A 144,179-nucleotide genomic window follows, 5' to 3' on the forward strand; every position below is an offset into this window, starting at 1 on the left:
TGGCAACAACAAGTCCCTTCAATACTACCTCACTGCCACCATCAACATACTTTCCATCTTTCAGTAGCCACAAATCATTCTGGGGTTACTCAGCGCCTAAATGTGACCGCCAATAAACCACTGCACCTTGATACAGTGATCCGAACATGAAAAATTCCATCCAAGCAGAATAACCTGAACACACTGAACTGCCCTGTGTGGGGTCAGTTCTCTGAATGGCCATCCTCAACCAGCACAGGGTCTCGTCATGAACAAGTTATCACAAAGTAAACACAGACAAACTGTCATTCCTACCACACCTGCTTCCCAATCACCAGAGTGCAAGGAACAAGTGCAAGCGTTGATGGGTAACAACAGCAAGTCACGTTATAACTGTTAGAATTTATAAATCGAGATAAATCTGTCTCTGTGCTGTGAATCACAATCACTGTTTGGACAGACATCCCTTGTGACAATCAGTGCAATGATGTCCCACACCATGAGGCAAAGAAGATCATGTAAATCAGGGTCAACAGATGATTCATATTCATTTCGCTGTTCACTGCTGTTGGACAATGAATCGTCTGCTGACCCTGACACAGTTTCAAACTCAATGAAATCTACAATGCTAAACATCAGATTAAATACAGGTCTTAACAGCAGGGCTGACTTTCACTGCCTATGGCCGGATGTTCTTTATCCTTATTGGAGCTTCAGAGCAATAATTGTATCCGAAATCACACATCAGACCTCCAAACCCACTTGTCTTTGATCAGCAAAAAGCTCTGTTGTACCCCCCAACCTCCACCGTTCTGTGCCCCCTGACCCGGTACAATAACATAGATTTCACAAGTTGATGGAGTACTGCAGTCCATGGTGTCACACTATGAACTTACATTGAATAGGTCTAAAAACACATCTAGAGAATTCATCTCCAAGATGTCTGTACTGACAAAATAGCTATTATAACTATTATACAAATCTAAATTGATAGCAAGAGACAAAGTAACAATCCCATACAAGGCACATGAGAGAAATTTCACAAAGACCATTATCATTCAGGGAACCTCAAAAGACTATGATTCATTTTAAAAACAGCAGACTTGAACTACCACAGAGAGAGAGACTGGTCTTGCTAAACACTTTCCATACCAGCCAGGGTTGGTTCCCAACCAAACTCCATCAATGCAGCCTCAGTGCAAACCCATTCTGCACAGTATAGAGAAACAGACAATGCTGCACATTACTGAGGAGCCTTCTCATGGACAACATTATTCACTTTAAACTCATAAGTGAGGACAGTACCATCTGGCATCAGGATTTGCCTTGCTAAATGGAAAGGAAATAATTATCAGTCATAGACTGGAAATAAGTATGATTAAATGCAGAAATTCGTGAAACATAAGTTGTTACAATACTTACCAGGAATACTAATAATGGCAAGGGTGGTGTAGTATACTTTTTTGATGATTTCTGTTGCAAGATACATTTTCTTTTTTGTCAAACAACCTCTCTCTTCTTGCTGCTGGCAATCTGTCAGAACTGGAGAATTCTCTCGGAATTGGAACTGACACAGTTCCAGTAACTGTTTTTATATTGTGTGGTATCTCCACTGGGAAACTGTGATGACACTTTCTTTTTTTTATCATTTGGAACAAACAGATTATGACAACAGGTTTATTTTAATGATGTGATGTCATTAAGATTTACTGTTTGAATACCGCAAAGACTGGATTAATCTGATCTTATTAGGTCTCAAAAGTTAATTGCAATTTGTCTTCAAACAACAATGCTTCATTATTTCACTCACTACCAGTCCCATCAATATCTCAATACCTTTTGATTTTTTTTCAGTGATGACTTTAATTTTGCTGAGGCTATTCAGTCACTCAATACCTCATGCTGTCAAGCTCCTTGAGAGCTGTTCTAATGGAGGGAATGTATTGTCATGCCTTTTAGAAATAGTATTAATTTCGGTGCTTAAGGAGTTAAAATGAATGTCCGTGTAGCTGCAAGTTCTTGGAATGAACAGTGTATCAAAGGGCTTTACAGTAAGCAGATAGAAGCAGCATTTTACCCAGACAATAGTTTAAATTCAGTCAATTAATTTAAAAAGGCTCTTAGAAACTACGAACCAATTGAATTTAAAATGGATTGCTCTGACATCCAGAAACCAGTTGTTGTACACCAGACCCTCAAACCATTTGAGAAAGGTAGCCCAGACTCTAACTTTGCTCATCTTTTTAAGTAGATTTAACATAGATATTCCAGGAGGGATGCAGCTGGTCAAAACACTTAGTTTTAAACTTAACAGAATGTATTTATAATGAAGCGTGAACAATAGAGAACAGAATATAGAATAACAACTTAATCTATCCAAAAATCCAACAGATTATACTAATTTAGTTGTGCTGTTCCCAATACTTGCAACAATCCCAATAAACACCCCTTGCCCCAAAAGGTAAAATCAAACATAGGTTCTTCCAGGATAGAGTTCAGAGAAACTCTGTCTGCTGGACCCTGCTTCTCCAGTGTCCAGCAGTTTCACAACTGCCTTCATGCTTTCTGTGAATATTTAGACCAAACCAAAGCAATGACAAACTGAGTTGGGAGAACAGGCCACTCCATTTCATTGTACAAATGTTTTTTTTTAACTTGAAAGCCTTTTTAATGAGGCAGTATCTGTTAGCTATAATAAATGTGGCCCTAAAACCCTTCAACCAGGACTTTTTGGAGTCTGTGTCTTTTACGACCTAACTGAAAAACACCAAGAACAATATAACCTTGTTAAAGGAGCAGCATCATCACACCTCTCCCCTTAAAATATCGAAAGTTGGCTTCAGTTTAAAATCCATTAATTTCAAACTCTTAGTGCCCTACAACAGAAACACACATTGCATTCGTTGAAGAGTGTAATGCTAGAAAAGCACAGCTGGTCAGTCAGAATTTGAGAAGCAGGAGAATCATAGTCTCTGGCATAAGCCCTTCTGCTCCTTGGACGCTGCCTGACCGGCTGTGCTTTTTCAGCACCACACTCTTCAATTCTGATCTCCAGCATCTGCAATCCTCTCTTTCTCCACATACATTACATTGACTATAAATATGCAAACATGCACTACTACATTCTGTTTCAGTCTGTTTTACTCCCACCACCAAACTCTAAGTCTTGGCAATACATCGGCAATCACGTTTTCTCATCCTGCCACATGTACAATTTTCAAATTGAGTGGCTGTAACAGCAAGCTTCATTGAAACAGTTTGCCATTTTGTCCTTAAATTTCACCACACATGTCAATGGGTTATGCTCAGTCTGTGTGATTGTCTCAGATACGTTCCTGGTAATATCAACACTGAAATGTTGTAATGCCAACGCCAAAATCTTCTTCTCAAATGTCGAATATTTCTGTTGTTGAAGATTCAATTTCTTGGAGAAATACCCAATAGATCCTTCTATCTTCTCGTCATCTTCCTGTAAGATAACAACACCAACACTTGCATCACTTGCATCAAAAGCCACCTTGAATGGCTTTGCGTATTTAAGCATGGATAATACCAGGGCAATGATAACCCAGGCTGTCTGAGAGTTCGCTGTCCACTGAAATGTTTTGCCTTTCTTCAGCAGTTCTGTGAGTGGACCAGCCACACTGCTAAAAAAATTGGTACGAATTTTTGACAAAAGCCACTCAATCCTAGAAATGAGCAATACTCATTTTGTTGATAGTATGGGAAGCTCCCCAGTTACCATTGTTTTTGCATTCTGTGGGGCCATTTGTCCATGTCCAATAACATGGCCCAGGGAGGTGACTTGGGCTTTGCCAAATTCACTTTTGGGCAGCTTAATCACCAAACCTGCCTTCCAAAGTCAATTGAACAAGTCTGATTAATGTTGCAAGTATTCTTTCCATGTATGACTAAAAAGCAGCCTGTCATCTTTATATATGACACAGCTGGTTAATCCACAATAATCTCATTGGTTAGTCTCTGAAATGTGACTGGCACATCGTCCAAATGTGTGGTCTCTGAATTCTGACTTACCAATTTCTCCTTCATCAATTTTAACGTTCCTTTCACTTCCTGCATTCTTCATACCAAATGGCATGATTTTAAACTGATACTGTCCATTTGGCGTTCATCAGGCTTTTGCCCGAAATGTCGATTCTCCTGTTCCTCGAATGCTGCCTGACCTGTTGTGCTTTTCCAGCGCCACACTGTCAACTCCAATCTCCGGCATCTGCAGTCCTCACCTTTGCCTACTTTTAAATGCTGTCTGGCCAGCACTCCCACGTTATTTCAATCATTCCCGAAAATTTGACACATAGTCCAAATATGTGGTCTCTGAAGTCTGGCTGACCAATTTCTCCTTATTCAATTTTAACATTTGGGCACTTCATGCCCAAAATCTAATTCAAATGGACTGAATTTGGTTGATTTATTTGTTGCATCTCTGATCGCAAAAAGTACAAAGGGAAGTCCCTTATCCCAATTAACTGGATAGTCTTGACTACAACCCCTTAACATGGTCTTTAATGTCTGATACCACCTCTCTAGTGCTGTGATTCTGGATGGTACACAGTAGATTTGAATTATTTTATTCCTCAGCTGTCGATAACTTCCTTGAATAATTTTGATGCAAAGTTTGATCATAGATGTGATTGCATCTCTGTGGATACTCCGTAATTAGTGAAATTTTTCAGTAATTCCTCTACAATTATTTTCACCATGATATTGCATAATGGAAAGGACTCTGGAAATCCATTGGACACATCCATTATTGTTAACAAATACTGATTCCCACTTTTTGTTTGAGGTAGGGATTCTACGTAATCAGTTAAGATATTTGTAAATGGTTCATTCAGTGCAGGAATAGGTATTAAAGCTTAAAAGTGTGGTGCTGGAAAAGCGCAGCTGGTCAGGCTGCATCCGAGGGGCAGGAGAGTCGACATTTCGAGCCTGAGCTCTTCATCAGGAATGAATCCATGAGCTCTTCATCAAAGGTGTAGGTTTTATCACTGCTTGTTGTTTTCCAATTACCTGACATGTATGACACGTCTGGCAAAAGTCACCGACATCCTTGTGCAGTCCCGGCCAGTAAAACTGTTTTTGTATTTTACCTTGTGAGCTTCTCACACCTGAATGACCCCGAGAGATAGCTCTTGCACCACTCACAACACCTCCTTTCTCCAACTCACTGGCAATATGAATTGAAGAGCTTCTACCCATTTCTCACCTGCCTAAATATTAAGAGATACAGGATCCTCTCAGTCTGTGATGTTGAAAGATGAAGAGATATGTACTTCTGAAGGACCATTGCCAGAAACGGTGCTGGTTAATTCCTTATTAAGACATTATTTTTAAAATAATAACATTCAGGGATACATTCAGATTCTTTCTACATGTATGCCTTTTGATACAATTGCTTTAAATTTTCATCTTTCTGCTCTAACTCAGTTACTTTCTCTGAAGTAAAGATGTCTGCTGTGTCATCTATCTGCTCCTGGTTTGTCTCAACCATCTGATCAAACAGGGTCTCTGCTAATTCCACTTCAACTTTCTTATCTGTAATTTTTGATCTCTCTTGTTTCAGTTGATGACTTTGTGAACTTATTACCACACAGTAAGGACAAATCCCAGGATATGTGTGCTGCAATAGTTCAGTTGCTGAAGTTTCCACTGGCTTTTCAACCACAGTAGGCAGCACTCCTACCTGTGAACTAACTGTATCATTAGCAAGGACAAATTGTATTCCTGGAGCTGAGAGTTTGTCCAGTACTATTACCACAACTTCTTCATTCTTCACTGGACATTCTCACCTCACTTTACATAACTGAGTGTTTCTTGTCTTGCCATGAATTCCCGTTACCAGCACCTTTTCTGGTGATCGTCCTTTAGAAGTACATATCTCCTCATCTTTCAACATCCTGTATCTCTTAATATTATCATCTCTTTACCTGCTGCTCCTAGCCTATGCAAGTAAACTTTACCTTCGCAGGTATACGATTTCAGATGATCTGGCAGTTCCTCCTTAACCAACGTCTGACCAGGCTGTACATTCTGGTGCAGCTTTCTAGCCTCCACTGAGCTTTCCGTCCACTCCAACAAAATTCCCTGGCTTATCCTGTTTCCTGCTTCTGGCTTCCCAGTGCTTTTCCTAACCCACCAACACTGTGATTTCATGTAGCCTACATTTTTGCAGTGAAAACACAAAACTTCTCTTTATCCTTCAAGGGTTTCCTTTCTATCCTGCGGCAAGTTATCTTTATGATCTTCACCAAGATTTACCTTTCCCTTTCCACGCGACAATTTCTCTTTTCCCAAACTTGTATCCCTCAGAGATTAAAACAGATTTTGGAAGCTAAACTTTAATTTATGAACCAACTCACAATCATCAGCCATTTCAGCTGCTCAACTTTTCGTTTTAACTCTCTGCTCTTTGACATGAGTTCTCAGAAAGTGAATTATTGAACTCCTGAGTAAGTGTCAATTTCTGGAGCTGAAATTCCCTCTCTTTCTTCCTTTCCTCTCTCCCTTGTCTCTTTCTTTTTGCTCTCTTAAAGCAATTTGTTTCTTTCTCTTTCCTCTGCTTTTAATCATATAATCATAAGTCAAACTGTTTTATTTCTAATGCGCTTTCCTTGTATTTTGCCTCTAATTACAGCTGCTTCATTTTCGATTAAATTTTTGCCGTCTCTAAAGATTCGGATGGCATATCTAGCAAATTTAAATGCTGAGCTATTGCTGCAATTATATCCCTTTTCCTCACAGAAGGATGCAGCTCCAATCACAGCTTGTGTGCTAATTCCAACAGCTTGGCCTGAATCACTTTTTGCCAAATCCCAAAGGCATTTTTTCCACCCCCAGAAACATCTTGCTGTTTGAAAGAGTCCTTGCTACCCCAAGCTCTGTTTAAACCAGCTGCATTCAACACCCGGAATAAAAGACACTAACACCTATCACTTGCTGCCTTCATTCCAACAACCCTGGTTAGCACTGCTGCCTCACAGCGCCAGAGACCCGGGTTCAATTCCCGCCTCAGGCGACTAACTGTGTGGAGTTTGCACGTTCTCCCCGTGTCTGCTTGGGTTTCCTCCGGGTGCTCCGGTTTCCTCCCACAATCCAAAGATGTGCAGGTCAGGTGAATTGGCCATGCTAAATTGCCCGTAGTGTTAGGTAAGGGGTAAACGTAAGGGTATGGGTGGATTGCGCTTCGGCGGGGCGGTGTGGACTTGTTGGGCCTGTTTCCACACTGTCAGTAATCTAATCTAAAACCCTACTTCTCACCTTTAAACAACCACCAAATCTGAAACAGATCATGATTCGTAGCAACCTGCCAAGTCTTCAGGATAACAACCCTGCCACAGCAGCCTCTGCAAGACATGTCAGAGTATCGACGCGGGTAACACCATTACACCTGGGGGCACCTCCCATCATGTATGTGGCAGGTACTCATGTAACTCGGCCAATGTGGTCTATCTCATACGTTGCAGGCAAGGATGCCCTGAGGCATGGTACATTGGTGAGACTGAGCAGAGGCTCCAACAAAGGATGAATGGATACCGCACAACAATTGCCAGGCAAGAGTGTTCCCTCCCAGTCAGGGAAGACTTCAGCAATCTGGGACATTCAGCCTTGGACCTTCGGGTGACCATCCTCCAAGACGGACTTCAGGACTAGCAACCAAGTTCAGTACCCATGGGGATGGCCTCAACTTGGACCTTGGGTTCATGTCACACTACTGGTGACCCCAACTCTCTCGCTCTCTCTCTCATACACACACACACAAATACACACACGCACTCATATGTGCACACCAACACCACACCATCTCACACATATCCCACCACACACACTTAACCAAGCTTACACGTGCACATATATGCACACACACTATCACGTGCACTCACACCCAACATGCACACTCAATCTGTTGCTCCTACATTCGCACACAGAAAAGCTTATGGGGTGAATTTATTTTTGCAGAATTACATTTTATTTTGCTCAGAAACTGTACAAATCCATGTAAAACTCTGTAAAACTATACAGAGGGTTTGTCAGTCAGATATCACACTGGGACACAGACAGACTTCACACCTACTCTTTAAAACGCTGAGCTATCTTGAGAACATAATGTAAAAGAAGCTCTGGGTGTTACATATCAAAGAACAGAAACCAGCATATCCCATTTTAAAAGATGAAAGTTTTAATCTAAGATTGTTCACTGCATCACATCTCCATAACACTGAAATCTTATGGCTATAAATTCGGTGAGCATGATCTTAACCCCCACAATCACCTGATGAAGGAGCAGCGCTCCGAAAGCTAGTGCTTCCAAATAAACCTGTTGGATTATAACCTGGTGTTGTGTGATTTTTAACTTTTTCCACACCAGTCCAACACTGGCACCTCCAAGTCAACCTTATTCCAAATTTGGAACTCTAGAAAAAATCCCGCAAAGAGTCTGTTATGGACTCAAGCAGACCACCTTAAAACCTTTCAAGAAAGTAGCCCAGACTCTTACTTTGCTAGTTGTTATAATTAACTGTAAGTAAGCTGCATTCAGGAGGGTGGATGTAGCCTGTCAAACCACTCAGTTTGAAACAAAATAGAATTTATTTACAAGATCACTAAATGAAACACCACCAAAAGAAAACAGAATACAGAATAATTTAATCCATCCGATACTTGCAACAATCCCTTTTAACACCAAAAGGTAAAATCAAATACAGGTTCTTATAGGAGAGAAGTCACAGAGAGAGAGGATCAGCATGGGGATTAGTGTCCCAGATAATTAAATAAAATTTAGCTAAGAAAAGTCTGGTTTAATTTTGATTGCTTGTTGGTCGTTGAATCAGAGGTGAGTGAATGACTCTTTCAGTTACTAAGAGTTTTTTGGGGGTGTAAACAGTGTCTTTAGGGATTTTACAAACAGTGAGCAAGGAAAAGCTGCTGGAATTGGCGGAGAAACTGGAGTTCGGGTTACCTTTATGAGAAAAGAAGAGGTAATTAAAGCTATTAATCAACATAACTTTTCTGGAAAGGCCATCAGAATCTTGGGGAATGGCTGCAAATCAATTGCAGATGAATAGCTTGAACAGGAAAGGAAACTGAAACTGTATGAATTATATGCAGACGGACAACAGAAAGAAAAAGAGAGGGAAGAAAGGGAAAAAGAAAGAGAAGGGAAAGAAGAATCATGGCAGAAGATAAAGAAAGGGACTGAATATATGAGTTGGAACAGACCAAATTAGAACTTGAAGCAAAAAGACGTCAAATGGCAGAAGTGCAAAGGACGGGATAGTGACGATAGGTGAACGTATCGAGCCAACAGCCTGGTGGTGTTATGGGCCAGGCCCGACCCCTCCAAACATCTTTCAGCAGGTAGCCCAGATGATATCAGTGCTATTTGTTTCAGGATAGTGTACAATGGGTCTTCCTGGAGTGAATTAGCTGGTCCGACTGCCAAGTTTTAAACAAACAAAATTTATTTACAAAATTACAAAATGAAACACAATGAACTAAAAATAGAATACTTGAATAACTTATCCTATCCGAACCTGACAGGTTCTCCCAACCTAATGATGCTGTTCCAAAATACTTACAATAGTATTTATCCATGGCACTATTTGTTAGGGGAAGCAAAAAGGGCCCCAATAAACCTTTCAAAGCCAGCCAAAGGGCTATGCATAATCAGGTCTGGCTAACACTGGGAAAGTGGTTAACACAGTTAATGACAGTCCTCTGTCCACTGAAATGTCTTGCCTTTTCTTTCAGCAATTCAGTGAGTGGAGCAGCCACACTTCTAAAATTTGGCACAAATTTTCAATAAAATCCACTCAATCCCAGGAACCATAGTGCTGCTCTTTTTGTCGATGGTATGGGAAATTCCCCAATCACTTTTGTTTTTGCTTCCCCTGGGGCCATTCGTCTGTGTCCAATAAGGTGCCCAGGAAGGTGACATGGGCTTTGGTAAATTCACTTTTAGCTAGATTTACCACCAAGCCTGCCTTCCGAAGTCAATCAAACAAGTCTGATAAATGCTGTTAATATTCCTTCCATGAGTGACTAAAAATCACCAGGTCATCGGTGTACACCACACAGTCGGGTAATCTGGCAATAACCTTATTGGTTAGTCTCTGAAATGTGGCAGGAGCATTTTTCATACCAAATGGCATGACTTTAAACTGATACAGTCCATTTGGCACTACGAAACCAAAATTGCCTTTGCTCTTTCTGACAAATTTACATGCCAGTCACCTTTCAGCAAGTCCAACTTAGAAATGTATGTACCTTGTCCCACCTTTTCAATGCAGCCTTCCAACCGCGGAATTTGATCTGCATCAGTCTGTGTTGCTGTATTGACTTTGCGATAGTCCACACATAACCGTTGGGTACCATCTGGCTTTGGCACCATTACTATGGCTGAGTGCCAGTCACTGTAACTCACTTCAATTGGAGCATGTGCTCTATCCCCTTCTGAACCTGCGCCAACTTGAGAGGGTTATGCCTCTAAAGATGTTGCTTAATTGGAACAACAGCTCCTATCCCTACATCATGCACAATTAAGTAAGTACTTCCCAGTTTATTTCCGCATATCCCCCCATGTGATAGAAATAACTCTTTCCGGTCATCTCGATTATTCTCAGGCAAGTAACTCAATAAGTTATCCCAATTTTTGACACCACCTTCATTGTCCAATTTAATTTGGGGAATGTCCAATTCAGAGTCCTCTGAACATGTTTCTTCCCTCTATGCTGTCATCATTAACACCTTCTCCTCTTGCTTACCTTCCTCATCAAAATACCTTTTCAGCATATTCACATGACACACTCTGAGGTTTCTTCCCATCTGGAGTCCCTATCAAGTGGCTCACCTCACTCAATTTTCTTTCGATTTGATAAGGCCCACTAAACCTTGCTTTTAAAGGTTCACCTATTACTGGAAGTAACCTTGTCCCGATAGCAAAATTGTGAATTTTTGATTTCTTATCCACTTCCTGTTTCATTGCATGCTGCAATACTTTTAAATACTGTCTAGCCAACTCCCTGTTCTCTAAAATTTGGCACACAGTTCAAATGTGTGCTCTCTGTTGTGGTTCTGTTCGCCGAGCTGGAAGTTTTTGTTGCAAACGTTTCGTTCCCTGGCTAGGCGACATCATCAGTGCTTGGGAGCCTCCTGCGAAGCGCTTCTTTGATGTTTCCTCCGGTGTTTATAGTGGTCTGTCCCTGCCGCTTCCGGTTGTCAGTTTCAGCTGTCCGCTGTAGTGGTTGGTATATTGGGTCCAGGACCCAATATACCAACCACTACAGCGGACAGCTGAAACTGACAACCGGAAGCGGCAGGGACAGGCTACTATAAACACCGGAGGAAACATCAAAGAAGCGCTTCGCAGGAGGCTCCCAAGCACTGATGATGTCGCCTAGCCAGGGGACGAAACGTTTGCAACAAAAACTTCTAGCTCGGCGAACAGAACCACAACAACGAGCACCCGAGCTACAAATCTTCGCACAAACTGTGCTCTCTGCAATTTCTCCTGAATCAATTTTAATGATCCTCTCACCTCATGCCCAAAAACTAATTCAAATGGACTGAATTTGGTGGAATCATTTGGCGCCTCGCTGATTGCAAGCAGAGTTCCCTTATCCCAATCATCTGGATAGTCCTGACTCTAAGCCCTCAGCATGGTCTTTAATGTGTGATGCTTCATTTCTCGCAATCCTTGTGATTCTGGATGGTAAACAATCGGTTTGAATTGTTTTATTCCGAAGCTGTCTATAACTTCCTTGAATAGCTTGGATGTGAAGTTTGACCCTTGATCTGACTGTATCTCTATTGGTAATCCATATAGAACATAGAACATAGAACATAGAAAAGTACAGCACACAACAGGCCCTTTGGCCCACGATGTTGTGCCGAAGTTTAATCCTAATGTAAAATATAATAACTTAACCTACGCACCCCTCAACGCACTGTTCTCCATGTGCCTGTCCAGCAGTCGCTTAAATGTCCCCAATGACACTGCTTCCACCACCATGCATTCACAACACTCTGCGTAAAGAACCTACCTCTGACGTCTCCTTTATACCTTCCTCCTAATATCTTAAAACTATGACCCCTCATCCACGTCAATCATGCCCTGGGGAAAAGTCTCTGGCTATTGACTCTACCTATTCCTCTCATTATCTTGTAAACCTCGATCAGGTCTCCTCCCTCCCTCCTTCTCTCCAGAGAGAAAAGTCCGAGCTTATTCAGCCTTTCTTCAACGGCAAGCCCTCCAGTCCAGGCAGCAATCTGGTAAACCTTCTTTGCACCATCTCCACAGCCTCTCTATCTTTCCTATAGTAGGGCGACCAGAACTGGATGCAATATTCCAAGTGTGGTCTCACCAGGGACTTGTAGAGCTGTAGCACAATCTCGCGGCTCTGAAACTCGATCCCCTGTTAATGAAAACCAAAACACAATATGCTTTCTGAACATCCCCATCCAATTGGGTGGCAACTTTGAGAGATCTATGTACTTGCACACCCAGATCCCTCTGTTCCTCCACACTGCCAAGAATCTTGTCTTTAATCCTATATTCAGCATTCAAGTTCAACCTTCTAAAATGCATCACTTCTCATGTATCCAGGTTGAATTCCATCTGCCATTTCTTAGCTCAGCTCTGCATCCTGTCTATGTCGCGCTGCAGCTTGCAATAGCCCTCGATACTATCGATGACACCTCCCAACCTTCGTGTAATCTGCAAATTTACTAACATCCTCATCCAAGTCATTTGTAAAAACTATGTAAAGCAGAGGCCCAAGAACAGAGCCCTGCAGGACCCCACTCAACACTGACCTCCAGGCAGAATACTTTCCATCTGCAACCACTCTCTGCGTTCTGTCAGCCAGCCAATTCTGAATCCAGATAGCCAAATGTCCCTGTACCCCATACTTCCTGTCTATATGAATGAGCCTACCATGGGGAACCTTATCAAATGACTTGCTGAAGTCCATATACATCACATCCACTGCTTGACCTTCGTCGACCTGTCTTTTCACCTCCGCGAAGAACTCAATAAGATTTGTGAGGCATGACCTGCCCCTCACAAAGCCATGCTGACTGCCTTTAATCACGCTATGCTTTGCCAAATAGTCTTAAATCCTATCCCTCACAATTCTTTCTAAAACTTTGTTGACCACAGACGTAAGACTGACTGGTCTGTAATTGCCAGGGATTTGCTTATTACCTTTCTTGAAAAGAGGAACAATTTCACCTCCTTCCAATCCTCTGGTACAACGGTGGAGGGTGAGAAGGCAAAGATCTTCAGCAGCGGCTTAGCAACCTCCTTTCTCGCTTCCCAGAGCAGCCCAGGATAAATCTGGTCTGGCCCAGTATCAATCTTAATGTTTTCCAAAATTTCCAGCGCATCAACTTCATCAATCTTGATCTGGTCAAGCCTGTATCCCAGCTCCTCAAAGCTCTCATTCACATTAAGTTCCCTTTCCTTCGTGAAAACTGAAGCAAAATACTCATTTGGGGCTTTCCCTATCTGCTCAGACTCCACGCACAAGTTCCCTATGCTATCCCTGATCAGCCCTACCTTCTTCCTGATCATTCTCTTATTCCTCACATATGAGTAAAATACCTTTGGCTTCTCCTAATCCTTCATGCCAAGCCTTTTTTGTGCCCCCTTCTGGCTCTCTTCAGTCCATTTATGAGCTTCTTTCTAGCAAGCCTGTAATCCTCTAAAGCTGTGCTAGATCCTTGCTTCCTCCACCTTACGTATGTTGCTTTCTTCCTTTTGACGAGAAGCTCCTCTGTTTTCATCATCCAAGGTTCCTTAATCTTACCCCTTCATACCTGTCTCAGAATAATAAATGCGTGCATCACTCACAACAACTGCTCCTTAGACAGTCTCCTTAAACAGGCTCCTTAAACATAACTGGTAAAAAAAAAATGAAATTCCTCTCCTATCTATTTTGCTGTGATACTGCATAATAGGACGGTCTCTGGAAATCTAGTGGACACATGCATTATTGTTAACAAATACTGATTCCCACTTTTTGTTTGAGGTAGGGACCTATGCAATCAATTAAAACTCTTGTAACAGGTTCCTCAAATTATAGAATATGTATTAAAGCTCCAGGTTTTATTACCAACTGTGGTTTTCCAATTATCTGATATGTATGACACATCTGACAAAATTCAACGACATCCTTGTGCAAGCCAAGCCAGTGAAAATATCTTTGTGTTTTAGCCTGCGTTTTCCTCACTCCAAATTAACCCCCAAGTGGCAGCTCATGCACCACTCACAACACCTCCCTTCCATACCCCACTGGCAAGACAATGTGATTAATTTCTGCACATTCCTCATCTGCCTGAATATGTTATGGTCTCCATTTCCTCATTCAGGCACCACCTTTCAGGTAATAACACACAGATTCCAACTCTGTGTATTCCTTTTGAGACAACTGCTTTAGATTTAAAGGAACCAGGTCAGATGCATGTCAAGTTTGAAAGAATTAAGCATCGCAACTTCGATAGATGGGTGAGAGCATTTAAAATAGACAAGACACAAGAGGATCTTAGAGAAACAAGTCTGCTTTAGGAGTTTAAAAACTCACTTCCAGAAATGATAAGAACTCATACTGAGGGACAGTATATAGTGTCATAGAGTCATAGAGATGTACAGCATGGAAACAGACCGTTCGGTCCAACCTGTCCATGCTGACCAGATATCCCAACCCAATCTAGTCCCACCTGCCAGCACCCAGCCCATATCTCTCCAAACCCTTCCTATTCATATATCCATCCAAATGCCTCTTAAATGTTGGAATTGTACTAGCCTCCACCATTTCCTCTGGCAACTCATTCCATACACGTACCACCCTCTGTGTGAAAAGATTGCCCCTTAGGTCTCTTTTATATCTTTCTCCTCTCACACTAAACTTATGTCATCCAGTTCTGGACTCCCCCACCCAGGGAAATGATTTTGCCTATTTACCCTATCCATGCCCCTCATAAATTTTATAAACATCTATCAGGTCACCCCTCAGCCTCCGATGCTCCAGGGAAAACAGCCCCAGCCTTTCAACCTCTCCCTATAGCTCAAATTCTCCAACCGTGGCAACATCTTTAAATCTTTTCTGAACCCTTTCAAGTTTCATATCTTTCCGGTAGGAAGGAGAACAGAATTGCACACAATATTCCAACAGTGGCCTAACCAATGTCCTGTACAGCCGCAATATGACCTCCCAACTCCTGTATTCAATACTCTAACCAATAAAGGAAGGCATACCAAATGCCTTCTTCACTATCCTATCTACCTGTGACTCCACTTTTAAGGAGCTATGAACCTGCACTCCAAGGTCTCTTTGTTCAGCAACACTCCCTAGGACCTTTCCATTAAGTGTTTGCGTCCTGCTAAGATTTGCTTTCCCAAAATGCAGCACCTCACTTTTATCTAACTTCAACTCCATCTGCCACTTCTCAGCCCATTGGCCATCTGGTTCAGATCCTGTTGTAATCTGAGGTATCCTTCTTCGCTGTCCACTACACCTCCAATTTTGGTGTCATCTGCAAACTTACTAACTGTACCTCTTATGCCCGCATCCAAATCATTTATGTAAATGACGAAAAGTAGAGGACCCAGCAGCGATCCTTGTGGCACTCCACTGGTCACAGGCCTCCAATCTGCAAAACAACTCTCCACCACCACCCTCTGTCTTCTACCTTTGAGCCAGTTCTGTACCCAACTGGCTAGTTCTCCCTGTATTCCGTGAGATCTAACTTTACTCATCAGTCTCCCATGGGGAACCTTGTAGAACGCCATACTGCTTCAATGCAAGGAGCCTACAGGGAAGGCAGATGAACATGGTTTGGAACATGGGACTGGGATATCATAGCAATTACAGAAACATGGCTCAGGGATGGGCAGGACTGGCAGCTTAATGTTCCAGGATACAAATGCTACAGGAAGGATAGAAAGGGAGGCAAGAGAGCAGGGGAGTAGCATTTTTGATAAGGGATAGCATTACAGCTGTACTGAGGGAGGATATTCCTGAAAATATATCCAGGGAAGTTATTTGGGTGGAACTGAGAAATAAGAAAGGGATGACCACCTTATTAGGATTGTATTTTTGCCCCCCCCCCCAATAGTCAGAGGGACATTGAGAAACAAACTTGTAAGGAGATCTCAGTTATCTGTAAGAACAATAGGGTGGTTGTGGTAGGAGATTTTAATTTTCCCACAGACTGGGACTGCCATCGTGTTCAGGGTTTAGATGGAGAGGAATTTGTTAAGTGTGCACAAGACAATTTTCTGATTCAGTATGTGGATGTACCTACTAGAGAAGGTGCAAAACTTGACTTACTCTTGGGAACTAAGGCAGGGCAGGTGACTGAGGTGTCAGTGGGGGAGCACTTTGGGGCCAGTGACCATAATTCTGTGAGATTTCCGATTCATAATATATTTGTGCAATAATCAAAAATTAACTCCTGACAGGAATTTTAGTCTGTGAGGGATAGAAATTGGGAAATATGGAGATCCTTCATTGAAAAACAAAAAGCAGGTCACACTGGGAATAGTTTACCACAGGTGAAAACAGAAACCCAAGAGGGTGAAAACGAGGTGATTTTGCTGTAATAAAGTGGAATAGAAAGTCACAGTGCTAGAGGTTGAAGAAAGGCACTGGGCAAAAGGATGTGGTAAAGGAGGCTAAACCAAGGGGATTAGTGGAGGTAATCCCAAAAGAAGTCGAGGAGCTGCAAGAGAGTGCACAGCTTAACCAGGGCTGGATGGTGAGATAGTGCCTGATCTCTACAAAGACTTCACCTCTGTGAGTAATGTTTACTCAGGAATAAAAGGGGGATAAGGGAAATAAGTTACAATATTTTGAGATGCAGGAGCTAGTCAGTTTCTAATAGTGAGAGATGAAAGTATTTGCACTCTCTCCGAAATGTTATCCGAGAAAGTAACTTTTGCAGGATGCACAGGAGCAGGTCCATCGGCCCTCCAAACCTGCTCCTTCGGCCCTCTATTGAAAACTGTTACCGATTTTCCAAGGATCTGAATCATGTCCAAACAACCAACTATGTAGCAATGTTCAGTGAAGGGTTAAACCCACTGTCAGTTCCATTTCCACCTGGCACACTGTAGAAGCTGTGGCCCTGATGCCATCTCCCTTTTGTGTTGAATTGGTACAAATGAAATCTCGATGGTGTCTGTGGGAGGGAGAGTGGACTCACAACACATCAACTCCACCACCTCCTAGGAAGGGAGCACGGAGACTCCCTCCTACGTCTCCTCCTGTAGACAGCTCAGATACTGAAACTAAGCTGTAATATTTACTGCTCTCCCCACTTGCCCTGACATCTTCAATAATCTGTGCTCATCTACACCCCCTTTCTCACTGTACACCTCTATACCTTTCATGATTTTAGACCTCAATCAGGTTCCCCCTCAACCTCTGTCTTTCCAATGAAAATAATCCTAATCTACTCAACCTCTCTCATAGCTAACACACTCCACACCAGGAAATAGCCTGGAGAACCTCCTCTGCACTCCCTCCAAAGCATCCACATCCTTTTGGTAATGTGTTGACCAGAACTGTACGCAGCATTCCAAATGTGGCTGAACTAAAATCCCGTGCAACTGAAACATGACATGTCAATTCTTGTACTCAATATCCCATCCGATGAAGGAGTGCATGTAATATGCCTTCTTGACCACTCTGTCGAGCAGCATTGCCATCTTCAGGGTACAATGGACCTGTGCATCATTTTTCCCAAGAGTACAATGATCTCGCTGTGCATCAATTTTCCCAGGGCTTTTCCATTTACTGTATAGTTTGATCTAGAATTGGATCTTCTAAAATGCATTACCTCACATGTGCCCGGATTGAACTCCATCTGCCATTTCTCTGCTCAACTCTCCAATCTATCTATGTTCTGCTGTATTCTCTAACTTCCCCTTCACTCTCTGCTACTCCACAAACCTTAGTGTCATCTGATAACTTGATATTCAGACCAACTGTACCTTCCTCCAGATCATTTATATCCATCACAAACAACAGTGGTCCCAGCATGGACCCCTTTGGAACACCTCTGGTCACAGTTCTCCATTATGAGATACTCCCTTCCACTACCAAACTCTCTTCCTGCTACCCAGCCAATTCTCTATCCAAACTAAGCTACTACACCCTTGACCCCATGCAACTTCACTTTCTCCATCAGACTACCATGGAAACCTTATCAAAAGCTTTACTGAAGTCCATGTATATGACATCAACAGCCTTTCACTTATCACTTCCTCAAAGAATTCTATTAAGTTGGTAAGACATGACCTTCCCTGCACAAAGCCATGCTGCCTATCATTGTATCCGCCTTATCTTTTGCACTGATGTGCTGGGCTCCTCTATCAATGAGGATGGGGATATCTCTGATAAGGTAATTTTCTTCCAAATGAGAATAGATCCTATTCCTCAGTATCTTCCCCGGCAGCTGCCCGAACAGTGACATCAGGCTCACCGGTCAATAATTATCTGGAATATTCCTGCTGCCCCACTTAAACAAGGGGACAGCAATAGCAATTCTCCAGTCCTCCAGGACCTCACGCATGTTCAAGGATGATGCAAAGTTATCTGTTAAGGCCCCAGCTATTTCCTCAAGATCCCATCCAGACGTGGGGACTTGTCCAACTTAATGCCTTTTAGGATACCCAACACTTCCGCAATCCTTATGCTGACTTGACCCAGAGTAATCAAACATCTATCCCGAACCTCAATATCTGTCATGTCCCTCCCCTCGGTAAATACCGATGCAAAATACTCATGAAGAATCTCACCCATTTTCTCTGACTCCGTGCATAACTTTCTTCCTTTGATCTTGAATAAACCAACACTTTCTTTTGTTATGCTCTTTGTCCTTATATACATCTCTAATCACCGGAGTGGTTGCCCCCTTTACCCATCGATTCCAGTTTTGCCAGGGATCCTTGAAGCCATACTCAGTCAAATGGAGTCTTGATGTCAACGGCTGTCACTCTCCCCTCCCCACTGGAATTCAGCCCTTTTGTCCATGTTTGAACCAAGGTTGTAATGAGATCAGGAGCTGCGTGATCTTGGCAAAATCCAAACTGGGCATCACTGAGCAGGTTGTTGCTGAGCAGATGCTGCTTGATGGCACTGTTGATGACCCCTTCCATCACTTTCCTGATAATGGAGAGTAGACAGATTGGGCAATAATTGGCCGCGTTACATTTGTCCTGCTTTTTGTGTGCATGACATATCTGGGCAGTTTTCCGCATTGTATATGCCAGGGGGGCTCTTCTGGGTATGTGCCAGCGTAGTAACTGGAAAAGCTTGGCTAGGGGAGCACAGGTTCTGGAGCACACATCTTCAGTACTAATGAAGATCTAGACACCTCCAAAGGGGCCTCTTGGCTCGAGATAGGTCAAAATAATCAACAGAATGCGGTCTGTTTAAAGCAAGGTTACAAGTTTAATAAATTAAGGCAGCCTGTCACAGATTGTCCAGCAACACGGAAATTAAAAGCTTCTATGTTCCGTGGAGAAATGGCACAATTACATTAGAAAATTACACATTATTTATATGTTTTTTAAGAGATAGTACAGCCTTAATTACAAGAAAGACCAATCACATATAATAAGGTGACATGATTTACAGCAGGTTAATACATAGAACATTGCACTGCAGTCCAGGCCCTATGGCCCACAATGTTGCCCCAAACTATGGAACCAATCTGAAGCCATCTATCCTACACTATTCTATTTTCATCCGTATGCTTATCCAATGATCATTTAAATTCCCTTAAAGTTGGTGAGCCTACTACTCTTACAGGCAGGATTTTCCACACCCCAACTACCCTCATCGTAAAGAAATAACCTCTGACATCAATCCTATATCTATCACCCCTCAATTTAAAGCTATGTCCCCTTGTGCTGGCCATCACCATCCGAGAAAAAGGCTCTCACTGTCCACTCTATCTAATCCTCTGATTATCTTATGTGTCTCAATTAAGTCACCTCTCAACCTTCATCTCTCTCCTGAAAACAGCCTCAATTTCCTCAGCCTTTCCTCATAAGACTGTTCCTCCATACCAGGCAACATCTGAGTGAATTACCTCTGAACCCTTTCCAAAGCTTCCACATCCTTCCACAGTGACCAGAACTACACGCAATACTCCTAATGTGACCGCACCAAACTTTTGTATAGCTGCAGCATGACCTCATGGTTCCAAAACTCAGTCCCTCTCCCAATAAAAACTAACACACCGCATGTCTTCTTAACAACCCTATCAACCTGGGTGGCAACTTTCAGGGATCTATGTACATGGACACTGAGATTTCTCTGCTCATCCAACTTTCAAGAATCTTACCATTAGCCCAGTACACTTTATTCCTGTTGTGCCTTCCAAAGTGAATCACATCACACTTTTCCGCATTTGCCACCTTATCTATTTGCCACTGTAACCTGCAACATCCTTCTGCACTATCCACAACTCCACCGACCTTAGTGTCATCCATAAATTTAGTAACCCGTCCCTCTACGCCTTCATCCAGGAAATGTATAAAAATGGAAACAGCAGTGGCCCCAAAACAGATTCTTGCAGCGCATCATGAGTAACTGAACTCCAGGATGAACATTTCCCATCAACCACAACCTTCTTTCAGCTCGCCAATTTCTGATCTAAACAGCTAAATCACTCTCAACCCCATGCCTCTGTACTTTCTGCAATAGCCTATCACGAGGAACCTGATCAAACACCTTACTGAAATCCATATACACCATATCAAGCACTTTACCCTCATCCACCTGTTTGGTCACCGTCTCAAAAAACTTAATAAGGTTTGTGAGGCACAACCTTCCTTTCGCAAAACCATGTTGACTATCCCTAATCAACTTATTCCTATCCAGGTGCTAAGAAATTCTATAGCTTACAACCTTTTTCCAACACTACCCAACTGAAGTAAGGCTCACTGGTCTATGATTATCAAGGTTGAGTCTAGACGCCTTCTTGAACAAGGAACAGCATTTGCTATCCTCTAGTCGTCTGGCACCATTCCTGTAGACAATGACAATAGAAAGCTCAAAACCAAAGGCTCTGCAATCTCCTCCTTGGCTTCCCAAAGAAACCTAGGAGAAATCCCTTCCAGACCAAAGGTCTTATCTATTTTCACACTTTTCAGAATTGCTAAACTCTCCTTCTTTTGAAGCTCAATTCTGTCTAGTCTAGTCTCCTGTGTCTCAATATTCTCCTCGACAACATTGTCTTTTTCTGGTATGAATACTGGCAAAAAAGATATTCATTTAGTGCTGCTCCTAACTCCTCAGACTCCATGCACAACTTCCAACTACTGTCCTTGATTGGCCCTAAACTTAGAAGAGAAAATGAGGTCTGCAGATGCTGGAGATCAGAGATGGAAATGTGTTGCTGGAGAAGCGCAGCAGGTCAGGCAGCATCTAGGGTTAGAAAGAGAGCTTCTTCAAGGAAGGCATCCTTGTAAGAGGATTCGCAGTAGGTTGAAATCTTTGAAGAGAAAATTAGAAAGAGAGCTTCTTCAAGGAAGGCATCCTTGTAAGAGGATTCGCAGTAGGTTGAATTAGAAAGAGAGCTTCTTCAAGGAAGGCATCCTGGCCCTAATCTTACTCTGGTCATTCTTTTATTCGTGATATGCCTTAGAAAGTTTTAGGGTTATCCACGATCCTATCAGTCAACAACTTCTCATGTCCCATACTGGCTCTTCTTAGCTTTCTCTTTAGTTCTTTCATGGTGAACTTGTAACTGAGCCTTCACGCCTCACCCTAACATAAGCCTTCTTCTTCTTCTTTGGCTTCTTGACAAGAGTTTCATCTTCTTTAATAAACCATGTCTCCCACATTCGACCCTACCTGACAGGTACATACTTATCAAGGACATGCAGTAGCTGTTCCTTGAATAAGCTCCTCATTTCAATTATGCCTGTACCCTGCAGTTTCCTTCCACATCCTATGCATCCTAAAGCTTGTCTAATCACATCATAATTGCCTTTCCCCCAGATATTATTTTTGCCCTACAATATATCCTATCCCTTTCCATCATTAAATTAAACATAGCTGAATTGTGGTCACTATCATCAAAGTGCTCACCTACCTCCAAATCTAACAACTGACCTGGTTCATTATTCAGTACCACATCCAATGGGTCTTCGCCTCTTGTTAGCCTATCTATATCCTGTGTCAGGAAACCATCCTGCAGTGACCGGGTCTCTGGCACGAGGTCCGGCTCTGAGGCCCAGAAAGGAAAGGGGGAGAGAAGGAGAGCGCTAGTTATAGGAGACTCTATAGTTAGAGAGACAGACAGGCGGTTCTGTGGACATGGGCGAGACTCTCGGTTGGTTTGTTGCCTCCCGGGTGCCAGGGTCCAAGACGTCTCGGACCGTGTCTTCAGAATCCTTAAGGGGGATTGTGAGGCAGATTGGAAGGGTTTACTGTGAGGCAGACTGGAAGGGGTTACTGTGAGGCAGATTGGGAGGGGTTACTGTGAGGCAGATTGGGAGGGGTTACTGTGAGACAGACTGGGAGGGATCACTGTGAGGCAGAATAGGAGGGGCCACTGTGAGTAGACTGGGAGTGGTCACTGTGAGGCAGATTGGGAAGGGTCACTGTGAGGCAGAATAGGAGGGGCCACTGTGAGCAGATTGGGAGGGGTCACTGTGAGTAGATTGGGAGGGGTCACTGGGAGGCAGACTAGGAGGGTTTACTGTGAGTAGACTGGGAGGGGTTACTGTGAAACAGATTGGGAGGGGTTACTGTGAGGCAGACTGGGAGGGGGTCACTGTGAGCAGACTGTGAGGTGTCACTGAGAGGCAGAGTGGGAGGGTTACTGTGAAGCAGAGTGGGAGGGGTTAATGTGAACAAATTGGGTGGGGTCACTGAGCAGAATGGGAGGGGGTCACTGTGATACAAACTGGGTGGGATTACTGTGAGGCAGAATGGGAGGCGTCACTGTGAGCAGACTGGGAGGGGTTACTGTGAAACAGACTGGGAGGGGTCACTATGAGGCAGAGTGAGAGGGTCACATTTTTGGATCATTGAAATCTCTTCTGTAGTAGAAGTGACCTGTATATGAAAGACAGATTTTACCTGAATTGGAAGGGGTCTAATATGCTGGCAGAGAGATTTGCTGGAACTGCTTAGGAGGTTTTAAACAAGTATGTTGGAGGGGGGTGGGGACCCAGAGCGATAATGAAAAAAGAGATTATTCTGAGACTGGTACAGTTGGGAAAAGGAGTCAGTCAAACAATCAGGGCAGACAGGAACAGAGCAGAGAGCGAGGTTAGGCTGATAAATTAAACTACAGTTATTTCAATGCAAGAGAGCTAACAAGGAAGGGTGACAAACTCACTGCACGGTTGTTGAAGTTATTTGATGGAATGATTACATAATCGGGATTGTACTACAGACTTCCCCTACCAATTGTCAGTGTAAGTTTGCTCGCTGAGTTGGATGTTTCATTTTCAGACATTTCGTCACCATACTTGGTAACATCTTCAGCGAGCCTTTGGTGATCTCTAAAAATGACCCTTCCAGCTCAGCAAGCAAACTTACATCCAGAACCTCAACCTGAGCCACAAATCTTCTCAAAAAATCAAGTGAATCTTTAGAAGGGTACAAAGTCAATAAGAGTATACTTAAGAGGGCAATCATGAGGGCAAAAAGGGGACATGAGATAGCTTTGGCAAATAGAGTTAACAAAATCCAAAAGGATTTTATAAATACATTAGGGTCAAAAGGGTAACTAGAGAGAAAATAGTTACCCTATTCTCTCCCTGTAAGATCAGTGAAGCTGTCAATGTGTTCAGCCACAGAAGATGGGGAAGATTCTAAATAAGTATTTTGCAGCAGTGCTTACTGTGGAGAAGGACATAGAAGATATGATCTGGAGATGCCGGTGTTGGACTGGAGTGTACAAAGTTACAAATCACACAACACCAGGTAATAGTCCAACAGGTTTAATTGGAAGTACTAGCTTTCGGAGCACCGCTCCTTCATCAGGTGGTAGTGGTTGACACAATTGTAAGACACAGAATATATAGCAAAAGTTTACAGTGTGATGTAACTGAAATTATACATTGAAAAATATCTTGATTGTTTGTTGAATCTTTCATCTGTTTGAATACCATGATAGTTTCACTTCTTTCATATGTAAATCACAACATTTCTTTATAAGTTACATTCTCAGGTTAACTGTAGCAATTGGTGTTAGCCAGACAATATGTTGAAGGTGTTAGCCCCCTGTGTTCTCTGACTGTGCCATAATGTTTAGATTGATTCTAATCTAAATAAGTGAGTTAACAGAGTCATACATGAATTCATGCAGTTTTTGAGCAAAGTACAATGTAACTCTGCAAGTACAAATTGGGTTTTTTGTGTGTGTGTGTGTCTGTCTGTCTGTCTGGGGTGGGGGGTTGTGAATGTGAGAGAGAGTGTTTCTGTGTGTGTATGAGTATAGAGTGTCTACGTCTGTGAATGGGTGCATGTGTGAGTGTGGGAGTGTGTGTGTGTCTGTAGGAGTGTGGGTGTGTCTGGAGTTGGGGGTTGTGAGTGTCTCTGAAAGAGAGTGTATATATGTGTGTGAGTGTAGAGTGGTCTAAGTCTGAGCGGATGCATGTGTGACTGTGGGAGTGTGTGTGTCTATAGCGGTGTGTGTCTGTGTCTGCGTATACGTGTGTCCGTGTGCACATGTGTGTATAGGAGTGCCTGTGCGCGTGTGTGTGTGCATGTATGTGTGCAGGAGTGTCTGTGTGTGTGTATAGTGCAATGGTGGTCACCTGTAGTGTGACATGAACCCAAGGTCTCGGTTGAGGCCCTCCCTATGGGTATGGAACGGAGCTATCAGCCTCTACTCCGCCACTTTTCGCTGCTGCCTGTCCCCGAAGTCTGCCTTGGAGGATGGTCACCTGAAGGTCTGAATATCTTGGACTGCTGAAGTGTTCCCCAACTGGGAGGGAACATTCCCATTGCCATAGCCTTTGCTCGGTTTCCCCAATGTACCATGCCTCAGGGCATTCTTGCCTGCAACATATAAGATAGACAACGTTGGCTGAGTCACATGAGTCACAAGACATAGAATGTGGGAAAATAGATGGTGACATCTTGAAAAATGTCCATATTCCAGGCATAGAGGTGCTGGATGTCTTAAAACAGATAAAATCCCCAGGAACAGATCAGTTGCAACCTAGAACTCTGTGGGAAGCTAGGAAAATGATTGCTGGGCACTTTGCTGAAATATTTGTATCATTGATAGTCACAGTTGAGGTGCAGGAAGACTGAAGGTTGGGTTATGTGGTGCCATTTTTTAAGAAAGGTGTTAAGGAAATTCCAAGGAATTATTTACCGGAGAGCTTGACATTGGTGGTGGATAGGTTGTGGGAGAGAATCTGAGGGGCAGAATTTACATGTATTTGGAAAGGATTCCTGATGAAGGGCTTAAGCCAGAAATGTTGATTCTCCTGCTCGGATGCTGCCTGACCTTGCTGTGCTTTTCCAACACCACACCTTTTAACTCTGATCTGAAGCATCTGCAGTCCTCACTTTCTCCTAGATCTCATGGAATACAGGGAGAACTAGCCATTTGGATACAGAACTGGCTCGAAGGTAGAAAACAGAGGTGGTGGTGGAGTTTTGCTTTTCAGACTGGAGGCCTGTGATCAGTGGTGTGGCACAAGGATCGGTGCTGGGTCCACTGATTTTCATTATTTATATAAATGATTTGGATGTGAACATAGGAGTTAAGTTTGCAGATGACAACAAAATTGGAGTTGCAGTGCACAGCAAATGTTACTTCAAATTAAAATGGGATCTTGACGACATTAGCTAATGGGCCTAAGAATGGCAGATGGAATTTAATTTCGATAAATGTGTGGTGCTGCATTTTGAAAAGGCAAATCTTGACAGGACTTCAGGTTATGGTCCAACAGGTTTAATTGGAAGCACACTGGCTTTCGGAGCGACGCTCCTTCATCAGGTGATAGTGGAGGGCTCGATCGTAACACAGAATTAATAGCAAAAATTTAGTGTGATGTAACTGAAATTGTACATTGAAAAATTGATTGGCTGTTAAGCCTTTCATCTGTTAGAATACAGTGATAGTTTCAATTCTTTCATGTGTAAATCACAAAACCTTTTTTTTTAAGTTGCATTCTCGGGTTAGCCGTTAACAATGGTGATAGCAAGACAAGATGTGGAAGGTGTTAGCCACCTGTGTTCTCTGTCTATGACCTGATGTTTAGATTGATTCTAATCTAAAAAGTGAGATAACAGAGTTTTACATAAATTCATGCAGTTTTTGAGCTCAGAGTTCTACATGAATGTATGCAGTTTTTGAGCAAAGTGCAATGTAACTCTGCAAGTACAAATTCACCACACAAAATATGTGTGCATGTGGGTCTTTGTCTGTCTGTGTGTTGTGCGTCTGTCTGGGGTGGTGGTTGTGAGTGTGAGAAAGTGTATGTGTGTGCGTAGTGAGTGCAGAGTGTCTTAAGTCTGTGAGGGGGTGCATGGTGGGAGTGTGTGTGTCTATAAGGGTGTGTGTGGGTGTCTGTGTGCGCGTCTGTGTGTACCTGTGTCCGTGTGTATGTGAGAGTGTGTGTGTGTAGGAATGTGTGTGTGTGTAGTGCAATGGTGATCACCTGTGATGTCACATGAACCCAAGATCCCGGTTGAGGCCCTCCCTATGGGTACCGAACTTAGCTATCAGCCTCTGCTCGGCCACTTTCCTCTGCTGCCTGTCCCGAAGTCCACCTTGGAGGATGGTCACCCGAAGGTCCAAAGCTGAATGTCCTGGACCACTGAAGTGTTCCCCAACTGGGACGGAACCCTCCTGTCTGTTGAATGTTGTGCGGTGCCCATTCATCCGTTGTCGTAGCCTTTGCTCGGTTTCCCCAATGTACCATGCCTCCGGGCATCTTTGCCTGCAACATATAAGATAGACAACATTGGCTGAGTCACATGAGTATCTGCCATGTACAAGGTGGGAGGGTTTCCCACGCGTAATAGTGGTATCTATGTCTATGTCGACATAGATACCACACACATATTCCTACACACACACAGTCTCACATACACATGGACACAGGTACACACAGATGTGCACACAGCCACCCACACACACCCTTATGGACACACACACTCCCACACATGCACCCCTTCACAGACTTAAGACACTCTGCACTCACTACGCACACACACACTTTTTCACACTCACAACCACCACCCCAGATAGACACACACACACACACAGACAGACAAAGACCCACATGCACACATATTTTGTGTGGTGAATTTGTACTTGCAGAGTTACATTGCACTTTGCTCAAAAACTGCATACATTCATGTAGAACTCTGAGCTCAAAAACTGCATGAATTTATGTAAAGCTCTGTTATCTCACTTTTTAGATTAGAATCAATCTGAACATCAGGTCATAGACAGAGAACACAGGTGGCTAACACCTTCAACACATTGTCTAGCTATCACCATTGTTAACGGCTAACCCGAGAATGCAACTTTAAAAAAAAGGTTTTGTGATTTACACATGAAAGAAGTGAAACTATCACTGTATCCTAACAGATGAAAGGCTTAACAGACAATAAATTTTTCAATGTATAATTTCAGTTACATCACACTGCAAATTTTTGCTATAAATCCTGTTACGATCGAGCCCTCCACAATCACCTGATGAATGAGTGTCGCTCCGAAAGCTAGTGTGCTTCCAATTAAACCTGTTGGACTATAACCTGGTGTTGTGTGATTTTTAACTTTGTGCACCCCAGTCCCTCATAAAATCATGAGGGACATGGATAAGGTAAATAGACAAGGTATTCTCCCTGAAATTGGGGGAGTTTGGAACTGGAGAGCATAGGTTTAGGGTGAGAGGGGAAAGATTTAAAGGGACCTAAGAGGCAATGTTTTCATGCATGCATGGAATGAGCTGGTAGTGGAAGTGGTGGAGGCTGGTACAATTGCAACATTTAAAAGGCATCTGGATGGATATATGAATAGGAAGGATTTAGAGGATATGAGCCAAGTGCTGGCAAATGGGGCTAGATTAATTCAGGCTATCTGGTCAGCATGGTTGAGTTGGACCAAAGGGCCTGTTTCCGTGCTCTGCATCTCTATGACTTTGTACTCTGAGACCGAGGTCTCAGCTCCTCCCTCTGCTTTCTCTCGACAGGCCACAATCAGTAAATGTAGACAACAGCACTGCTTCACGATAACCCTCAACACTGGCAGCCTGTGAGGATGGGTACTCAGCCCCCACATACTCCCTGTAGACTCACAACTGTGTAGCCAAATTTCGTATGAACACCATCAATACGTTTGCTGATGACACTGCCATTGTAGGTGACAATTCATACAATTTGAGTCAGAATACAGGAAGGAAATAGTTTGCTTGGTACCATGATAATAATCTCTCTCTCAATATCAGCAAAAGAGAAGATCTGATCATTGACTTCAGGAAGCAAGGTGGAGGGCATGCCCCTATCTACATCAATGGAGCTGAGGCAGAGAGGTTCAAAAGCATCAAATTCCTAACAGTGATGATAACCAACAATCTGTCCTGGACCCACCATGTGGAAGCAATGGTCAAGAATTTAGTAAAAATGTATGATTTCCTTCCCCTGAATAAGATTGAAAGTGATTTTCAAAACAATTGCTGAGTTGTAGCATATATTTCTGTTCAAATTGTATTTGTCTCCGTGGTATAGTTACCTGATCATTGATGGATACATTGATAGGTATACAGTATGCTTCCCTGCTTAAACCTGTTACAAAGGACACAGAAGAAAACATTTCACTTTCATCACCACAATTGTTTGCTGAACATTTACTCCAGATTGACTGTTCACTATCTACACCACATCCGAACCACTTTGATGATTTAAAAATATTAATTTAATAGTGTTTGATTGTCAATTCTCATCAAAACTTGAGACATTTTAATACAACACTATCTGTTAATCAGCACGATATATAACTTTGTGAATCTGTACAGGACATCCATCTTTGTGACTCAGCACATTGTATAATCCAAGCTGCAATTGAGGACAGTACTGATAGCATGTGATATAATCGAAGGGTCAACAGTGACAGAGCTCTCTGTATGTGGGAGTTATTGTTGAGGGAGTGGTGTATTATGAGGAGGTCAGTCCTGAGAGAGAGAGCTGTACTATAATTGGCGAGTTCTTGGTGTCTACTTCACTGGTGGGTTGGGGATACAGAGCTGAGGGAGCACTACATTGATGGTATTTTAGTGAGAATCAAAGAAAACGTTATGGATCCTCTGTTCTGAGATAGTGTGAAAAGTTGGAATGCTCATCAATGAGGAAACTTTGCGCTGTTGGTGGGTCACTACAGAGGAGCTGTTGCATTGTCTCAGCAATTTAACCAAGGGCCTTGTCTGTTCTCTCAGAGTAAAGTAACCACTCTCACTATTGAAAGACTGACACCAGAAATAGTCCAGTATCTTGTGGCCAATAATTCTTGCACACAAGACAGCACTCGAAGAATCAAGAAGGTGACCTGGTTTTGATGATATTAGTTTTTAGAAGCTTGGTGTCTGTGTCTTCAATGCCGATCCTTTATGTTACAACAAGGACCACACTGCAGCTGGCTTAATTCATCTTTGGTATATCTCTTTGGTATATCTCTTTAGGGTATACGAAGCTGGTTGGCTATTTCTGAAGGAAAGTGAAGTAATGGCTGAATACAAATCCCAGGAGGAATTTCCTGCATTTTTGAACAAATGACATTAATGATGATGCAACATAATTTCAGTTCAGGTTCACTTGGTCAGTTGATTGGTTCCTAACTATCCGTGGAACCTGTCCTTTTAGGTGACAGTGGTCTTTATAGTTTTGGAAGTTTACATCTACGGTGCTTGGTTTGGACCTGAAGCAGCAAGAACGTCAGGACAAAGCTAAAACTGAGACTGAAAGTTAATATCCAGAGTTGAGCCTGAACACTGTTGAGGTGGATCTAGGAGCAAGTAGTGTGAGAAACAAAGAGAAAGACAGAGAGAGACAGCAAAATGAATTTGCGCCATTACCCAGAACACCAGACAGATAGGTTCTAGAAAATCATGTCTCACAAACTTGATTCAGTTTTTTTGAAGAGCTGAACAAGAAGAATGATGAAGGCAGAAGGGTAGACGTTGTTGACATGGACCTCAGCAAGCCTTCAACAAGGTTCCACATGATCGACGGTTAATCCAGGGAGAGCTAGCCAACTGGATACAAAATGGGTTTGACAGTAAGAGACAGAGGGTGGTGATAGAGGGTTGTTGTTCAGATTGGGGCCTGTGACCAGCGGTGTGTCATAAGGATCGGTGCTGGGTCCATTATTGTTCATCATTTACATGAATGATTTGGATGAGGACATGAGGACATAGAGAGGAGGGATGGTTAGTATCCAGATGACACCAAAATTGGTGGTCTAGTAGACAGTGAAGAAGATTTTCTAAGATTACACAGGGATCATGACCAACTGGACCAGTGGGCAGAGGAATGGCACATAGAGTTTGATTGGGACAAAGGTGAGGTGTTGCATTTTGGTAAGACAAACCTGGGCAGGACTTATACTCATGCCCTTGGGAGTGTTCCAGGGGTGCAGATAGATAGCCCCTTGAAAGTGGCATCACAGGTAGACAGGGTGATTGCCTTCATTGGTCAGAGCATTGAGAAAAGGTGTCAGGATGTTATATTACAGCTGTACAACACATTGGGAAGCCACATTTGGAATACTATGTGCAATATTGGTCGCCGTGCTATGGAAAGGATGTGATTAAATTGGAAAGGGTGCAGAAAATATTGACCAGGATGTTGCTGGGATTGGAGGATTTCAGTTATAGGGACAGGCTAGATCGGTTGGGACATTATTTCCCTGCAGAGAAGGAGGCTGAAGTGTCACCTTAAAGAGTTTTATAAAATCACAAGGAGCATAGATAAAGTCCCCAGGGTACAGGAGTCCAAAACTAGATTGATTTAAGGTGATGGGGAAAGATTTCAAAGGGACCGGAGGGCAACTGTTTCACACAAAGGGTAGTGCATGTGTAAAATGAGCTGCTGGAGGAAGTGGCAGTTGCTAGTACAATTACAACATTTACAGGACAGTTGGACAGGTAATTGGATAGGAAAGGTTCAGAGGGATACGGGCCAGACACAGGCAAATGGGGCTTAGTTCGTTTTAGGAAACCGGGTCAGTGCAGACACGTTTGGTCAAAAGGCCTGTTTCCATGCTGTTTGACTCAATGACTGAGAGAGAGAGAGAGGGAGGAATCTCAATCTGGAGACTGATCATAGATTAAACACAAACTGGACTGGGTCTGGGACAGTGAAAGCAAGATGACAAAAAGAAACATTCAGCAATTTGTTTCCTCATGATCTGGGCTCAGAGAATCAAAGCTGAATCAGTAAAAGTTTGATATGATCTACTCATGAGGCAAATCAATGAACTTGAGCCTGATTTTGGAATAGTAAAAGATAACACAAAAAGATGGAAAATCAACTTGTTTTCAGGGCCAAAAAAAGAAACATACAAGCTTAAAAATTTATCATTTAACTGAGAGAAGGTAAAAACATTCCATGATGAATAAGAATCTTAGATTTACCTGAGAGGCAAGCAGAGCAGGAAACATTGAATACGAGATGTCAGTGTTTGACTGACTAAAATGAATGGTTGCCGGAGGGTCAGTGCAAGTGCCAGTTTTCAGGTTCACTACTGGAAGGTCAGGGCCCACACAGAACCTCACAGGAACCAGTCCAATGGCAGCGGGGTGGGTGTTGGTTCCAGCAGAGAGTGAACATTATGAAACAAAAAACACAGTATCTGACTCTATTCCACAAATACACATTCTCATTCATTATGGACAATACCCCATTCAGGCAATTCCAGGAAATAAATCCACCCTGAACAAACGTTTTCCTGGAACTGGAAAGAGATCATTCGCTATTGAAATGTTTGTGCCTATGACCTACATCTGCAGGAAGATTTGAAGGAGACGGTGCAGATTTGCAACTCCATGGTCAACTTCATCCAAGTAAATGACAAATCTCCAGATTGAGACGAAACATTGTTTAAAGCTGTTGAGGAGCACTGGGACTATGACCACATGCTGAGGATGGCTCGCCTGTCTGAAAGATCTTGAGACTGGCACCCCTGGTACAGCTGGTGAAATTAACGGCAATGATGATGTGAAGCAAGCCATCTCTGTGCCATCCACAATGCCCTCCCCTCTAGACCTTGTTATCAGATTCCTCTTCCATCTTAATTTCTCACATCCAAATCCATCTTATCAATCCCTCTCCACCTTAACTTCTGCTCCTATCTTCCTCCCTCTCAAATGCATTGTCTCTGAGCTTGAAGATGCTCTCCTCAAATTAATGGCATGTCAGTTTCCTACTGTACAATTATTACAGCCTGTGATGGTCTTCAATGGTAGGGATTGGCTAGGTCAGAGGAAAAGAGTGACATCTGGGATTAATATTTTTGACCCCCGTTAAGAATTAGATCTGGATATTTTACTGGTTTAAATAAGTTCTAAATGTCAGCAGAATAAATCTCTGGAACCTTCATTCCCTATTCCGCTCAAACTCTCAGTTAGTGCACAGGGAAGAATTTTAGACTAATTTTTCAAACCTCCCCATTTACTCTCTGATCCCTTCGCTGATAGTCTTCTCATCACATTGTCTTTTCTTTGTAAAGTGAAGCTGTTTTGATCTTCCATCTGATCACTTCACTCCCAGACAGATCAGCCTGAGACACGGTCAGTGCAGTGACCTCGCCTTCCCCGTGTTTCCTCCTGCAGCCTTGTGCCTCAGGTGAAGCCAGGTTACAAACTGATTGTGATGTCTGATCCCTCTCTGTAAGGGACACATTGAGGTCTGTGAGGTCACACTTTGACCTGTCCAGTTCAAGAGGTCCTACAAAGGGGTCAAACAGGGAGTTACCAAAACCCTCACTTTACTCAGTTTGTAATATCCTCATATTCCAGAATGCACAAAGCTGTTCCCAACGTTGACAATGGGGTGTACAGGTGATGGGAAGTGATGGGATTGCCAGAATTCTTTCTGCCTTCTCTTGGCAATACCCAGTAAACACTTGCCACTACTGACCACTCACTGGTGATCACCAAGAGCTCGGAGCTGCTCAGTGAGGGAGCTGAGAATTAGAATCAGTCAACATCTCTTCCGATCTCTGTAACCTCTCCAGCCTCAATGCACCTACCCCTGTAAAGTTCTCCAATTCCTACACAACTACCTATCTCTGTAAACTTTGAGCATATATACCCCTCCCTACCTCTGTAACTTCCTGCAGCTCCAACAAGCATGCCTATCTCTGCGAATTTCTCCAGCCTTTACATACCTCTTTATCTCTGTAACCGCCTCCAGATGCAACATGCAACATCCCACCCAACAATTGTCACCATATCTACCCTGACACTGCACCATATCTCTAGAACCTTATTGCTCCTACACTCAAAGCACTTACTGTAACCTCCGCCAGCATTTACAATGTTGGTGTCTGTAACATCTGCCAGTATCTTCAACCCACTCTATCTCTATGACCTCTGCCAACACCTGCATCCCTCCTTATCTCTAAAGCTTTTTCGAACACCTGCACCCCTCCCTATCTCTGTCACCACCTCCAGTCTCAGCTTTTATAGAGTCATAGAGTCACCCAACACAGAAACAGAACGTTCATTCCAACCATTCCATACCGACCATAATCCTCGATAAAACTAGTCCCACCTGTCTGAATTTGGCCCATATCCCTCCCAATATTTCTTATTCGTGTACTTCCTTCAATGTCTTTTAAACATCGCAACAATACCCACATCCACAGCCCCTCTGGCAGTTCATTCCATACATAAACCACTCTGTGTAAAAAAAATTACCCCCATATCTTTTTTGAATCTTTCTCCTCCAACCTTACAAGTATATCCCCTCATCATGAAATTTCCCACCCCCGAGCGAAAGGATACCTGTCATTCACCTTCTGTATACCCCACATTATATTATATACCTCTCTAAGGTCACCCCAAACTCCAGTGAGAAAAATCCCAGCCTATCCAACTCTCCTTATAACTTAAACCTTCCCTTCCCACCAGCTTGCTGGGAAATCTCCTTTGAACCCTCTCCAGTTTAATAATATCCTTCCTGTAACAGGGTGACCAGAACTGGGCACAGTATTCCAGAACCAACGTCCTCTAACATCTCAACATAACTTCCCAACTCGTATACTCAAAGGTCTGAGCGATGAAGGCAAGCATGCTAAATGCTTTCTTAACCATCCTATCTACATGTGATACAAACTTCAAAGAATTCTGTCCTTGAACCCCTAGGTCTCTCTGTTCTACAACGTTACCCAAGTCTCTGCTTTTAATTGTATAGGTCTTGCCTCTTGTAAGCTCAAGAGGCCAAATAGGATTAGAGATAATATGTCGATAATTAAAGGGTTGTGTTCGTACTGATTTGACCATTCTAGTATTGTGTGACACTTGGGCAAATTCATTCAGGACATTCTGGTCGGAATTGTTGAACTTGTTTTAAAGGAGGAACTTGACTACACCTTCTTCTCTGAATTATCTCATCGACTTCCTCTGAACTGCCTCTAATGTAATTACACCTCTTCACAAGTGAGGGAACCAAAATCATTTGCAATACTCCAGATGAAGTCACACTAATGCCTTCTACACTTGCAGTAACACTTCCCAACTTTTATACTCTATTCCTTTCATAATAAATGTCAGAATTCCATTTGCCTTCCGTGTTAGCCATTGTAACTGCAATGATCAGAGTGAGGTCAGTGATGTATCTGGATAGGGAGTAACAAAAGGAGTGAGGTCAGTGATGTAGCTGGATAGGGAGTAACAAAAGGAGTGAGGTCAGTGATGTAGCTGGATGGAGAGTGTCAATAAGAGTGAGACAGTATTGGATCTAGTTGGATAGAGACAATACGATTGAGGTTAGAAGTGCGTCTGGATGGACAGTGACAATAAGAGCCAGGTCAGTGATCTATCTGGCTAGACAGTGTCAATGCGAGTAAGTGGGCAGTTAGTGGTATCAATGGTAGCCGTGATGTGGAGGTGCTGGTGTTGGAATGGGGTGAACAAAGTTAGAAATCACACAACACCAGATTATAGTCCAACAAGTTTATTTGGAAGTACAAGCTTTCTGAGTGCTGCTCCTTCATCAGATAACTAATGGGGCAGGATCATAAGACACAGAATTTATAACAAAAAATGATAGTAGCATGCAGCTGATATGACATATTGAACAAACCGAGATTGCTGTTAAGTCTTTCATTTTTAGAATGATTATCGATTAATTAATAGGTAATATCCAGAACTTATTTCAAGTCACATTTCCGAGATAATGGACAGTGAAAATAAGAGAGAGGTTACAGATGTTTCTCGATGAAGAGTAAAAGTAAATGTAAGGTCAGTGATGTTCCAAGATTGAGTGTGACACTTAAAGTGAGGTCAGTTATGGATTGTGTTGGTCAGTGACAATAACAGTGAAGTCAGTGATATACCTGGATGGACAGTGACAATTAGAGTGAGCTCTGTGATGTTTCCATTGTTGGAAGCCCATCTTTTTCACTGACCCCACTTCCCTCAGGAAAAGCAGGATGTTCTCCTTACTTGATCCTTTCTGTGACTCCAGATCCTGGGAAATTTGGGATGAGGAATAAATGCTAACCTTGGCAGCAATGCACACCTTTAATATGTGAGAACATTCACATTTCAATCAGTGAGTGAAATGTTCTTGTTCAAAGGGGGCAGCCTACCCTAGAGTACAGAAGGACAGCTCTAAGACATATTTTCACACTGGGAATAAACTATGTCGATGCAGCATTGATTGAAATAACTTATGATCTCTGGGTGGGGCTCATGGTGTTGCGTGGACAGCGTTATTGCTGGCAGATTCCAGATTCTGTTTTTGTTATTTCATTATGATGTACTGAGCTGTGTAGGCCCTTCATAATTGTTATTGTAATTAGTTTGTTCATGTACAGAAATTTGAAAAACAGGAACAAAGCTGAGCAATGCTGTAATCTCATTCTCCCCAAGGAGCTTCCACACAGAAAAAGGCAGCATCTCTGGGAATGCATCAGCTCAGAGTTTCAAACAAGGAGCATGTCAGCTGCCTGAAGGGACAGATCACCTCACGCAGAAAAATGCATCGACCAATTAAACACGTGGAGAAGGTGTTCTACACTATCCTTGCTTTTATTGGCATCCCTGGTATGGCATTATGACAACTGAACTTGTTTAAATCTACTACTAATCTGCTCTCTGGTTTTACCTTTTGAACTGTAACATTTCCAGCTCACTGACTGGTCAGGCTGATTCAGATATTGGAACAGTGACAGTAATTCACTGAGCAGCATTCTCACTACAATTCTCCACTGACAGAGACTCCCAACTTCACTGCTGCTGCAGCAGTTTCTGATCTCAGTGCTCTGTCATCTGTTCTGGTTTCATACAGTTTGAAGGTATGAGGAGAGATCATGCAAGGTAGTTCTGATGAAGGGTCACTGGACCCGAAATACCGACACTGCTTTCTCACCCACAGATGCTGCCAATCCTGCTGAGCAATATCTATTTTTGTTATACAAATGAGGTCTGTTTTCGCTAGAATTTTGAAGGTCAAGGGGTGATCTGTGTGACATACTGCAAGATATTGACAAGAAAAGATTAACAATTTCCACTGGATGGGAATTCTGGAATGAGAGAGAATTAGGGCCAGAGCGGTCAGGAGAGATGTTAGGAAGCATTTGTACACACAAAAGGAGGGAGATGTTTGGAACTGTCTTCCACAAAATGGCACAGGACACTGGATCAGTTCTGAACTTTAATTCTGAGATAGACAATTTTTGTTATGTAAAGGAATTGAAGATATGTGCCCCATTTTCATTTGGAAAGCTTCAATGAACTATCATCCTTTCTGGGAATTCTCTCCTCCTCACCATTTCTTTCAGGAGATTCAAATTCTGACAGATTGCCCTCCTGATCCCTGAACATTGAGATATTTGCCATGTAAGGAAGTGGAGATTTACAGTGTAAATATCACAGCAGTCCTGACACTCTCACATTCTCATGAAGGGAGCACTGCATGCTCAGATATGCTGCACTTGTGTTAGACACATGGAGTAGCCTTGTTTGAAATCTTACCAATAAATCCTATAAAACCTACCCCGTGGGATCAGCAGCCTCCATTTTTGCAGCAGCAGCAGCAGTGGGAGCGGTGAGAGCGAGGACCAGGAGGCTGCTTGGAAGGTAAATTAATCCTTTAATAACTTACCTAGTGAGTAGGCAGAGTACACGCTGAGCTGAACCAGACATGTGACTGCTGAGTAAGTGAGGTAATATACTGAGGCGATTGCAATCCCTGAAACACTACTCAGTTAGTGTCTCCCACCCATTCTCCTCCTCTAACCAAAAGAAAACATTTCTGTGCGTTGGATTGGTCAGGTTATTAGCTTTTTGCAGTAGTCGCTTTGGGAATTCAGAACAGTGGGAATGGATGAAAAGGCAGTTGGATGCTCCTCCTGTAGAATGTGGGAGGTAAAGGTCAGCACCAGTGTCCCCACTGACTCACCCTGTGGGAAGTGCACCCAACTCCAGCTCCTTGGAATTTGCATTAGGAAACCGGAGCTGGAACTGGATGAACATTGGTTCATTCAGGAGGCAAAGAGGGTAATTGAGATGAGTTTACAGTGAGGTAGTCACACCTACCTGTAGAGGTTACAGTCAGGGGATGGAAGGTGAACAGGCAGACAGTGCAGGGATCCCCTGTGTCTATTCCCCTCAATAACAAGTATACAGTTTTAGATATTGTTGGGGGGATGACTTACCAGGGATAAGCCATGGAGTACAGAGTCTGTCCCTATTGCTCAGAAGAGAAGGGGGAGAGCATTTAGTCACTGGGGACTCCATAGTTAGGGGGACAGATAGGAGGTTCTATGGGAACGAGAGATACTCGCAGTTGGCGTGTTGCATCCCAGGTGCCAGGATCCATGATGTCTTGGATGGGTGTTATCAGAATCCTTGAGGAGGAAGGAGAGCAGCCCCAAGTCATGGTCCACATAGGCACTAACGACATAGGTAGGAAAAAGGATGGGGATGTAAGGCAGGCATTCAAGGAGCTGTGGTGGAAGCTTCGAGCTAGAACAAACCGTGTTTATCTCTGGTTTGTTACCCATGCACGTGCTAGCAAGGTGAGAAATAGGGAGAGGGAACAGTTGAACATGTGGCTGCAGGGAAGGGGCAGGAGGAAGGGGTTCAGATACCTGAATAATTGTGGCTCACTCTGGGGTAGATTAGAGATTACATTACAGTGTGGAAACTGGCCCTTCAGCCCAACAAGTCCACACCGACCCGCCGAAGCGCAACCCACCCATACCCCTACATTTACCCCTTACCTAGCATTACGGGCAATTTATGTTGGCCAATTCACCTGACCTGCACATCTTTGGACTGTGGGAGGAAACCGGAGCACCCGGAGGAAACCCATGCAGGCACAGGGAGAACGTGCAAACTCCACACAGTCAGTCGCCTGAGGCGGGAATTGAACCCGGGTCTCAGGCGCTGTGAGGCAGCAGTGCTAACCACTGTGCCACCGTGCCGCCCACTTTTACCATATTGTAGGTGGGACATCTTCAAAAAGGATGGTCTGCACCTGAACCAGAGGGGTACCAATATCCTGATGTTGGGGGGAGGGAGGTAGAATTTGCCAATGCTCTTCAGGAGGGTTTAAAGGAATTCAGTATGGGGATAGGAACCTGAATTGTAGCCCCAGTGTAGTGGAGGTTGAGAGTAGTGAGGTCATGAACAAGATTTCAAAGTTGCAGGAGCGGACCGGCAGGCAGGAAGGTGGTTTGAAGTGTGTCTACTTCAACGCCAGGAGCGTCTGAAAAAATTTTCAGACAATGGCTCAGTGGTTAGCACTGCTGCCTTACAGAACTAGAGACCTCGCTTCAATTCTAGCCTCGGGCAACTGTCTGCATGCAGTTTGCACATTCTCCCTCTAGGTGCTCCGGTTTCCTCCCACAATCCAAAGATGTGCAAAATACTTGTTTAATATCTCCCCCTTTGTTTGCAGCTCCACACAAAGGCCGCCTTGCTGATCTTTGAGGGGCCCTATTCTGTCCCGAGTTACCCTTTTGCCCATAATGTATTTGTAAAAACCCTTTGGGTTCTCAATTCTACTTGCCAAAGCTATCTCATATCCTCTTTTTCCCACCTGATTTCCCTCTTAAATATACTCCTACGGCCTTTATACTCTTCTAAGGATTCACTCGATCTATCCTGACATATGCTTCCTTCTTTTTCTTAACCAAACCCTCAATTTCTTTAGTCATCCAGCATTCCCTATGTCTACCAGTCTTTCCTTTCGCCCTGACAGGAATATACTTTCTCTGGATTCTCATTATCTCATTTCAAAAAGCTTCCCATTTTCCAGCCGTCCCTTTACCTGCAAACATTTGCCCCCAATCTGCTTTTGAAAGTTCTTGTCAAGTACCGTCAAAGTTGGCCTTTCTCCAATTTAGAACTTCAACTTTTAGATCTGGTCTATCCTTTTCCACCACTACTTTAAATCTAATAGAATTATGGTCGTTGACCCAAAAGTGCTCCCCCACTAACACCTCAGTCACCTGCCCTGCCTTATTTCCCAAGAGTAAGTCAAGTTTTGCACCTTCTCTAGTAGGTACATCCACATACTGAATCAGAAACTTGTCTTGTGCACACTTAACAAATTTCTCTCCATCTAAACCCTTCACATTATAGCAGTCCCAGTCTATGTTTGGAAAGTTAAAATCCCCTATCATAACCACCCTATTATTCTTACAGATAGCTGAGATCTCCTAACAAATTTGTTTCTCAATTTCCCTCTGACGATTAGGGGGTCTATACTACAATCCCATTAAGATGATCATCCCTTTCTTATTTCTCGGTTTCAGCCAAATAACTTCCCTGGATGTATTTCTGGGAATATCCTCCTTCAGCACAGCTGTAATGCTATCCCTTATCAAAAACACCACTCCCCTTCCTCTCTTGCCTCCCTTTCTATCCTTCCTGTAGCATTTGTATCCTGGAACATTAAGCTGCCAGTGTTGTCCATCCCTGAGCAATGTTTCTGTAATTGCTATGATATCCCAGTCCCATGTTCCTAACCATGCCCTGAGTTCATCTGCCTTCCCTGTTAGGCCCCTTGCATTGAAATAAATGTAGTTTAATTTATTAGTCCTATTGGGAGGTCATGTTGCGGCTGTATAGGACATTGGTTAGGCCACTGTTGGAATATTGTGTGCAATTCTGGTGTCCTGCCTATAGGAAAGATGTTGTGAAACTTGAAAGGGTTCAGAAAAGATTTACAAGGATGTTGCCAGGGTTGGAGTTTTTGAGCTGTAGGGAGAGGCTGAACAGGCTGGGGCTGTTTTCCTTGCAGTGTCGGAGGCTGAGGGATGACCTTATAGAGGTTTACAAAATTATGAGGGGCATGGATAGGATAAATAGACAAAGTCTTTTCCCTGGAGTGGGGGAGTTCAGAACTTGAGAGTGTAAGTTTAGGGTGAGAGGGGAAAGATATAAAAGAGACCTAAGGGGCAATTTTTCATGCAGAGGATGGTATGTGTGTGGAATAAGCTGCCAGAGGAAGTAGTGGAGGCTGGTACAATTGCAACATTTAAAAGGCATTTGGATCGGTATATGAATAGGAAGGGTTTGGAGGGATATGGGCCGGGTGCTGGCAGATGGGACTAGATTGGGTTGGGATATCTGGCTGGCATGGACGGGTTTGACCGCAGGGTCGGTTTCTGTGCTGTACTTCTCTATGACTCTATGACTCTATATGCAGGTTTAAGTGACTTGGCCATGCTAAATTGCTCATAGTGTTCAAGGATGTGTATGTTAGGTGCTTTATTCAGGGGTAAATGTGACTTAAGATGTTGCATAGGTGTGGGGCTGAAGGACCTGTTCCATACTTTAGCGATTTTATGATTCTGTAGTGGGTGAACTTGCAGCATGGGTTGGCACCTGGGACTTCAATGTTGTGGTCATTTCAGAAACATGGATAGAGCAGGAACAGAACTGGGTGATGTCGGTTCCAGGATTTATATGTTTAAGTAAGATCAGGGAAAATGGGGAAAGGGGGAGATGAGGCATTGTTAGTCAAGGAAAGTACTATGGTACCAGAAAGGACATTTGATGAGGACCATCTACTAAGGTAGTATAGGCTGAGGTTAGAAACAGGAAAGGAGAGGTCACCCTGTTGGTAGTTTTCCATAGGCCTCCAAACATTTCCAGAGATGTAGAGGAAAAGATAGCAAAGATGATTCGCAATAGGAGAGTCAGTGACAGGTAGTTGTTTTGGGGGCTTTAACTTTCCAAATATTGACTGGAAATGCTGTAGTTCAAGTACCTTAGATGGGTCAGTTTTTATCCAATGTTTGCAGGACGGTTTCCTGACATAGCATGTAGACAGGCCAACAAGGGGTGAGGCCCCGTTGGATTTGGTACTGGGTGTTAGATTTAGAGGTGGATGAGCAGGCCAGGTGTTAGATTTAGAGGTAGATGAGCACTTTGGTGAGAGTGACCACAATTCGGTTATATTTATTTTAGCGATGGAAAGGGATAGGTATATACTGCAGGGCAATTTTTGTAGCTGGGGCAAAGGCAATTATGATGTAATTAGGCAAGATTTAGGATGCATAAAATGGGAAGGAAAATGGAGGGAATGAGCACAATTGAAATGTGGAGCTTGTTCAAGGAACAACTACTGATTGTCCTTGATAAGTATGTACCTGTCAGGCAGGGAGGAAGTGGTCAAGGGAGGGGGCTGTGTTTTACTAAAATTGTTGAATCTCTTGTCAAGATGAAGAAGGAGGCTTATGTAAAGAGGCGACTTGAAAGCTCAATTAGGGTGCTTGAGTGTTAGAAGTTAGCCAGGAAGGACCTAAAGAGAGAGCTATGAAAAGGCAGTAGGGGACATGAGAAGTCTTTGGCAGGTAGGACCATGGAAAATGCTAAAGATTTCAGAAAGGATGTCAGGAATAAAAGAATGACTGGAGTAAGATTAGGGCCTGTCAAGGGCAGTAATGGGATTTTTTTGTGAAGTTGGAAGAGATAGGAGAGGTGCAAAATGAATATTTTTTGTCAATATTCACTCAGGAAAAAGACAATGTTGTTGAAGAGAATACTGAGTTACAGGCTATTAGACTAGATGGGATTGAGGTTCATAAGGAGAAGGTGTTAGCAATTCTGGAAAATGTGAATGTATGGTAGGATTCTCTGGGAAGTGCAGGAGGAGATTGTAGAACTTAGATCTTTATGTTGTTATTGTCGACAGGAATAGTGCCAGAAGACTGGAGGATCGCAAATGTTGTCCCCCTGTTCAAAAAGGGGTGTAAAGCCAACTCTGGTGATTATAGACTGTACTTTGGTTGTGGGTAAAGTGTTGGAAAGGATGCTAAGAGATAGGATTTATAATCATCTCAAAAGGAATAATTTGATGAGGGATAGTCAACATGGATTTGTGAAGGGTAGGTCATGCTTCAGAAACTTTATTGAGTTCTTTGAGAAGGTGACCAAAAACAGGTGGATGAAGGTAAAGTGGTTGATGTGGATTTCAGTAAGGCATTGATAAAGTTCCTGTGGTAAACTATTACAGAAAATATAGAGGCATGGGATTGAGGGTAACTTGGCCATTTAGATCAGAAATTGGCTAGCTGAAAGAAGACAGAGGGTGGTGGTTGATGGGAAATGTTCATCTTGGAGTTCAGTTACCAGTGGTGCACCTCAAGGATCCGTTTTGGGGCCACTGCTGTCTGTCAATTTTATAAATCACCTAGATGAGGGCGTAGAAGGATGGGCTAGTAACTTTGCAGATGACACTAAGGTCAGTAGAGTTGTGGACAGTGCTGAAGAATTTTGCAGGTGACAGAGGGACAAAGATAAGCGGCAGAACTGGACTGAGAGGTGGAAAAAGGAGTTTAATGCAGAAAAGTGTGAGGTGATTCACTTTGGAAGGTGTAACAGGAATACAGAGTACTGGGCTAATTGTAAAATTCTTGGTAGTGTGAAAGAGTAGAGAGATCCCGATGTCCATGTATGCAGGTTCCTGAAAATTGCCACCTCGGTTGATAGGCTTGTTCAGTGTGTTAGCTGTTATTGGAAGAGGGATTGAGTTTTAGAGCCATAAGGTCACGTTGCAGCTATCCAAAACTCTGGAGCGCTTTTGAAGCATTGAATACAGTTATGGTGGCTGCATTATCGGAAGAATGCAGAAGCATTGGAAAGGGTGCAGAGGAAATTTACCAGCAGGTTGCCTGGTAAATTTCCTCTGCACCCTTTGAAGAAAGATTAAATGACTTGAGGCTGTTTTCATGAGAGAGAAGAAAGATAAGAGGTGACTTAATAGAGAAAGCAAATCAGAGCAGGACTTATACATTTAATACCAAAAGAGAAAATGCTGGAAAATCTCAGCAGGTCTGACAGCATCTGTAAGGAGAGAAAAGAGCTGACTTATCAAGTCTAACTGACCCTTTGTCAAAGCGAAAAAAAGGGGGAAATAGGGAGGTATTTACACTAGGCTGAGAGAAGGTGATTTTGGATTAGTAGAGCACAGCAGTTCAGGCAGCATCCGAGGAGCAGCAAAATTGACGTTTCGGGCAAAAGCCCTTCATCAGGATGGCTCCAGAAGCAAAGGAAGCAATAACGAGGTAATAATGACAGTGCATAGAGAGATTATAGGGAGATTAGGAGCTGTGAATGACCAAGGCTGAAGCCAGTGCTATGTGACAAAATATGTGGGGGATGGGGGAATGGACAAAATGGAAAACAGGGGAGAAGGGTAGCAAAGGGGGAAGAGGAGAGGAAAAAGGTGATGAGAGAGTGGGGAGCGAGAGAAAGACAATCAAGAAATAAGAGGTAAAGAATAGTGAAAACATTTTTAAAAAAGATAAACAAAATAAATAAAATAAAATGACGGAACAGAATGAAAACAGAGGGGTCGAGAGGGGATAATCATCTGAAGTTGTTGAATTCAATGTTGAGACTGGCAGGCTGTAACAGGCCTAGTCGGAAGATGAGATGCTGTTCCTCCAGTTTGTGTTGAGCTTCACTGGAACATTGCAGCAGGCCAAGGACAGACATGTAGGCATGGGGGCAGGATTGTGGGTTGAAGTGGCAATCCACAGGAAGGTCTCTCCTTCCAGATGCTGCCAAACCTGCTGAGATTTTCCAGTATTTTCTCTTTTAGTTTCAGATTCCATCATCAGCAGTAATTCACTTTTATAGATTTAATAGTAAGTTCCGAGGGAGTGTTTCTGAACAAAGAGACCTTGGAGTGCAGGTTTATGGCTCCTTGAAAGGATAGTAATGAAGGCGTTTGGTATGTTTTCCTTTATTGGTCAGAGTATTGAGTACAGGAGTTGGGAGTCATGTTGCAGCTGCGCAGGACATTGGTTAGACCATTTATGGAATATAGCATGCAATTCTGGAGTGCTTCCTATCAGAAAGATGTTGTGAAACTTGAAAGGGTTCAGAAAAGATTGACAAGGAAGTTGCCAGCGTTGAAGGATTTCAGCCAAAATCAGAGGCTGAATAGGCTGGGGCTGTTTTTCCTGGAGCGTCAGAGGCTTAGAGGTGATCTTATAAAGGTTTATAAAATCATGAGAGGCGTGGATAGGACAAATAGACAAAGTCTCTTCCCTGGGGTGGAGAAGTCCAGATGGCATAGGTTTCATGTGAGATGGGAAAGATATAAAAGAGACCAAAGGGGCAACTTTTTCACACAGAGAGTGGTGCATGAATGGAATGAGCTGCCAGAGGAAGTGGTGAAAGCTAGTACAATTGCAACATTTAAAAGGCATCTGGATAGGTATGTGAGTACAAAGGGTTAGGAAGGATATGGGCTGGGTGCTGGCAGGTGGGACTAGATTGGGTTGGGATATCTCGTCGGTATGGACAAGTTGGACCGAAGGCTCTGTTTCTGGGCTGAAAATCTCTATGGCTCTCTGACTCGATAAGACATACAAGATGATCAGAATGTGAGGTAAGGTGGACAGTGAGAGCCTTTTTCCTCAGATGGTGATGGCAAGCACAAGGTTTTAAATTGAGGGGTGATAGATATCGGACAGCTGTTAGAGGTAGATTCTTTACTCAGAGAATAATAAGGACATGGAATGTCCTGTCTCCAACAGTAGTAGACTCGCCAACCTTAAGGGCATTTAAACGGTCATTGGATAAAAATATGGGTAATAATGGAATAGTGTAAGTTAGACAGGTTCATGTTGGCTTCACAGTTGATGCAACATCAAGGACTGAAGGGCTATAATGTTTGATGTTCTATCCAGATTCTGATGGTCTGTTCTCTGTTCTTGTTGTGGCTCCGATCAGGATTTGGTCCATTGCTAAGTGCAGAGGATGCCCTGATCTAAGGGGAAGGAGAGAGTTTGGTTTATTGACAGTCAAAGCACCAGTCCAATGACTGAGTTGGGAATGAGGTTTCCAATAGGGTTCTGTGCCTGCTAGAGGTGGAGCTGAGTACTGTAAGAAGCTATTACACTCATTCAAATAGTTCCCTTGCAATCAAACAAAATCATAAACTGCCTCCTTCTCTCTTAGGAGGGGGCAAGAGCTCAGTCTCTGTCCAAAATCCATAATCTCTGGAAGAGATTCTGAGGTGGATGTGAAAGTCTTAAAATTCAAACTCACTCAACTCCAACCACTTCCACTCACGCACTACACCGGATTATCATGGTAAATATCTATTGTTGCTCTCTGGAAGGGGCAGGGGGAATTTCTGATCAACAATTCACCCCATCTTTGCTCATTTGTCTTCCACAGTTAATTTTCTGGCGATTGCCATCTTTTCGAGAGGAAAATGTGGTGTTTCCCCTTGCACGACTCGCTACCTGCTGTTTATGGCAACTGCCGATCTGATGGACATTATCACTGAGGTTATACTATGGAGATTTCCCTATTACTATTACGGGCAGTCTTTCCTGGACATCACTCCTGTATGTAGTGTTGCTGGGGTCCTAATACGTGCAGCTAAGGACTGCTCTGTCTGGTTCACCGTCACTTTCTCCTTTGACCGATTTGTGACCATTTGTTGTCAGAAGCTGAGAACAAAATATTGCACTGAGAAAACTGCAACTAGCAACAACTGGTTCTAGCAACAACCTGCACTCTGTTCTGTTTGAAAAACATCCCCTTCTATTTTCAATATGAACCTCTGAGGATAATCAACAATGTGCCATTCGACTGTATAACAAAGCCAAGCTACCATACCAAGACATGGTGGGTGGCATTAGATTGGCTTGATACAGTTTTGACTCCTTTACTGCCATTTGCTTTAATTCTGTTGCTTAATTCTCTGACAGTCAGACACATTTTAGTGACCAGTCGAATCCGGAAGAGGCTGAAGGGCGAGACCAAAGGAGAGAATCACAGAGACCCAGAGATGGAGAGCAGAAGAAAGTCTGTGATTTTGCTCTTCACTATCTCTGGGAGCTTCATCCTCCTGTGGTTAATCTATGTTGTAGATTTCTTATATTATGCTCTTCAAGGAATCAATACTTCCGATTACTCACCTTTTTTAGGTAACTTCAGAAGAGTTGGTTATATGTTGCAGATCCTAAGTTGTTGCACAAACACATTTATTTATGCAGCAACATTGTCTCGGTTCAGAGCGAAGATCCGTCATGGAGTAAAATCTCTGGTTTCACAAATCTTTTGTTATATAAATAAATAAATAAAACTCTGTGAAGCCCAGAGAAGAGTCCAGACCATGAAAGATATTTTTTAATTCACTTGTGTGATGCGGGCATCACTGGCTGGGTCAGCATTAATACTCGTCCCCCTCTGCCCCTTGAGAAGGTGGTGGTGAGCTGCTTTCTTGAACCGCTGCAGTCCATGTGCTGTAGGTGGGTCATCAATGTTTTTATACAATGAAATTCTAGGATTCTGACCCAGGTACACTGAAGGCGCAGTGATATATTTCCAACTCAGGATGGTATGTGGCTTGGAGAGGAACTTGCAGCTGGTGATGTTCCCAGGTACCTGCTGTCCTTGTCCTTCTAGATGGAAGCAGTTGTGGGTTTAGAAGGCGCTGAGGGTCTTTGGTGAATTTTGGCAATGAAACTTGCAGATGTTGCTATTGAGTGTCAGTGGTGGAGAGAGTAGATGTTTGTGGATGTGCCAATCAAGAAAGGGCTGCTTTGTCCAGGATGGTGTTGAGTGTTGTTGGAGCTCTCCCCATCCAGGTAAGTGGGGAATATTCCATTACACTCCCGACAGACAGCGCTTATCGCAGTGCAGAGAGAGGGTTAATCTGGGAGCCTGCAGATTCCCCATTGTAGTAGAATCCAGAAGAATTGTGCAGGGAATTAGAATTTCGTACTAGATAATCGCAATCAGCTTGGAAGTCTCTGTAAGTCTCCATCAAAATCCAATCCTTCAGAGGGTTCCGATGAAATTAAATAAAATAGTTCATCAGAAAGTGTCGCAATGTTAAATACATGGTCTCACTCCTCGCTAACAATACAACAGACCCCATACTAATGTCACAAACAGCCAACGATGAACTGTTTCAATCTGAGAAATTGTGGCAGGTGATTACATGACAATATCAGAACCAACCCACCAAACAAATGATAACAAATGACTGGCTCCCTATTTTCCAGCCTCAAGCTTCTCAATTCCAATGGGGTGCTACCCCACTGCAGTCTATAATCAGATATTTCCTGTCATGGATTGAAGAGTCAAAATAGTGCAATCAAGCTCCCTTGTATACCAAGCTCCAAGTGATACAATGTCACCCAGTGTAATGTTTCACCACATTTAGTAGGTGGGGACATTAAATTTGCTAAAATTGCAAAGGCCTGAATACTCCAACTAAACGCAGTAATTACAATACTTTACATGTTTTACATTAGTTATGTCGTCTTAATGCCCATATAATTTACTTACAAAAACCCTGCTTGAAAAATATAGGCAATCCTAAATTGAAATGTGGTTAGATTGGACAAATGTATTCTTCCTCCTTTTCAGGCAGATCTAGAGGAATTCTTTTACATAAATCTATTCCTTTTGTCCATGCAAAAACTAACTCTGACTCTACTGGCAGATTTATCATTATTACTGGACAAAGTTCTGATATTGATGCAATCTTGGCTAATGTTTGTGTTCCCAACTGGGATGATGAGTCTTTTTAAGGTGGTTCTTTTACAGATTTGTGGGATTAATTGAGATGAGGACATTTGGCCCAACTGATGTGCCAACAGTTTACTAGTTCTATCTCCTTGTTCATAAAAGTTCCACCTAGAGTGAGGTAAAAGCTCAGTGGTGTGTTGTAACATTACAATATCCTTGACCTGTAGGGTTATGTGTTCTTTATATAATTCTGGAGACTTAGAGATTTTATTAAGAGAGTTGAATTGTGACAGATATTGTGCTGACCCTGCTATTTTCTTTTTCCTAAGTTTATTCTTATTTTCTGCATATGAAATGATGTCCCCCCTGATGAATGCCTTCAGGGTTTCCCACAGCAAGGAAGCTGTAACATCTGGGGTTTTTCTTAAATGTTTAAAATTTCTTACCGGATTTATCTTCAAACCAATTAATCTTGGGACGAGATTTTAACTGTTGGTTGAATCCTCACTTCAACCGTTCTTCCTCTGTTCCAAATGCTAAGTTCAAATCTGCTAAAATAAATAAGACTTTTATGGAAGGGTTTAATGTTGTTGATCCCCGGTGGTTCTTTAATCCCTCTCAAAAGGAATATTCTTTTTTGTTGTATGTCCACCACATTTTTACATGTATTAATTTTTTTTTGGTGGATGACAGGCTGCTTATATCCATTTTTGGTTGCAAATATGATTCAACTGTTTTATCAGACTCTGTCTCTATGAATGTTCACTTTCAGAAGTTTCTTAATACATGCCCATCTTGGCATTTCAATACACATTTACTCTTAGAGGAAGATTTTGTTAATTTTGTTTCTCAGTGGATAGATTTTTACAAAAAATAATAAACCTCAGACATTACAGCTTCCTTGCTGTGGGAAATCCTGAAGGCATTCATCGGGGTGGGGGGGGGGGGGGGGGGGGGGAGGTAATCATTTCATATGCAGAACATAGGAATAAACTTAGGAAAGAGAAAATGGCAGGGTCAGCACAATGTCTGTCTCAATTCGTCTCTCTTTACAAAATCTCTAAGTCTCCAGAACACATATCCCTACTGGTCAAGGATATTGTTGCAATGTTACAACACACCACTGAGCTTTTACTTCACTCTAGGTGGAACTTTTATGAACAAGGAGATAGAACTAGTAATCAGTTGTGCCAAATGTCCTCATCTCAATTAATCCCACAATTCAGGTGTCACATCAGAACCGTAAGAAATCAACAAGACTTTTAAGGAATTTTACATTTCACTTCATTCATCTGAATGTCCTTCCGTTACAGCAGATTTTGAGATTTTTTGATAAGATTCATGTTTCTACAATTGATGAAATTATGGCAAAGAAATTGGAACAACCAATCACAGCCATAGAACTTGAGGCTGCGGCTCGATCACTACAAAGCAGTAAAAGTCCTGGACCCCATGGTTTTCCGACTGAATTTTATAAAACATTTTGGAAAAAGCTTGCTCCGCTTTTGGTAGATGTGTTTGTTGAAGTGATAAATTCTGGCTTTTGTCCTCAAACTTTAACTCAGTCATCAATGTCTTTGCTTTGAAGGAACTGGTGGTATAGCCCACTTTATATTTATGTGTTTAGGTTTCTTTGGGTTGGTGATGTCATTTCTCTGGTTGTCTCATTTCCTGTGGTAATGTCATTTCCTGTTCTTTTTCTCAGGGATTGGTAAATGGGATCCAAGTCAATGTGTTTGGTGATAGAGTTCTGGTGGAATGCCATGCTTCTAGGAATTCTCGTGTATGTCTCTGTTTGGCTTGTCCTCGGATGGATGTGTTGTCCCAGTTGAAGTGGTGTCCTTCTTCATCACAATGCAAAGATACTAGTGAGAGTGAGCCATGTCTTTTTGTGGCTCATTGATGTTCATGTATCCTGATAGCTAGTTTTCTGCCTGTTTGTCCAATGTAGTGTTTATTACAACAAACGCATTGTCTTGGATTCGATTTACCACCTCCTGAGAACAAGAACAGGAAATGACATCATCAACCCAAAGGAACCTAAACACATAAATAAAAAATGGGCCATACCACCAGTGATTCATCTGGCGGGTCACTTATATTAGCTAATATGGAGATGAAACATCTGAGAACGAAAGGTCTAGCTCACTGAGCAAACCTACATCCAGAAAACCAACCCAAGCTACAAATCTTGTCAAAACCCGCTAATAAAAAAAAGTGTTGGAAAGGATTATGAGAGATAGGATTTATATTCATCTAGAAAGGAATAATTTAATGAGGGATAGTCAGTGTGGTTTTGTGATTGGTAGGTCGTATCTCACAAACTTATTGAGTTACTTGAGAAGGTGACAAAACAGTTGGATGAGGATAACGTGGTTGATGTGGTATATATGGATTTCAGTAAGGCATTTGGTAATGTTCCCCATTGTAGGCTATTGCACAAAATAGAGAGTCTGGTATTGAGGGTGATTTAGTGGTTTGACTCCCCACCTACGTTCGGGACACCACCCATGCCCTCCACCTGCTCCATGATTTTCGCTTCCCCAGCCCCCAACGCCTTATCTTCACCATGGACATCCAGTCCCTATACACCTCCATCCGCCATCACAAAGGCCTCAAAGCCCTCTGCTTCTTCCTTTCCTGCCGAACCAACCAGTACCCTTCCACTGACACCCTCCTTCGACTGACTGAACTGGTCCTCACTCTGAATAACTTCTCTTTCCAATCCTCCCACTTCCTCCAAACCAAAGGAGTAGCCATGGGCACCCCCATGGGCCCCAGCTATGCCTGCCTCTTCGTCGGATATGTGGAACAGTCCATCTTCTATAGCTACACTGGCACCACCCCCCACTTTTCCTCTGCTACATCAATGACTGTATCGGCGCTACCTCGTGCTCCCACGAGGAGGTTGAACAGTTCATCCACTTTATTAACACCTTCCACCCAAACCTCAAATTTACCTGGACCGTGTCAGACTCCTCCCTCCCCTTCCTAGACCTCTCCATTTCTATCTCAACACGGACGTTTACTATAAACCGACTGACTCCCACAGCTACCTAGATTACACCTCCTCCCACCCTGCCCCTTGTAAAAACGCCATCCCATATTCCCAATTCCTTCGCCTCTGCCGCATCTGCTCCCAGGAGGACCAATTCCAATACCAAACAACCCAGATGGCCTCCTTCTTCAAAGACCGCAATTTACCCCCAGACGTGGTCAATGATGCTCTCCACCGCATCTCCTCCACTCCCGCTCCTCCGCCCGTGAACCCCGGCCCTCCAATCACCACCAGGACAGAACCCCACTCATCCTCACCTACCATCCCACCAACCTCCGGGTATATCGTATCATCCTTCGTCATTTCCGTCACCTCCAAACAGACCCCACCACCAAGGATATATTTCCCTCCCCTTCCCTATCAGCGTTCTGGAAAGACCACTCCCTCCGCGACTCCTTCATCAGATCCACACCCCCCAACAACCCAAACTCCACTCCCGGCATCTTCCCCTGCAACCGCAAGAAATGCAAAACTTGTGCCCACACCTCCCCCCTCATTTCCCTCCAAGGCCCCAAAGGATCCTTCCATATCCGTCACAAATTCACCTGCACCTCTACACACATCATTTACTGCATCCGCTGCACCCAATGTGACATAGAACATAGAACATAGAAGAATACAGCGCAGTACAGGCCCTTTGGCCCTCGATGTTGCGCTGATCCAAGCCCACCTAACCTACACTAGCCCACTATCCTCCATACGCCTATCCAATGCCCGTTGAAACGCCCATAAAGAGGGAGAGTCCACCACTGCTACTGGCAGGGCATTCCATGAACTCAGGACTCGCTGAGTAAAGAATCTACCCCTAACATCTGTCCTATACCTACCACCCCTTAATTTAAAGCTATGCCCCCTCATAATAGTTGACTCCATACGTGGAAAAAGGTGACCTCCTATACATTGGGGAGACAGGCCGCCTACTTGCAGAACGTTTCAGAGAACACCTCTGGGACACCTGCACCAACCAACCCAACCGCCCCGTGGCGGTTTAACTCCCCCTCCCACTCCACCAAGGACATGCAGGTTCTTGGCTCCTCCATCGCCAGACCATGGCAACACGACGCCTGGGGGAAGAGTGCCTCATCTTCCGCCTAGGAACCATCCAACCACAAGGGATGAATGCAGAATTCTCCAACTTCCTCATTTCCCCTCCCCCCACCTTTTCTCAGTCCCAACCCTCGGACTCAGCACCGCCTTCTTGACCTGCAATCTTCTTCCAGACCTCTCTGCCCCCACCCCCTCTCCGGCCTATCACCCTCACCTTAACCTCCTTCCACCTATCGCATTCCCAACGCCCCTCCCCCAAGTCCCTCCTCCCTACCTTTTATCTTAGCCTGCTGGGCACACCCTCCTCATTCATGAAGAAGGGCTTATGCCCGAAACATTGATTCTCCTTCTCCTTGGATGCTGCCTGACCTGCTGCGCTTTTCCAGCAACACATTTTTCGGCTCTGATCTCCAGCATCTGCAGTCCTCACTTTCTCCTGGGTCAGAAATTGGCTTGCTGAAAGAAGACAGAGGGTGGTGGTTGATGGGAAATGTTCATCCAGGAGTTTAGTTAATAGTGGTGTATTGCAAAGATCTGTTTTGGGGCCACTGCTGTTTGTCATTTTGATAAATGACCTGGATGCGGGCATAGAGGATGGATGAGTAAATTAGCGAATGACACTAATGTCGGTGGAGTTGTTGACAGTGCTGAAGGATGTTGCAGGTTGCAGAGGGACATAGATAAGCTGCAGAGCTGGACTAAGAGGTGGCAAATAGAGTTTAATGTGGAAAAGCCTGAGGTGAATCTCTTTGGAAGGAACAACAGGAATAAAGAGTACTGGGCTAATGGTAAGATTCTTGGTAGTAAAGATGAGCAGAGAGATCTCAGTGTCCATATACATAGATCCCTGAAAGTGGCCACCCAGGTTGATCGGGTTGTTATGATTACATTACATTACAGTGTGGAAACAGGCCCAACAAGTCCACACCGACCTGCCGAAGCGTAAACCACCCATACCCCTACATTTACCCCTTACCTAACATTACGGGCAATTTAGCATGGCCAATTCACCTGGCCTGCACATCTTTGGACTGTGGGAGGAAACCGGAGCACCCGGAGGAAACACACGCAGACACGGGGAGAACGTGCAAACTCCACACAGTCAGTCGCCTGAGGCGGGAATTGAACCCGGATCTCTGGCGCTGTGAGGCAGCAGTGAGGCAACTGTGCCACCATGCCGCCCACAAGACATATGGTGTGTTAGCTTTCATTATTAGAGGGACTGAGTTTCAGAGCCATGAGGTGTGGCCGTTCTTGAAGTATTGCATACAGTTCTAGTCACCGTCTTATTGGAAGAATTTGGAAGCTTTGGAAAGGATGCAGAAGAGATTTACTAAAATGTCGTCTGGTTTGGAGGGAAAGTCTTATGAGGAAAGGCTGAGAGACTTGATACTGTTTTCATTTGAGAGAAGAAGGTTGTGAGGTGACAATAGAGACAAATAAGGTAATTAGAGGGTTAGATAGGGTGGAGAGTGAGAGCCTTTTTCCTCAGATGGTGATGGTTAACACGAGGGGACATAGCTCTATTCCCACTTTTCCTATCTCTCTCTCGGTCACTTATTCTCTCTCTCACCCTGCCTCTCTCTCAATCTCTTTGTCCCTTTCAGACCTGAAAGTGTCCACACAATTTCGCATCCCTCAATATTTTGCCCCACAATTTGACTCCCATCCCAAATTTATGCCCTTCCCCAAATATTTTTCCCTCCCAAAGTTTTGCTTCATCAAATATTTTGCTGCCCACAAAACTGTGCTGAACCCCAACCCTGGGACAGAGGTAACTGAGTCTGTGTGAACTGACTGGCCTGTGACTGACTGCTTTACTGCACAGCAAGATCCCAATTCCAGAATTACAGAAGCCACATATTGCAGAGGGAGTCCTTTCAACCCATCCTGTCTGCCCCCTTACCCCAATTAAGTGATCCTGGTCCAGTCTGGCTCCTCAGGATTTGCCCCTGAATGGCCTCACTGACTGCCCTTCCTGTGGAGACCACTCCTCTGCCCTGTCTCACCTCTGCCCACCTCCATCTCTATCTCCTACAATAGTCCCTCCCTCTCCCTCCCTCATGCTCCTGTCAAACATTCCCCTCTCTCTCCTGATGGCAGGAAGATCTGATGCAAGGCGACCTTGGCCCAGAGATTGAACAGGTCCTGGTAAAAGACAAGCAGCATCCTGAGGGAGACCCGAAACCCTTGTGGCCAATAAACAGGAGCTGTTGTGTTGCAATTGAGGTCACCTTCCTGAAGGAATAAAATATCTCACTCAGGCACACTGTTAGGAGGAGGCTCGGTGTAAAGGGATTGCTGCAAGTCATCTCCATCTCTCTCTCATGAGAAAGTGGGACACTGGTGACTTTACCTTACTGTTCAGGCTCAATACCTTTATTTTGAGCAAAACAATAATTGACATTTGCTCAAGCATCTCCTCAGAAACAATATAAAATATAAACTGGCATTTTTTTCACTGGAATGTAGGAGGTTGAGGGGTGACCTTATTCAGGTTTATAAGATCATGAAGAGTTTTGATAAGGTGAATGGCAGGTATGCTTTCCTGAGGGTGGGGGAAGCTCAAAACAAGGGGTTAATTTTTTAAAGAGATTAGATTCCCGACACTGTGGAAACAGGCCATTCAACCCAACAAGTCCACACTGACCCTCCGAGAGCAACCCACTCTCCTCTGACTAATACACCTGACACTATGGGCAATTTAACATGGCCAATTCACTTGACCTGCACATCCTTGGACTGTGGGAGGAAACCCATGCAGACACAGGGAGCATGTGCAAACTCCACAGAGAGTCACCCAAGGCTGGATTTGAACCTGGGACCCTTGTGCTGTGAGGCAGCAGTGCTAACCACTGAGCCATTGTGAAGAGAAAGAAGAGAAAGAAAGTGGTAGATGCAGATACAGTGTTATAAAGTTGAAGGCAGGTACTGTAACTTTAAGAGAGAATGAAAGCTGGCAAGTACCTGTCATGTTGGATCTAGTCGGAGATTTGGACAGCTTTGACCAGATAAGATCCCAATTTGTGTCCTAGATCTTTAAATAAAACATAGGTGAGACATTTGGCTTAACTTTGATTACTTACGGTTGATAAAATTAGAAGTGACAGAAATGACTCTTAAAATTGCTAAAGAAGTTCTGGGGTTTGAATATGATACACACATTTGCCAATAAAGTTTAGAAGGAAAGCAAAAGACCTTACCTTTAGAATTATCAAAGAAGTTAGAAATGGGTTTAACCAAGGACAAAAGTAAAGATGAAATTGGAAGGGAGTTGTTCAAGCACTGAGGTTTCTCAGAGAAACAGACAAGTGCAGTAGAGGTAGAAAAACTTTAATTACAATTGAAGAAAATGGAGTTAGAAGGTATCAAAAATAAAGAGAAAGAGAGAGAAAAGAAATAAAGAGAGGAAAAGGAAAGAGAGAGAAGGTTCTTAACTGAGCAAAGAGAGAGAAGAAAGAGTGAGAGAAAAGGAAGAGAAATAGTGAAGAAAGTTGTGAGGTGACTTAAACTTCAGAAGTTGTGACTTAGTCAGGAAAGTCAAAGTAACAGGATGGAGATGAAGAGAGAAGGGAGTGATATATACAAATATGTTCAAACACTGCCACATTTTGATGAGAAAGATGTCGAAGCCTTCTTTATTTCATTTGAAAAAATAGCTAAGCAGATGGAGTGGTCAGAGGACTTGTGGGTAATGCTAGTTCAGACTAAACTGGTAGGAAGAGTTAGGGAGATATTTGCAGCACTCTTAGATGAGGGGTCAAAAGATTATAAAGAGTATAAACAGGCTAATTTAACTGCTTATGAATTGGTACCAGAAGCTTATGTTCACAAACCAGGTCAAACTTATGCTGAGTTTGAAAGTATTAAACAGATGGGGACGAGACTTAAAAATAGATAAGGCCTTTGAGGCTCTAAGAGAGATTATTCTGCTGGAGGAGTTTAAAAACTCACTTCCAGAGATGGTAAGAATTCATGTGGATGAACAGGAAGTTCAAGCTGTAAGAAGAGCAGCAGAGATGGCAAATAGATATACAGTGGTACGTCAGGCAAAGTTTAGCTTCCGGCAAAAATTTCTTTTTGTGAGGGACAGACACTGGGAGAAGGGGAGATCCTACACTATGAAACAAAGAGTAGAGAACACTGGTTCTTGTTTGCCACGGGTTAAGAAGGAAGCCCAGGAAGTTGGAAAGGAGGTGAAGTGCTTCAGGCGTTTCCTCTGTGATAAAGTGGGACATGTAAAGTCACAGTGCTGGTCATTAAAGAAAGGCATTGTGGGAAAAGATTGGTAATAGAGGCTAAGGCAGTGGCAGTAGTGAAAGCAGTAAAGGAAACCCCAAGAAAAGCCGAGGAGCTGCAGGAGAGTGCACAGCCTAGGTAGCGGCTGGATATAGAGTTGGTACCTGATTTCTATAAATAATTCACCTCTGTGGGTAAAGTTTACTCAGAAAGAATGGGTAGGGGGAAGAGCAAGTAGCTATATTTTGAGAGATATAGGATCTAACCAGTGTCTAATAGTAGGAGATGAACATATTTGTACTCTATCTGACCTGTTACCCAAGAGTGTGATAATTTGTGGGATAGATGAACAAAAATTTAGCATTTCCCTATGTAAGATCAGTTGGACTGCCAGCTCAAGACTGGGGAAGTTACAAGTTGGAGTGATTGACAGGGTATCAGTTCCAGGAATCCAGTTTGTGCTTGAGAATGATTTGGCAGGGTCCAATGTGGGAGTCACATCCTTTGTTGTGGAGAAGCCCAAGGAAGACAAGGAGACTGAGGAGTTAACTGAAAAATACCCTGGAGTTTTTCCAGACTGTGTAGGAACAAGATCCCACTATCATAAACACATCACAAAGCAAAAACTAAAGAGAAAAACGAAACAGTTGAGGTTCAGTTACGGGAGACACTGTTTGATGTAATGGAGCAGGAAACACCTGCAGAAGTAATGGGTCATACAGAAGTATTTAGTCGTGGAAAGTTAATGGACTTGCAACAGAAAAAAAAGTCAATAAATGATCTATATGTTGATACATATTTAAAAAAGGAGGCAGAGAATATTGCTGAGGGTTATTACCTTAAAGATAGAATCCCAAGAGAAAAAATGAAGACCACAGCAGGTTAGTGCAGAGGAGAAGTGGGCAGAAGTGCACCAGATTGTGTTGCCGGTCGTGTACTGTTACAGGTAACACATGAACTCCCAGGAGAGGATCACCTCGGTGTACCGAAGACTCAGGCCAAGGTACAAAAGCTTTTCTATGGGCTTGGAAGGCTCAAGGATGTGGTTAACTTTTACTGATTATTTCATAAATGCAAATGGTAGGTAAGCCTCAGGCGGTAATAAAACCAGCACCTTTGTTACCAATCCCCACATTTGAAAAACCTTTCATGTGGTTGTGTAGGCCCCAGCTGAAAAATGTGTTGCTGGAAAAGTGCAGCAGGTCAGGCAGCATCTAAGGAGTAGGAGAATCGACGTTTCGGGGCGTAAGCCCTTTTTCAGTCCCGAAACGTCGATTCTCCTGCTCCTTGGATGCTGCCTGACCTACTGCGCTTTTCCAGCAACACATTTTTCAGCTCTGATCTCCAGCATCTGCAGTCCTCACTTTCTCCTAGTTGTGTAGCCCCACCCAAGACCTAAAGTGGGAATCAATCTTTGCCAACCATATTGGATAGGTACATCAGATTTCTGGAGGCAATTTCATTATGGAGTATTAAGGTAAAAAGGATGGCAGAAGAGATAGCAGCAATCTTTACACAGTATGGGCTTCCCAGAGAGATTCAATCAGATCAAGTGTCTAACTGTATTGCCAGGCTGTTTAAGGAAGTCATGGAGTGCTTAGGAATACAGCCCTTTAAATCAAGTGCATATCATCCTGAATCTCATGGAGTTCTGGCAAGGTAGCATCAGATCCTGAAGACCATGTTGAGAGGGTCCTGTCAGGATTACCAGAATGATTGAGACAAAGGTATCCCAACCATATTGTTTGCCATGAGAGATGTCCCAAATTAATCTACTTAGTTTACACTCTTTGAGTTAATATTCGGACATGAAGTGAGAGGTGCTTTGAAATTAATGAAAGAGAAAGTGACAGGACCAAATTCGGAGATCTCAGACTTGGCTTATGTATTGGAGATGAGTGAGAGATTAAACTGGGGAGGTGAGTTGGCTCAGCAGCACTGAAAAAGGGCACAGCATGGAATGAAGCAAGTAGCAGATTAAAAACTCTGAAATTCGGACATTTGTCCTGTGGGGATGACATGTCAGTACTGTTACCAGTGGTAGGAAATCCCGTCAAAGCCAGGTTTAGTGGTCCCTATCAAATTGAGAAAAAGTTGAGTCAGGTAACTATCTGGTAAAGCTGCTGGATAGAAAACAAAAAACGTGTCGCAAGTATCATGTGAAAATGTTGAAATCGTATTATAATGGAGAGAAAGCACTGGTGTTAGTGATTCTCTGCAGAGTGAGATACCAAATACAGATCTTGTGGAGTCTGATGTGCCACAAAATACATTAAACAATGAGGAAGTCCTTAAAGAGTGGGATAGGTCTCAGGAGCAAACAACACACTTGAGAGACTTGTTACAGCACTATGAGGACATTTGCAAGAATAAGATGGACAGGGCAAATCCTATTATGCATGAGATGGACATAGGAAATGTTGTTCAGATAAAAGAACAGGCTTAATCCTTTCCAAGCCAGACATCTGGATAGGAATAATGTGATCAAGGAGAGTCAGCATGGTTTTGTGAAGGGCAGGTCGTGCCTCACAAACCTTATTGAATTCTTTGAGAAGGTGACTAAGGAGGTGGACGAGGGGAAAGCGGTAGATGTGGTGTATATGGATTTTAGTAAGGCGTTTGATAAGGTTCCCCATGGTAGGCTACTTCAAAAAATACGGAGGTATGGCATTGAGGGTGAGTTGGAGGTTTGGATTAGGAATTGGTTAGCTGGAAGAAGACAGAGGGTAGTAGTTGATGGTAAAGGTTCATCTTGGAGTGCCGTTACTAGCGGTGTTCCGCAAGGATCTGTTTTGGGACCATTGCTGTTTGTCATTTTTATAAATGACCTGGAGGAGGGGTTAGAAGGTTGGGTGAGCAAGTTTGCGGATGATACGAAAGTCGGAGGAGTTGTTGACAGTGAGGAAGGATGTAGCAGGTTACAACGGGATATAGATAAGCTGCAGAACTGGGCAGATAGGTAGCAAATGGAGTTCAATGTAGCTAAGTGTGAGGTGATTCACTTTGGTAAGAGGAACAAAAAGATGGGGTACTGAGCTAATGGTCGGATACTTGGTAGTGTGGATGAGCATAGGGATCTTGGTGTCCATGTACACAGATCTTTGAAAGTTGCCACCTAGGTAAATAGTGCAGTGAAGAAGGCATATGGCGTACTGGCTTTTATTGGTAGAGGAATTGAGTTCCGGAGTCCTGAGATCATGTTGCAGTTGTATAAGACTCTGGTGCGGCCGCACCTGGAGTATTGTGTGCAGTTTTGGTCGCCATACTATAGGAAGGATGTGGAGGCACTGGAACGGGTACAGAGGAGGTTTACCAGGATGTTGCCTGGTATGGTAGGAAGATCGTATGAGGAAAGGCTGAGGCACTTGGGGTTGTTTTCATTGGAGAAAAGAAGGTTTAGGAGTGACTTGATAGAGGTGTACAAGATGATTAGGGGTTTAGATAGGGTTGACCGTGAGAACCTTTTTCCACGTATGGAGTCGGCTATTACGAGGGGGCATAGCTTTAAATTAAGGGGTGGTAGGTATAGGACAGACGTTAGGGGTAGGTTCTTTACTCAGTGAGTCGTAAGTTCATGGAATGCATTGCCAGTAGCAGTGGTGGACTCTCCCTCTTTATGGGCATTTAAGCAGGCATTGGATAGGCATATGGAGGACAGTGGGCTAGTGTAGGTTAGGTGGGCTTGGATTGGCGCAACATCGAGGGCCAAAGGGCCTGTACTGCGCTGTATTCTTCTATGTTCTATGTTCTATCTCCAGAAGGTTGCGATGCTCAACGAAGGTATCACCAAACCGAGTCAGAGTGAGTGGGGCTCACCGATCGCGTTAGATTACTTACAGAGTGGAAACAGGCCCTTTGGTCCAACAAGTCCACACCGACCCGCCACCCACCCAGACCTATTCCCCTCCACCTAACAGTACGGGCAATTTAGCATGGCCAATTCACCTAACCTGCACATTTTTAGACTGTGCGAGGAAACCCACGCAGACAAGGGGAGAATGTGCAAACACCACACTGTCAGTCGCCTGATGGCGGGAGTTGAACCTGGGTCCCTAGCGCTGTGAGGCAGCAGTGCTAACCACTGTGCCACCGTGCCGCCCACTAGTTCCCAATCCTGACGGGACTCAATGATTTTATGTGGATGATCAGAAGGTCAATGCTGTAACAAAGTGAGACTCACACCCAATACCAAGGTTGGAGGGAGAAAGTGAGAACTGCAGATGCTGGAGATCAGAGTTTAAGAGTGTGGTGCTGGAAAAGCACAGCAGGTGTTGGAAGAGCAAGAGAATCGATGTTTTGAGCCTCAGCATTTGCTCGACACATCGATCCCACTGCTCCTCGGATGCTGCCTAACCTGCTGTGCTTTTCCAGCACCACAGTCTTCAACCATGATTGGAGGACTGGATGGAGACAGTGGCATAAGCCAGTCACATAATCAAAGCTGGACTTGATGCATGGTTATTGGCAGGTACCTTTATCAGTGAAACCGAAAGACATTTCTCTATTTGTTTCCCCAAATAGGTTATATGAATTTAAAGTGATGCCCTTTGGAATGAAGAATGCACCAGCCACATTCCAAGATTCATGAACACAGTTGTGCATATAGTTAAACTGGAAACAGTGCAAAGAAGCTTTACAAGGATTATGCCAGGATGAGTATGCCTGAGTTATAGGGAAAGGTTGGCCAGGATTGGACTTTATTCTTTGGAAAATAGGAGAATGACAGATGACTTTATTGAAGTATATAAAATCATGAGGGATTGAGGTAGAATGAATACCTATTGTCCTTTTTTCCATCAATGGAGAATTGAAAACGGGAGGGCATAGATTTAAGGTGAGACGGGCAAACTTAAGAAGGACCTGAGGGGCAACTTCATCATGCAGAGAATGGTGCGTATGTGGAATGGGCTACCAGAGAAAGTGGACGAGGCAGGTACAATAACAACATTTAAAAAACAATATTGGGATAGATACATGGATGAGAAGGGTTTAGAGGGGTATAGACCAAATGCAGGCAATTGGAACTAGCTGAATGGGCACAGTAATACAGCATGGAACAGTTTGGGCTGAAGGGCCTGTTTCCATGCTGTATTACTGTATGACTCTGTCACCTCATTCAGAGCAAGAAACTCCCAAAGAGAGAGCAGGGCCCCTTAAAGATCGACAAGGTTATCTTTGTGTTGAACTTCAGAAGGAAGGGAGACATTAACTTCATATTTGTTGTCAGTTTTTGCTGGGAAGTAAATACTGACATTTCTAAAACCGTTCACATTACAGAAGAGGCATTGCTGGAGGTCATAGAAAATATAAAGATAGATAAATCTCTGGGACCTGATTGAGAGCATTCCAGACTTTGTGGTAAGTTAAGGTGGAAATTGCGGGGCTCTTTGGAGAAATATTTGTATCATCTATAAATATCGACGAGGTGCCAGATGACTGGAGAGTGGCTAATGTTGTTCTTTTGTTTAAGAAGGGATGTAAAGAGTCTGGCCTTCAGTGGTGGGTATGTTGTTTGAATTGATTCTGAAAGAGAAGGTTTACACGCAATTGGAGAGGCAAGGAATGGTTCGGGAGCGCGGGTATTGTTTTGTGTGAGGGAAATAAGATCTCCCAAACTTGATTGGGTTTTTTTTGAGGAAGTAACCAAGAAAACTGATGAAGGCAGACATTGTTTACTTAGAGTTTCAATTTGATTCCCTACAGTGTGGAAACAGGCCCCGTTGGCCCAACCAGTCCACATCGATCCTCCAAAGATAACCCACCCAGACCCACTATGTTCTGACTAAGGCACCTATAGCAATGGGCAATTTAGCATGGCCAATTCACCTGAGCTGCACATCTTTGGACTGTGGGAGGAAACCCACGCAGACACAGGGGGAATGTGAAAACTCCACACAGACAATTGCCTGAGGCTGGAAGCGAACTGGGGACCCTGGTGCTGTGAGGTGTAGGTTTTAGTGGAGGTTACAGAGATAGGTAGGGGTGTGGGTGTTGGTGGAGGTTACAGAGATAGATAGGGGTATAGGTGTTGGTGGAGGTTACAGAGATAGGTAGGGGTGTGGGTGTAGGTGTGGTTACAGAGATAGGTAGGGATGTAGGTGTTGGTGGAGGTCAAAGTGAGGTTTGTAGATGCTGGAGGTACAGAAATTGGCTGCGTTATTATTGTTGGAGGAGGATATGGAGATATGTTCAAGTGTAGTGGCGAGGAGGTCACAGAGATAAGGGGAGATGCAGGAGCTGGAGCTGGTTACAATTCTTGGTTGCAATGTAGAAACCAGAGAGGTTTATGAGATAAGGAGGTGCCATTGGGATGGAGATAGTTACAAAGTTGGGGACTGGTGTTGGTACTGCGGGTGGTCATGAGATCAGGACGGGTGTGTGTGCGAGAGTAGCTTACAGAGTTGGGGTGCAGGAGCTGGAGGATTTTAAATAGATAGGTGCATAGGGGCAAAGAGGTTACAGAGATAGGGAGGAATCGTGCCTGATGTGAATTCTCAGTTCCCTCACTGAGCAGCTTCTCCCAACCCTTGGTGTATTACCAAGAGAAAGCAGAAAGGATCATGGCAATCCCATGACTGCCCATCACCCATATATCTTACTGTCAATGTCTGGAACTGTGTTGTGCATTCTGGAATATTAGCATATTCTAACCTGAGAAAAGTGAAGGTAACTCCATGCTTGATCGTGGTGAGGCCTCTTGAACTGGACAGGGCAATGTGTGACCTCACAGACCAAGTGTGACCTCATCGTGTCCATCACAGAGAGAGATCAGACATCACAATCAGTTTGTAACCTGGCTTCACCTGAGGCATGAGGCTGCACAAGGAAACATGGGGAAGGCAAGGTCACTGCACTGACTGTGTCTCGGGCTGATCTGTCTGGGAGTGAATGTGACTAGGAGGCTGATCAAAACAGCTTCACCTTACAAACACTCTCATCAAGATAATCAGAGAGTAGATGGTTAATTTAAAATCTTCCTCAGGGACTGACTGAGGGTTTGGGTGGAATGTTCTCAGATATATTCAGAAGAAGTTTAGAATTTATTCAAACTGGCAAGATATTCAGAACTGATTCTTAAACTGGGACAGAAATCTTAAACTTAAAAGTCACTCCTTTCCTCTGATCTAGCTAATCCTGATATCCCTACCACTGAAGACCCTCATAGCGGGAAAAATGTACAGTAGAGAATGGATGTGTCATTAATTTGAGGAGCGCAACAGAAAGCTCAGAGACAATGCATGCGAGAGAGAGGAAGACAGGAGCAGAAATTGAGGTGGAGAGGGATTGATTGAAGTGGAACTGGATGTGAGAGATTAGAATGGGAGAGCGGTATCCCATGGTGAGCATTAGAGGGGAAGGCATTGTGGATAGTACAGAAATGATGCCCATTTTCCTGAATTCCACCAATGTTCTCAAGGGTGCCAATCTCAAGAGCTTTTAGAGACACTAACCATTTTCAGCAAGTGGCCATGGATCTGAATACTCCTCATCAGCTTTAAAAAGAATGTTTCATCCAAAACTTGAGATTTGTTGGATACTTGGATGGAATTGATTGTGGAATTGAAAATCTGCACTGTCTCCTACAACTCAGGTCACAGTGATGACAGGGGAGATTACAGGAAAGTTGAAATGGAGAAAGATGTCTTTCCAGTTCCAGGAAAACGTCTCTCCCTTTGTTCAGGGCAGATTTATTTCCTGGGATTGCCTGAATGGGGTATTGTCCGTAATGAATGAGAATGTGTTTGAGGAATTGAGTCAAATACTGTGTTTTTTCTTGTTTCATGATGTTCACTCTCTGCTGGAACCAACACCCACCCCGCTGCCATTGGTCTGATTTCTGTGACATTCTGTGTGGGTGAACCTGAAGACTGGCACCTGCACTCGTCCTCCGACCACTTCATTCATTTTAGTCAAAGGCAGACATTATATATTCGATGTTTCCTGCTCTGTTTGTCTCTCAGGAGTAACATGGAATATTTTCTCATTCTCTCTGTTCAATAAGAAACAATGAAGCTCATCTGCATTTGTTTGCGCTGAACATGAGGTTATTTTTCATCTTGTCGTGTTCTCTTTCAGTATTTCATGACCAGGATCAAATTCATTGATTCACTTCAGGAAGAGGAGCTTTTACTGATTTAGCTTTGATGTTCTGAACCCAGATCCTGAGGACACAAATTGCTGGAAGTTCTGCTGCTTATCCTCTTGCTTTCATTGTCCCAGACCCAGATTCCAGTTCATATTTAATCGATGATCAGTCTCCACATTGTGATTTCTCCATTTCTCCCTCAGCCCTTGAGCCTCTCACCAATCCTTCACTGTCTGATGTTCTGGGTAATAGGCCAACTTCACTCTCTGTCTCAGTCTGCCTTTCTCTCTGATTATTCACTGCATAATCCTGAATCTGCCCCAGCAGGGCTCAGGCTTCCCTCTGGATATTAATTTAGAGTTAATTTTATCCTTATTCTGAGATTAAACATAAATGTCTAATCATAAAAACGGCCACTGTCACTTAAAAGGGCAAGTTCCATAGGTAATTAGGAATGAAACTCTATTGCATTTCACTCAATGTAGTTTCATCAAAAAATCCCAGAAATTCCTCCTTTTTAATCCTGGGATTTACGTACATCTGTTAGTCCACATTCCTTCAGAAAAAGAGAAACACACTTTTCTCAGCTTCGTATATCGCAAAGAGATTTGCAGAAGATGACGTTGATTAAGCCAATGAAGGGTGGTCCCTGTTACAAGGTAGGGAAATGACAGCAACATTACACACATGGAACTTCCGCAGGCAGTAATATTATCAGAACCAGGTCACCTTTTATTTCTTTGAGTGCGGGAAGAATTGTGGGAAAGAATTGTTGGTCACAAGACAAGGGGGATATTTCTGCGGCCTTTCCTTCAACAGCGAGAGGAGTCAGGTTTAAATTGCTTTGCCAATGCAACAGCTTCTCTGCTGTGACCCTCCAATAGTGCAACATTTCTTCATTAATGACCATTCAACTTCTCGCACTATCTTAGAATGGAGGATCCATAAAATGTTCTTCAATTATCACTGAAATTCCTACAATGCAGTGCTCCCCCAGCTCTCTACCCCAATCCGGCTCAGCTGGACAGGAAGATGGGAAGAAGAGTGGAAATGCAGTACTGACAGTGGATTCTTTTGTTCGGGGAACAGGGTGGTGTTTCTACAGCCACAAATATATCTCCAGCGTGCTATGATAACCTCCCTGCTGCCAGGGTCAAGGACATCACAGAACAACTGCAGGAAATTCTACTGGATTGAAAGACAGAGGCAACGCTTCATGTTGGTGACAAAAACCTTGATAGGAAGGCAGGAATGTGATCCATAAAACAGATTTGAGGCAGCTGGGAGTAAGATTGAAAAACTGTAACACAGTCATCTCAGAATCACTGCCAGTCCCACATGCTGGTGAGGAAACAGAAGCATTGAGCGGTTAAAATGCATCTGGAAAATGGGTTCAGGATTGCAGAGAGCATATTTCAGAGGCATTGGGACCAGTTTTGCAGCAGGTTGGACTTCAACAAGTTGGACAGTTTACATCTTGGCACGACTGGAATGAACATCCTCACAAACAAGTTTGCGAGTGCTGTTGGGGAGGTGACAAACGAGATTGGAAATGGCCTGGGAATGTAAGAGGAATCTTACCTTCAGGGGAAAGCTGCATTGATATTCTTCCTCCCCGATCAGTTTCTGAGCCATCCTTTGCTGTGTCCTAAATTGCTCCCAGTCGCTAGATTTACCATGGTTTCTGCCATTCTTACCTACCATTTCAAATCATTGAATGGATTGCAATCTGTAAGTTTGTTTATCATCACACTTGCTGGTAACATTGACATCAGAGCAAAATGTCTGACATTTCCATCGAGATTTTACAAAACAAGATTTACACCAGTCCAAAAAAAGCAAAGAAATAAATAGATGACATTGGAACATTGGATAGGTGTGAGAATTTAAAATTAACAATTTGGAAGACAACATGCCTGTGTAGGTCACTGCAGTCAGTGAATGATCAGGAAATAGGATTTGTTGGCAAAGAAAACCAGGAGGACAGAAGGAAATTGGACAAAATAAATGTTTGGAGTATATAATCTGGTGTTGGGCCAATATGGTGCTGGAATACAAGGGTCCAGAGGTAACAATGGAATGGATGACCATTTCACCAATTATGAGCAGAAGCAGGGATTGGTTTAGGATCTAATTTGAAGATGGAAACAATAATTCTTGGTGATGATGCGGATGTCTTTTTGAATTGATCTCAGGTTCCAATATGAAGCCACAAGCAAACAGGGTTCATCCAGTGTCAGTTCCCATTGAGCTCAGTGAAGTCAGTGAGAGCCACAAAACATTTTCATGGAAGCACTGAGGATATCAGCTCATCTACCACATCCGACCCCATTCCTGATCTTCGGATGCTATTTGTCACCGAGCTCTCTGATTGGGCCTATCATTTCAGCAGCTGATTCATGGGAAGAAACAAATTTTAAAAAAGAAATGATATCACCATCAGACCAGGGGGAACTGAATGGAAACTGACACAAAGTAAATTATTGCTGAAAATACATTTGTAAATAAATGATCCAGATTTTTAATCGTAAATTATTTACTCTTTAAAACAGATATTTTTAAAAAGATTGTCCAGATGTGTGGATCAGAGAATTCCGTGGGGAAGAATGAAGAGGAGGCTGTCTTCACATTTCCCACACTGGCCTGCAGTGAACAATGATCCTTCCTTCCAGCTCCTTTATTTTAGTACCTTGCTCATTCGCTGTGAAGTGATGGATTGGGATGAATATTTTTTTCTGGGCACGTCTGATTCTTCTTTTGCTTTTGCTTTTGTTGTTCAGCTTCTCCTAACTGTTGCTGATTGCTAACAGCACTTTACACTGGCTTTGCTCCTCCAGTCTCTTTCTGTTTGCTCCTCAGATGGAGTCGTCCCTTGCCCATCAGAAAAGGAGTGTCATCATGTTGCTGCTCCTCCTTCACCTTTCAGTCCATTCCTCACGTGAACTTCATTATCTGCTACATCTAATGTTGGCTCTCAGTTACTTGGATTTGTTCATCAATTGAATTATTTTTATAACTGGATATTTCACGGCATGCTTTAATTGGTCTCTAAAACTATTCTGTGCCACCTCATAAATAAATGCATTTGTGCAGCAATTTAGGTTCCGCAGCATATTGCACAGTGGCCCAGTGGTTAGCACTGCTGCCTCACAGCGCCTGTAGACCCGGGTTCAATTCCCGACTCAGGCGACTGACTGTGTGGAGTTTGCACATTCTCCCCGTGTCTGCGTGGGTTTCCTCCGGGTGCTCCGGTTTCCTCCCACAGTCCAAAGATGTGCGGGTTAGGTGAATTGGCCATGCTAAATTGCCCGTAGTGTTAGGTTAAAGGGGTGGATGTAGGGGTATGGGTGGGTTGCGCTTCGGCGGGTCGGTGTGGACTTGTTGGGCCGAAGGGCCTGTTTCCACACTGTAAGTAATCTAATCTGTAAGTAATCTAATCTAAGCATATATGCGATTAGTTCAAAGAGTCTAAATGCAGGATTATCCAAATGATTAACAGCTTGAAAGATGTACAATATGTACACAAACCAGAGAAGTATGAAGCTGGCAGATATGACAAAGAGTAAAATCACAGATTTCTTTCTGCTCTCTGTCTCTGGATCATTCTGTATTTCTCTCTGACCCCTCAATCCCTCACGCACCTTAATGGCCTCAAAGATATGTCTGACAGTCAGAACATTGAGAAAGAGAATAAAGGTGAATGGGAGAAATGGTGTTAAAAAATGTTCAAAATATTTAAAACTTGCCCAGCGACGGTCAAAGAAGTAGCTAGACCTGGTTTTACAGTACCATGGAACATTGTTGATGACCATTCCTGGTCTAATTCGAAAGTAGTTGGGAATGTTCTTTAAAGAAAAGAAAATACAGATTGTTGCTAGAACTGTCACTGCAGTTTTCTCTGTACAATAATTAGTTTTCATCTGATGTAAACAAATGGCAACAAATCGATCAAATGAAAAAGCAGCAGTGAACCAGACAGAACAATCAATGGTCAGCTGGCACAGGACATTGACAACACTACAAACAGGAGTGATGTCTAGGAAACATCTTGGATAAAAATGGTAACTAAATCTCCAAATTACGACATCAAAAACAATGAACAGTAGATCAGACACTGCCATGGCCACAAGATAGCGAGTACTGCATTTAGAAAGACGACACTTGCCCCAAGCCAACGATACAATTTCCACTAGACTCACTGTAAGAGAGAGAAAGCAAAAGGAGAATCAAAGTTATGAATCAGACATTCTGTGTGCGTGAGACCCATCTGTCAGTGATGGATTTTAGCACAAAGTTAATTGGGTTTCCACGTCATATGAAGTTTAAAGAATCTGAACCACAACAGCAAACTCTCTCTTTCTGAATTATTTGCCCTTTTAAAAGGTATGGGAAGGAACATGCACACAATTTTTTTAGGGGGTCAGCAGCAGTTAATTTCACCTGCACTGTAGGTGCTCTGGCTGATTGGTGTTTCCCATAAGACCACAACGTCCACACAAAGACACCCAGGAGCAGTAAAACAAAGAATGGGAGATACCTAACATGGACATGTGTTACAAAATTCCTGTATTCATTTTTGGGGTGTCCACAACTCAAATTTCCTCCCAAAGTGTCCAACCACATAGTATAAACTACATTACAAGGCATTGAATAATTCCATAGTGTCTACAAATGGATGTCCTCCATACTCTAAAAGAAGAAATGATAGGGCACTAAGTCCCTCTCACGTGTAAAAGACTGAAAATCCTGGCAGTCTGACCTAGGAAGGTATTCAGCAGTGAATGCCACCACCATTTCCCAAGTTGGATACTCACTGTAATCATAAGAACATCAACGTTTTGCACAGAGTTCGTCCACATATTCAAAACTGCACACCACAGCCTCTACCTAGATAAAATCTGAATCCATGCAGCACTGGCCATTGCAACTTTCCAGTTTAGAAATCACACACTTTAGGGCTCAAATTAAACAAAGCTTCCTGCCCGCTGTCCAGGCTCATGCAACCCAAGCTCCTCTCCTCGGCCATCTTCTTGTGAACGGAGATCCCCTTCCCAGGGTTCAAAACACACACTGGGGTGAGACTTTAACTATAGTTTATCCAAAACGCACCATGGAAATCACCTGAATTGTACTACAGCTTGTTCTCAGAGATCCAAATATTGTAACATTGCTTGGCATCAAAGACAGTTTCTGTGGATTCAGGCCAATGCTAAAGATTAGGGAAAATGATGGCCTTATCACTGGACTACTTATTCAGAGACCTTGGTAATGTTCTGGGAGATGGTTTTAAGGCTGCAATGGTAGCCAATGCAATTCCAATTCAATAATAATCGGGAATTCTGCTGTCGAATGATGACGATGAAATGGCTGTCAGCTGTTGGGAAAAAAAACCATCTCGTTCACTCATATCCTTTCAGGAGGGCAATCTGGCATCCTTACCTGGTCTGGCCTTCATGTGTCTTCAGATCCACAACAAACTGGTTGACTCTTACCTGCCCTCTTGGCAATTAGGGAAAGGTGGTAAGTGTTGGCCTACCTAGCAACACCCAGATCCCTTCTATGAATAAAAGGAAATGGTGCTCCTCATGCACAGACATCTACTCCTATTTTAGACCATTCCTTGGGACTGAATATCCCCACACTGAGTCCAAAGAAATTCTGCAAACCAATCCATTTCTGAAGTTAAAAGATCCCTTACTCAATTCAGCATAGTTTCCTGGAGTAGGGAATACCAATGTATAGACCTTTCCACAGCACAGAAAACTGAGGCAAAATAATCTGTCTCCTGCAGATGTGGGAATGGTGATTATTTTCAGATGTACTCATGGAATGTGAGCTTTAGTGATTCTTTGCCCAGCTCGAACCATCTTTGCGATGGTGTTGAAGATCTGCCTTTGTGAACATCTGCATTGCACAGGATCCAGAAAAGTTGACAGTGTTTTCAGAGGAGATTTGTGGAATTTTTTAATGAACAACAGTGACACAACGATATATTTCCAACTCAGAATGAAATCTGGCTTGAAAAGGAACTTGCACATGATGGTGTTTCTTTGCATCTGCTGCCCTTGTTCTTCTCGGTTCAGGAGGCCATGGGCTTACATGTTCCTATTGAAAGAGACTCGAAGCGTTACTATTCTGCATTTGTAGGATGTATTTATTGCTGGCCATGTGTGCCGAATGTGACGCTGAGCATGCCAATGTATCGGCTGTTTGTCCTGCACAATGTAGAGCTGTGTGAATGGTATGCTCAGAATCATAGAATCCCTGTAATGTGGAAATAGGCCCTTCAGCCCAACAAGACCCTCTGAAGATTAACACACCCGAACCCATTCCCCTATCCTACTACTCTACATTTACCTCTGACTAATGTACATAGCCTTCACATCCCTGAACACTATGCGGCAATTTAGTATGGCCAATTCGCCTAACCTGCATATCTATGGGCTGTGGGAGGAAACCAGAGCACTCGGAGGAAACCCATGCAGACACAGGGAGAATGTGCAAACTCCACACAGACAGTCGCCTGAGGCTGGAATCGAACCTGGGTCTCTGGTGCTATGAGGCAGCAGTGCTAACCACTGGTGGCTGCCTCTATGATGCATTCGAATTGCTGTCAGCCAGATACATGAAAAACATTCTACTCCACCCCTGAGCTATGTTTTCTGGGTGGTGGACATGGATTGGAGAGCAGGCAGGAAGCTCATTAGCTGCAGTAATCAGACATACTCCTGTGGCTACAGCACTTGTCTGGCTGGAGCAGGTAATTTCCTTGTTAACGGTTAGCCCAGGTTGGTGCCAGTCATGCATTCAGTGATGGTAATGTCATCATAAGCCAATGGGAGATTGGTAGATTATCACTTTTTGGAAATGATCATTACTTGTCACTTGTGGAGTGTGAATGTTACTTGTCAATTATCAGCCCAAGCTCAATATTACCGTGGCCTGCTTCCATGCTGTAGGGATTATATTCTACTGGTGGTACAGTGGTTAGCACTGCTGCCTCACAGTGCCAGGGACCCAGGTTCAATCCCAGCCTTGGGCCACTGTCTGTGTTGAGTTTGCACATTCTTCCCGTGTCTGCATGGGGTTCCTCCAAAGACGTGCAGTTCAGGTGAATGGCCATGCTAAATTGCCCATGGTGTGAGGTGCATTAATCAGAGGGAAATGGGTCTGGGTGGGTTATTCTTCTGAGGATCGGTGTGGACTTGTTGGGCTGAAGAACCTGTTTACACACTGTAGGGAATCTAATATAATATGTGCACAGACCTCTTCATTGTCTAAGGAGTAAATGGTGATGAACATTGTGCAATCATGAGAAAGCATCTCTAATTTGGAGGGAAGAGCATTGTTGAGGCAGATGCAGATTTTGGGGCCTAAGATATGACCTTGAAGAATTTCTGCTGAGATGTCTGACCGTTGAGACGATTGACCTCCAACAGCCATAACCATCTTTACCTGTCATCAGGATGATACCAAAGAGAACTGTGATCTCATTGACTCCAAATTTTCACTCCTTCTTTTCACTACTTCAGGAACTAGGCATTAGCTGTATAAAGAGATGGAACTGGCTGAGGAACAGACAATCAATTCTTCTGTAAATGCAAGTCAAACAATCCTGAGTTTGGTGCACTACAGACTGAACATGTTGAGTGTATTGGAAGGTCAGAGGCTATGGTACAAAAAGATAGCAATGAGTGAGTCTGGGCTCCCAACAGAATCTGAATGTTTGTCATGACCACACTAAAAGAAGGGAGATGCTCACAACTCTGGAAATTGGATTGGGTAGCTGTGTTAGTGACAAAGGGTAGACAGATGTATAGAGAGAATAACTGATCAGAGAGACTGCAACTAGCATTCATGAATTTGGAATACTCATACAGAGTTAGAACAACCAGTAATGGGAGAGGCTTGTATGGCATGTTAAATATTCTGTATTCTGTACTGTTAATTCTAAGTAAAACTGTCCAATTCAATTATAAATCATGGTGATAATATTGCAAGTACTAAAGTTAGGCTTTTTTTGTCGAAACAAGCATTTTTATTCCTACACTATTAGTATTTTTAAAATTTTATTGTGGTTCTGTTCGCCGAGCTGAGAATTTGTGTTGCAGACGTTTCTTCCCCTGTCTAGGTGACATCCTCAGTGCTTGGGAGCCTCCTGTGAAGCGCTTCTGTGATCTTTCCTCCGGCATTTGTAGTGGTTTGAATCTGTTGCTTCCGGTTGTCAGTTCCAGCTCTCCGCTGCAGTGGTCGGTATATTGGATCATGGATGCGGATCGTTAGCTGTCTTCCTGTTTGTCCTATGTCTGACAACAACTCACCAGAATGAAGGACCCGATACCCAGCATGAGCAAAACCAATGTAGTGTACAAAATCCCATGCAAGGGCTGCACAAAACACTACACAGGACAAATGCAGATCATTAGCTGTCTTCCTGTTTGTCCTATGTCTGACAACAACTCACCAGAATGAAGGACCCGATACCCAGCATGAGCAAAACCAATGTAGTGTACAAAATCCCATGCAAGGGCTGCACAAAACACTACACAGGACAAACAGGAAGACAGCTAATGATCTGCATCCATGAACAAACTAGCCATGAAACGACATGACCAGCTATCCTTAGTAGCTACACACGCAGATGACAAGCAATATGAATTCGACTGGGACAACACTACAGTTATAGTTCAAGCCAAACAGAGAACAGCCAGGGAATTCCTAGAGACATGGCACTCATCCACAGATTCAATCAATAAGCACACCGACCTGGACCCAATATACCACTGCAACGGATAGCTGGAACTGACAACTGGAAGCGACAGATTCAAATCACTACAAATATCCCGGAGGAAAGATCACAGAAGCGCTTCACAGGAGGCTCCCAAGCACTGAGGATGTCACCTAGTCAGGGGACGAAACATCTGCAACACATATTCCCAGCTCGGCGAACAGAACCACAACAATGAGCACCCGAGCTACAAATCTTCTCACAAACTTTAAATTTTATATATTGCTTTAAAAGTGATTGATGCAAAACCTCTTCCTTCCAAGGAGGAGCAGCAATCTCTGGAAAATTAACTGTGGAAAGATTATGAATTACAGATTCAAAAATTGTTAATCTAAATCAAATCAGATGAGTCTAGCCATGTCCCACAAATTTTCCTAATCCTGCTGGAAGAATAATCAGTACCAAAAATATGATTTGAGTCAATATAATATGTATATTGGGCATTTAACTAAACTAACATTGTTGCTCTGCAATTTTCCTTTCTGAGAAATATCACATCTATTTATCTCCATTGGGACATTTCACTTTGTAAACTTAGCACTAAACATATGCAACCAACTCTGAAGATTTTCCCATTTGCTATCCATTTTATAATTACAAACTCCATTGACTGGAATCCCTCCCTAATAACATTGTGGGTCAACCCACTGCAGATGGACTGCAGCAGATGAAGAGGCAGCTCACCACCACTTCTCAAGGGCAACTTAGGGATGGGCAATAACTGCTGGCCAGCCAGCACCACCCACATCCCACAAATGAATTAAAAAGGCAGCTCCATCAGAGGAACAGAACAGAGGAATGTAATATAAACGAAGCACTGCATGGTTCATGTCGCCATGGTCCTAGTTCCCACTGCGGCCAGGTATTCCATTTCATTCAGTTCCCACAAACAGTAAATTCTATATTTAAAGATACTCCTCCTTGCACAAGACTACTCAGGTAAGATGTTCCACTCCAGTTAGTAACCAAACTCAGTATAATTTTACTTTGAGATGCTCCCAGTGACACTTTGTAGGGATGGCCAATACCTGCTTATACCAAAGTGACCCATGCCCGCTTACACAAAATGGATTCCAGTCCCATTAATGAAAGGATGATTGTCCCAGTCAGACCCAAGTCATGGACCAACCAAGTTAACTCCCGAAGCAGCTGCACTGACAACAGCTAAAGTTAGTTCATAGTAAACATTTGCTTCTCTAAAATTACTTGCAATATTAAGCAATAGGTTCTCACTAAAGGTTATTCAAACAATCATCGAGGTAGTTTTCAGTATAAAGCATAGTTAGATACACATATAACTAAAGGAAATATAAGCATGAGAAATAACATTTAAATATAGATGTGAAAGTTAAGTAGCCTCAAGAAATGTATTCTCTTATGCCCTGAACAAAATAAATTATTCACAGCCCATTAATCACAAAGTGCTTACAGTAGAAGTGACTGTATAACTTTACACTTAATGACTAACTTTATAACAGAAATCAATATTGCAACTCTTATAGCAAGTATTCTTACAAATATAATTAGAATAGTGCGAAATATAAGAGAAATACTAGAATTTAAGCTGTCCTTAGAGATAATCCAACCTGAGACAGATCCAAAGAAATATAGCCAGTAAGTTTGGAATGTAAATTAATAGGAAGCTGAGGAAGATCCCAAGGCCCAGAGATTATAGTGTCTGGTATACACCAAAAGATCTTGGGAATCTGGGGCGGTCTATAGAGATGCCTGTTATTAATTAGGCTTCTCTTGGGATTGGGTATGCGGAGTAAGAAGGAAGGACATAATGACCATGTTGTATTTGATTATTGTAATTCAAACTGGACAAAAATGTTGTGTTTCCCTGCAAAACTCAGCATGTGTCATTGACCGGTCTTCCAATCTGAGCCAAAGATGAAACAGATAATCATGTTTGTACATCAAGGCCAGATTCAGGGAAGATCCTTTGGCCCTCTCCCTGCATTAACGGATTCTGCTTGAATAAAAGTCTTCTACTTGCCTGAATCCTTCCTTCCTCCTGAGTCTTCAATCCCAGTCAGGGCTAACGCTTTTACAAACTTGGACACTGAGGTTAGTTGGTTAGTTATTCCCCTTTGACTCGGAGCCCACAGTCAATAAAATTCAAATTGAAAGATGCTCACTGAATCGCATTTTACCATTAGAATCAGATGTTCCCTTCAGGCTATTGACCCACATGTTCTACAGTGAAAGATATTCCCATTAATATTTATGATTGAGATATTATTAGTGCTCTGAACTTACTACAATGCTGCATTTATAGGTACCCAAGAAAAGCAAGAATACCTGGTCACGAGTTCCTATTTCAGCAGTTAGCCACACTCAGTATAATTCTACGATGACACATCCTCCCAGCAACATGAGGCCACAGCAACCAGAGGGTCCAGCCTGAGGTTCATGATTCCCATTCAGTACAATTCCATGATCAGTAATACCTTCACTCAGAGTGATTCCTGGGGATCCAGATCAACATTATACAATATTCTAGTCAATCACTGGATCATGCAGAGTGCCTGTGAGCTCCAGACAAAAGATCGCTTTATCTCATTTGAGGAAATACACCGTAGAGTTAGCTTGGAAATGTTCACTGTGTCCATTAACATTTCACATTGGGAACTCATACTGCCCGTGTCCAGTGTCCAGTCAATCAAGGGTTACTTGTATCCATCATGCACAGCAATGGATCAGCTTTCAGGCAGCACTTGACATCAGTGATTAGGAGCCTCTGGAGAAGTAAAGACTGAACTTCAGAGAAAAATAAAAGTCTCCAACAGAGCCCATTACAGAATGCTAGTGTCCCACAACACTCTGTCTTCTGTATTGTACTAACCTCTGGGTATTATGGCAATAACACATGCTCTCTGAAAGTCTTATTGGCGAGCAAATGAAATTTGTTTGATGTCTTGCCAAACCCAACATTCCAACAACTGCAGTTTTCTCAACTGAACTGTCTTGGACTTGAAGAGACAGGTCATTATTGCATCAGAGAGTGTGATCCACTGTGTTACTCCCCTGATGTAAAACACACCATGTCCCAGCCAGCAGTGTTGATGCAGCAGCCCTGATATTTACAATGTACTGTGGGAATGTTCAGCTTAGTGTTATCGTTACTGCAAACATTTTTAAACTTCCAAGTGCATGCTGACAACAACAAGTCCCTTCAAAACTATCTCACTCCCACCACAACGTACTTTCCATCCTCTAATTGTAACAAATCATTCTGAGGGTTACTCAGCACCTAAATGTGACTTCCAATAAACCACTGCACCTTGATAAAGGTGATCAACATGGAAATTTCCATCCAAGGTGAAGGAGCTGAACACACTGAACTGCCCTGTGTGGGGTCAGTTCCCTGTATGACCATCCTCAACCAGCACAGGGTCGAGTCATGAACAACTTCCCACAAAATGAACACAGTCGAGCAGGCACTGTCACCCACACCCACATCCCAATTATCCAGACCGCAAGGTAGATGTAACATAATTCTCAGGGACAGATTGATATAACAACAGCAAGTCACGTTTTAACTGTTGGAAGCTACACATTTATACAAATCTATCTCTGTGGTGTGAACCATAATCCCTATTTGGACAGACATTCTGTGTGAAAATCTTTGCAAAGATGTCCCACACCATAAGGCAAAGAGCATCATGCAAATCAGGGTCGACAGATGATTCGATCAGATTAGATTAGATTACTTACAGTGTGGAGTCAGGCCCTTCTGCCCAACAAGTCCACACCGCCCCGCCAAAGCGCAACCCACCCATACCTCTACATTTACCCCTTACCTAACACTACGGGCAATTTAGCATTGCCAATTCACCTGACCTGCACATCTTTGGACTGTGGGAGGAAACCGGAGCACCCGGAGGAAACCCACGCAGACACGGGGAGAACGTGTAAACTCCACACAGTCAGTTGCCTGAGGCGGGAATTGAACCCGGGTCTCGGGCGCTGATAGGCAGCAGTGCTAACCACTGTGCCACTGTGCCTCCCACATTCATATTCTTTTAGCAGTGAGCTGCTGATGGACTGTGAATCCACTGGTGACCCTGATATAGTATTCAACTCATGGAGCCCTTCAGTGATAAATATTACATTAACTGGAGGTCACAACAGCAGGAGTGACTTTCCCTCCATATGGCTGGATGGCCTAGATCCTGACTGGAGCGAAGGAGTAGCACAATATCTGAAATTATACGTCAGCCACTCCAAACCAACTTGTCTTTCATCTGTGAAAAATCCTGCTGTACCACCCAATCTTCACCGTTCTGTGACTCCTGGACCAGGCACAAAAGCAGAGATTTCACACAGTTGATAGAGTACTACACTCCTTGGTGTGACACTATGGCCTCACGGTGAATTGGTCTAAAAATATATGCACAGTTTTCATTTCTAAAACATCAGTGCCATTTAAATGACAATAAATAAATAAAAAACAGGCATACATACAGATCTAAATTGATAGTCAAAAACAAAATAATAATCCCAAATAAATGGCCGTGGGAGGAATTTCACCAGGAAAATTATTGTTTGGGGAACATCAAAAGATAACAGCAACAAAGAGCTGGGTGGGAAACATCCTGCTTGACAAAGTGGATTAATCCTCTGTGGGAGAGCTACTACCACAACACTCCAGATCTCAGCATTAATAGATCTCCTATTAAACTCTGCACCACAGTGCATCTTCTTACAAAATGGCACAACACACAACTCTTTTTGACAATAATTCATGCAATACACATCAAAATTGGAACTCTGTGCTCCATATCCCTTCCAGCGAATTGCCTTCACAAATAGCATGTCCCTACACACCCACTGACTGATGAAAATACACAAGATGGTAGAAGCTATTCCGTACTGTCCCACTCTTATCACTCAATAACAACCTGCTGAACCCATCCATTGCCCTGTTGTATCTGGGCTCTCATTTGAAGCAAGCTGCCTGAGCATCAATACAGCCTCAGTGTAAACCCATTCTGCACAGTATAGAGGAACAGACAATGCTGCATGTTACTGAGGAGCCTCCTAACTGACAAACTATTCACTTTAAACTCAGTAAGTTCGATTGTCTGGCATCAGAATTTGCCTTGCTGAATGGGAATAAAATAATTATCAGTCAAAGAGTGGAAGTAAGTAAGGTTTAATGCAGAGGTTTATAAAACTTAAGTGATTACAAGACTTACCAGGAACACCAACAATGACAAGGATGATGTAATATACTTTGGCAATCAATCTTGGAATGTACATTTTGTCGCTTGTAAAACAAGCTCTCCCTTCCTGCTGCTGGCAATCCGTCAGAATTGGAGAATTCTCTCAGAATTGGAGCTGACACTGTTCCAGAGACTTTATCATCTATTGTGTGGCGTCTCCACTGGGAAACTGGAATTGCATCTTCAATTTTTTTTAATCATTTTGACGATTATGACGACAAGTTTATTTTAATGATGTGATATCATTGAGAGTTAATTCTGTATCTGAATTCCCCAAAGACTGGTTTAATCTGATCCGATCAGGTCTGAAATGATAATTGCAACTTGTCTCCAAGTAACAATACTTGCATTATTTCACACACTAGCAGTCCCATCTATACCTAAACATTTTTTGATATTCCTATTAGTGATGATCTTCATTTTTCTGAGGCTGTTCAGTCATTTGATACCTCATGAAGTAGAGCTCCTTAGAGCTGCTCTACTGCACACTGTCTCACTGCTTCCTTCTTCATTTAGTTTTACTGCTCATTTGGGAAATTCTTTCTGTGAATGAACACTCTAACACAGAATCTGAAACTGATACTGATCACAATAATAGCTGAAACTTACATTAGGAAATATTTTCACAAACAAAGACAAAACAAAATTAACAGAATGATATAGAACAGAAAAGGCCCTTCAGCCAATATTTTTTGTCCAACCACAATTATACTAAATTGACATGAATCTCACTTTGCAGCACTCAGCCTTGGTGTTATGACATTTCAAACACTCATCCAAGTACATTTTAAAGGTTTTGAGACTTCCCTTCTCCTGGGCAGTGCACTGCAGCCCCCATATCATCATCAAGGTTAATAGATTTTTCCTCATGTCCCCTCTAAACCTCCTGCCTTTCAGCTTCAAATTTCATCCACCCTGTTCTGACCCTTTGAATTAGGGGAACAATTGTTTTCTATTCACCTTCTCCATGCCCCTCACAGTCTTATCTACCCCAATCTCTGCTGTAAAAAGAATAGCCTGAGCCTATCCAGTCTCCATCTTCAGAGTTGCTTGGAAGTGGCAAAACAAATTCGAATTAGACCCATCAATTTAAATTATACCCTGAAAAATATCAAATTCCAGTCATGTTTGAATTGAGCGTATTGACAATCTTAAAAGTCAATGACACAATCCAATGCTTTGGGTTGTAAGACCAGGGAAGATTGAACAGTTGGAAGGAAAACTGCCACCAGGCCAACAGCTGTAGACTGCTAGTCAGAACTCGCTGAGAGGTACCTGTGTAGAGAAGGAGTTCACACAGAGAAAAACCTCAACACTGAGCTGGAGAGCCAATCTACCGATGAAGATAAAGGGAATATTTGACTGCTGGCTCATTTTAGAATTTGGTATTTTCTGTAACTCTTAATTGGGAGTTTTATTGGACTTGTATTATAGAAGGGAAGGTAAACGGTAGGTTAGAGAATGGAGTTGTAAATAGTTGTTAGTTAATTATTCTCTGTTATACTTTAAGAAATAAAGTTGTTAATTTTTACTTTCATAGTTCTTAGCCATTTGATGAATCTTTCCTGTGTTGCTAGTTTTAAATTAAGCAGGACTGTTTACCCCGCTTCTTAACATTATTCATTCATGGAATGGGTCAGCATTTATTACCCATCCCTAGTTGCCCCTTGAGAAGGGGATGGTTAGCTGCCTTCTTCAATCACTACAGTCCAAATGCCATTAGGGAGGGAATCCCAGGATTTTGACCCAGCGACGGTGGCCAAATGGTGACGTATTTCCAAGTCAGGATGGTGAGTGGCTTGGAGGGGAACCTTCTGCGGCTGGTGTTCCCACATACGTGCTGCCCTCGTCCTCTAGACAGAAGTGTTCATGGGTTTGACTTAAATTAGATTACGTACAGTGTGGGTTTGGAGGGTGTTGTCTGGGGATCTTTGGTGAGTTTCTGCAGGGCACTTTGTAGATGGTACACACTACTGCTACTGAGTGCCGGTGGTAGATAGAGTGAATGTTTGTAGATGTGTCAATCAAGCGGGGACTGCTTTGTCCATGGACAGTCTCAAGTTTCTTGAGTGTTTGTTGGAGCTGTCCATTCCAGGCAAGTGGAGAGTATACCATCACATCCTGACAGAGAGACCTTATCTCAGTACAGGGAGAGAGTTGAATTGAGAACCTGCAGATTCCTCATCATAGAATTTCCTCCTGGGTAATCGCTATCCGATTGGAAAGCTCTTTAAGTCTCCATCAAAATCAAATCCTTTGGGAGCTTCTGATGCAATTAAATAGAATCGTTAATCAGAAAATTTTCCAATTGAACAGAACCCCATACTAAAGTCACAAACCACCAATTTTGAGCTGTTTCGACATGAGAAATTGGGGCAGGTATCAGAACCCACTCACCAAACAAATTACAAGAAATGGCTGGGCTCCCTATTTTTCAGCATCAAGTTGCCCAGTTACAATGGGCAGCTAATAAAATGCAGTCGAATCAGACACTTCCTGTCATGGGTGGCCGGGAGGAGGGGGTGCTTGTGTTAGAAGTGAAACAATGCTACCCTCTGCATTGTTTCACTTCTAATGCCTCTGTACAGGTGGTGGTGAAGGCTGAATTTTCAGAGTGTTGCTCCTTGATTATATGCTAGTGTGAACGAAAACCTTAGACACAGAATTTATAAGAACAAAGTGTCATGCAACTCATGCGAATGAATTGAACAGAGCTAATATGGCTCTTAAATCGCGAATCAATTAGAATGGAGGTGCAGGTTTTTATTAATTAACACATAAATCCCAGAATTTCTTTCAAGTCACTGCCCTGAAATAACTTCAGGTGTTATCAATATGAAGGAGGTGACACCTCCAGTCAGACGACGCATTTTAGGTGTGAAGTGTTGCTTGGAGTCTGTCTGTATCTCAAACCTCGAGTCAGACTGGTTTTATTTCCAAAGTAGTTTATAAAATGCCACAGTGACCGACTGCCTACAGATTGTGTGCTTTTTGAACAGAATAAAATGCACTTGCAAATACAAATCTGCAAATGCAAATTCACCCCACAGATTTATATGAACGTGTCTGTGTGAGAGACGGAGGAAAGAGTGTGTGTGTGTGTGAGGGGAGAGAGAAAGTGTACGTGTGTATGATGGGAAGAGAGAGAGTGTGTGTGTGTGTGTGTCAGAGAGAGAGAGAGGCAGAGTGACTCAAAGTTAAGACCCAGGCTGACGCCTCCAGCTCATTGTCTGACCTGAGGTGTCACTTCTTTTATATTGATAACACCCCAAAGTTATCTCAGGTCAGTGACTTGAAAGAAATGCTGGAATTTGTACGTCCATTCTCACTGACTAGCAATTTAAGAGCAATCTTAGCTGTGTTCAGTTTGTTCACATGAGTTGTGTGACCCTTTGATCTTTTCCTTATAAATTCTGTGTCTAACATTTTCCTCTTTCACTAACACCTAATGAATGAGCAGCATTTTCAAATAAATCCTTTGGACTAATTTTTGACCTTGTCCAACAGTGGCACCCCCACTAGTGGGACAGAGAGAGGGGGAACGAGAGAGAAAGAGAGAGAGAGAGGATTGACTCCCAAAACAACAGACCACATTGGACAGACGCACATCAACATAGTTAAAAATCACACAACACTAGGTTATAGTCCAACAGGTTTAATTGGAAGCACACTAGCTTTCGGAGAGATGCTCCTTCATCAGGTGATAGTGGAGGGCTCGATCGTAACACAGAATTTATAGCAAAAATTTGCAGTGTGATGTAACTGAAATTATACATTGAATAATTGATTGTCTGTTAAACCTTTCATCCGTTAGAATACAGTGATAGTTTCACTTCTTTCATGTGTAAATCACAAAACCATTTTTTTAAAGTTGCAATCTCGGGTTAGCTGTTAACAATGGTGATAACTAGACAATATGTTGAAGGTGTTAGCCCCCTGTGTTCTCTGTCTATGACCTGATGTTTAGATTGATTCCAATGTGTCAAGAGGGGGATTAACCCTAATTCTAATACATTGACACTCAACCTATTTTCAGTGGCTCGAGGAGTTGGAGTTCAGTAGGGACTTCTTTAGAAAATTATTCATTGACATGATGAGGGCGTTGCTGGCTAGGGCAGCATTTATTGCCCGTCCCTAATTGCAGTTAAGAGTCAACCACATTGCTGCAGGTCACATTTAGGTCAGACCAGGTAATGTCAGCAGTTTCCTTCCTTAAAGGACATTAGTGAACAGATGGGCCTTTTCCTGACAATCAACAATGGATTCAAGGTTCTCATTAGACTTAATTCCAGATTTTTTTAAAAAAGTGAATTCAAATTCCATCTTCTGCTGTGGCAGGGTTCAAACCTGGATTCTCAGAACATTACTTGGGTCTCTGGATGAACACTCCAGTGATAATACCATGACCATCATCTCCCCAGCAACAGCCTGAAGATTGGTTCAGTTGCAGTTTGTTGCAGCTCTGCAAGTGCTCTGCAGCTATAGACATCTGGAACTGACCAACAAGTAAGACCTCTCTCCCCCTTTGTGAAACTACAAACAAAACTTCATACAGAGAAAATTCTCAAACAAGATCCCAATCCCACTGAAGACATGAAGACCAATTATCACTCTGTAGACATTGTATCATTGTTCGTAGACAACCCTGAAATCTGAAAGAAATAACTCACCACCTATGGTCTGGACTTTTGATTGACAGAAATTTTCCCTGCCTGTATTTCCAGCCATAACATTTTTGTTAAACATTCTGTTTATGTCTATCTTATGCAAATGAGTAAGTGAAGGGGGTCTGTGACACCGGGGTGGGGAGTGTTGCTTGGTGGGGTGTGGGATTAAAATGGAAACAGTTGAGATACCAGTGGTAAATCAGTAATCCATTATTGTAATTTGTTAAAGCTGTTGGTTTACAGTAAATAGAATCATTTTCCTGTTAATGACAAGACCTGATATGAACTACTTTTGTCCTGAATCGCAGTCAGACAGACAAATCGACTGATTGGTGGTTTAATTGGGTGCCGATACCCTATTTGTGACAGCCTGTGGAATAATGGAGTTTGATAACACACTTCTTCATTGAGTCATAATAATATATATTTTAAAACTTGCAATCTATCACATTTGCCAATCTTCCACTCCCAACAATACTGTCCATGAGCCTCCTAACTTATACCATGAGCCTCCTAACTTATCCAAATCTGGATATACAGTGCTATTCCTTTGTTACAAAGTTAAAAATCACACAACACCAGGTTATGGTCCAACAGGTTTAATTGGAAGCACACTAGCTTTCGGAGCGACGCTGCTTCATCAGGTCTATCCCTAATTTAACTCATACTGTACACCCCAATCCAACACCGGCACCTCTGAATCATTCCTTTGTTAGGTCACTTGCAAAACAGCAAAGAGCTGGTACTGCCAGTACAGGTCCACAGGGGACATGTCTATTTGCATCTTGCATCCTACCCACTTGGCTCAATTCACCATATCATTTGGCAATCTTTTCATTCTTCCTCATTCTGTAGTACTAGTAGATAGTAGGTTAAAAAGCAGGACTTCAATGGTTATAATCTTTGAATTACTCCCTGTACCACATGCTAATGATTTTAAAAATAGGACAATATGTCAAATGAATGTGCAAATCAAGAGTTGGTGCATGTGGAAGAGGATATCGAAAGGGTGTTAAATGAATACTTTTCTTTTGTCTTCATTCTGGAAAATGGAGAATGCAAGTATGGGATTCAGGAAAAGATACTGAGGGGACCTTACAGTTTGACATAGGAAATGGGGAGCTATTGGAGGCCCCATCAGGCTCAGAAACTGACATATCCTGTGGCCCGTGTAAGTTATATCCCAGGTTGCTGTGGGAGGTGAGACAGGAATTTGAAGGGGCTTTAACATACATTTGTATTCCTCTCTGGCCACAGGGGAAGTACCAGATGACTGGACGACAACAAATGTGGTTCCAATTTTCATGGAGGGTGATGGAGATGTCTCGCGAAATTACAGACCAGTGTGTCTCACATCAGTGGGAGGGAAACTGTTGGAGAAAATTCTGAAGGAGTGAATGAATACCTACTTGGAAAAGTATGAGTTAAATTAGGGATAGTCAGTATGGCTTTGTCAGAGGGAGGTCATGCCTAACAAATTTGTCCGACTTTTTTTCAAGATGGGACAGTGAATGGATGGGAGAAGTTCAATTGATGTAATTTATGTGGATTATAGTGACGTTTTTGACAAAGTCTCACATGGTAGACTGATTGAGATGGTTAAAGAATTGACAGAAACTTGGTGAGTTGAATCATAGACTGGGTTAGGAATAGGACACAAAGGGGAGGGGTGAAAGGTGGCTCGATTGACATTAGGCTAGCATGCTGCAGAGCATTAGTACTGGGATCCTTCTTGTTTATTATATACATAAATGATACAGATGAAAATGTAGAAGGGGAGGAAATGCTAAACAAATTTGCAAACAACACCAAGATTTGTAGAGTGCTTAAGAAGATGGTTGCAGGTTCCAGGAAGATTTCAATGGGTTGGGCAGATGGGCAGACTATTGGTAGATGGTGTTCAACCCTGGTAAGTGCAAGATGATGCACTTTGGAAGAAATAACAAGATGAGGGAGTTTGAATAAATGGCAGGACACTGGGAGCTCTGAGGAACAAAGGGATCGTGTGGTAATAATTCACAGATCCCAGATGTTGGCAGAGCGTGTGAATAGAATTGTCAAGAAGGCAGATGGGACACTTGCTTTCATCAGTCTTGGCATAGAGCAGAAGAGCAAGGAGGTAATGGTTGAGTTGTACAGAGTGGTGGTTAGGCCACAACAGAAGCTCTGTGTGCAGTTCTGGTCACCTCACCACAGGAAAGATGTGACAGCCGTAGAGGGGATACAGAGGAGGGTCACCAGGATGTTGCCTGGGATGGAGCAATTGAGCTATAGGGAGAGGTTAGGTAAGGTTAGATTGTTTTCATTACAGTAGAGAAGATGGAGACAGGACATGATTGAGGTGTGTAATATTCGGAGGGGTATGGAGAGGATGAGTAGGTAAAGCTATTGCCATTGGTTGGGGGGTCAATTATAAGGGGTTACAGTTTTAGGGTAAGGGCCAGAGACTCAGAGGGGATCTCAGTACATGGCAGGGACAGTGTCCAGGCCCATCACGTTCCTTGGGTTGACTGCAGTGATGATAGAGGGAACAATACATCCGGGGCTGTCGGTGCAGGTGTCACCATGCCACTGGCACTCTGCGCAAACCGAGCATAAAAAGCATTGAGCTCATCAGGGAGGGGTGTGTCCTTGCTTTGTTGCATTTTGTTTCCCATTATTTTGTTTCGGCCTTGCCGCAGGTGGTGGGAGACCATATGGTTGGTTTCGGCCCCTAACTTGGTCTTGTACTGCCTTGGTGTCCCTGATTAGATTACTTACAGTGTGGAAACAGGCACTTTGGCCCAACAAATCTACACCAACCCGCTGAAGTGCAACCCACCCATTCCCCTACATTTACCCCTTTAGCTAACACTATGGACAATTTAGCATGGCCAATTCACCTGACCCACACATCTTTGGACTGAGGGAGGAAACCGGAGCACCCGGAGGAAACCCACGCAGACACGGGGAGAATGTGCAAACTCCACATAGTCAGTCGCCTGAGTCGGGAATTGAACCCGGATCTCTGGCGCTGTGAGGCAGCGGTGCTAACCACTGTGCCACTGTGCCATCATGTCACCCATGGCTTTGATGTCTTTGTGAAGATCATATCTGGATTTTGGGTTTAGGTCTGGATTGCTCGATGTGAATGCTGCCTGTCTGGTCTTCAGTAGGGTGCGGGTTTCCCGGTTCCTCCAAGATTTCAGGTTGGAGAACACTCGGATTGACTTCTTTGTCACACAGTCCTCCAGGCATTTGCGAATGAAGTCCATGGCAGTAGTGACAAGCTCATCGAGGTTTTCTGCTGAGTTCTTGAATATGGTCCAGTCCACTGATTCCAAACAGTCCCAGAAAGGTTCTACCATTGCCTCAGAACAGTATTGTACTAGATTCAGCCACAGATTCATCTGCTTTATCCTCTTATTCCTACCCTGACTAGCTTGTAACATTGTGTATAATCCAGATATTACTACCTGCGAGGACCTCCTTTTTAAATTCCTGCCTAACTTTCAATATTCCCCCTGCAGGATCTCCTCCTTTTCCATTCCTATGTTGTTAGTTTCAATGTGTACAATTAAGGGACAAAACACAGCAATGGACATGCTGGTGCAGCCAACAGTTTCGATGGAAGATGGTGTGAGAGCAGATTTTACCAGAGATTGGAGAACAACAGTGAGGAAAAAGCATCAGATTATTGCAATTCTGCACTGAAACATTACAATTTACCAGGGACCAATTGTCTTTTGCTGAAAACACATTCAAACTGGTATGAGACTGTCACTCACTCCATTCCGAATCACTCATTAACCTCTACCCTGTGTCCTGTCTCTGAGCCAATGGTGAATCCATTCTGCTACTGACCCTTTCGTCTCAAGGGCATCAACTTTTCTCACAATTGCAATTGGACACCTACACTCATCAGCATGAAGTAACTGGTCCCACTCGCATCTCCATTTATACTCTCTCCCATCAATCTTCACAGATTAAACAGAGCTTAAACAGTGTTCCCAACAAACATTCCCAGGGCAGAGGTAGCACAGGGGTTAATACAAAGTAAAGCTCCCATTAAATTGTCTGCATTTAAAACTCCAGGGCAGGGAGAGAATGGGGATAGATACAGAGTGAAGCTTCTTCTTACACTGTCCCCATCTAACACTCCCAGGATAGGTACAAAGTTAGGCACATTGTTGATAGTGCAGACAGTACCATAAAATTACAAAGGGATATTGATAGACTGGGTGAATAGCTAACACTGTATTAGTCAGAGTTCAGGCCAAGCAAGTGTACAGCTATCAGGTTGGAGTACAAAGACGGAGCATAAAGGAGGTTTACAAGAATGATCCTGGACTTAGGGGATATATTCTGAGGGGATATTACACAAATAAGGCTTGTTTTTTCTAGAATAGAGAAAGTTTAAAGTGTTATCTGATTGAAGTCCTCAAATATCAACAGGACAAGGCAGGATGGTTCAAGATAAATGATTCCCACTGATTGGAGATTCTAGAATGAGAGGAAACAGAACCTGAGAATTAGCACCACAGCACTCAGGGGAGATGTGAGGAAACACTTTGACACATAGGGAGGGAGAGGTTTAGAATTCTCTTTCACGAATTTCATTGGATGTTGAATCTGTTGCTCAGTTTAAATATGAGGTAGATATGATTTTGTTAAGTAAAGGTATTAAGGGATATGGGCTTAGGGAAGGAATGTGGAATTAGGCTAAACATCAGCCATGATCCCATTGAATGATAGGGTAGGCTAGAGGGGCTGAATGGCTGACTCATGTTCATGTGTTCCAAAATAAAGATTCCCCGATACTGTCCCCATCAAACACTCTCTCAGGACAAGAGTAGTATGGGGTTAGATGCAACACACCTTCACAAATTCAACACCAAGGTCTTTGTTTGATTGTCTCTGTTCTGTTCTGATTCCCTATTAGATTGCTGGTTCTGAACATCCACATGGACAGTCATCGTCATCCTATGGTGCCATGCCCTGCTCCAAAACACAGTATCTGATTCCAATCCAGAGTGTGATCAAGGAGGCTCTCAGTGTCGGGTGGAGGTGAATCTTGAGCTGACCCAGATGTGTGAATGTCCTGTGCACATCTGTCATCCAAGGATTCTTTAATGGAGCTTTAATATCAGAAAATTCCAGTTTTGTTTTGTCATTCCATGTCTCTGCATAAGTATGTGCGTGTGTGTGAGTCACCAAAGCCCTGCACAATTGAGTCAAATCCTCCTTCTCTCTAGTAATTAATCAGTTTTAAGCATTATTTTCCAGATCCTTGCATGGAAATCACAATAGCTTAATGTATTGGTGTCACCAAATAGAATCATAGAGATGTACAGCATGGAAACAGTCCCTTCAGTCCAACTCGTCCATGAGAACCTGATTTCCCAACCTAATCTCATCCCATTTGCCAGCACTTGGCTCATATCCTTCTAAACCTTTCCTATTCAAATACCCATCTAGATTCCTTTTAATTCCTACAATTGCAACAGCTCCACCATTCCTTCTAGCATTCCATACACGCACCACCTTCTGTGTGAAAACCTTGTCCCTTAGGTCCCTTTTATATCCATCCCCTCTCACACTAAACCTATGCCCTCTAGTTCTGGATTTCCCCACTCCAGGGAAAAGACTTTGTCTGTTTATCCTATCCATGCCCCTCATAATTTTATAAACTTCTATAAAGTCACCTGTCAGCCTCTGATGCTCCAGGCAAAACAGCCCCATCTTATTCAGCCTCTCCCTGTTGGTCAAATCCTCCAACCCTGACAACATCCCTGTAAATCTTGTCTGAACCCTTTCAAATTTCAAAACATCCTTCTGATAAGAAGGAGACCAGAATTGCACGCAATATTCCAATAGTAGCCTAACCAATATCCTTTACAGCCACAACATGAACTTCAATCCTCTGACCAATAGAAGAAAGCATACCAAACACCTTCTTCATTATCCTATCTACCTGCGACTCCACTTTCAAGGAGCTATGAACCTGCACTCCAAGATCTCTTTGTTCAGCAACACTCCCAGGACCTTACCATTAAATGTATAAGTCCAGCTCTGATTTGACTTCCCAAAACGCAGCACCTCACATTTATCTGAATTAAACTCCATCTGCCACTCCTCAGTCCATTGGCCCAGTTAATCAAGATCCTTTGTACTCAAAGGTAACCTTCTTCGCTGTCCACTACACCTCCAATTTTGGTGTCATCTGAAAACATACTAACTATACCTCCTATGTTCACATCCAAAACGTTTATATAAATGATGAAAAGTGGGTCCAGCACTGATCCTTGTGGATGGTTTGCAGGGCATGGGACTGGGGACGTGAGGAAGCCTTGCTTCATCTGCAGACTTAGTCAGGTGTCAGTCAGTGAGTTACAGATAGGAGTACAGTCAAGGGGTATGATGTGGTTCGTATTTAGATTGATTGACACTGGGTTGTGAGTTACTGACAAGAATCTAATTGCGGAGTTTGAGATGTTTATATATAGAATTACAGATACTCTGGTGTGAGATACGAGCTGGAATCCAATCAAAGAGTTCAGGGTGGTTTATATATGGAATAACAGATACCCAGGAGTGAGTGATGGACTGCAATCTAATGGAGAAATTCAGTGTGGTTTATATGTAGAATAACAGATAAATAAAGTCGATTACAGATTGGAATTTTCTTGAGGGAGTTGGGGTGTTTTTTAAAGAATAAGAGTTACTCGAGAGTGAATTACAGATTGGAATCTAATCATGGGGATTGGGGTGCTTTATATATTGAAGAACAAATACCCGGCAGTGAGTTCCAGACTGGAATCTGATTGAGGGGAGATGAATGTTTTTTATACAGAATAACTGATACCCCGGAGTGAGTTATAAACTGGAATGGATCAAGGTTGTCAGGCTGGTTTATACATAGAATACTAGATACCCTGATGCATCTTCTCTAGGGTCAATTAGGGACAGGTAATAAATGCTGACGCAGCCAGTGATGCCCACATCCCACAATTGAGTTAAAAAACTGTCTGAAAATAGGACTGTCTTGTGGGCTTACAGTGCTTTTAGGAAGGGAGTTCCAGGACCCAGCAACAGTGAAGGAACAGCAATATATTTACACATTAGGTTGGTTGTGTAGCTTGGAGGGGAACTTGTAAGTATAATTTTCTTAAGTATTTTCTGTCCTTGTCTTTATAGATCGCAGAGGTTGTGCATTTGGATGGTGTTGTCAAAGGAACCTTGGTGAGTTACAGCAGTGAATCTTGTAAATGATACACATTACTGCGTGTGTGTGTTGGTAGTGAGGGAATCAATGTTGAAGATCATGGCAAGTGTGCAAATTGAATAGTCTGTTTTGTTCTGGATGGTGTCAAATCCTTCCAAGCAAAGGACAGTCAACTTATCTCTGGCAAGAAGACATTCAGCATGTCTGGTTGGTCTAGATACATGCTAGAGAGACCAAGGGCAGGGAGATCTGGATCCTTCAGCGAGGTAAGGTCAGTTAACCACTTTGCTCTGGGTCTGAAGTCATATGTAGGCCAGACCAGATGAGCAGAGCAGATTTCCTACCCTATAGGATATAGTGTAGTCAGATAGGTATTTCTGACATCGGCATTAGTTTCTGGATTAATCATCAATTGGGAATAAACTACGCCATCACTTGTCCCATTGATAGCTTGATCGTCCCTGAGTGCTAATACCAGTGCACCATGAATCAAAGCCCCTTCTTTCTGATCATTGTCTGATCCTGATATTATCCCGAACTCTGGTGATATCATTCAGTATCTTTCCATGTGGGATCTGTCACTGTGTGGGTCTAATTGCTGCCGCTGGCTACACCTTATGCAGCTCCTGTGAGATCCTCAGCCAACCAAATTCTCCACTCCAGAGAGATGAGGCAGCACAGGCCAAGGATGGAGGCTGGGATTTTATAGAAATCTGTGAGACTCCATGCCATTCTACATGTGTAATCCTCACTTCATCAGTCTAATTCCTCACTCTGTTTATTCTTCTGTCTCTTGCAGCTACTCAGGAAGTTCCTGCCTCAGCAGAATTCCCAACTCCTCACCACATTGAAGATGGTTGTTTAGCCAGAGAGGAAAAAGGGGGGATCTGGAGCCTTCAATAAATCCTGCAGTGAGGTAAGATCAGTCTCATTGAACACAGCAGAGAGCAATTCAAGGTGTGATACATTGACGCATAGGAAAGGATAGATACAGTGCTGAAGGGTAAATACAGAGTATAAATTCCCAGCTCATCACCACGGTCTTGTGGGAGGACTACTTTCAGCTCTGTTGTACTGAGCCTTTCCATGACAGCACAGGAATTTCAGCATAGGTAATTCTCTCATTCAGAAGGAATCATCTGACAGTAGGGCAGAAAGTATCAAGAGGGGTGGGGGACTGCCTAACCTTCAGCTCCTCACTCCCTGATCTAATGACCACAAGGGTTTGGCTGACTGTGTCCAAGCTCCCGGACTGGTATCTCAGACTCCCCTTGACTCACTGTGCAGGGGGCCTTGACTGACTGTGGACAATGATATTGAGCTTGCTTGTGTCAGTCGTGAGAGCCTGGTAGCTCTGGCTGAGGGGAAAAACCACGAATGGCAGGGTTAAGCAAGGCAATTATTCTGCAAGAATTCAAGTCTGCTCAAAGCGAGTGTGCACAAACACACAGTGAGTAGCCCTGAGGTGTAGTCCATGAGCTGGGTGTGTGTTCCTGAGCACAGTTGTCCTTGCAGCAGCATTGCAGTGAGAGTTGTCACTTCACCCTGAGCTGCACCATTGAAGTGCAGATGTGTACGGTAAGCGGGTCAGAGATGGGCTATAATGACATGGTGAGGCTGGCATGTGACAGATGCCAGCTTTGATAGGTGTAGAGTGCATGCAGCCTCTGTCTGTGCAGTGGCCCCAGAGACTTTGGTGTTCAAGATAGAAGTCCACAGGAGCGAAGGGCGAGATGGAGTCACCAATTACCAGCTTTGACTTTCATGTCAAATTCTCAGCATTGAGTCTCCCCACAGTGAGAGGGAGGATATGAAGCTGCAAGTTGATGAGGAGAGATCGACATTAACGTGGCTTTTCATAACCAATAATCACTTAGTCAGTATCTTACCACTCCGTTGCAAGAATCATGTTTCTAAGAATGGTGCAACAAGGAGCAGGCCCTTCAGCCCACCAAGCCTGTGCTAAACCATAATTGTCTCCATAATCACCACCAACGCCACTGTCTCCGCGATCACCATCAAGACCACTGTCTCCACAATCACTAACAGGTGCACTGCCTCCGCGATCACCACCAAGACCACTGTGTCCACGATCATCACCAAGACCACTGTCACCACAATCACCACCAAGACCATTGTCTCCACAATCACCACCTAGACCATTGTCTCCGTGATCACCAACAAGACCACTGTATCCGCGATCACCACCAAGACCACTGTCTCCACGATCACCAAGAAAGACCACTGTCTCCATGATCACCACCAAGGCCACTGTCGCCGCAATAACCACCAAGACCACTGACTCCACAATCACCACCATCACCACTGTCTCTGCGATCACCACCAAGACCACTGTGTCCGTGATCACCACCAAGACCACTGTCTCCATCATCACCACAAAGACCATTGTCTCCGCAATCGCCACCAAGACCATTGCCTCCGTGATCACTACCAAGACCACTGCCTCTGCGATAACCACCAAGACCACTGTCTCCATGATCACCACCAAGGCCACAGTCTCTGCAATCACCACCAAGACCACTCTCTCCATAATCACCAGCAAGACCACTGTCTCCGCAATCACCACAAAGACCACTGTCCCCGTGATCACCACCAAGACCACTGTCTCCGCATTTACCACCAACACCACTGCCTCCACGATCACCACCAAGGCCACTGTCTCTGCAATCACCACCAACACCACTCTCTCCGTAATCACCACCAAGACCACTGCCTCTGCGATCACCACCATGACCACTGTCTCCGCAATCACACCCAAAACCACTGACTCCACGATCACCACCAAGACCACTGTCTCCACAAGCACCACCAAGACCACTGTCTTCGGGATCACCACCAAGACCACTGTCTCCGCAATCACCACCAAAACCACTGACTCCATGATCACCACCAAGACCACTACCTCCATGATCACCACCACGACCACTGTCTCCACAATCACCACCAATACCACAGTCTCCGTGATCACCAGCAAGACCACTGCCTCCGCGACCACCACCAAGACCAGTGTATGCGTGATCACCTGCAAGACCACTGTCTCCACGATCACTACCAAGACCACTGACTCCATGGTCGCCATCAAGACCACTGCCTCCACCATCATCACCAAGACCACTGTCTCCATGATCACCACAAGACCAGTGTCTCCGCGATCACCACCAAGACCACTATCTCTGCAGTGATGACCAAGACCACTGCCTCCGCGAACACCACCAAAACAGCTGTGTCCACATTCACCACCAAGACCATTGTCTCCGTGATCACCACCAAGACCACTGCATCCGCGATCACCACCAAGACCACTGTCTCCACGATCACCAAGAAAGACCACTGTCTCCATGATCACCACCAAGGCCACTGTCTCTGTGATCACCACCAAGACCACTGTGTAGGTGATCACCACCAAGACCACTGTCTCCACCATCACCACCAAGACCATTGTATCCACAATCGCCACCAGGACCACTGTCTCCGCGATCACTACCAAGACCACTGCCTCCACGGTCGGCACCAAGACCACTGCTCCACCATAACCACCATGACCACAGTCACAAACATCACCACCAAGACCACTGTCTTCGCAATCGCCACCAAGACCACTGTCTCCGCGATCACCACCAAGACCACTGTGTCGGTGATCACCACCAAGACCACTGTCTCCACCATCACCACCAAGACCATTGTCTCCGCAATCGCCACCAAGACCACTGTCTCCGCAATCACTACCAAGACCACTGTCTCCGCGATCACCACCATGACCACTGTGTCCGTGATCACCACCAAGACCACTGTCTCCACCATCACCATCAAGACCATTGTCTCCACAATCGCCACCAAGACCACTGTCTCCGCGATCACTACCAAGACCACTGCCTCCGCGGTCGCCACCAAGTTCACTGCCTCCACCATCAACACAAAAACCACTGTCTCCACAATCACCACCAAGACCACTGTCTCCGCGATCACCACCAAGACCACTGTGTCCGTGATCACCACCAAGACCACTGTCTCCACCATCACCACCAAAACCATTATCTCCACAATCGCCACCAAGACCACTGTCTCCGTGATCACCACCAAGACCATTGCCTCCGCGATCAACACCAAGACCACTGTGTCAGTGATCAGCACCAAGACCACTGCCTCCACCATCACCACCAAGACCACTGTCTCCACCATCACCAACAAGACCATTGCCTCCGCGATCACTACCAAGACCACTGTCTCCATGATCACCACCAAGACCACTGTCTCCGCGATCACCACCAAGATCACTGCCTCCGCGATCACCACCAAGACCACTGTCTCCATGATCACCACCAAGGCCACTGTCTCTGCAATCACCACCAAGACCACTCTCTCCGTAAACACCACCAAGACCACTGTCTCCGCAAACACCACTAAGGCCACTGTCTCCGTGATCACCACCAAGACCACTGTCTCTGCATTTACCACCAAAACCACTGCCTCCACGATCACCACCAAGACCACTGTCTCCACCATCATCACCAAGACCACTGTCTACCGGATCACCACCAAGACCACTGCCTCCACAATCCCCACCATGACCTCTGTCTCCGCAATCACCACCAAAACCACTGACTCCATGATCACGACCATGACCACTACCTCCATGATCACCACCAAGACCACTGTCTCCACAATCACCACTAATACCACGGTCTCCGTGATCACCACCAAGACAACTGCCTCCGCAACCACCACCAAGGTCAATGTCTCCGTGATCACCATCAAGACCACTGAGTCCGCGATCACCACCAAGACCACTGTCTCCGTGATCACCACCAAGACCATTGCCTCCGCGATCACAACCAAGACCACTGTCTCCTTGATCACCACCAAGACCACTGTCTCCGCGATCACCACCAAGATCACTGCCTCCGCGATCTCCACCAAGACCATTGTCTCCATGATCACCACCAAGGCCACTGTCTCTGCAATCACCACAAGGACCACTCTTTACGTAATCTCCACCAAGACCACATTCTCCGCAATCAACGCGAAGGCCACTGTCTCCGTGATCACCACCAAGACCACTGTCTCCGCATTTACCACCAAAACCACTGCCTCCACGATCACCACCAAGACCACTGTCTTCACCATCACCACCGATACCACTGTCTTCGGGATCACCACCAAGACCACTGCCTCCGCAATCCCTACCATGACCACTGTCTCCGCAATCACCACCAAATCCACTGACTCCATGACCAACACCAAGACCACTACCTCCATGATCACCACCAAGACCACTGTCTCCACAATCACCACCAATACCATGGTCTCCGTGATCACCACCAAGACCACTGCCTCCGCGACCACCACCAAGACCATTGTCTCCGCAATCGCCACCAAGACCACTGTCTCCGCGATCACTACCAAGACCACTGCCTCCACGGTCGCCACCAAGACCACTGCCCCCACCATCACCACCAAGACCTCTGTCTCCACCATCACCACCAAGGCGACTGTCTCCGCGATCACCACCAGGACCACTGTGTCCGTGATCACCACCAATGCCACTGTCTCCACCATCACCACCAAGACCACTGTCTCCACCGTCACCACCAAGAGCACTGTCTCTGCGATCACCACCAAGACCACTGTTTCCGCGATCACCACCAAGACCACTGTCTCCGTGATCACCACCAAGACCACTGCCTCCGCGATCACCACAAAGACCACTGGCTCCATCATCACCACAAAGACCATTGTCTCCGCAATCGCCACCAAGACCACTGCCTCTGCGATAACCACAAAGACCATTGTCTCCATGATCACCACCAAGGCCACAGTCTCTGCAATCACCACCAAGACCACTCTCTCCGTAATTACCACCAAGACCGCTGCCTCCGCAATCCCCACCATGATCACTGTCTCCGCAATCACCACCAAAACCACTGACTCCACGATCACCACCAAGACCACTGTCTCCACAATCACCACCAAGACCACTGTCTTCGGGATCACCACCAAGACCATTGCCTCCGCAATCCCCACCATGACCACTGTCTCCGCAATCCCCACCAAAACTACTGACTCCATGATCACCATCAAGACCACTACCTCCATGATCACCACCACGAACACTGTCTCCACAATCACCACCAATGCCACGGTCTCCATGATCACCAGCAAGACCACTGCCTCCGCGACCACAACCAAGACCAGTGTATCCGCGATCACCTGCAAGACCACTGTCTCCATGATCACTACCAAGACCACTGACTCCACGGTCGCCACCAAGACCACTACCTCGACCATCACCACCAAGACCACTGTCTCCATGATCACCACCAAGACCATTGTCTCCGCAATCGCCACCAAGACCACTGTCTCCGCGATCACTACCAAGACCACTGCCTCCACGGTCGCCACCAAGACCACTGCCTCCGCGACCACCACCAAGACCAGTGTATCCGCGATCACCTGCAAGATCACTGTCTCCATGATCACTACCAAGACCACTGACTTCACGGTCGCCACCAAGACCACTTCCTCCACCATCACCACCAAGATCACTGTCTCCATGATCACCACCAAGACCATTGTCTCCGCAATCGCCACCAAGACCACTGTCTCCGCGATCACTACCGAGAGCACTGTCTCCACGGTCGCCGCCAAGACCACTGCCGCCACCATCACCACCAAAACCACTGCCTCCACGATCACCACCAAGACCACTGTCTCCATCATAATCACCAAGACCACTGTCTTTCGGATCACCAGCAAGACCACTGCCTCCGCAATCCCCACCATGACCACTGTCTCCGCAATCACCACCAAAACCACTGACTCCATGATCACCACCATGACCACTACCTCCATGATCACCACCAAGACCACTGTCTCCACAATCACCACCAATATCACGGTCTCCGTGATCAACACCAAGACAACCGCCTCCGCGACCACCACCAAGACCAGTGTATCCGCAATCACCTGCAAGACCACTGTCTCCACGATCACTACCAAGACCACTGCCTCCACGGTCGCCACCAAGACCACTGCTCCACCATCACCACCAAGACCACTGTCTCCACGATCACTACCAAGACCACAGTCTCCGCGATCACCACCAAGACCATTGTCTCCACAATCGCCACCAAGACCATTGTCTCCGCGATCACTACCGAGACCACTGTCTCTACGGTCGCCACCAAGACCACTGCTCCACCATCACCAGCAAGACCACTGTCTTCCGGATCACCACCAAGACCACTGCCTCCGCAATCCCCACCATGAACACTGTCTCCGCAACACCACCAAAACTACTGACTCCATGATCACTACTATGACCACTACCTCCATGATCACCACCAAGACCACTGTCTCCACAATCACCACCAAGACCACTATCTCCGCGATCACCACCAAGACCACTGTGTCCGTGATCACCACCAAGACCACAGCCTCCACCATCACCACCAAGACCATTGTCTCCACCATCACCAAGACCACTGCCTCCGCAATCCCCACCATGACCACTGTCTCCGCAATCACCACCAAAACCACTGACTCCATGATCACCACCAAGACCACTACCTCCATGATCACCACCACGAACACTGTCTCCACAATCACTACAAAGACCACTGTCCCCGTGATCACCACCAAAACCACTGACTCCATGATCACCACCAAGACCACTACCTCCATGATCACCACCACGACCACTGACTCCACAATCACCACAAAGACCACTGTCCCCGTGATCACCACCAAGACCACTGTCTCCGCATTTACCACCAACACCACTGCCTCCACGATCACCACCAAGGCCACTCTCTCTGCAATCACAACCAAGACCACTCTCTCCGTAATCACCACCAAGACCACTGCCTCCGCAATCCCCACCATGACCACTGTCTCCGCAATCACACCCAAAACCACTGACTCCACGATCACCACCAAGACCACTGTCTCCACAATCACCACCAAGACCACTGTCTTCGGGATCAACACCAAGACCACTGCCTCTGCAATCCCCACCATGACCACTGTCTCCGCAATCACCACCAAAACCACTGACTCCATGATCACCACCAAGACCACTACCTACATGATCACCACCACGACCACTGTCTCCACAATCACCACCAATGCCACGGTCTCCGAGATCACCAGCAAGACCACTGCCCCCGCGACCACCACCAAGACTAGTGTATCCGTGATCACCTGCAAGACCACTGTCTCCACGATCACTACCAAGACCACTGACTCCACGGTCGCCATCACGACCACTGCCTCCACCATCACCACCAAGACCACTATCTCCATGATCACCACAAGACCAGTGTCTCCGCGATCACCACCAAGACCACTGTCTCTGCAGTGATGACCAAGACCACTGCCTCCGCGAACACCACCAAGACAACTGTGTCCACGATCACCACCAAGACCATTGTCTCCACATTCACCACCAAGACCATTGTCTCCGTGATCACCACCAAGACCACTGCATCCGCGATCACCACCAAGACCACTGTCTCCACGATCACCAAGAAAGACCACTGCCTACATGATCACCACCAAGGCCACTGTCTCCGCAATCACCACCAAGACCACTGACTCCGCAATCACCACCAAAACCACTGACTCCACGATCACCACCAAGACCACTGTCTCCACAATCACCACCAAGACCACTGTCTTCGGGATCACCACCAAGACCACTGCCTCCGCAATCCCCACCATGACCACTGTCTCCGCAATCCCCACCAAAACTACTGACTCCATGATCACCATCAAGACCACTACCTCCATGATCACCACCACGAACACTGTCTCCACAATCACCACCAATGCCACGGTCTCCATGATCACCAGCAAGACCACTGCCTCCGCGACCACAACCAAGACCAGTGTATCCGCGATCACCTGCAAGACCACTGTCTCCATGATCACTACCAAGACCACTGACTCCACGGTCGCCACCAAGACCACTGCCTCGACCATCACCACCAAGACCACTGTCTCCATGATCACCACCAAGACCATTGTCTCCGCAATCGCCACCAAGACCACTGTCTCCGCGATCACTACCAAGACCACTGCCTCCACGGTCGCCACCAAGACCACTGCCTCCGCGACCACCACCAAGACCAGTGTATCCGCGATCACCTGCAAGATCACTGTCTCCATGATCACTACCAAGACCACTGACTTCACGGTCGCCACCAAGACCACTTCCTCCACCATCACCACCAAGATCACTGTCTCCATGATCACCACCAAGACCATTGTCTCCGCAATCGCCACCAAGACCACTGTCTCCGCGATCACTACCGAGAGCACTGTCTCCACGGTCGCCGCCAAGACCACTGCCGCCACCATCACCACCAAAACCACTGCCTCCACGATCACCACCAAGACCACTGTCTCCATCATAATCACCAAGACCACTGTCTTTCGGATCACCAGCAAGACCACTGCCTCCGCAATCCCCACCATGACCACTGTCTCCGCAATCACCACCAAGACCACTGTCTCCACGATCACTACCAAGACCACTGACTCCACGGTCGCCATCACGACCACTGCCTCCACCATCACCACCAAGACCACTATCTCCATGATCACCACAAGACCAGTGTCTCCGCGATCACCACCAAGACCACTGTTTATATATTATGGGGAACAAAGAAATGGCAGAAGAGTTGAATTGGTACTTCAGATCTGTGTTCACTGGGGAAGACACAAGCAATCTCCCAGAGGTAACAGTGGCTGAAGGACCTGAACTTAAGAGAATGTATATTTGCCAGGAATTGGTGTTGGAGAGATTGTTAGGTCTGAAAATTGATAAGTCCCTGCGGCCTGATGGTCTACATCCCAGGGTACTGAAGGAGGTGGCTCGAGAAATCGTGGATGCGTTGGTGATTATTTTCCAGAGTTCGATAGATTCAGGATCAGTTCCTGCGAATTGGAGGGTGGCTAATGTTGTACTACTTTTTAAGAAAGGAGCAAGAGAGAAAACAGGAAATTATAGACCAGTTAGTCTGACCTCAGTGGTGGGAAAGATGCTGGAGTCAATTATAAAGGATGAAATTACGACACATCTGGATAGTAGTAACAGGATAGGTCAGAGTCAGCATGGATTTATGAAGGGGAAATCATGCTTGACTAATCTTCTGGAATTCTTTGAGGATGCAACTCTGAAGATGGACGAAGGAGATCCAGTAGATGTAGTGTACCTGGACTTTCAGAAAGCTTTTGATAAAGTCCCACATAGGAGGTTAGTGAGCAAAATTAGGAAGCATGGTATTGGGGGCAAAGTACTGACTTGGATTGAAAGTTGGTTGGCTGACAGGAAACAAGGAGTAGTGATAAACGGCTCCATTTCGGAATGGCAGGCGGTGACCAGTGGGGTACCGCAGGGATCAGTGTTGGGACCGCAGCTTTTTACAGTGTATATTAATGATATAGAAGATGGTATTAATAGTAACATTAGCAAATTTGCTGATGATACAAAGCTGGGTGGCAGGATGAAATGTGAGGAGGATGTTAGGAGATTACAGGGTGACCTGGACAGGTTAGGTGAGTGGACAGATGTATGGGCAGCTGCAGTTTAATGTGGATAAATGTATGGTTATCCACTTTGGTGGCAAGAACAGGAAGGCAGATTACTACCTAAATGGAGGAGAAAGTGAGGACTGCAGATGCTGGAGATCAGAGCTGACAATATGTTGCTGGAAAAGCGCAGCAGGTCAGACAGCATCCAAGGAGCAGGAGAATCGATGTTTCGGGCATGAGCCCTTCCTGAAGAAGGGCTTATGCCCAAAACGTCGATTCTCCTGCTCCTTGGATGCTGCCTGACCTGCTGCGCTTTTCCAGCAACACATTTTCAGCTACTACCTAAATGGAGTCAAGTTAGGTAAAGGGGGAGTACAAAGAGATATGGGTGTTCTTGTACACCAGACAATGAAGGCCAGCATGCAGGTACAGGAGGTAGTGAAGAAAGCTAATAGCATGCTGGCCTTCATAACAAGAGGGATTGAGTATAAAAGCAAAGAAGTTCTTCTGCAACTGTACAGGGCCCTGGTGAGACCGCACCTGGAATATTGTGTGCAGTTCTGGTCTCCAAAGTTGAGGAAAGACATTCTGGCTACTGAGAGAGTGCAGCGTAGGTTCACGAGGCCAATCCCTGGAATGGTGGGACTATCTTATGTTGAAAGATTGAGTTTAGAAGACTGAGAGGGGATCTGATTGAGACGTATGAGATTCTTCAAGGATTGGACACTCTGGAGGCAGGAACCAGAGGACACAGCTTAAAAAATAAGTGGTAGGCCATTTAGGACAGAGATGAGGAGAAACTTCTTCACCCAGAGAGTGGTGGGTGTGTGGAATGCTCTGCCCCAGAAGGTAGTGGAGGCCCAGTCTCTGGATTTGTTTAAGAAAGAGTTAGATAGAGCTCTCAAGGATAGTGGAATCAAGGGTTATGGAGATAAGGCAGGAACAGGATACTGATTGAGGATGATCAGCCATGATCATAATGGATGGTGGTGCAGGCTCGAAGGGCAGAATGGCCTACTGCTGCAAATATTGTCTATTATTTATTCTCCAGTCTTCTGGCACTATTTCTGTTACAATGACGACATAAATATCAAAGCCAAAGACTCTGCATTCCCCTCCCTGGCTTCCCAGAGTATCCTAGGGTAAATCCTAACCAGCCCAAGGGACTTACCTATTTTTACTCTCTCCAGAATTGCTAACACTCCTCCTTGTGAACCTCAATCCTATCTAGTCTAGCAGCCTCTATCTCAGTATTCTCCCGACAGCATTGTCTTTTTCCAGTGTGAATACTGACAAAAAGTATTCATTTCATGCTTCCCTAGCTCCTCCGACTCCACGCACAACTTCCTACTAATATCCTTGATTGGCCCTAATCTTACTTACATCATTCTTTTATTCCTGATATAACAATAGAAAGCCTTACAGTTTTCCTTGATCCTATCCACCAATGACTTCTGGCTCTTCTTAGTTCTCTCTTCAGGTCATTCCTGGTTAACCTGTAACCTTTCCACCTATCACATTTCCGACGCCCCTCCCCCAAGTCCCTCCTCCCTACCTTTTATCTTAGCCTGCTGGCAAACAGACTAACCTGTAACTCCCAATCACTCTAGCTGAGCCATCACATCACATCCTAACATAAGCCTTCTTCTTCTTCTTGACAAGAGATTCAATTTCCTTAGTAAAGCTCAGCTCCCACCCTCGACAACCTCCGCCCTGCCTGACATGTACATACTTATCAAGGACACACAGATGCTGTTCCTTGAACAAGCTCCACATTTCAATTGTGCCCATGCACTGTAGGTTCCTTCCCCATCCAATGCATCCTAAATCTTGCCAAATCACATCGTAATTAACTTTCCTCCAGCTATATCTCTTACCCTGCAGTATATCCCTATCCCTTTCCATCACTAAAGTAAATAAAAGTGAATTATGGTCACTTTTGGGCAGCACGGTGGCACAGTGGTTAGCACTGCTGCCTCACAGCGCCAGAGACCCGGGTTCAATTCCTGCCTCAGGCGACTGACTGTGTGGAGTTTGCACATTCTCCCCGTGTCTGCGTGGGTTTCCGCCGAGTGCTCCGGTTTCCTCCCACAGTCCAAAGATGTGCAGCTCAGGTGAATTGGCCATGCTAAATTGCCCATAGTGGTAGGTAAGGGGTAAATGTAGGGGTAGGGGTATGGGTGGGTTGCGCTTCGGCGGGTCGGTGTGAACTTGTTGGGCTGAAGGGTCTGTTTCCACACTGTAATGTAATCTAATCATCAAAGTGCTCACCTACCTCCAAATCTAACACCTGGCAGGGTTCATTACCCAGTACCAAATCGAATGTGTCCTGTCTACATACTGTGTCAGGAAACCTCCTGCACACATTGGACAAAAGCTGACCCATCTGAAGTGGGTCCTACAGTGTTCCCAGTCAATATTTGGAAAATTAAAGCCCCCATAAGAGGGCTTTAATCTCGAAGAGGGCACTGTTGGTATGATCAGCAAGTTTGCAGATTACACAAAGATTGGTGGAGTAGCAGAAAGCATAAGGGACTGTCAGAGAGTACAGGAGGATATAAATAGAATGGAGAGTTGGGCAGAAAAGTGGCAGATGGCTTTCAATCCAGACAAATGTGAGATGATACATTTAGGCAAGACTAATTCTAGAGCGAATTATACAATGAATGGAGGAGCCTTGGGAAAAGTTGTTGGGCAGAGAGATCTGGGAGTGCAGGTCCATTGTACCCTGAAAGTTGCTGCACAGGTGGATAGAGTGGTCAAGAAGGCATATAGCATGCTTGCCCGCATTGGACAGGGTATTGAGTATAAGAGCTGGCAAGTCATGTTAACATTGTACAAGACATTGGTTCAGCCGCACAGAATACTGTGTACAGTTCTGGTTGCCACATTACCAAAAGGATGTAGACGCTTTGGAGAGGGTGCAGAGAAGGTTTACGAGGATGTTGCCTGGTATGGAAGCTGCTATCTATGAAAAGAGGTTGAGTAGGTAGGTTTATTTTCACTAGAAAAAAGGACGTTGAGGGGGGACCTGATTGAGGTTTACAAAATTATGAAGGGTATAGACAGGGTGGATAGAGACAGGCTTTTTCCCTGAGTGATAGATTCAATAACGAGAGGTCATGCTTTCAAGATGAGAGGTGGAAAGTTTAAGGGGGATACACGCAGCAAGTACTTCACACAGAGGGGGGTGGGCATTTGGAACACGTTGCCAGCAGAGGTGGTAGAGGCAGGTACGGTAGATTCATTTAAGATACGTCTGGACAGATGCATGAGTAGGTGGGGAGTAGAGGGATACAGATGCTTAGGGATTGACTGACAGGTTTAGACAGTACATTTAGATTGGCTCAGGCTTGGAGGGCTAAAGAGCCTGTTCCTGGGCTGTAAAGTTTCTTTGTCCTTTGTTTTTTATATCAACTACCTTGCTATCGAGGATCATTTTTGCGATTTGTTTTTGTGTGTGTGTGTGTCTGTGTGTGTGTATCATCACTGTCTACAATGGGAATCACTATGTCCTGAAGGAAGTTTGAATGATTTAATTAAAATGGTGTGAATCAAAGATTCAGAGTCTCTCTCTCTCTCCATCCCTCCCCTCACCACCTACTCCAGCTTCTCCATCCTGCATTTTCGATGATACAATGCCACCCTCTGCTGGACTCTCCACACTATTGCAAAAGCATCAGATTTATTTTTGGAGAAAATATCAATGTCCCGTGAATCTGTCACACTGTGAGCTTTTTTAGATTTTTAGATTACATTACAGTGTGGAAACAGGCCCTTCGGCCCAACAAGTCCACACCGACCCGCCGAAGCGAATCCACCCATACCCCTACAGTTACCCCTTACCTAACACTATGGGCAATTTAGTATGGCCAATTCACATGACCCTGCACATTTTTGGACTGTGGGAGGAAACCGGAGCACCTGGAGGAAACCCACGCAGACACGGGGAGAACGCGCAAACTCCACACAGTCAGTCGCTTGAGGCGGGAATTGAACCCGGGTCTCTGGCGCTGCGAGGCAACAGTGCTAACCACTGTGCCACCGTGCCGCCCACCGCGCAGCTTGTTGAAACAAGAAACAAGAATGCCTTTGAAGACGCAGAGCAGTTTTACCCGATCCCCTGTGATTTTGACCCTGAGATATGCAGATAAGAAAATGAACAGGCCCAGTGCTAATCTCATCCCTTTGTATCCTTTCTCACTTAGAGATCGTGAGAGTATATCAGAAAACATTTTAAGCTGCAGGACATGTTTTAAAATTCACTCTGTCTCCTCACAAAACAGTTCAATTGGAGACACCTGGACACAGTTACAGAGGAAACACATTATTTAATGTACATAATGGCAGAAATACTGCTCAAAGATAGATAATTTCCACATTGCAGAGGGAGCAGAACATTTCTCCACATGAACATATCTCAGTCCAATTGCAAACCTCTCCACACCAGCTGTGTGTGTGTGTGTGTTGATGGTTCTGTTAGTGTGGATGGTGCAGTGAGCTGCTGCCCTCCCTCTGTCCGCCTCCGAGTGAATCCTTGAGGGTTTTCACACTCCCCTCCAGAACCCCTCCCCTACCCATGCAGTGGTGTGGGAGGCCACTTTCAACACAAGGCAACTTCATTTCACTATTTTGACTCTCCACCCCATGACTGAAAATTTCTGATAAGAGTGCATTGGAGTAGCTGCCCATTGCAAATGGGAACCATGAGACTAAGGAGTAGGGAGCCCAACCATGTGTTATCACATATAAGTTTTATTTATTAATGACATAAGGAATTCCTGTAACTGGATATTTTACTGTGTTATTGAACTTCACTCTGAACTTAGACAAACATGCTGCATAAATAACTATTTGGTGGGTGCATTCTGATGATGCCTTGCAATTACTTGCCACAAATTCCTAACAGGGAAATCTATCTCCATTCCTTCACTGTCGCTCAGTCAAAATTCTAGAATTCCTTTCCTGATAACGTTATGGATCTAACCTGCAGCACATGGACTGCAGTGGTTCAAGTAGGCAGCACATCACTATCTTCTCAAGGGGCAACTAGAGATGGGCAATAAATGCTGACCTGGCCAGTGATGACCACATCCCACAAATAAATTAAAAACAAAATAATTTCATGGTATGGAGGCAATAAGATCCTGCTGTTGGCTTCATTGAGGAGTTTTACAAGGAATTCGTGTTGCCAAATATTTCACTGCCTTACTGATTTTTGCTCTGAACCCAGGCAATGTTGCTGCATAAATAAATGTGTTTGTGCAACAACTTAGGATCTGCAGCATATAACCAACAACACTGAAGTCGTATAGAAAAGGCGGGTAATCAGCAGAATAGATTCCTTGAGTGACATAATATAAGAAATCTGCAACAACGATTGACCACAGGAGAATAAAGCTCCCAGAGATGGTGAAGAGCAAAATCACAGGCTTCCTTCTGCTCTCCATCTCTAGGTCTCTGCAGTTGTCTCCTTTGCTCTAACTCTTCAGCCTCTTCCGGACTCGACTGGCCACTAAAATGTGTCTGACTGTCAGTGCATTGAGCAACAGAATTAAAGCAAATGGCAGTAAAGGGGTCAAAACTGAATCAAGCCAATCTATTGCCACCCACCAAATCTCAGTCATGTAGCTTGATTTTGTTTTAAAGAAGAATGGTACATTGTTGATTATCCTTGCTGGCTCATATTGAAAATAGAAGGGGATGTTTTTCAAACAGAACAGGGTGCAGGTTGTTGCTAGAACTACAGTTGCAGTTTTCTCAGTGCAATATTTTGTTTTCAGCTTCTGACAACAAATGGTCACAAATCGGTCAAAGGAGAATGTGATGGTGAACCAGACAGAACAATCCCTGGCTGTACTTACCAGGACCCCAGTAATACTACATACAGGGGTTATGTCCAGGAAAGACCATGGGTAATAATAATAGGGAAGTCTCCATACTATAACATCAGTGGTAATGACCATCATATCTGCAGCTGCCATAAGCACCAAGTAGCGAGTGGTGCTAGGAGAAACACCACACGTTCCCCTGGAAAGGATTGAAATTGCCAGCAAATTAACTGTGGAAGACAAATAGGAAAAGACACAGTGAATTACTGATCATAAACTCCCCCTGTCTGTTCTAGACAGCATCAATAAGATTTACCATGCAATAATGGCACAATGTGTGAGAGTGCAACTGGTTTGAAACTTAAGTCTTTCATATCTACCTCAGCTTGTTCCTGAGCTCAGCCCAATTACTCCAGAGATTATGGAGTTTGGACAGGGACTGAGTTGACTGTGCCAACTAGGAAAGTAGAAGGAAATCTGTGATTTTGTTTTGTAGCAAAGTAACGATTTGAATGACTGTAATGAATTCTTACAATTCTCAGCTCCAACTCTGACAAGGGTGAAAACCCATTGGAAATCAAGATCCCAACTCAGTTGTAGAACTGATGATTGGACTGTCAATAAACCAAACTCTCCCCTTCTCCTTAAATCATGTCATTCCCTGCTTTTATCATTGGCCCAAATCCTGAATAAAGCCACAACAGGACCAGGAAATAAATCATCAGAACTTGTGTAACATTTCAAACAAGACTACTCTATGTATCTTACACAAGTGCGGCAGAACAGAGCATGCAGGACTTCATCAGTGACAATGTGTGAATGTTAGGACTGCTGTGATATTTACACTGTAAATTACAAATCAGAACACAGTAGCTCAGTGGTTAGCACTGCTGCCTCACAGCACCAGGGTCCTAGGTTCGATTCCAGCCTTGGGTGACTGTCTGTGTGGAGTTTGCACATTCTCCTTGTGTCTGCGTGGGTTTCCTCCAGGTGCTCTGGTTTCCTCCCACATTACAAAGGTGTGCAAGCCAGGTAAATTGGCCATGCTAAATTGCTCATAGTGTTAGGTACATTAGTCAGAGGGGTTACTCTTCAGAGGATCAGTGTGGACTTGTTGGACTGAAGGGCCTGTTTCCACACTGTAGGGAATCTAATCTAATCTAAAGTACATGACAAATGTATTGACATGCATCGATCAGGAAGGGAATCTGCCAAGATAAGTCTTTCCTGACCAGACACGGTGAGGAGGGGAGAACTTTCAGAATGGATTGGTAGTTAGATCAAGCTTTCCAAATCAAAACGGGGTGCATCTGCCTCAATTCCTCTAATTAACAACAACAAATCTATCTCATTTGAAATTCACAACTGATCATGTGTCCACAGCCGTTTGTGGAAGAGAGTTCATCTACCCATTCTGTGCAAAATTGTTCCCTAACATCCTTCCTAATGATCTGCCCTCATTCTCAGACTATGTTCCTCCCCACCTCCTTTCAAGAAGATCCCTCATTCTAACTAGTGAAAACAGCTGATCTCTTCCTGTCTTTTCCTTTTAATATCATGACGGACTTTGCTCAGATCACCCCTTATCATTGAAAATTCTAGCAAAAGAAAGCATCATTTGCATAACAAAAACTGAAATTGTTCAGCAGTACTGGCAGCATCTGTGGGAGATACAGCAGAGTTAACATTTCAGATCCAGTGACCCTTCTTCAGAACTAACTGTTATGATCTCTCCTCACACCTTCAAACCATAAGAAACCAGACTGAGATCAGAAAATACTTCAGCAGCAGTAAAAGTGTCTGTCAGTGGAGAATTGTCCTGAGGATGTAACTCAGTGAATTGCTATCACAGTTCTGGTGTCTGGATAAGGCTGACCAGTCAGTGAGCTGGAGACGTTACAGTTCAAAAGACAAAACCAGAAAGCAGATCAGCAACAGATTAAAACAAGTTCAATTGTCATAATACCATACCTGGAACACCAATAACAGCAAGGATGGTGTAGAACATTTTTGCCACATGATCAATTAGTCGATGCATTTTTCTTTATGAGGTGATCTGTCCCTTCAGGCAGCTGACAAGCTCCTTCTTTGTAACTGTGAGCTGATGCACTCTCAGAGACGCTGCATTATACTGTGTGGAAAATCCGTGGGGAGATCAAGGTTTCGTTGCTGCTTTTTTTTTCAAATTTCTGTAAATGAACAAATTAATTACAATAACAAGTTTAATCCCAATTATGGATGAGCATTGCTGCTCAGTACATCATAACGAAATAACAAAAATAGAATCTGGATTCTGCCAGCAATAACACTGTCCATACAACACCATGAGATCACAAATTATTTCAACCAAACATACATCGAGACAGTTTATTCCAAATGTGAAACGTTGTCTCAGAACTGTACTTCTGTTGTCTAGGGTAGGAGCTGCTCTATTTAAAGAGAATATTTCACTCACTGATGGAAATATGATTCTTCTCACACACTAAATGTGGGCATTGCTGCTGAGATACATCCCCAATGTACATACCCTTCATTGTACCATCTGCCATGTGCCTATCGAAGAGTCACTTAAATGTCCCTAATATATCTGACTCTACTTCCATTGCTGGCAGTACATTCTACACACCCACCACTCTCTGTGTGAAGAATCGACCTCTGACATCTCCCCTAAACATTCCTCCAATTACCTTAAGATTATGCCCCACTCATGATGGCCATTTCCGCTCAGGGAAAAAGTCTCTGGCTCTTCACTCTATGCCTCTCATCATCTTGTACACCTCTATCAAGTCATCTCTCATCTTTCTTATCTCTAATGAGAAAAGCCCTAGCTCCCTCAACCTTTCTTCATACGACATGCTTTCCAGTCCAGGCAGCATCCTGGCAAATCTCCTTTGTATTCTCTCTAAAGCTTTCACATGCTTCTGAGAATGACGTGGCCAGAACTTAACATATGATTCCAAGTGTGGTCTATCCATGGCTCGATAGAGCTGCAGCATAACCTGCTCTTAAACTCAATCCCTCTTCTAATGAAACCAAACACACCTTACACCTTAACAACCCTATCAACTTTGGTGGCAACTTTGAGGGGTCATTGGACATGGACCCCAAGATCCCTCTGTTCCTCCATACTGCCAATAATCCTGCCTTTAACCCTGTATCCTGCATTCAAATTTAGCATTCTAAAGTGAATGGCTTCACTTTTTTCCAGGTTGAACTCCACCTGCCAGTTATCAGCCTAATTCTGCATCCTGTCAATGTCCCATTGCAACTTACAACAGCCCCACACTATCCACAAACTCAACCAACCTTCATGTCAACAGAAAACTGACTAACCCACCCTTCCACTTATTCAAGTTATTTGTAAAAGTCACAAAGAGCAGAGATCCCAGATTCGATACCTATGGGACACCACTAGTCATCAATCTCCAGGTCCTACCACCCTCTGTCTTCTATGTACCAGCCAATTCTGTATCCAGAGAGCCAGATTTTCCTGTATCCTATGCCTCCTTACTTTATGAATAAACATGCCATGGGGAACCTTATTAAATGCCTCATTAAAATGCATGTACACCACATGCACTGTTCTACCTTCATCAATGTGTGTTGTCATATCCTCAAAGAATTCAACAAGTGTTTTGAGGCATGACCCGCCTCTCACAAAGCCGTGCTGACTATCTCTAAGTAAACTATGGTTTTTCAAGTAAATATAAATCCTGTCTTGCAGAATCCTCTCCAACAATTTGCCCACCACAGATGGAAGTCTGTAATTCCCAAGATTATCCCTATTCTCATTCTTGAATATGGGAGCAACATTTGCCACCCTCCAATTATCTGGTACTATTCCAGTGGACAGTGAGGACACAAAGATCATCACCAAAGGTGCAGCAATCTCTTGCCATTCTTCCTGTAGTATCCGAGGGCATATCCTGTCTGGCCCAGGGAACTTATCTAACCTCACGTTTTGCAACATTTTCAGCACCTCCTCATTCCTAAGATCAACCTTTTCCAGCATATCAGTCTGTTTTACGCTGTCCTCAGAAATGTAAAGGTCCCTCTCAGAAGTGAATACTGAAGCAAAGTATTCATTAAGGACCTCCAGTACTTCCTCTGACTCCAGGCACAAGTTCCCTCCACTGTCCCTGATTAGCCCTTCCCCCACTCGAACCATCTTCTTGTTCCTCACTTAACTGTAAAACACCTTGGGGTTTTCCTTCATTCTGCCCACTGAAGCTTTTTCATGCCCCCCTCCTAGCTGTCCTAAGTCCATTCTTCAGTTCAGTTCTGGCTACCTTGTAACTCTCTGAAGCCCTGACTGATCCTTGCCTCCTCAACACCAGGTCCTAGCTCCCAGCCCGGCCGTGTTTTCACCATCCCTCCAGACCTCCCCCTCTCTGAGGATGAAAGATCAGTCCTCAGCAGAGGCCTCACCTTCATTCCCCTATGCTCTCGGATTAATGAGTTCAACACGTGGCGTGACATCGAACAATTCTTCCGCCGCCTTCGCCTCCGTGCCTACTTCTTCAACCAGGATTCTTGCCCACCCTCTGATGACCCCTTCTCCCGCCTCCAACACACCCCATCCACCTGGACACCCCGTGCTGGCCTCTTACCCGCCCTCAATCTCTTCATAGCCAACTGCCGCCGCGACATTAACCACCTCAAACTCTCCACCCCTCTCACCCACTCCAACCTCTCACCCTCGGAACGTGCAGCCCTCCACTCCCTCTGTTCCAACCCCAACCTCACTATCAAACCGGCAGACAAGGGAGTCGCGGTAGTAGTTTGGCGCAGCGGCCTTTACACTGCTGAGGCTAAACACCGCGGACACCTCCTCCTACTGCCCCCTTGATCATGACCCCACCTCCTACCACCAAACCATCATCTCCCAGACCATCCATAACCTCATCACCTCAGGGGATCTCCCATCCACCGCCTCCAACCTCATAATCCCACAACCCCGCACGACACGTTTCTACCACCTGCCCAAAATCCACAAACCTGACTGCCCCGGCCGACCCATTGTCTCAACCTGCTCCTGCCCCACCGAACTCATCTCTGCATACCTCGACACGGTCCTGTCCCCCTTAGTCCAAGAACTCCCCACCTACGTTCGGGACACCACCCACGCCCTCCACCTCATCCATGATATTCGCTTCCCCGGTCCCCAATGCCTTATCTTCACCATGGATATCCAGTCCCTGTACACCTCCATCCCCCATCACGAAGGACTCAAAGCCCTCCGCTTCTTCCTTTCCCACCGTACCAACCAGTACCCTTCCACTGACACCATCCTTCAACTGATTGAACTGCTCCTCACGCTGAACAACTTCTCTTTCCAATCCACCCACTTCCTCCAAACGAAAGGAGTAGCCATGGGCACCCGCATGGGCCCCAGCTATGCCTGCCTCTTCGTAGGATATGTGGAACAGTCCATCTTCTGCAGCTACACTGACACCACCTCCCACCTTTTCCTCCGTTACATCGATGAGTGTATCGGCGCTGCCTCATGCTCCCATAAGGAGGTTGAACAGTTCATCCACTTTATCAACACCTTCCACCCCGACCTCAAATTCACCTGGACTGTCTCAGACTCCTCCCTCCCTTCCTAGACTTTTCTATTTCTATCTCGGGCAAACGAATCAACACGGACATTTACTATAAACCGACCGACTCCCACAGCTACCTAGACTACACCTCCTCCCACCCTGCCCCTGTAAAAATGCCATCCCATATTCCCAATTCCTTTGTCTCCGACGCATCTGCTCCCATGAGGACAAGTTCCAATACCATACAACCCAGATGGCCTCCTTCTTCAAAGACCGCAATTTCCCCCCAGACCTTGATCGACGATGCCGTCCACTGCATCTGCTCCACTTCCCGCTCCCCCGCCCTTGAACCCCGCCCCTCCAATCGCCACCAGGACAGAACCCCCGGTCCTCGCCTACCACCCCACCAACCTCCAAATACATCGTATCATCCGTTGTCATTTCCGCCACCTCCAAACGGACCCCAGCACCAGGGATATATTTCCCTCCCCTCCCCTATCAGCGTTCCGTAAGGACCACTCCCTCCGTGACTCCCTCGTCAGGTCCAGACCCCCCACCAACCCAACCTCCACTCCCAGCACCTTCCCCTGCAACCGCAAGAAATGCAAAACTTGCGCTCACACCTCCCCCCTTACTTCCCTCCAAAGCCCGAAGGGATCCTTCCATATCCGCCACAATTTCACCTGCACCTCCACACACATCATTTACTGCATCCGCTGCACCCGATGTGGCCTCCTCTATATTGGGGAGACAGGCCGCCTACTTGCAGAACGTTTCAGAGAACACCTCTGGGACACCCGGACCAACCAACCCAACCACCCCGTGGCTCAACACTTCAACTCCCCCACCCACTCCACCAAGGACGTGCAGGTCCTTGGACTCCTCCATCGCCAGACCATAGCAACATGACGGTTGGAGAAAGAGCGCCTCATCTTCCACCTAGGAACCCTCCAACCACAAGGGATGAACTCAGATTTCTCCAGTTTCCTCATTTCCCCTCCCCCCACCTTGTCTCAGTCAAACCCCTTGAACTCAGCACCGCCTTCCTAACCTGCAATATTCTTCCTGACCTCTTCGCCCCCACCCCCACTCCGGCCCAGCACCCTCACCTTGACCTCCTTCCACCTATCGCATTTCCAATGCCCCTCCCCCAAGTCCCTTCTCCCTACCTTTTATCTTAGCCTGCTGGACACACTTTCCTCATTCCTGAAGAAGGGCTCATGCCCTAAACATCGATTCTCCTGCTCCTTGGATGCTGCCTGACCTGCTGCACTTTTCCAGCAACACATTTTCAGCTCTGATCTCCAGCATCTGCAGTCCTCACTTTCTCCTCCTCAACTTTAAGTAAACCTCCTTCTTACTCTTGACTAGATGTTCCACATCCCTTGTCATGCAAGGTTCCTTCACCCTACCATCCCTTCCTTGCCTCAGTGGGACAAACCTGTCCAGCACTATCAGCAAGTACTCCGTAAACAATCTCCACATTTCTGTCATGCATTTCCCTGAGAACATCTGTTCCCAATTTAGATGCCCCAGTTCCTGCCTAATGACATTGTACTTCCCCCTCCCCCAATTAAATACTTTCCCATACCATCTGCTCCTATTCCTCTCCATGAGTATAGTGATGGTCAAGGGGTTGTGATCACTATCACTGAAATGCCCTCTCACCAAGATATCTAACACTTAGCCTGGTTCGTTGCCAAGCACCAACTCCAATAACATGAACTCTTTTTGGAAACACCTGATAAAAACTGCTTCTTCCAAACTATTTGAACTAAGAAGGTTTCAATCAGTAACAGGGATGTGAAAGTCATGCATGACAACAAACCTGTTACTTCTGCAGTTTTGCAAAATTTGCCTCCCAATCTGCTCCTCCATGTCTGCTCTTTTTTGCTATTTGTACAGGTTGGACCTGTACAAACAGGAAGGTCTTCACTTCAACCAGAGGGGCACTAATATCCTGAGTGGGAAATTTGTTGGTACTCTTCGTGTGGGTTTAAACTAGCTCAGCAGGGGGATGGGAACATGTGGTGTAGTTGCAGTGCACAGGAAAATGAGAGTAGGGAGGGCATTGACAGGATTTCAGGGTCACAGGAATGTGCTGGCAGACAGCAAGCTGGTTTAAAGTGTGTCTACTTCAACGCCAGAAGTATCCAAAATAAGGTAGGTGAGCTTGCAGCATGGATAGGTACCTGGGACTTCGATGTTGTGGCCATTTCGGAGACATGGATAGAGCAGGGTGAGGAATGGATGTTGCAGGTTCCAGAGTTTAGATCTTTTATTAAGAACAGGCAGGGTGGTAAAAGAGGGGGAGGTGTGGTTTTGTTAGTCAAGGATTCTATAATGGTGGCTGAAAGAACTTTTGATGAGGACTCGTCTACTGAGGTAGCGTGGGCTGAGGTTAGAAACAGGAGAGGAGAGGTCACACTTGCTTGGATTTTGCTATAGGCCTCCATAGAGTTCCAGGGAGGTGGAAGAGAGGATTGGCAAAATTATTCTTGTTAGGAGTGAAAGGAACAGGTTGGTCATGATGGGGGACTTCAGCTTCCCCAACATTGACTGGAAATGCTATAACTCGAAAGCATTGGATGGATCAGTTTTTGTCCAATGTGTACAGAAGGGTTTCCTGACACAGTATGTCTAAGGGTCGTCAAGAGGGGAGGCCACCCTGGATCTGGTGCTTGATAATGAACCAGATCATAGGGCATTGGCATCAGTTTTGGAACAGGGGGGATCTGTACCGTTGGGCCGGTCTCCACCTGAACCGATCAGGTACCAATGTTCTAGCGAAGAGGATAAATAGGGTGGTCAGTAGGACTTTAAACTTCTGAGTTGGGGGGAAGGGAAAGTGAAAGCGACAGGGAGTATGGAGGTAAATGGCAAGATAAGCAGCAGGATAGCATGTTTCCAGGCGGATTTAAAATTGAGGCAGACTGAGAATGCAGTAAAAAGCAAGGATAACTTAGGACATATGACTTCCAACATCTCTAATGATAAGGAAGTTAGCATTAAGGCACTTTACCTGAATGCTCGTAGCATTCATAACAAAGCCGATGAACTAATGGCACAGATAATAGTGAATGATTATGATGTAGTAGGCATCACAGAGACTTGGTTACAAGGGGGTCAGGACTGGCAGTTAAAGCTCCATGGTTTTTCTACTTATCGAAAAGACAGAGAGGTGGGCAGAGGGGGTGGGGTTGCCTTGTTAGTTAAGAACAAAATTAAATCTATGGTATTGAGCGTCGGATGATGTGGAGTCTGTGTGGGTGGAATTGAGGAACCACAAAGGCAAAAAAAACAGAATTGGAGTTGTGTATAGACCTCCTAACAGTGGTCAGGACCAGGGACGCAACATGTACCGGGAAATAGAGAAGGCATGTCAGAAAGGCAAGGTTACATTGATCATGGGAGACTTCAATATGCAGGTGGACTGGGTAAATAATGTTGCTAGTGGATCCAAAGAAAGGGAATTCATGGAATGCTTACAGGATGGCTTTTTGGAACAGCTTGTCATGGAGCCCACAAGAGAGCAGGCTATTCTGGACCTAGTGCTTTGCAATGAACCAGACTCTATAAAAGATCTTCAAGTAAGGGAACCCTTAGGAAGTAGCGACCATAATATGGTAGAGTTCAGTCTGGAGTTTGAAAGGGAGAAGGCAAAATCGGATGTAATGGTGTTACAGTTGAATAAAGGTAATTATGAGGGCATGAGAGAGGAACTGACTAAAATAGACTGGAAGCAGAGGCTAACCGGGAAGATAGTAGAGCAAAAATGACAGGAGTTTGTAGGTATAATTGAGGACACTGTACAGAGGTTCATTCCCAAGAAAAGAAAGATTAACCGGGGAGGGATTAGACAACCTTGGCTGACAAAGGAAGTCAGGAAATGTATTAAAGAAAAAGAGAGATCCTATAAAGTGGCTAAGAACAGTGGGAAATCAGAAGATTGGGAAGGATACAAAAGCAAACAGAGGATAACAAAGAGTGTAATAAGAAATGAGAGGATCAAATATGAAGGTAGGCTAGCCAGTAATATTAGAAATAATAGTAAAAGTTTCTTTCAGTACATAAGAAACAAACGACAGGCAAAAGTAGACATTGGGCCACTTCAAACTGATGCAGGAAGCCTAGTGATGGGAGATAAGGAAATAGCAGGAGAACTTAACAAGTACTTTGCGTCAGTTTTCACAGTGGAAGACATGAATAATATCCCAAAAATTAAAGGGTGTCACGGGGCTGAGTTGAGTATGGTTGCCATTACGAAAGAGACAGTGCTAGAAAAGTTAAAAAGTCTTAAAATTGATAAATCTCCTGGCCCCGATGGGATACACCCTAGAGTTCTGAGAGAGGTGGCTGAGGAAATAGCAGAGGCATTGGTTGAGATCTTTCAAGAGTCACTGGAGTCAGGAAAGGTCCCGGATGATTGGAAGATGGCTGTTGTAACCCCCTTGTTCAAGAAAGGATCAAGGCAAAAGATGGAAAATTATAGGCCATTCAGCTTAACCTCGGTTGTTGGTAAAATTCTAGAATCCATCATTAAGAATGAGGTTTCTAAATTCTTGGAAGAGCAGAGTCTGATTAGAACAAGTCAACATGGATTTAGTAAAGGGAGGCCATGCCTGACAAACCTGTTGGAATTTTTTGAAGAGGTAACAAGTAGGTTAGACCAGGGAAACCCAGTGGATGTGGTCTATCTAGACTTTCAAAAGGCCTTTGATAAGGTGCCACACGGGAGGCTGCTGAGCAAGGTGAGGGCCCATGGTGTTCGAGGTGAGCTGCTGGGATGGATTGAGGATTGGCTGTCTAACAGAAGGCAGAGAGTTGGGATAAAAGGTTCTTTTTCAGAATGGCAGCCAGTGATGAGCAGTGTCCCGTAGGGTTTGGTGCTGGGGCCACAGCTGTTCGCATTATATATTAATGATTTGGATGAGGGAACCGGGGGCATTCTAGCGAAGTTTACCGATGATGCGAAGTTAGGTGGACAGGCAGGTAGTACTGAGGAAGTGGGGAGGCCACAGAAAGATCTAGACAGGTTGGGAGAGTGGTCCAGGAAATGGCTGATGGAATTTAACGTGAGCAAGTGCGAGGTCTTGCACTTTGACAAAAAGAATAAAAGCATAGACTACTTTCTAAATGGTGAGAAAATTAATAAAGCCAAAGCACAAAGGGAGCTGGGAGTGCTAGTCAAGGATTCTCTAAAGGTAAACATGCAGGTTGAGTCCGTGATTAAGAAAGCGAATGCAATGTTGTCTCTTATCTCCAGAGGGTTGGAATATAAAAGCAGAGATGTACTACTAAGACTTTATAAAGCTCTGGTTAGGCCCCATTTGGAGTACTGTGTCCAGTTTTGGTCCCCACACCTCAGGAAGGACATACTGGCACTGGAACGTGTCCAGCGGAGATTCACACGGATGATCCCTGGAATGACAGGTCTAACATATGAGGAACGGCTGAGGATACTGGGATTGTATTCGTTGGAGTTTAGAAGATTAAGGGGAGACTTAATAGAGACGTACAAAATAATACATGGCTTGGAAAAGGTGGATGCTAGGAAATTGTTTCCGTTAGACGAGGAGACTAGGACCCGTGGACACAGCCTTAGAATTAGAGGGAGTCATTTCAGAACAGAAATGCGGAGACATTTCTTCAGCCAGAGAGTGGTGGGCCTGTGGAATTCATTGCCACGGAGTGCAGTGGAAGCCGGGACGCTAAATGTCTTCAAGGCCGAGATTGATAGATTCTTGTTGTCTAGAGGAATTAAGGGCTACGGGGAGAACGCTGGTAAGTGGAGCTGAAATGCGCATCAGCCATGATTGAATGGCGGAGTGGACTCGATGGGCCGAATGGCCTTACTTCCACTCCTATGTCTTATGGTCTTATAGTCTTAATTATAATGCAGTTAGGCCAAAATTAGGATCCATAGAATGGGGTAGCAAAATGCAGGGGATTCAGACAATGGAAATGTGGAGCTGGTTAAAGGAACAGATATTGTGTGTCCTTGATAGGTATGTCTATGTCAGGTAGGGAGCAAGTGATAAGATATGGGAACTGTGGTTTACAACAGAAATTATATCTCTTGTTAAGCCGAAGAAGGAGGCTTATGTGTTGGTGAGACAAGATGGTTCAGATGAGGCAATGGAGAGTTACAGCTCAGCTAGGAAGGATTTTAAGAGAGAGTTAAGAAGGGCAAAGAGAGGACACAAGCAGTCTTTAGCAAATAGAATAAAGGAGAACCCTAAAGCTTTCTATGGGTATGTGAGGAATAAAATGATGATTAGGGTAGGAATAGGGCCAGTCACAGACAGAAGTGGGAAGTTAGGTGGACAGGCAGGTAGTACTGAGGAAGTGGGGAGGCCACAGAAAGATCTAGACAGGTTGGGAGAGTGGTCCAGGAAATGGCTGATGGAATTTAACGTGAGCAAGTGCGAGGTCTTGCACTTTGACATCTGTAGAGATCGGAGAGGTGCTAAACAAACACTTCTCATCGGTTTTCGCTCAAGAAAAGGAGAATATTGTAGAGGAGAAGAATGAGATACAAGATATTAGACTAGAAAGGATCAAGGTTAATTATGAACAGGTGTTATCAATAGCTTTGATATTTGAGTCGTCTTTGTCTACAGGTTTAGTACCAGAGGACTGGAGGATAGCAAATGTTGTGCCCTTGTTCAAGAAGGACAGTGGAAATGACACAGGTAATTATAGACCAGTGAGCCTTAATTCTGTTGTGGAAAAGGTTTTGGAAAGGATTATAAGACATAAGCTTTATGATCATCTAGCAAGCAACAATTTGATTTCAGATAGTCAACATGGTTTCATCAAGAGCAGGTCGTGACTCACAAACCTCATTGACTTTTTTGAGAAGGTGACCAAGCACGTAGATGAGGGTAGGGCATTTGTCGTGGTATACATGGTCTTCAGTAAAGCCTTTGATAAGGTTCCACATGGTAGGCTGTTGGAGAAAGTACAGAGGCATGGGATTGAAGGTGATTTAGCAGTTTGGATTAGAAATTGTCTTTCTGAAAGATGGCAGCTAGTGGTGGTTGATCGAAAACATTCAACCTGGAGTCCGGCTACTAGTGGTATGGCACAAGGATCTGTTTTGGGACCACAGCTGTTTGTCATTTTTATTAATGACTAGGACGCAGGCATAGGTGGATGGATTAGTAAATTTGCAGATGACACTAAAATTGGTGGAATTGTGGACAGTTTGAAAGAATGTTACAGGTTGCAGGGAGACTTGGATAAAGTGCAGAATTGGGCAGAGAGGTGGCAAATGGAGATCAATGCAGCTAAATATGAGGTGATGCACTTTGGGAAGAATAACAGGAAGGCAGAGTACTGGGTCAATGGAAAGATTCTTGGTAGTGTGGATGTGCAGAGGGATCTTGGAGTCCATGTACATAGATTCATGAAAATTGCCAAACCAGGTGGATAGTGCTGTTACAGAAGAAGGGCTCATGCCTGAAACGTCGATTCTCCTGCTCCTTGGATGCTGCCTGACCTGCTGAGCTTTTCCAGCAACACATTTCTGATCTCCAGCATCTGCAGTCCTCACTTTCTCCTGGATAGTGCTGTTAAGAAAGCATATGGTTTCATTGGTAAGGGATTGAGTTCAGGGCCGTGATGTCATGCTGCAACTATACAAAACACTTGTGCGGCTGCACTTCGAATATTGTGTACAGTTCTGGTCGCCCCATTACAGAAAGGATGTGGAAGCATTGGAAAAGATGCAGAGGAGATTCACAAGGATGTTTCCTGGTCTGGAGGGAAGGTCTTATGAGAAAAGGCCGAGAGACTTGGGTCTGTTCTCATTGGAAAAAAGAAAGCTAAGAGGGGATTTGATAGAGACATACAAGATGATCAGAGGATCAGCTAGGGAAGACAGTGAAAGACCTTTTCCTAGGATGGTGACGTCAGCTTGTACAAGGAGGCGTAACTACAAATTGAGGGGTGGTATATTTAAGACAGATGTCAGAGGTAGGTTCTTAACTCAGTGGGTGGTAAGGGCGTGGAATGCCCTACCTGCCAATGTGGTTAACTCAGCCACATTAGGGAGATTTAAACAATCCTTGGATAAGCACATGGATAATGATGGGATAGTGTAGGGGGACGAGCTGAGAATAGTTCACAGGTCAGCGCTACATGGGGGGCCGAAGGGCCTGTTCTACGCTGTATTGTTCTATGGTCTATTGGAGAGTGGTGGTGGTGGGGTGGGGATGGTGGGGGGGCGGGGAAGGGGCGAGTGCCTGTAGAAAACTCCTAATGAAGTCACTGCTCCTTTCCTATTTCTGACTTCCACTCAGACTGACTCTGTAGACAAAGCCTCCTCAACAACTTCCCTTTCCCTGTGATACTACCTCTGATTAGCAATGCCACTCCTCCACCATTTTACCTCCCCCAATTCCTTTTGAAACATCCCAACAATCCATATATGCAAAGTCATCCCTCCTACACCAGCTCTGCACTCATTTTTCATCTGCACTCGATATGTGTTCCTAGCCTCACTAGCCCATGATACCTCCTATCACTATCACTTCCCTATTCTCCCCATTCCCTTCTGAGCCCCAGAGCCAGGCTCAGTGTCAGAGACCTGATCACTGTGGGAAAAAGACTCCGACTATCCATTCTATTCATGCCTGTCATAATTTTGCAATCTTTTGTCAGGTCAGACCACAGCCTCAATATTCAAGTGAAAATAATGATGTGTTAAATGGTCCACCACCATTCATAATTGGAGATGGCAGGACTGCAGAGCTTATGTCTGATGCACAGGGTGTGGAATCACTTCACCCTGTCTACCTGCTGCTTCTTATGCGGCATTGACTCCATACTTTTAAATATACCTGGTGAACACCCTCCTGCTCTCTTCAATTCACCCGGTTTGATTGCTGGTTCCATGTTGTAATCTTCCCATTTATCACTGCCAACCCTTCTATTTGTCAGTTGTCATGTGTTTGGAAAGTACTTTCTTTAGAACCTTAGTAAATTTGTGTAGTGCTTCTTGTAGATGGTCCACTCTGCTGCCCTTGTACTCTTGACTGGAACTTGTGAGATACAAGTGTTACTTGACACTTGATAGACCAAGCCTGGTGTTGTCCACGTCTTGCTGCATTTGGATCTGGCCTGCTTCAGTACCTGAGGAGTTGTGAATGATACTGAATGTTGTGCAGTCATTAGTGAGCATTTCCACTTCTGATCTTATGTGGGAGGGAAGTTCATTGATGAAGCAGCTGAAGACGGTTGGACCTAAGACATTCCCTGAGGAACTCCTGCAGGGATTGGAACTGGCATTACTGACATTAACAATAACAGTCATCTTCCTTCTTGCTAGATATTACTGCAAACAGCAGTGAGTTTTCTCTGGATTCTCATCGACTGTAATTTTACCTGAGCTCCTAATGTCACATTTGGTCAAATAGTGCCTTGATGTTGAGGGTAGTTACTCTCAACTTCTTTGAACCAGGTCTATTCAGCCAATCCATGCCCCCCACCCCTTGTTTCATGAACCCTAGTAAGGTCATCTGTCGCTCCAGAGAAAAGAATCCTCAGCCTATTCGACCTCTCCATATAATTCAAACCCTCCAGTCAGATGCATCGAGCAGATTGTCTTTGAGTCATGCAAAGTATACTTCTGCTGCTGATGATGACATACTGAACCTCCTGGACACCCAGTCATGATTGATAGACCTGTCTGAAGAGAGATCCTGCCACATAACATGATGGAGTGCTCACGGTGGCACGGTGGTTAGCACTACTGCCTCACAGCGCTAGAGACCCGGGTTCAAATCCCGCCTCAGGCGACTGACTGTGTGGAGTTTGCACGTTCTACCCGTGTCTGCGTGGGTTTCCTCCGGGTGCTCCGGTTTCCTCCCAAAGATGTGCAGGTCCGGTGAATTGGCCATGCTCAATTGCCCGTAGTGTTAGGTAAGGGGTAAATGTGGGGGTATGGGTGAGTTGCGCTTCGGCGGGGTGGTGTGGACTTGTTGGGCCTAAGGGCCTGTTTCCACACTGTAATGTAATCTAATCTAATCTAAAATGTGCTGTCAGCAGATTGGTGACAAAGTGGTCAATGATGTCCTTTTCACCATGTGTTGGTTCCCAGGCCCCCTGCTGCAGCCCTGGTCCATCAGTGATGTCCTTTTGGACTGTCCCAGCTCAGTCAGCAGGTGGAGCTGCTGAGCCTCTCTTGGTGATGGACACTGATGTCTCCCACACAGAGTCCATTCTCTGTCCTTCCCACCGTCAATGTTGTGTTCAAATAGAGGGATTGAAACGATGTGGTAATTGATAATCAGCGGAATGTTTCCGTGCTCATGTTTAACCTTCTGCCTTGAGGCTTCATGGGATCAGCATCAATATTGAGCTCTTCCAGGACACCCCACTCTTCACTGTGTTGTGACACAGGATAAGCCCCCCTGCTATTTTAAAACAGCAACACTGAAAAGATTTACCCCGTGCAGTAAGGTGTGAAAATTTGAGAGGCCAAGAACTATCCCAAAAGTCACTATTTAAAGTAAAATTTAACAACTTTATTTCTTAAAGTATAACATAATAATTAACTAACAACTATTTACAACTCCTTTCTCAAACTTGTATTCTACCTTCCCTTTCTACAATACTAGTCCAGTAAAACCCCCCGATTAAGATTTAACAAAAATTTAAATTTCAATACCAGCTCCAACTCCCATGTCACTCGTATCGATGGTAACTTTCAAAGGTTTTGTAACATTTGGTGTAGCCAAAACTGGCTTTGCAGTTAATATCGAATTCAAATGGTCGAATGCCTCCTGGCTTTGTTCTGTCTACTGAAACGCTGTGTTCTTCTTCAGTAAATCGATTAACAGTGCTACCACACTGCTAAAATTTGGACCAAGCCTCCGATAGAACCTACTTAATCCTCAGAATCAAAGCACCTCTTATTTCGAGTTTGGTTGCCGAAATTCCTTGATGGCCGTTGTCTTGCGTTCTGTGGGGTCAACCTTGTATGACCGATGTTACAGAAGAATATTACAGCGCAGTAATGTTTGGCTCCCAATGTTGCGCTAACCTGTGGAACTAATGTGAAGCCCATCTAACCGACACTATTTAAGGTAAGACCGTTTGGTTTTAAAAGTGCTTATCGGTAGCGGGCAGCGATGTTTTTTTTTCTCTTTCACTCTCTCTTCACAGAAAGAGCGGGAGCACCAGGGGGAAGTGACGACGACCAGAGGGGCAGCCGAGACCCGGAAGCAGTTAGTGTAAGCTTACCTGGGTAGGTTTTTTCCCCCTTTAAAAGCGCGAAGGAGAGGTAGTTTGGGCTGAGGTTAGGAATAGGAAAGGTGAGGTCACCCTGTTAGGAGTATTTTACAGGCCTCCTAATAGTCCTAGAATCATTGAAGAAAGGATAGGGAAGGTGATTCAGGAGATGAGTGACAGTAATAGGGTGGTTGTTATGGGGGACTTTAACTTTCCTGATATTGATTGGGAAAGCTATAGCTCAAGTTCGTTAGATGGGTCAGTGTTTGTTCAATGTGTGCAGGAGAGTTTCCTGACACAATATATAGACAGGCCAACAAGAGGTGAGGCCATACTGGATTTGGTTTTGGGTAACGAACTAGGCCAGGTGTTAGAATTAGAGGTAGGTGAGCACTTTGGGGATAGTGACCATAATTCGGTGATTTTTACTCTCGTGATGGAGAGGGATAAGTGTGTACTACAGGGCAAGAGTTATAGCTGGGGTCAGGGAAATTATGATGCGGTGAGGCATGACTTAGGATGTGTGGCTTGGAAAAGTAGACTCCAAGGCAAGAGTGTAAATGATATGTGGAGCTTGTTCAAGGAGCAACTATTGAGTGTCCTTGATAATTATGTACCTGTCAGGCAGGGAGGAAAGGGTCGTGCGAGGGATCCGTGGTTTAATAAGGAATTGGAATCCCTTGTTAAATGGAAGAGGGCGGCCTATCTCAAGATGAGACGTGAAGGTTCAATTGGGGCGATTGAGAGTTATAGGGTAGCCAGGAAGGACCTGAAGAGAGAGCTAAGAGCAGCAAGGAGGGGACATGAAAGGTCCTTAGTCGGTAGGATTAGGGAAAACCCTAAGGCTTTCTATAGGTATGTTAGGAATAAAAGAATGACTAGGGTAGGAATAGGTCCAGTCAAGGATAGTAGTGGGAAGTTGCGTGTGGAGGAGGAAGAGATTGTGGAGACACTGAATGAATACTTTTCTTCAGTATTTACTCAGGAACAGGGCATTGTCGTCGATGTGAATACTGAGTCACAAATAAGTAGAATGGATGGCTTTGAGGTATGTAGAGAAGAGGTGCTGGAAATCCTGGAAAAGGTGAAAATAGATAAGTCCCCTGGGCCTGATGGCATTTATCCTAGGATTCTCTGGGAAGCAAGGGAGGAGATTGCAGAGCCATTGGCCTTGATTTTTATGTCCTCTTTGTCTACTGGAGTAGTGCCAGAAGACTGGAGGATAGCAAATGTGGTTCCCTTGTTCAAAAAGGGGAGTAGGGATAACCCTAGTAACTATAGGCCGGTGAGTCTCACTTCTGTTGTGGGCAAAGTCTTAGAGAGAATTGTAAGGGATAGGATTTATGCACATCTGGATAGGAATAATGTGATCAAGGATAGTCAGCATGGTTTTGTGAAGGGCAGGTCGTGCCTCACAAACCTTATTGAATTCTTTGAAAAGGTGACGAAGGAGGTTGATGAGGGGAAAGCGGTAGATGTGGTATATATGGATTTTAGTAAGGCGTTTGATAAGGTTCCCCATGGTAGGCTACTGCAGAAAATACGGAGATATGGCATTGAGGGTGAGTTGGAGGTTTGGATTAGGAATTGGCTGGATGGAAGAAGACAGAGGGTAGTAGTTGATGGCAAAGTTTCTTCATGGAGTGCCGTCACTAGCGGTGTTCTGCAAGGATCTGTTTTGGGACCATTGCTGTTTGTCATTTTTATAAATGACCTGGAAGAGGGGTTAGAAGGTTGGGTGAGCAAGTTTGCGGATGATACGAAAGTCGGAGGAGTTGTTGACAGTGAGGAAGGATGTGGCAGGTTACAGCAGGATATAGAGAAGCTGCAGAGCTGGGCAGAAAGGTGGCAAATGGAATTCAATGTAGCTAAGTGTGAGGTGATTCACTTTGGGAAGAATAACAAAAAGATGGGGTACTGGGCTAATGGTCGGATACTTGGTAGTGTGGATGAGCAGAGGGATCTTGGTGTCCATGTACAGATCTCTGAAAGTTGCCACCCAGGTAAATAGTGCGGTGAGGAAGGCATATGGCGTATTGGCTTTTATTGGTAGAGGAATTGAGTTCCGGAGTCCTGAGGTCATGATGCAGTTGTATAAGACTCTGGTGCGGCCGCATCTGGAATATTGTGTGCAGTTTTGGTCGCCATACTATAGGAAGGATGTGGAGGCACTGGAACGGGTGCAGAGGAGGTTTACCAGGATGTTGCCTGGTATGGAAGGAAGATCGTATGAGGAAAGACTGAGACACTTGGGGCTGTTTTCATTAGAGAAAAGAAGGTTTAGGGGTGACTTGATTGAGGTGTACAAGATGATTAGGGGGTTAGATAGGGTTGACAGTGTGAACCTTTTCCCGCGTATGGAGTTCGGGTATTACAAGGGGGCATAGCTTTAAATTAAGGGGGGGTAGAAATAGGACTGAAGTTAGGGGTAGGTTCTTCACTCAGCGAGTCGTAAGTTCATGGAATGCCCTGCCAGTAGCAGTGGTGGACTCTCCCTCTTTATGGGCATTTAAGCGGGCATTGGATAGGTATATGGAGGATAGTGGGTTAGTATAGGTTAGGTGGGCTTGGATCGGCGCAACATCGAGGGCCAAAGGGCCTGTACTGCGCTGTATTCTTCTATGTTCTATGTTCTATTCCATTCTTGTCCATTTGCCTATCCAATGACCATTTCAATGTCCTTAAAGTTGGTGAGTCTGCTACTGTTGCAGACGGTGCGTTCCACGCCTCTACTAGTCTCTGAGTAAAGAAAACTACCTCTGACATCAGATCTATATCTATCACCCCTCAGTTTAAAGCTATGTCCCCTTGTGCTATCCATCACCATCAGAGGAAAAAGGCTCTCACTGTCCAACCTAATTAACCCTCTGATTACCTTATATATCTCAAGTAAGTCACCTCTCAACCTTCTTCTCTCTAATGAAAACAGCCTCAAGTTCTTCAGCCTTTCCTTATAAGACCTTCCTTCCATAACAGGCAACATCCTAGTAAATCTCCTCTGAATTCTTTCCTCAGCTTCCACGTCTGTCCTATAATGCAGTGAACTGTATGCAATACATCAAATCTGGCTGCACCAGAGTTTTGCACAGTTGCAGCATGATCTCATGGTTCCAAAACTCAATTCCTCTACCAAGAAAAGCTAACACACCATATCCCTTCTGAGCAAACCTATCAACCTAGGTGGCAACTTTCAAGGATTGATGTACCTGGACACCGAGATCTCTCTGCTCAACTACATTACCAAGACTCTTACCATTACTCTGCATTCCTGCTACTCCTTCCAAAGTTTATCATCTCACACTTTTCTGCATTAAACTCGATTTGCCACATCTTAGCCCAGTTCCGCAGCTTATCTATGTCTCTTTGTAACTCACAACATCTTTCACCACTATCCATAACTCCACCGACCCTAGTATCATCCACAAATTTACTAACCCATCCTTGTATGCCCTCATCCAGGTCATTTATAAAAATGATAAGCAACAGTGGATCCAAAATAGATCCTTGCGGTGCACCGAGAGTAACTGCATTCCAGGATGAACATTTCCCATCAACCACCACCCTCTGTCTCCTTTCAGCTAGCCAATTTCTGACCCAAACCGCTAAATTATCCTCAATCTCATGCTTCCGTATTTTGTGCAATAGCCTAATTTGGGGAATCTTATCAAATGCCTGACTGAAATCCATAAATGCCACATCAACCTCATCCACCTGTTTGGTCACCTTCTTAAAGAACTCAATAAGGTCTATGAGATACAACCTCCCCTTCAAAAAACCATCTTGACTATCCCTAATCAACTTATTCCTCTCCAGATGATTATAAATCCTGTCTCTTACCACCTTTTCTAATACTTTACCCACAACCAGTAAGGCTCACAACCAGTTGGAAACCAGCATCTGCAAAAAAAAAAGTGAAAACATGGCTCAGAAGATGCTAACCTAATCCGAGTTCAGTCTTTCTCCATCTCAAAAACAGGCAATAATTTCTATACAGGATTGTTGGAGCAGTACCAGTTCACTGTTTGGTGCACACACTCACATAAACTCTCCACCTCATCCTTTTATCTTAAAGTGATCCCAATTTCTGGGAGAGAAATGAAGGTAACATTTCAGGCCTGTGCTCTTCCACCAGAACAGAGAAATGTTCAAAATCTAACAGGTATTACACAAGTAAAAGGAAGTTGAGTAGGTGGAGCAGGAAGAAGGGAAATATTCCACAAATGAACCTGACCATATAATACCGCTGGGGAAAATTTTCATGCAGCAGAAATTTGCATCTAAATAAATAGGCTGTCAATCAATCTACTTTGGAACAATGGCCATCCAAATGAAAAAGAATAGTTTGTAAATGTGAATGGCATGTAATTTGTAAATGATTTCAACAGGTTGTGCCACAGGATATTCATATCAGGTAGGGGCAAAGTTATTCCGACAGTCACTGTCATCATTTTAATTTGGTGCATTTACAGAAAACCATCACAATGGGTATTGTCAGGAGATAGTGCATGGTGCACTACCAGTGATTTGAGAAGTTAAACGGTTGGCCCGGCCTAGGTCTAGTACAATAACTGGGTGGCTAAGACATTACTCTGGAAATCCTAAGGGGTTTCTCTGGACAGCTGTAATTCTGGATCACCTGTCCATCCTCCAAGCCTCAGATCCAATGTGGCAACAATTTTTCTTTCACCTGCTTCCTCTCAGTTGGACAATGTTGGAAATTTCGCAAATGGTTTTGTGGATTCAGGAACTGGAATGGAGTCCGAGGTTACTTCCCCGTTGAAGCAGCTGAGCTGAACCTGCTGAAGCGACTGCTGAGAGAGACACAATGGGAAACAGTTGCTCCCCAGTCCTCTGCGAATCTGCAGCTGATTATCCCAGCAGAGACTGTGAGGAAGTGTGTTATAGATCAGGTCCTGTTCTATAAAGTCAGTCTGCCTATGCACAGTAAGGGAAAAGAGGGAATCATGAGAAAAGGTCTTGTCTTTGTAAATTGGTGCAGATTCGGTGCAACAAATGTAAAGTGTGTAAAAAGTACAGTCTGAGCGATTGTTCAGGAGCATGAAGAGAAGTCAAGGTCAAACACTTTTTAAAAAAGATAAATAATTAAACTCCCACCTCAAAAGTTAGTAGAAGCGATCATTCTGCTATTCTGTTGAAACACTCACTTCCCTGAGTCCCAACCTGCATACTGTCGGTGAGCTGCTGGGATACTGCCCTGAGGGATAAGGTTCAAACTTTGTGGAAACATATGGCCTGAATCTTCCTGTGTTGTCTCATACCACAGGTTCCACTAAATCTGGCCTTCCCTGGGTTTGGGGTTCACAGCTGCAGGAGGCTAAGCTTGGGAACAAGTCACACAGATTTCCTCCAGGCACGACTGGTCCTAAGTTAAAGACACACCCTTTTTAGGGCAATGTTCAGCCTAATACAGGTCAGATTTTTATTATCTATATTTTAAAAAAAACATTTTGATACTTGACAACTGCTGTATACGTTGAAACATTTTTAACATTTCTACAACAGTTCTGCAATTGAGCAAGTTAAATTTCAATGTTTCAAGCAAATAATGTGATACAACTGGGAGAGTATAGAGCATCATAAGATTTTATGGAATAGTGAATCAGATTTAGGTCATTTGATCCCTCATTCTAGCCATTGCATCCATGGTCCATCAAAAACTGTCAGAATCAGCAGGAAATACCTTCAATAACCTAGTCTCCAGTGCTGTCTGGGGAAGAAAATTCCATAGACCAATGATCTTGCAAAAGAAGGAATTCCCCTTCGTCTCTGCCTTAAATGTAAGACTCTTACTCTGAAGCTGTGCCCCCTGGTTCTGGATGCTCCCACCAGGAAACAGGAAACAGGGGAAGCAGCCTATCAGCATCATCCCTTTCTTATTCTCTCAGAGCCTTGGTATTTTCAAAAAGGACATCTCCTAATCTTCAAATCTCCAGTGAAAATGCAGTCAGAATATACTAGACCTTTCCCCACAAGGTAGCCCTGATCCCCCTCCCCACATTTCCATCCCAGGACTGAGCCCAAACACACCTCTCGAAAGGAACACAGTGTAAGAGCAGTCTCCCAAAGCAAGAACCAAAACTGTACCCAGCTCTCCAGCTCTGCCTTGTATTGGAGCAGAAAAGGCTTCCTTTACATACTGGCGTGCTGGCCGTGGCCATTGTTGTAATGGACTAGACCAAACCCTCTCAAGGAGATAAGTGCAACCGTAATGTTTTCTTACTTCAAGGCAAGTGTAAGGCATTACATTCCAAGTGTAATTCAATTTGTCAAACTACTTGGCTGTGAGAAAAGCACACTTTATTCTTACAGCACAGGCAAAATACAGACGAACTAAACAAAATGGCTTAACTGTATCTGGATTGAAATCCTTAACAGAATAATGATTGAACTACTACTCCTTAAATGTTCCAATATAGCAGCATCCTGTAAACATCTTTGACAAAGGCTAATAGAAAAGAAAACTGGAAAACACTTCAAACCCAGCAGGAATGGGAGAACACAAGCTTTTGCAACAGGAAAAAGAGCTCAGTCTGCTTCCAAAATCCCAGCCTCACTACCTAAAAGCAAACCCTAGAAATCCTAGGTCTCTGTGAGGCTGAATCCACACAAACGTGTTTCTTTTATCTCCGTTTTAACAATCCTAAAAGCAGACAGCTCCATAAATTAGATATAAAAGGAGCATATTTGGCCACTCAAGTTTTTGTTAGCAATAACTATGATCATGGTTGATCATTTAACTCACTCCTTTAATCAGGCTCTCTCCAGTATCATATGCTTCCTTTCGTCCTAAGAACTCTATTAACCTTCTTGAAAACATTCAATGTGTTCTCCTCAACCGCTTTCGGTGGCACTGAATTCCACAGGGTCACCACTCTCTGGGTGAATTCACATCATCTCAGTCTTAAATGGCCGATCCTGAATCCTTAGACTGTAGTCCCTAGTTACAGTTTCTCCAGATATCAGGAACATTGTTCTTCTGTTTATATTGTCTTGTCCTGTAAGATTTTATAGATCTTTATGAACCCCCACTTCTTTTTTTCTGAATTCCGAATAATATGCTCCGAATCAAATCTGTGTTTCTTCATATGTCAGTCCCATCCTCTCAGGAATCTTTCCCTCCTTTTCCAGAACATGCTTTCTCAAATATGTTCGACCAGCAGTGCACATAATACTACAGGGGTGGTCTCACCAAGGCCCTGTACAATTGCAGCAAGCCATCCCTGCTCCTGGACCTGGATCTTCTCTATGAAGGCCAACATGCCATTTCCCTTCTTCACCCCCTGCTGCATCCCTGCTACTTTCAGTGACTGGTATACAAGGACAGCTAGTTCTGACTGAAACACCCCCTTTCCCCAATTTCAGATCATCCAACCAAGAAACTACATTCCAAAGTAAACAAACTCACAATTAATCCCATTGTACTTCATCTGCCATGTGTTTACCCACAGATCGTGGACCTACTATAAACGCTGAAACAATCCCTGGTGACCTCTTGTGAATAAAGATAAACGTCCTGTGGATGCACTGTAAATATTGAATCACTATCGGTAAATACTGATACACTTCATGGGCTATGTGATTAATGGCATTATAGCCCTTGACCTACAAAAGCACTGACAGATTCCCAATGACCCTTTCCCTGAGGGTCATAGCTGACACTTTCCCCGTGGGTCCCTGTAAATACTGACCCTCTCCCCGAGAGTCGCTGTAAATACTGACCCTCTCCCCGAGGGTCCCGGTAAATACTGACCCTCTCCCTGAGGGTCCCTGTAAAACTGACCCGCTCCCCGAGGGTCCCTGTAAATACTGACCGTCTCTTGGAGGGTCCCTGTAAATACTGACCCTCTCCCCGAGAGTCGCTGTAAATACTGACCCTCTCCCCGAGGGTCCCTGTAAATACTGACCCTCACCCCTTGGGTCCCTGTAAATACTGACCCTCTCCCCAAGGGTCCCTGTAAATACTGACCCTCTCCCCAAGAGTCCCTGTAAATACTGACCCACTCCACGAGGGTCCCTGTAAATACTGACCCTCTCCCGAGGGTCCCTGTAAATAGTGACCCTCTCCCCGAGAGTCGCTGTAAATACTGACCCTCTCTCCGAGGATCCCTGTAAATACTGGCCCTCTCCCCGAGGGTATCCTGTAAATACTGACCTCCTCCCTGAGAGTCACTGTAAATACTGACCCTCTCCTGGAGGGTATCCTGTAAATACTGACCCTCTCCCTGAGGGTCCCTGTAAACACTGACCCCCTCCTCGAGAGTCACTGTAATACTGACCCTTTCACCGAGGATATCCTGTAAATACTGACCCACTCCCCGAGAGTCCTGTAAATACTGACACTGTCCCCGAGGGTATCCTGTAAATACTGACCCCCTCCCCGAGGGTCCCTGAATATACCGACCCTGTCCCCGAAAGTCGCTGTAAATACTGACCCTCTCCCCGAGGGTCCCCATAAATACTGACCCTGTCCCCCGGGCCCCTGTAAATACTGACCGTATTACCGAGAATTCCTGTCAATACTCCTCACTCTGAGGATGTTGGGTGAGGACTGCTATCCTCCCTGTGACCCTCTGTGTGTGAGTATCAACTCTCTCCCAAGTCACTTGAATACTGAAACAGTTTTGGATGATCACCCTGGTAATAGCACCTCATTCAATTTCACACTGTGGAAAGATGTACACAGTTCCTAGGGACACCGGCTCCCCGGCTACTGAATACACAGACTACTGGTGACCATCTGGAAATACTGACACTAAATTGGGACATGCTTTAAGTAATGATATACGCCCCCTGGGGACACCCTGTAAGTATCAAAAGTTCACCTCTGTATCCCCTGTAAATACTGATGATTTGGAGATGTCAGTGTTAGACTGGGGTGTATAAAGTGAAAAATCACACAACACCAGGTTATAGTCCAACATGTTTATTTGGAAGCACGAGCTTTCGAAGCGCTGCTCCTTCATTGTGGAAAATAAGATTGTAAGACACAGAATTTACAGCAAACATTTACATAGATAGAACATAGAACATAGAACAGTACAGCACAGAACAGGCCCTTCAGCCCACGATGTTGTGCCGACCATTGATCCTCATGTAAGGTAAACCTAATGTACAAACCCTCAAATTTCTGTGAACAAATGCATGTCCAGCAGTCTCTTAAATATCCCCAATGACCTCGCTTCCAGAACTGCTGCTGGCAACGTATTCCATGCTTCCACAACTCTGTGTAAAGAACCTGCCTCTGACATCCCGTCTATACTTTCCACCAAACAGCTTAAAACTATGACCCCTCGTGTTAACAATTTCTGCACTGGGAAAAAGTCTCTGGCTATCAAGTCTATCTATGCCTCTCATTATCTTGTACACCTCATTTAGGACCCCTCTCTTCCTTCTTTTTTCCAATGAAAAGGTTCTGAGCTCAGTCAACCTCTCTTCGTAAGATAAGCCCTCCATTCCAGGCAGCATCCTGGTAAACCTCCTCTGAACCATCTACATCTTTCCTATAATAGGGCGACCAGAACTGGACACAGTATTCCAAGTGCAGTCTAACCAAAGTTTTATAGAGATGCAGCAAGATCTCACGGCTCTTAAACTCAATCCCCCTGTTAATGAAAGCCAAAACACCATATGTTTTCTTAACAACCCTGTCCACTTGAGTGGCAATTTTAAGGGATCTATCTACCTGCACACCAAGATCCCACTGTTCCTCCACACTGCCAAGAATCCTGTCTTTAATCCTGTACTCATCTTTCAGGTTCGACCTTCCAAAATGCATCACCTCGCATTATCCAGGTTGAACTCCATCAGGCACCTCTCAGCCCATCTCTGCATCCCGTCAATGTGACGTTGCAGCCCACAACAGTCCTCTATACTGTCAACGACACGTTCAACCTTTGTGTCGTCTGCAAACTTGCTAACCCATTCTTCAATCTCCTCATCCGAGTCATTAATAAAAATTACAAAGTATAGAGGCCCAAGAACAGACCCATGTGGAACACCACTCACCAGGCAGAATACTTTCCTTCCACTGCCACTTGCGGTCTTCTGTCGACCAGCCAATTCTGTATCCAGACAGCTAAATTTCCCTGTATCCCATTCCTCCTGACCTTATGAATGAGCCTACCATGGTGAATCTTATCAAATGCCTTGCTGAAGTCCAGATACACCACATCCACCACTCGACCCTCATCAACTTGTCTAGTAACATCCTCAAAGAACTCGATAAGGTTTGTGAGGCATGACCTGCCCCTCACAAAGGGGCTGGCTGCATTTAATCAAGCCATGCTCTTCCAGATGGTCATAAATTCTATCCCTCAGAATCCTGTCTAACACCTTGCAGACGATAGATGTGAGACTGGCTGGTCTGCAATTGCCGGGGATTTCCCTATTTCCTTTCTTGAAGAGAGGAATTACATTTGCCTCCCTCCAGTCCTCAGATACGACTCCGGTGGAGAACGAGGATGCAAAGATCTTCGCAAATGGCGACGCAATCACGTTTCTCGCTTCCCAAAGCAGTCGAGGACAAATCTGGTCTGGCCCTGGCGACTTGTCAATCTTGATGTTTGTCACAATTTTCAGCACATCAGCTTCCTCAATCTCTATCCGTTCCAGCATGCTTACCTGCTCCTCAATGGTTTCATTCACTACAAGGTCCTTTTCTTTAGTAAAGACAGAAGCAAAAAACTCATTTAGGGCTTCCCCTACCTCCTCAGACTCTATACTCAAGTTCCCTATGCTATCTTTGATCGGCCCTACTCTTTCTTTGATCATTATCTTATTCCTCACATACGTGTAAAATGCCTTTGGATTCTCCCTAATCCTTCCTGCCAGGCCTTTTTCGTGCCCCCCTCCTGGCTCTCCTCAGACCATTTTTGAGCTCCTTTCTCGCCTGCCTGATTCTAATCTATAAAACAGATTTTCTGAATCTTACATGGATTTATACAATTTTTGAGCAAAGTAAAATACAATTCTGCAAGTACAGATTCACCCCACAAACTTATATGTGTATGTGTGCATGTGAGTGTGTGTGTGTGGGGGGGGGGGGGGGGGGGGTTGATGGGGTGGGGGGTTTATGAGTATCTGTGAGAGGATGTGTGTGAGAGTGTATGTGTGAGTGTATGAGAGAGGGTCTGAGTATGTGCTGTACTTGCAGAAATACATTTTACTTTGCTCAAAAATTGTATGAATTCATGTAAGATTCTGTAAATCTGTTCTTTGATTAGAGTCAGTTTGACCATTGTGGCACAGACAGCCTCACAGGGCGTTAACACCTTCAATATCGTATGTGGGCCGACATGACACCAATTGTTCAAGTGCACTTGTGAATATAACTTGTAAAAAAGGTTTGTGATACCAACATGGTCATTCTAAAAGATGAGAGACTTAACAAACAATCCATGTCTTTTTCAATATATAATTTCAGTTACATCGCACTGTAAACGTTTGCTATAAATTCCGTGTCTTGCAATCTTATTCTCCACTATCACCTGATGAAGGAGCAGCGTTCCGAAAGCTAGTGCTTGCAGATAAACCTGTCGTACTATAACCTGGTGTTGTGTGATTTTTAACCCTGAAAATGCTGACACATTCCTGTTAGGATCACTGTAGTTTCTGATATACTGTTCAGAGAAAGAATCACATCATACGCAATGTATCAACTCTTTTTCTCTCGCCACTAATGCTGGCTAGGTTTCTGCAGCATTTTCTGTTTTGTTTAAAACTTCCAACATCAATGGTATTACTTATCATTTTAATAGTATTATTCTTGACTTTTCACCATTTATCCAGCTAATTTAACAGATGACACTAAGAATGGTGGAGTAACAGTTAATGAAGGGGACTGTCAGCGAATACAGCAGAATATAGATAGATTGGAGAGTTCTGCAGAGAAATGGCAGATTTCTGGGCAAATGCGAGGTGATGCAGTCCTTATTGCAGTCACTCAGACTGCTCTCCAGTTCTGAGACTGTTTCATTATTGAATCCATGAATCAAAGTAAATACATTAACTGTAAGGTTTAATGGACACCAGGAATACCTAATTATCGTCTCAAGACTGCTCTTTGTTATTTCTCCTCCAACAATTGGTGCTGCACTGGTCTGTGGCTAGGTGGATCCCAATCAGGTGAGTATGTTTAATTTTACCACCCTTTCTGTCGGGGATAAACCGAGTGATCACAGGGAGAACTAGCCATTTAGATACAGAACTGGGTCAAAGGTAGAAGACAGAGGGTGATGGTGGAGGGTTGTTTTTCAGACTGGAGGCCTGTGACCAGTGGAGTGCCACAAGGATCGGTGCTGGGTCCACTACTTTCGTCATATATGTAAATGATTTGTATGTGAGCATAAGAGGTACAGCTAGTAAGTTTGTTGATGACACCAAACTTGGAGGTGTAGTGGACAGCGAAGAAGGTTACCTCAGATTACAACAGGGTCTTGATCAGATGGTCCAATGGGCTGAGAAGTGGAAGATGGAGTTTAATTTAGATAAATGTGAGGTGTTGCAGTTTGGGAAAGCAAATCTTAGCAGGACTTATACACTTAATTGGAAAGTCCTGGAGAGTGTTGCTGAACAAAGAGACCTTGGAGTACAGGTTCATAGCTCCTGAAAGTGAAGTCGGAGGTAGATGGGATAGTGAATACTTTATTGGTCAGAGTATTGAGTACAAGAGTTGGGAGGTCATGTTGCGGCTGTACAGGACATTGGTTAGGCCACTGTTGGAATATTGCGTGCAATTATGATCTCCTTCTTATTGGAAAATATTGCGAAACTTGAAAGGGTTCAGAAAAGATTTACAAGGATGTTGCCAGGGTTGGAGGATTTGAGTTAGAGGGAGAGGTTGAATAGGCTAGGGCTGTTTTTCTCTGGAGTGTCGGAGGCTGAGGGGTGACCTCATAGAGGTTTACAAAATCATGAGGGGCATGGATAGGATAAATAGACAAAGTCTTTTTCCTAGGGTGGGGTGAGCCCAGAACTAGACGGCCTAGGTTTAGAGTGAGAAGAGAAAGACATAAAAGAGATAGAAGGGGCAACTTTTTCACAGAGAGGGTGGTACGTATGGAATGAGCTGTTAGGGGAAGTGGTAGAGGCTGGTACAATTGCAACATTTAAAAGGCATTTGGATGGATGTATTAATAGGACAGGTTTGGAGGGATGTGGGCCATGTGCTGGCTGGTTGGGCTAGATTGGGTTGGGATATCTGTTCGGCATGGACAAGTTGGACCGAAAGGTCTGTTTCCATGCTGTACATCTCTTTGACTCTATGACTCTGTAACTCAGAGGGAGAAGGTGGTTGGGCTGTGTCAGTAGAAAATCAGAAGACATAGTCTGCACCAGGGAGGGGTTGTGTCCCACAGCAGGATGGTAAGGTCCGAGGAAAGTCCACAACAGGGAGGGGATGTGTACCACAGCAGGATGGGTAAGGCCCGAGCAGAATCCGCACCAGGGAGGGGTCGTGTACTACAGCAGGATACTCAGGAGGAAAGGTGCGCTAAGGGAGGGATAGGACCATGCAAGCCAGAAAGAGTCTGGAAGAGATCCTGTCTGAGGACAGAGGAAAATTAGTATGAGACCCAGACGGTTGGTTGGTACTGAGTGTATTAGATTATCATCAGAAGTAGATCAGGGGGATATTCATGAAGGGGTATGAAATAGATGCCCCAAACCCAGAGCAGAAAACCTGGTGGAAGGGACCAGGAAAAGTTAAATATGACAAGGTGGTTGTAGTTCTGACACCCCCATCAGAAACATGACCAACATGAAAACGGAACAAGAGAAGGTGATGGCTCTCAGCTGTGAGGGCTTAAAGCCAAAGGGCAGATGGTAGTTACAGTAGGAGAGGCTCCTAGTGCCCTGCTCTACTCAGAAGGCACTGAGGACGGTGACATTAACTGAAACGGTTAGATGATGAAGCGCTCGTGTATGGACAGAGGGACAACAATAGGTGAGATGGCCCACCACCCTGTAATGCCATGTCTATAGCACCACCGTGGATCAAAGCTAAAACTTCGACAGACAGTAGGGAACACCAGAGACAACTGGTACAAAATAACCTTGAATCATTTAGCCTTGCTGAATAACAAGTGTTGTTGAATGTGCCTTTAAAAAAAGAAAATAATGGACCTTTTTGGGAGAAAACACATGAGTGTACATACCCTAATTCAGGCCAAGCTGCCCTGAAGTGTCTGGAAAAACATGTCACTATAATGAGAGGAGAGGGCTGAGCCAGTTCCCCCAGTGCACAGCTAATCAGTGGCTCCAGTCAGTTAAGTGTATTGCTTGGATGCACTGGGCAGGGGGACTCAGGGACCCAAGGAAAGTAGAGACGATCATACAGAATGGAAGGTTCATGGGGGATTATTAATCCCCAACCTGCGGTGATTACATATTTTTAATGTGTTTAAAAGATGATATGGGACCGCATTTAACTATAATTATAAACATAGGAGGCTTAGTTGGAAATAATTATGATCGAATTCCGATTGGAGCATTAGAACTGAGGCAAACTCAGAAACAAGGGAACGCAGTTTCTGAGTAGAGGGAGGGAGACCCAGAATATTACAAGTGCAGCAGGAAAGGGCACATAGTCAAGTAATGTAGACAGAAAGCGGGAGATAGACGCTCAAATTGTGTGTGCCTATATTTGTGTTGTGCACACATGCTGTTAAGAGGCCGGCAATGCATAATGTTAATACAACAATATCTATATCAGTTACTGATTTGGCTTTACCCCTCTCCGCTCATCCCCAACCTCCACGCTGACCAACCACTAAAATGAGAGCAGTCAGAGAAGGAACTGAGGAAGCTTGATGAAGTGAACCTGTCCCAATGCAGATTGAAAATGCGACAAAATGTATTTATATATGTGTATGTGAAATGGGGAGCGGACCATTCTGGGAAGTTACCTTTTACAGCAATAAGGAGCAACTACTGATGCAGAAACCCAAACTATAACATGGGGACATTCCAACCAGGACTGGGAAAGGAAGAAATGTAGAGGCTACATCTCCAGTAGCTACATTGCGGAGAAACTGGGACTGTCAGGGAATCTGGGGAGTTGTGGCGAGAACACACTCAGCAGTGTGGGCAACTGGAACAGGAATGTGGGTTATTATCTGTAGACACTGTAAAGATTCAGGGCCTTCTCACACCCCACACAAACAGGATCCCATCAAAACTGGGGAGGAGCAGGTGGCAATTGTGACAAGATAAGATGTATAGAAATAGGGAATAGTCAGACTGACAGTATCCTGGACTAATTCTCAGGAGCTGGATAGCTCATCCCACTTCAGTATTGATTATACCACTCCAAACAAATCTACCACTAACGAATAATCGACAGTAGCGAATCCAGTTGAAATTGCAACAGAATATATTCTCAGTCCCAGATATTGTGGCTGGGTAATGGTCTCTACCTGTGGACCTGGAATCCCAGAATAAGCTGGTGTTTACTGACCGAGGAGAACAGTACACATGGATTCCACAATAGGCCAGCCATATCCCACCGATGTAGTTAGCCAAACTGATTGTACCAATACCTCATTGCCTCAGTCAGTGAGAAAGAACATATCCGGATATTAAACAGAGTATGGAGCCACGCCAGCCGTGGGTGCTCAGAATTAGTACAAGGTAAACGCAACGGGGAAGGTAGGGACTGACACTGGGGACATCCCATCAGGAAGGGAGAGGAGGCACTCCTAGTGGAACAAAAGATTGTGATTTTAAAACTACCCACTGTGAAGGGGCATGGCCAACTTTAGGATTGGTTGATTATTGCAGGAATTTGTGGAGAATTATTTGTAATTGACACAACCATTACAAGCCCTAACTGGGGAAGGGATGGGGCGAACAGTCAAGGGAAGGATTAGTGGGATCCTCCAATGGAGGAAATCTTTACCAGGTTAAAACAAGCCCCAGCATGAGGACAGCCAAAAAGGCCAAAGCCTTTTTATATTTTCTGTGATAATGAGAATGGGTATTATATAGCAGTGGTGTGTCAAAGGCATAATGAGAGTCTGAGGTCAGTATCGTATTATTCTGCTCAGAGGGGAATGGCAGTGCCGGACTTCACCGGGGTTCAGGCCTTGGATTGTGTCATATGGGCAGTCACACTGCCTGAACCCCTTTCCCTGTTGGGACAAGCCGTCTGACACACAGGCCATGGTTAGGTGACTCGATGGCGAAGGAAGGAGATGAACAGGAGTGTGTGAGAAAAGTTGATGAAGGAGAGTGTGGCAGGATTGCTGAGGAACCATTAGAAGGAGACAGAATATCAGAGTTATTTGTAGATGAACCAAGGAAATGTTATGAGGGCAGTGGCATATGTCGAGGGGAATATTGAGAAGACAACAGATTCTGGGAGATACTCAGTCCAAGGAGCAAAATTAAAAGTCCTGACAAAATCACTGAAATTAGCTAAGGGCCAGTGAATCAGCATATACCTGTGGATGGCTTACAGTCGGTAAGCCATCCATATAGTTCCTGACCATATGCTGGCATGGGCTGAGTGAGGGGACATCATCTTATCTGTGGGCCACACACAGCAAGAAGAGCAGGTGAAAGAGTTGGTAGAAGCAATGAGCTTTCCCAGTGCAGTAGCAGTAATGAAGATTAGAGCTCACAGCAATGTAGAAACCCCACAATAACAGGGCAGTGAGTATGCAGATAAGGCAGGTCAAGTGTTTACTGACACCGTGCAGACATTTGAGAAAGTGGCAGTGGCAGCAGTTCAAGAGGCAAGGAGAAAGCTTAAAGACACTCCAGGAAACAACCCCACAAGAGGTGAAACAGGAATGGGAAAAGCATGGGCAACGAGAGGGCAAGACAGAGTCCGAAAAATGCAGGGTCAGGCATTGGCACACCCTGAATCAGACAAACATTATTAAAAACTTACAGGTGGAATAAAATGCAATAGCAGATGACCTATTGCAGGATGTGGCCTGGAATTGGGAGCGATTTTGTAAAATGTTGCAAATGATGTAGTCTGTGCACAGTATGAGCCAGGGAAAGCAATCAAGGTTAAATGGAGCCACAGGCAAGACTCAGTGGTTCATGGGAACAATTGCAGAGGAATATTACAGGGCCCCTACCCCAACCTTAGGAAAATAAATATTGATTGGTCTGACCGGATAGAAACAGAGAAGGTAGGTGCAGCAATGGCCCATTCGGCCCTTTGAGATTGCACTACCTTTCAATAGGATCGTGGCTGATCACGCATGGAGGTCCCCTTTCCGTAAGGTATAAGGATTCTCCAGAGTTGCCGTGTGTTCCCAATGTCAGCAGTACGAATGAAAATGTGACGATGACCTCGAGCCCAGAGAGGGTAACTATGAAACTCCCCTGAATGGTTCGTAGAGGAAGATACAGGAGGGGGTGTGATACTCGTGACAGGATATAAACATGTGCAAGTAGTTCCTGGCCTGACAGAAGGACAAGTGCCCGACAGGCGTTCCACTATCACAAGGCCATTGTTTACCCAACTCGTCTGATTACAGTTGGGTAAAAGACAGTTTAGATCAGTTTAAATCAGAAAAGGACCTGCAGAGGGAAAAGAGGCAATTATTAGAAATGACAGGGATATATGAAATCGCAATATAAGTAGAATTGGAGATCGGGGTTATCAAGATCATGCTAAACCAAGTCAGTGAGGCAGAAAGGCCTCCCAGGTTAGAATAGATGCCATTGAACTTTTTAATCCTCTGTAAAATATGATCAGCTCGCTCAATGGCTGACTAGCTAAGGGAGGACATACTGCAGAGACGTGCACAAACTCAGCCAGGTGGCTGTTGACAATGATCAGTACTAACCTGCTGAAAATTGGATATGCACCGAGTCCCCGACAGGGTGACTGAGAAGCAATCGAGAGAACGGGCAGGAGAAAGGTCGCCCAGTGAGACGGAAGGAGTTTCCCCCTTGCCAGCAGAGAATGCTGATGAAAATGGGCTTTCTATAGGGATCATGTTACACATCATCTAACATGGGACAATCAGATGGGGGATACCATGAAGGAACGTGGGTATCACTAAAAGACACCAGGTTATCATGAATACAACAAAAAAAGGAATTAACTTAATGTGATGTCACCAAGGAGTGGATCACTGGTCATGTCCAGATGAAATTACCAGACAGGGTCTTTCAGACTGTGGTTCTGTAAAGTGTGACACCCAGACACTATCTAGTTTCCTGTGAACCAGCGGCCCTCCTTGCTGTACAGTCTGGTCAGATCAAGGTCTTGTCTATCCACAGCAGTCAGCTGTTCCCAATAGGAATCAAAGCCGTGTAACTTGAAGGACATAATGTTGCTGTCAGCGTCCGGTCCAGAGCATTACTATTAATGGGCAGACCCTGCCTAAGCTGGTCAAACAAGCAGTGATTCATCTCACCATCCAACAAACGGATGCAGATTAAGGACTACTATAGTCCATGACAATGGGATGACCACCGCTTCAACCTGTTATTGCAGATTGGGTAAAGACTGTGGAAAGAATTAAAGTCGTTTTTCAATGGTCTGAACATACAAAGCAGATTAAACCTCCTGCAGCTCAAGTGGACAGAGAATTTAAACAACTGAGCTGCAGAAATCAGATGAGGGACTGGGCACTGAATACCCAAATACACTCCCCTGGATCTAGATCGGATCCCATGTACTAGCAATAACATCGTCTGTTGTTCTGACTGCATTAATAATATTAGTGTGACAGAAAAACCCCAACGTATCAAAGAGCCATAACACGGGGAAATATGGGAGCTGAAGGATTTCCCCATGAGCTATGATACCAGAGGTAGTGAGTATATCTCGTAGGTTACATTGGCCTTCTTATGATGGGGTGGGGGGGGGGGGGGGGGGGGTTGGACATTATACAATGCTGGAGATAGCGAGGGGAATTTATATCTATTGGGCAGTACAGCCACAGAGGATTGTGTGTGTGTGTGTGCGTGTGTGTGTGAGGGGGGGGGGGGGGGGTCAATCAGAAACTGAGAGGGTGAAAAATGTTGTGACGATCTATGGGGGAAAACACAGGATAGGGAATATTTAAAGGGGGCAGAAAAATTGTTGGGGAGGCAATATTTGACAAGAGACAAAGTGGGGGCGTTGCTAAAATTGGATGGAGGGCAAACCTTGGGGCAATATTTCAAAGGAACGGAAACGGAGGAAACATAATATTTGTCGGGACACTATTTGTCAGATGGGGAGCAAAATATCTGTGCGGAAGGAATGTAATATCTATTGGGGAAGCGGGATAATTTTGTGAGGGTGGAGTAAAACTGGGGAGGACACGTCTGGGCGGGGTAAAGAGAGGGGCAAAACCAGGAGGCTGTGAAATGTGTTGGAGGGAATATCGGAGGGGACAGAAAATGGAGGAGATGGAAGATTTTAAACGAGAAATGAGGAGGGTATATAGGGGCTCTGAATTGGGTGATACAAAATTCTCGGAGACATTTTGGCAGCGGTCATATTGGGAGGGAGGGCACATTTGGGGGGGCAAATGTGGGGTTATGCCAATTTGGAAATTTTCGATGGAGACAAACTTTTGTGGGTGAGGGACAGCAGAGAGAAGAGGGACAGAGAGAGAGGGACAGAGAGAGAGGGACAGAGGGAGGGAGGGACAGAGGAAGAGAGGGACAGAGGCAGAAGAGGGACCGAGAAAAATGGTGGGAAATCACATCAGCAAACTTGAAAATTGCATTAATCTAGTATTTAGCAACACAGTTATGGGTATACAGTGAGTACAGTAAGGGGCTGAGTACACACCTCTGGGGCTCCAATATTGAGTGTTAGTGACAATAAAATATTGTCCCCAATCTTCACTGATTGTGGCCTGTGGGTCAGAAAACTGAGGATCCAGTTGCAGAGAGCGGGGTTTAGTCTGGGATCACTAAGTTTAGTAATCAGTCTTGAGGGGATAGTAGTGTTGAAGGTTGAACTGTAGGCAATGAGTAGGATTCTTACATAGCTGTTCTTGCTGTCAAGATGTTCGTGGGAGGAGTGAAGGGCAAATGATATGGCATCTGACGTGTATCTGTTGGTCCAATAGGCAAATTGGAGGAGGCAAGAGTAGTGGGGGGGCTGGAGTTGATTAATGCCATGACTAGCCTTTCAAAGCACTTCATGACCACTCACGTTAGGGCCACTGGGCGTTAGTCATTGAGACATACTGCATGAGCCTTCTTAGCCACAGGGATGACAGTGGTCTGCTGCAGGGAAAGGTTGGAGATGTCCAAGAAGACCTCTGCCAGCACATGCTCTAAGTGCACGGCCTGGTGCTGCATCAGTTCCCATCACTTTCCTAATATTTGAATGGGTCGCCTGATCTGAAGGCCACACGCCTGGTTTTTAGCAGGTTCTGTATGTTCCTGATCATCCAGGGTGTCCTGTTGGGGAACATCCGGATTAACTTCCTCGGTATGCAGTTATCTACACACTTGCTGATAAAGTCTGTGATGGTGGTGGTGTACTTGTCCAATGTACCTGTGGACTGTTTGAACACGGCAG

At 44.4% G+C, this 144,179-nt stretch overlaps 1 protein-coding gene and 2 pseudogenes across 1 annotated transcript; 1 reads left to right on the forward strand and 2 right to left on the reverse strand.

Moving 5' to 3' along the window:
- The first annotated feature begins 36,195 nt into the window (after positions 1 to 36,195).
- Positions 36,196 to 46,778, forward strand: LOC148141472 (putative G protein-coupled receptor 139; annotated as a pseudogene).
- A 20,808-nt stretch (positions 46,779 to 67,586) lies between these two features.
- On the reverse strand, positions 67,587 to 78,664 carry LOC148141473 (putative G protein-coupled receptor 139). Its single transcript, XM_087978130.1, has 3 exons — positions 78,601 to 78,664; positions 68,057 to 68,806; positions 67,587 to 67,723 (listed from the first exon to the last, which is right to left on the reverse strand). The coding sequence occupies exons 1-3, from the start codon at positions 78,662 to 78,664 to the stop codon at positions 67,587 to 67,589; spliced, it is 951 nt and encodes a 316-aa protein (XP_087834256.1).
- A 27,547-nt stretch (positions 78,665 to 106,211) lies between these two features.
- LOC148141474 (putative G protein-coupled receptor 139) lies at positions 106,212 to 108,921 on the reverse strand (annotated as a pseudogene).
- Positions 108,922 to 144,179: the final 35,258 nt, after the last annotated feature.

This window comes from Chiloscyllium plagiosum, unplaced genomic scaffold (assembly GCF_037043375.1).
Source record: "Chiloscyllium plagiosum isolate Xiang-an unplaced genomic scaffold, Cpla_swu_hap1 HiC_scaffold_33, whole genome shotgun sequence".
In the NCBI taxonomy this organism is placed as follows: Eukaryota; Metazoa; Chordata; class Chondrichthyes; order Orectolobiformes; family Hemiscylliidae; genus Chiloscyllium; species Chiloscyllium plagiosum.

Excerpts from the sequence above, each read along its gene's own strand:
- LOC148141473 (XM_087978130.1), bottom strand. The coding sequence starts at position 78,664 with ATGTACATTCCAAGATTGATTGCCAAAGTATATTACATCATCCTTGTC. Across the intron at positions 68,807-78,600 it reads TGTCATTGTTGGTGTTCCTG|TGAGTCTAGTGGAAATTGTA; the intron begins GTAAGTCTTGTA and ends TCTCTCTTACAG. Across the intron at positions 67,724-68,056 it reads ACTCTTTGAACTAATCGCAT|ATATGCTGCGGAACCTAAAT; the intron begins ATATGCTTAGAT and ends GGCCACTGTGCA.